The sequence below is a fragment of the Sylvia atricapilla genome, chromosome 6 (genome assembly GCF_009819655.1).
Source record: "Sylvia atricapilla isolate bSylAtr1 chromosome 6, bSylAtr1.pri, whole genome shotgun sequence".
NCBI lineage: Eukaryota > Metazoa > Chordata > Aves > Passeriformes > Sylviidae > Sylvia > Sylvia atricapilla.
The window spans coordinates 10453882-10598060 of record NC_089145.1 but is presented as its reverse complement, the minus strand read 5'-3'; the positions used below and the strand labels follow the sequence as shown (position 1 = coordinate 10598060).

Here is a 144179-nt window from a genome sequence, read left to right as displayed (position 1 = left end):
AATAAATTGGATTGTATTATGCCTTTTCAAACCTTCATCTTCTAAGTTTTATTTTTGCATCCAAAATCTTAATAACAGCCTGTAACACATTTACATTCCTGCATTCTTGCATTCTTGCCTCTGTTTTGTTGGGTACACAGTATTCCTTTTCCTTCTTTATTTTTTTCCCCTCCTCTGTCTCCCTTTGGTAATATGACCATTTTGCATTTTTCCAGATTTGGAAAAGCAGGAATGTTTTCAGCCTTCAAGTTAGTGTTTGAGGAACCAGAAGAAAAAAGGCACCTCTGGCCTTCAGGCACAAATTTAGAACATTAAACCACATGCAGAAAGAAGCAATATGAAATCTGGGATGAGGAAGTCAAAACTGTCTAAGAAATTTCACAGACTGAGAGAATTTAAGGGCAGGATGAAATGACAGCTCTCTGAGTTTGACTCCTGTTTGTGAAGGTGATTACATTTTACCCATTTATTACTTTGCTGAGATCACAGCTCTGTTCAGCTGAAGCATTGCTTCCAGAAAAGTAGACTGCTTTGAAGTGAGAACATCAAGAGGTGGACAATCAGCACCTTTCCTCACATCTATTAATCACATACACTCTTAAATAGCACACAGGCTTCTCATTTGAATTTGCTGCTTTCCCCTTTGGTCTCATTTTTACCTCTTTCCACAATATTAGAGAGTCCTTCACACAAAGGAATTCTTTGTGGACCCATCTACTCACCCTCGGCGCACAAATCTGTTCAAACTGCACCACGATGTGCCCCCCAAACTGCTGTGCTGGATTTCATGCCACTTGCAGCACTTCACTGCTCTACATGTGGGTAACCCAAGAAATACAGTGTGTATTTTTTTAACATATCAGAAGTCACTTGCAGCTTGGATCTGGGAGAAATCCTGTGCTGTTCAGAATTTTAGCTGGCAGAAGCCCAGTGCCAGGCACAGGGACTTGAGTAAGAACGATGGCCTGTTTCCATGGGGAACTAAACTCAGCCCCACAGTTTCCTGATGTCAGTTTGTAGGAGGCGTTTGGCACTCCAAGGGCAGCCAGGGTTCCAACTTGTGGCAGCTTGCATCTGGGACAAATCCTGCGCTGTGCATAATTTCAGCCCTTACAAGTAGATACCACATTGTCTGGAGTTACCTAGAACCTGGCTCTGAAAGCTCCAGGCAGAGTCTCTCCTGTCCAGCCCACTTGCTCAGGTCTCCCCTCCTGCAGCTAGTTCAGACTTCCTGTCTCATGTTTCCAAGTTTTTGAACTTTTCTGAAACATTTGGAGTGTAGAAGAAACATTTGGAGTAAAACAGTCATGTAACTTCCTTGTCTGACTTGGTCAAACTAAGATTTAAAACCAAGGACTCCCTTTCATTCCTAATCTCAGACAGAAAGGCTCTCCTAGCAGATGTGGATACACATTCACACACAGGTATTAAAAACACACCTGAACATTAAAAACAGGGTGAAAAATTTGCATTACATAGATAACATTCCTTCAACTATCACAAATATGATTATATATTTTTTCATCAAGGTAACCTTTCATCTGCTCCTGAATTATGAAAGTAAAAGAGGCAACCCTTCTGTAAAAGCTCCTGGTCCTTCAAGGATTGACAATCCTGTCCATGGACTGTGTGGAAAGCTGACAGATTGGTGCACACCAGCTCAGACAGTATCTCAGGGCAGATCTGAGAGAGGAGGCTCTGCTGCCCTGTCCTGTCCTTGTTGGCTCCTGTTGCACAGCTCGGGTCCTTGTCATTTCCCCTGCTCCACAGCTCCTGCCACACGTTTGCAAACAACACACTTTGCCTTCAATCTGTCAGCAGTATTTAAGTCTGCTTAGAGGGCAGAAGTGTCTGCCACAAGGAGGGAAACAAACAGCAAGTTGCTCTGTCCTGTTGAAAACAAATCCAAAAACTCAGTTCTTTTAAAAGATCCTCAGAGAGAAATGTCAGTTGGGCGTTGCCATATTGGGAATAAATGAAGCAAGCAGTGAAAAGGCTGGCAGAACAAAAGTGGCCATGCAGTGGGAAAAATACTGTCTTGGCATTGGGGATAAGAAAAGTCATTCTGGAGAGAAGGCCAGATTCCATGTTTAATGACTGCTTGTCTGAATTTAGGACTCTGTGATGCACTTGAACCAGCAAGGTCCACACTGATAACAGTGGGGTACAGGCATTAAGATCTAGAGGATATCCTATCCTTTTGTACTGCTGTAGCTCACTCAGGCTTACAACCACCATCATTTCTCAGTTGAGGAAACATTCTCATCTTGACTGTTAATTCTGTGCTTTGATTTTCTCTTTTACAGTTTTCCTTTTGTTGCTATTCATTCCCTTTACTTGGGAGTTTTCCTCCCTCTGATAATTCCTCTTTCTTCTCATTCCTAATTCTAATTGCCTCCAATCAAAGTTTTGCTAAGCATTCCAAGTCATGGAATTGGATTTTAGAGTTAACTGTTCAAAGGTAACTAATGTCATTCAGAACGTTATTTCAAGTTGCCTATTAGTAGAGTTCTGAAGAAAATGCTGCAAAAGTGTACAATGAGTTCATGTTTAGAATATTGTAATGGATTTTCTTCTCTCCAGGGAAGGTGATGGGTGTAACCACTGTAGCATAAGCTATTCCACAACAGTTGTTCTTAAATAACTAGTTGCAGCTTTTAGAAAAGCTCAGTTTATGCCATGAAAGCTTTATCAGTTGATTTCCTTGTGTAGGCAGAGGCGTTGTAAACAGGACAGCCTGGCACAGGACCTGCTTAAATGTGAACTGGAAATCTGGAGAAACTGGATATATCATGGGTTTGTGAACTACATCAGCTGGGGAAAATGGAAACACTCCACTGACTCAGACAGGTCTTTTCTGGTCTCTTTTCTGTGAACCACATTGCTGGCTCTCCTCTACCCCTAATTGTGATATTATGAACTTTCTGGCCTCCAGCTCTTTGTTCTAATGATTAAACAAGACGAACATTTTTCTGAGGTCACAGTGATAATATGATAGTCCCTTTGAAGGGGTTCAGTAAATGCAATACCACAGTAGTGCACTGTGGTATTATCAGGGCCTTAATTTTGACTTTTGGCAATATTTTCAGTGAAGAAACTGTGTTTTTAAAAACTCAAAATGTATAGTGGGCAGAAGAACCACCAATAATAACCAAAACAGGTTTATAAAACACAAGACTCAGTTTCCTTTCCTGACCACACTGGGCAACTACTAAAAGGAATCCATCTGTTAAGTGATTCTTAGAATAATGCCCCTCCTGCCTAAGATGGCTATCCAGAAGTAGCTTCCAAAAGAACTACAATAACTCTGACTCACTCTGAGATTCCTGGTAAGCAACTGATTTCCAGTAGTTACTGCTGGCCCTGTGGGATTGGCTCCAGCATTCTTAGGCACCTATGTGGAGATCAAAATAAAAACCCTTTTTTTTGCTTCCTCTTATGGGTTATAAAGAATCTTAGAACACAAACTTAAATTTAGTCACTATCTTTCAAACATCCAAAGCTAGGTCAGGTCAACTCCCATGCCCAAAGCCTGCCCTACCTTTCAATTATAGATTGATTGATTCAATTTTAGATTGCTAAATGGACATTAGGATTTAAATTAATCTGTGCATTATGTCTACCAAATTCATATGATTAGACTAGACTTGGATAGGAAGAAAAAAAAAAAGAAAAAGAAAGAATAAAAGAAGAATGATTATGGGACACTGACTTCTGTCATGGACCCAGAAAGTGGTGGTTTGTCTCAGAAACATCAGTGGCTCTTCCTGATGTGACACCTCCTGTCCTACACCTGCCATGCCAGCAAAAGCTGATAGGTTGGCTCAGTCTCTGCTTTGACCCCAATTTTTTCTCCATAGGGCAGCAAAATTGTCTTTTGCCTTTTTGTTGAGCAATTGATCTGCACTCACCTTCCTAGGTTACATCAGGATAATAAAGCCAGCCCAATTATTTAAACAGTAACTAAAAAAACCACGTTTTTTTTGTCTCCAGAAGTTATTCTGAAATGCAGAAAATTACCATATGAATATGTAATGGGGGAAAGGACTGTGGATGACAAATGTTGAGCAATTATAGCTGAGCTCAGCATTATGAGGAAAAAAAAAATCAGTGTAAATTGTGAGTGTGTCTTGTGTGCATGCAGCACAGGTATTGGAAGGCTCTAAATTCCAAGCAGAAATGAAAACACAGAACTGAAAATGATGATATATGTGAAAGTGGCTGAGCATAAATGTAAGAAAATGTTTTTGTCTAGGCTTGGGTGTCTCCAGTGAAGCAATAGAAATCTCCACATGCAATTTAACGCTGTCAGTTCTGGCACCCAAACTGTACATTTTGTAAGAATCAAGAGCTGCCAGGGATTAATATGAAACATTATGAGTTGTTTTCCCTCTCTAGCCATGAAGGTCGTACCTGTTACTCTTGCACATGCAAGTCCATGGAACTGTAATTTTTAAACACTAGATGGCTCCATTAGCTTTTCAAATGCAGCGTTTCCCAAGCTTGCACAGAGTTTTGAAAAGTAAATACCATTTGGAGCGTGTTCCATTGACAGACATAGATACTACTAAAGAAAAAAAAGAAAAAAGAAAAAAGAAAAAAGAAAAAAGAAAAAAGAAAAGAAAAAAGAAAAAAGATAAAAGAAAAAATTAAAAAAAAAAAAGAAAAAGAAAAAAAATATCTTTATCCTCTGAGCAACATGGAACTGATTGCCAGTGCAGGAGTCAAAAAGCTTTCAGTTTCTCCCCTGTATCACATTGAATTTTCACAGTTAATTGTGTCCATAGGATGCCTGCATGGTGCCTAAGGATGGAAAACAAAGGATTCTGGCCCCATTCCACAGAGAAAGTTGACAAAAGTGGTTTTAAGCTGTTGATATGCTTTTCTAACCTTTTGCACCTCTCTCTGTCACACTGGTACATGGAAAACTCATGGAAGCAGAAGCACTCATTCCTTCCTGTTGCACTACAAAATGCTGAAAAGTTATCTTGAGGGATTGTGAAGTTTATTGTTGCTCTTTTAGCAAATATTCAGTTTCAGAGTTTATTTGTATGTTCATTTTAGCAAATATTCAGTACCAGGTTACTAAAAGAATGTTTGCATACAGCAATTTTACCTTTCCCTATTGTTTTGGGGTATGACATGTAAGTTTAAAATTTATACTTAATTCATTTGAATTTTGAAGAAAAGCTAAATCGATCTGAAAAAAACAGTTGAAGAAAGACTAAGATGATGGTTTATTTTTTAATTATCTACTAATTTCAGTTCTAAATTCCTCTGGTATTTCTGTTTTGCATACAAAAAGGTTGTTAAAACTCAGAAATTCATTATTAATTGAGAAGGCAGGCATTAAGTTCAACGCCTGCTCTTTTCTTCCACTTTAGTCTAGATTTGATCAGACTGGCTGTTTCCCTGCTATCAGCCTATTGTACAGGAGATGACAGGAGATGACAGGAATAAGCCACACAAACACTGACTAATCCAGGAGGTCACCTTCTACTCCACACCTTCTGCCATCTGTTCCAGCCTCTGTTGGTTACCTGACACTCAGAAAGATTTGTCCATGGTGGAGCTGCTCCCTGTGGAAGTCCTACTTTTTCTATTTCATGATGCAGCAAAGAGTTTATTACATACAGCGACCCTCCCCACAGATCCTGGCCTTTAGGAACACAGGAAAAAGGAAAGGGGTATGAAGGTGTATGGTCAAAAAGGTCCAAGTAGAGAATCTGAACAAAGCCCTGAGCAGAGCACTCCTTTACACTCATCCTTCAAGGTGTGCATGGAATTCAAGGCATTTCCATGGAGAAAAAAGGCCAAGGAAAAGGGGGAAAAAACCCAAAACCAACATAAAATCAACCAACAACAACAAAAAAACCCTGAACAAACCACTCACCCCAACTTATCAGGGTCACTAAATCTGAAAGGAAAGGTGTGTAAAGTTGGAGGATCAGAAATTAGTACAGAGGGAATTGAGTAAGGCATCAAGCAGAGAAGCCCTGACAGCATCTACTGCTCCATGGAAGCATCCCAAGTGTACACCACCTGATGATGCTCTGCCTGCACACGAGGGGACAAGCAAACAGCAACAGGCCCCACCATCTCTGCAATTTCCCCAAATATCTGCTAAAGACAGAGTTCTGAGCTACAGGGCTCTTTTTTCTAGCCCTGGTGGCACTGAAGTGACTTGGAAATCTGTCTTTGGACACAGGCATTGGAATCAGGTCTTTCAACAGTGGCAGCAGCTGTAACACAGAACTCGAGGTACACAGAACTTTGTAACTTCCTTTTATCCACATTGGATTCACTTCACTCCGGTGCAATAGCTGGGAATGAATAAAGTCTTTCCTGATGCAGAAAACGGCACAAATACCACTCAGGTATGTGCGCTCTTTCTTTTAATGTCAGGACATACCCTGCAGGTTAAGGAAGAGGCGGGACTTGGACGAAACCCGAGTGGCAAGAGCAGCGAACAGGTCAGTGTGGAGCCCGAGAGAGATGCTCCCAGAGCGCCAGCCCGGCTTTTCCCTCCGCTAATGCACGGGCAGCGCCGGCACCAGCGGGGAAGGCTCCGACAGGGGCGGGTGTTACGTAAGGGAAATCTGCATTCCTTGCGTAACTCGGCTCTTTACATAACCCCGGGCCCGGAGCGGGGAGAGCGGCGGCGGAGCGGAGAGGAGGGACAGGAGCGGAGCGCCCGGCACTGCCCGCCCCGCCACAAAGGAAACGCGCTGCTTCGGCCTAAGGGAAAAGAAATTAAAAAAAAAAAAAAAAAAAAAAAAAAAAATAAAAAAATGGGGAATGTCACAGACTGCAGATTCCCATAGCTGATAGTTTGGGTGGGCTTTATGGAAAGAAGCCAGGAGGGTTTGAGGTAGTTATTCATATAGAATCAGGGAAGAAGCAGGTGTGGAAGAGACCTTTAGGATCATCCAGTCCCTCACCAAGCCAGCACTGCCCCTGTAACCCCTAAGGCCCAAACCCGCATCGCCCAGACGCAGATCCAAAGGCACCTTAAACTCCTCCAGGGACGGCGATTCCACCACCTCCCTGGGCAGCAACATCTGACCACCCAAACGGTGAAAACATAAATATAACACAGCGATCCTACAGAGGCAGATTGGATAAAAATAATAAAACAATTCCCCCTCCCAGAGAAAGTTTAAGTTTCTACAGGAGAATAAGAAAATTCTCTGTTGGATTTCTTGCCAACTCTGTCTGCTTAGCGCTAGGCAAGGAACACAGAGAAGGTTTATTTGGGCTGTAAATGGTCACTGGGAATCCCCACGTACAGATGAACTCCCAGGCTGGAGGTCGCAGAGTTTCACTGACACTTGGGAGAGACTTGGAAAATACGCTTGTAAAACAAAGAGAAGATGAGGGATAATTGGGGGACAGGGAAAGCTGCAGTTCAGCAACACCTAGCCTCGAGTTTCTTTAATGATAGAAGTTCAACAACACCTAGCCCAGCGTTCATTTAAGGATATGTGGCCTTTGTGTCAAGTCATGTATAAACCATATCTTTCATTTCCCAGTTCCTGGGCAGTTACGTGCTCCTTCTGCATCCCACAGATACCTGTTATTTGGGAAGGAAACTTCCAATGTGAGAGCCAAAGAATCCAGATGCAAACCCTAATCACAAATGATGACAGAAAACTTAATGGCCAATTATAATACAAATACAAAACTGAGTAGCATTTAATTATTTTCATTTCCCTACAAACATAATATGTAAACTGATTCTAAACATACAAGTTAGATGTTAGTACTGATTTTGGCAGAAATCACCTAATTTAGAAAATTTTTAGTTTAGAGGTCTCCAAACTAGACCACAGAGTTCTCCTCTGTAAGCTGTAATTACACTGTTTTATTATTTATCGCGCACTGGCAGTGTTTCATTTATTAGACCACTGCTTGCTGAATATTTTATTTTATGTGCATTCCAAGCAAATAAAATTCCTCTTAAAACAAAGTTGAGTAGAAGGGCATCGTATATCAGAGTTGTGCTTAAAATCTATTTCTATTATATTGCACATAACAGATTTGAAATGTAACTTTCAGAAAATTCTGTTTTATAAATCAGATTTAAGGTCACTCAGCTGCACATACAGGTTTGTCTGATGCATTCAGATCTCTCCTTCATTGAACAGTTCCAGAATTTCAAATAAATTATGTATAAAGTCAGAGAAAGGCAGTCTTCCATCTGGGTACTTGCAAAGTCCAAGCTAAGCAGGTTTGAGACAAACTGGTTTTAAACCAGCATTTTACATGGCTGTCGGGCCAAAGGCAGTTAGCAGATGCCAGCAAAGAATTTGCCAAGTGGCTGGAAAGGAATCTTTCCAAATATCCACATGATGACCAACAATTCCAAACACACCAGAGTCTCATCTTGCTTGTAAATCTTTCTTGTGCAACAAAGCATTACAGTATATTCTATTCATAAACTCATGGAAAACTTCTTTTAGGTTGCTTCAGACTCCAATAATTAGAACTGCACAGGTACTTTCCCAGTTTATTTTGAAAGCAGTGGCTGAACAGTCACACGCTTTTGCAATTTCTACAGTTCTCACTTGCATTTTTGGTTTTTTTTTATAAACAGTATACATTTACAAATTTGTATACTCTATGTGTTTTATCTTTGTTTATGTTTCATCCATGTGTTTTATCTTGTTTTATCTTTATCATACTCTATATGTTTTTATACTACAGGACAATCATACAGGTATCCTTTAAGAAGGGAGAATGTCACTCGGCTGAAAACTCCCCAGAAACTGGATTCCACACCTAGAACTCTCAGTTCTAATGTCAGTACAAATCACTTGAAAAACATTTTGCATTTTACATAAGCCTAGTAGTATCTTGTATGTACATATTCCAGCTACTCAAGATGGAGTTTATAGAAAAGCTTGGTCTAATCAAAGTTTCTCCTTTTAGTTCTCATCTCACATCCCACTTTATGGAATGGCCTTGAACAAGCTCCAAAACATAGGAAAATTGTTGCTTTTATTTAGAGTAGACGCCAAACTTCTAGATTTACAAATTCCTTCTTAACTCAATACTAAGAAAGACCAAATCATCTGTACCAAGAGTTCTTAGCCACTTTAATTCGATTACAGGACTGAATACTCACACGGCAAATTAATTTCTGCAGGCTTTTTGGAAAGCAGTGGATAAGAAATACGATGCTTTTTGATTTGTTGGCTTTATAAAACTGACAGATATGATTGGCTTTGTATCATTCAATCATTCAGTGGTGCAATTTTCTCCCTTTTTGAACTACTACAATTTTCTGTATTATTTTGTTTAAAAAAAAGTATCATTCTTCCTCTACAGTGAAGAGTATTTGATAATACAATTCAACTGCATTTCACATTTGGCATAAACTTCCCCTCTGGCTTTTGGAGATAACTTCTTTAACCGTGAGGGTTTTTTTTCTGTTGGAATATCAGTAAGTCTTCAGTAAGTAAACGCACGTGTGCCAAGCATATCATTAACTGAACTGATTGAAGATCAGAAAAGCAAGTACTAGGTCTAATATTGCTTGGGTGCCACTAATGGGTACATTCTAGGTTGAAATATTTCATTTGATCCATTAGATGTTTTGTTGTTATCAATACGACAGGCAATTGTATGAATCTATTTACAAAATTAATTCAAACTCCATTAGCTTTTAAGGCATTGCTCAAATGAAAGCAGTCTCCTACAACAGCTGAAACAATTACGAGTGAAAATGAGAGACTATTTTGATGAATATGCATTCCAGCAGTAATCATCTCCCAGACAAGACTTGTCTGTTTCTAAAAATAATTGTTAATAATATAGATGTATATTTAGGAGACGTTTATTATTTTGTTCCATTCCTCTGTAAATGTTGACATTTAAAACTTTTACTGCATTTCCTCTTGTTAAAATAGTCAGACTGCAAAAGAGAAAATACCATGTGCACTGAAATAATCATGAGTGTACTACTGTCACCAAAAGAGTAGTCTCTAAAGTAAGACTAAAAGCAAGTTGAAGACATAAGAGAAATACACTTAAACAATAAATCAATAAGTAAACGTGATCAGCTGTTACTTGGTAAAAAGAAGTGGATAACCTTTTTCTTGTAGAGCAAGATTAGAAAGATTAAAATAAATACATTTTTACAAAGTGCAAAATTTACCCAAGAGACCCAGTGCTTGCTGCACAAGAGAAGTGAACTAACACCCAGGTGGCTTCAGAAAGTGCTGACATCTTACAACGGGAATCCCAACATTTAAAATAACTCTGGAGACACTTGCACTACTTTCAGCGTGTGGTGTGTAAAAGTTACAACTTACCTACAAAGAGGGCTGGCAGACAGGCTCCTCATGGGGCAGACAAGGTGCTGACTGGCAACACTGAGCTGTTCTATGGTTTAGTGGTTTGTGTTCCATAGGTGCCAATGGAAGAGTACAATAACATCTGTGTTGAAAATACGCTATTTCCCTGTCAGCTCAGTGTTACTGCCATTCCCAAGGATGCATGCGAATTGTTCATTAGGAGGGCAGAGATAGGACAGGAAACCAGACCCACCAGTCAGATGTATGCTGTTAGATAACTGACCATAGTAATTGCTGCTGCAAAATGTGAGAGGACTTGAAGTATTTTCTTGTTAATTCATTACCATTACCCTACCCTTACAATCACCCTGCTAAATAACAGATCTAGCAATAGTATTTACTTAATGCTTCAATTACTGTAGATGCATTTACTCAGCTATGATCTCAGTTTGCCTTTGAAGTTTTCCAATTTGTTACAAAAGGCAAGCTCATTTGAATACTCATGGTCGCCTACAACAAGCGCCCTGTGTCCTGCACACTTAGGGATTTATGCTTCAGTGCTCACAGAAGCCTTTTCTTTACTAATGTATTTTTAAGGTCTCCTCTCTGTGTGAATTCTCTGGCTTTGCTAACGCGTGAGCTCACACTGCAACGTGCTCTCTCTTCACTCGGGGCACGCACACAGAGCTGCCCGTTTGTGTGTAAGAAAGCTGAGAAACACAGTTATCTTCCGAACCGTTATTTTCTCACTGCGGCTGGCACAAAGTCAGCACGAGAGGGAACTCTGCCAAAGCTCTTGCGTCCCACAGAAGAGATTAAATCAAGTGCAGAGGCAAGACTGATGTGCCAAGCTGAGGAGAGAAAACCAAAAGGCCATGGGACACCTGAATCCAGCAGGCAGGGCAGAATTATGATTTGATGGACACCAAGCTTAAACTTCCAGACAGACTGCTGTGATAGCAGGCAAGTTTGAGCAAGTTCAGGCAGGCAGCTGGGAGAAAGGAAGGAGGCAGCAGTAACAGAGCAGGAATCGAGGGCTGTATTAAATGGCCAGCAGCAACAGGTGTGCTTTACTCACGTATCAAATGGGCAGGGCAGCTGTGAGTCAGAGGTACAGACACTTACAGCATGTGGTTTTCTGGGTGGCAGATGTTTTGTCAGGGTGTTGCCGGCAGCAGCTGATGAAGACATTGAGAGTTACTGTGGGAAAGGCATGTACATGCAGTGTAAGTCCTTTTTCCAGGCTGAGAAACAATACCTGTTTCTGTAGTATTAATATTGTTTAATTTTTTTTTAAATTATGGCTGACTCATTTTTAAATGCTTTGCATTGCTACATGTCTCATACAACAGCTGTGGCCATAATTCTTTAGCCTTTTTATGACCACGTGGAGGATGAATGTGCTGACACTTGTCTAAGAGTCAAAATATCCTCTCTTCTTTGCAACTTGGACTTGGGATGGAAAACTCCTTTCTTTTCACTTCATTCCTTCACTAGCTGCATGAACTGAAGGAGCTTCTGAAGCCATAATCCCCTGGGGTTTATGCATGGAGCATTTCTATGCCTACCAAGCTGTGGGGACACAGAAATACCTGATCTCTCATGTTTTGAGACATCTACTTTAAACTCTGCTCATATTTTTACACCAACTACCTTCACTCACTGCATTCCCAATGCTTTCCTGCATGGTAAAGATACTGTTATATCTAAACGTCTTCAGGTTAGTTTCAAGGTATTGTAACCCAAACTCCCAAAAAACGTCCCTAGAACTTTCAGCCTCAGGGCCCAGAATCTCTCAAAATAAGGTCAAATTATTTTACATGTTCATATCCTCATTGCTGCTGAGTCACGCTGGGTTTGAGGCTTAGTTATTTGCCTTGGCCTGTTTACCCGGAAAATTTCTTGGGTTTTGTTTGTTTATTTTTTAATACCGACGAGCACCTGGAGCGGGTTGCTACACTGAAGGGCAGACGGTGTTGAAAACACTTCAGACAGGGGCAGCACACTCACCGGCCGTCACTCTGCACCGGCCTCACGACTTTCTGCTCTCGAACCCAAGTTTTCTGTGTTAAAGCGTTTTTCGAGGAGTTTTGAAGCAGGCGCTCGGGAAGGCGGCACCGCTGAGGCGAATCCAGGTGGGGCTGGGCTCCCTCCCGTCCTCCCCTCCCGCGCTGCCTGCCGCGCCGGCTGGGGGCATGTGACACCGCCACTTCTGCCTTCGAGGGGAAGGGGAAGGGGCGACTTTTCCGCCGCTCCGGCTGCCGCTGAGGCCGCGGTGCCGCGGGAGAGGCGCCGCCCGCGCCCCGCCACAGGTGCAGCCGGCAGAGCCGCGGCCGGAGCGGCCTCCCAGAGGTACGGACAGGGCGGTCCCGCCGCTCGCCCCCCGCGCCGGGGCGGGGCCGGGCCAGCGCAGCCCCCCGGCCCCCGGGATGCGCCCCCCGGCCCCCGGGATGCGCCCCCCGGCCGCCGTGCAGCCGCCCCGGGGGCAGCGGGCGGCCCGGCGGGGCCGGGGGGGGCGAGCGGGGCCCTCCGCCCGCGGGCCATAAAGGGCCGGGCAGGGGCGGCGCGGCACTGCGGTACCGGGCGGCCCGCGGGTGGATGCGGCGGGAGCGGCTCCTCCCCCCGCCGCCGCCTGCTCCGCCGGTGGCTCCGGGCAGCGTCTCTCCGGCCGGCGGCCCGGCCCCGGCATGGCTCTCCCCGGGGCGCTCGGTAAGTGCCGCGCCGCGCCGCGCCGCCGGCCGTGACCTTGGGCCGGAGCCGTGCGGGGCTCCTGCGGCGGCAGCGCCCGCGGGCCCGGCCCCGGCTGCTCGCGGCGCGGGGATGCGGCGCTGCCCGCTGGGCATCCGCGGGGCTCGGAGGCGGCTCTGCCTTTCCCGGCGTGTGCTCCCTATAGATTCAAGACCGCTAAATGCCTGATCGATAATTGCTTTTTAAGCAATCATCCCATCTATCTATCTATCTATATATTTTAATTTTTTTTTTTTTTTTTTTTTTTTTTTTTTTTTTTTTTAGTGCAGCATATTTCAAGAGAAATAGCTTTCATTTCTTCTGCAAAGGAGCAGACCTAAAGAGCGATCAACCTTTCTGTTAGATCGAGATATTTAGGAAAAGAGCATTTAGTGGGTGGCATTCATACCCTTCCCCATCCCATTAACATGTCTGGTTGTTGCTCACCTTGGGCAAAGGACAGTAGTTCAATAGAAGGATACTGGATACAAGAGCCTCTTCCAGTTCAGGATGGCACAGCTCACACGAGTACTGCTTGAGGTGCCTTATGACTATTTTAGGTCTATTAGGCTTGTTTTGGTGCCATGATCTAGCAGTGATGTGGGTGATCATACATTTCAACTGTTCTCTGCCTTAGGGTCTCTTGCTTGAGTGGAGAATGTGAGCTTGGGTTCTTAAAGAAAGAAAAAACTTTGCTGTCAGTAAGGGATTGTACTTACATCTATACTTTCTGTCTCTTCACTATCTTATTGTAAGGATTTAAAATACAGCGTGGTTCCTCATGTGTTTCTTACTGCATTTCTGTTTCTGATCACAATTCTCTAGGAAAAAGTTCATTTAAACTAGGAAAATGCTCTGCATTTTCTGCTCAGCAGAAAAAACGTTATTATTTCACATTCTACTAGTATTGTTAGTACTATTACTGTAGCTGTATACTTAATGAATAAGTATAAAGGGAGGTTTTTCCCTGGCTGAAGTGGCCCCAAAAGGCCCTTGCTGCTGGCAGCTGTTATGTGTGGCAGGCACTGCTGCTGACAACTGTGTTCACTGAGATCAGGGGACAGACTCCCATGACTTCCTTGGGGGTTGAAATTGAGAAAGCAAACCTAAGTTTGGATGCTACTAAGACATGGTAGTGCACTGTCCCTGAATTATTCTGCTAAACATGTATGTGTTTTTAAATTTCTTATGTAGTTATACTTGATTTTATGAAAACACCAAGTGCAAAACAAATACCCTCCAGACAGAAAACAGCACAGTCAGATCCACAGTTCTTTAAAAACAGAGATGCTTTTCTACTAGGATGTGAATGCGTTCTTATAAAACAAGAATGCAAAGTAATGTAAGGGAACACCAAGTTGCTGTGTTATGGACCAATTTAACTCTTGTCACCTTTCCATACTATGTTTGCTTTTAGAATAAAAGCTAAAATGTCCTTAAAGCAACTGTGAGAACAGGTGGACATTAATTAGAGTCTTTTAGGCTAAAACCAACAGGATCACATATCAACATGTGAAACCTGCAGCATGCCTACAAAAAAATTGTAATGGGGGCCCTGATAAGTTGTGCCTGGAGAGATAAAAAACTGCCATGCTCCATGCTGACTTCCAGGGTATGTTGTTATTTAAATGAATGCTATCTGACAAAATACGTTTGCATTTTTCTAACAAAAAAAGATTCTGAAATGCCAGTTTTGGACCCAGGCTTTGCATTCTGGCAGTGCTTGGATCCATTTGCTGTGACATGTTTGCAGCTATTTTTAACTTATGTAATAAGAATTTAATCTTATTTGTTATAAACTCCATCATACTGAAGGCATTCAGAAAGCTTTATAGTACACAACAAATAATGCTGGTCAGTAGCTTATCAGCACTGTGTTTTTTCCCTCTGGAATGCTTCCAGTTATGCTAAAATGTATGTTCTGGTATGAAAATTGAATAAAAGTAATGCCAGGAAACTACAGAAAAAACAATAAAGATGGCATTTTAGTAGTGATGCTAGAACAAAACGGAAATATTATGTGATGAAAGGCTAGCTACTTAAAAATTTAAAACATGAAACATTCTTTTTGAAAAGTAATATTTAAATGCCAAGTAGAAATGGAGCTCCATGATCTATCTGCTTACCACATGCATTCAAAAATGTGATATGAGCTACTACAAATGGAAAAAAGTGAGTTAACTATACTATCTTTGCTCCTGTTGTGCAACTATTTCACTTTCCAGCAGTTCCATGACCTTCTGATTTGGGCAAGGGCTGCGGTGAGGTTGGAAGTGTAAAACTTCCTTTTCTAACTTGCCTGTTGGTTTGAAGTCACTGAGCAAGGAAGAAGGCAAGCAACTGAGTGAATGTGATTTCCAGGTTCAGTGCAAGGACACACAGCTGAATATCCATTGTATCATAAATAGTTGTCTGTCTGACTGTGGAAGTAAGTGGAATCTCCTGGTAAATCTCTACATAAATTGCTTAGGAATTTCTGTGGATATACCAAGAGGTTCCTGATGCACAAACTAGCCTGGCTCCAAAAGTAGAGCTGCTCTGTGGTTCTTGTGTACTGCATACTAGTTTAAATTCTGCGGAGCTTTTTTTACTTTCTTTGGATTTTGCTCCAAGCTCTGAATTCTGATGGGCATACCATGGGAAAACCCCCAGTGTCTGACACACCTTCACTCGTCCTGTAGCTCTGACTCTATGGATGTGCTCCTCCTCAGGCGAGATGCCCCGGCAGTTCCCCAAGCTGAACATTTCGGAGGTGGACGAGCACGTGCGGCTCCTGGCAGAGAAGGTGTTTGCCAAAGTCCTGCGAGAAGAAGACAGCAAAGATGCGTTGTCGCTCTTCACCGTGCCTGAAGACTGCCCCATCGGGCAGAAGGAGGCCAAGGAGAGGGAGCTGCAGAAGGAGCTGGCAGAGCAGCAGTCTGTGGAAACAGCTAAAAGGTTGGTTCTGCAGTTAGTTAGTATTGAAACACCTGGCGAACAGCATTCTGCCTCTTACTGCTTCAGGAGAAAGGTCAGCAGCAGGTAGCAGGGCCACCCCTGTGGTGTCCTTCTGTCCTGTGCAGGAGGTGTGGGGATGGGCCCCTGGGAGCTTGGATGGGTCAGGTTGTCTCTGCTGTCTTCCCAGCAATAGCACGGGTATTGCTTATGCAAATTAATTAAACAGCATAGCTGGGTAGAAATGAACACAACCTCAAGACTCTTTAATGAAAGAAGAGTCAGAAAAAGAAACACTCCCTGGTCTTTTTCTTGTTTCATTAAGACAGAGAATTTTAACACAGAGAAAATGACAGTGGCATGATACTTCTTTTAGTCTCTGCAAAAATAGACGAAAGCAAAAAAAAAATATATTTAAGATCAAGGGGTAAGGTGAAAAGTGGTATTGGCATAATGAGGTTATTTGTAGGTTTCCTTTACTCACAGAGATAAAATCTAACCACTTTCAGCCATGAAAGTGCACATTAAAAAAAAATAAAATTGCCTTCTCCCTGTAGTTTACCCATGGCTGTAATGAAGGCAGACTTGCTTTGGTTTGTGATTTTTTTATTTTTTTTTTCTGTAAGTGAGGCAGCCTTCCCCTGCTGTCAGGCTGTTCCAGTGTCTTGCCTTCGCAGGACTGCTGGGCTGTTTCTGGAGTCACATGAGCTCAGCAGCAGCCTGACACCAAATGGGTTGGACGTGTACAGACTTCAAAAAGCAGGCAGACAAGTAAGCGTTTGAAAGTGATAGCTAAACACATGTACCTGGTTAGCTGCAGACAGGCAGTTGGGCAACACTAGGAATCATGTTTCTGGAACAGAAGGGAGAAGAGTCAATTTAGTTAAATTAAGGTATGACTCACTGATGATACAAGCTGAGACTTTGGGTTTGGAATTGTGCAAGTGAGCTCCCCAGTTGGCATGCTCATAGACATAAACGGGCACAGAAGGGAAAACCAGGTGTTTGCAAGTCAAACAAATGTTTGGTGTATATATTTCCTCCTGAACTAGTATGTTTCACTTTTAATTTTGGAAAATTTGTCTCACAGAAACAAGCTCAGGTTTTGTACAGGGTTAACTGCAGGAAGGAGTATTTTAGGTATTTTGTTTACATGTGGGAACAGAACGAGAGTTCATCCCTGTCCTGCAGGACTGAAGTGTACTTCAGGGACAGTGACACAAGTACAGCTTGTGCTGTTTCCAGTTGCAGTTGATCAAACACTGCCTTTCCAAACTGATGCTGATTTCTAAGGTGGCTACAAGTACATTAGAGGATGAAATTTGGGTGTCAATTGTACCAGCACTTCATGTTCCAATTCTTAAGAGTACCACAGAAGTAATATGCAGCTTTCAGAGAATGTTCCAATGTTCCTTTTTCTTTGTTAGTCATTCTTACTAACATTTTAAGGTTTTGGTACTCAACTTACAAAAGTAGGGACTATTTCCACAGTGCAAAAGAAATTGATATCACAGGTAGTTTATAACATAGTATTTATATATTATATGAATATTTAAAAAACATTTAAGCACACTTAAACTGAGTAAGGAAAATTAATTCCATCTTCAGGGATATTCCAAAGCTCCACTTGAGGCATTACAATTACTTCACTGGAAAACAGTGTTCTTTTTTAGCTGGTTTCTCTGAGGTGCATATCTATCACAGCTTTGATGAGAAAAGACAACATTTTTAAATTTATGTGAGATCCACCTGAAGGGGGGAATGGACTTGAGTATCAAAGCCATGCTGTGATATCACTCTGATAACCAACATCAGCCTTCTGCTCAAGTCTCATCAAACACTGCCTAAGGAATAACTAGGTGCTCATCCTTTTCCTTACAAGTTGAACTGAATGACTGTATGTGAATTTTTGTTGCCTAGTCTTGTCTGACAACTAGATGAATTTTAGGTCTTGCAGGTTTTGGGAAGAATGAGAAGTGTGTCTAACACCATGATAACTTACAGCAGTTTCCATATGTAACACTGACTTGTTTCTGTCTGATCCTTCACGAATTCTGATGCTGTCGGTCTGTAACAATCAACCTTTACTAAAGTGAGCACAGTGATCACGTTTGCCTTCTGCCCAGAAACTTGCTGAAACTGAAATTGTGAGAAGCAAAACAAAAATCTTAGGGCATCTTGGAGTGATTGTAAATTAATTATGGTATATTGGACTCATGTAGAGGGTAAGTGCAATTGTGTGTAGCGTAGATCATGTGAAATGTCAATACAGAAAAGCTAAAAGCACAAGTACCTTCTGACCAGCGTTTTTTCTGTGGTATGAGAGATTTAAATTTCCTAGGGGGTGATTTTTTTGCTGTAATCAGTTTTCCAGTGTATTTAGTGTTTTATACCATGGCTTATTTTGTGTTTTATACCATGAATTCATAGGAAGAAAAGTTTCAAGATGATTAGATCCCAGTCTTTGTCATTACAAATTCCACCTCAGGAATGGAAAGCACCACCAGCCAATCCTGTCCTGTCTCCTGCAACGCCAGTTCTTCCAAGTGCTTTTGTGCCAGTCCAAGTGCCATATGATGTACCAGAATTCCAAAGGGTTTCAATTAGTGGGGACTACTGTGCAGGGGTAAGAAACTATTGTCTTCCCACTTTCTGTATCTAGAGGGTGTAAAAAAGGTCTGCTATATGTACATGAAGTGTAAAATGCCAATATGATGGTTCTCTACAACAAACTCTAAATTGCTTTGTGAATACAGTGATTTGTTAAACAGTTAGAAGTCAAGGTGAGGTTGTTTTATACTCTTTTTAATAATAACTTGGATAAAAACAATCAGGTGTTCAATACGTAGGTAATATATGGTAGGATAAAAACATTTGTGTGTGTTTTGTATATTGTATTTGTATTCTGCTTCTTTCACTGGCTTTTTCACTCCTTGGGCAAGATCCTTATGGTCAAGCCCTGTACACTTCTATTTTGGAAGTTCAGTCTCCTTGTTACTGATGTGGATTTGGTTTATTGCTAGAACTGCTATTTTTTCCAGTGTTTATCCAGTTTTTCCTTCCAGGTTACAGTCGATGACTATGAACAAGCTGCCAAGAGCCTGGTGAAAGCTCTTCTCATCCGAGAGAAGTACTCACGTCTTGCCTACCATCGCTTCCCGAGAACAACATCTCAGTACCTGTGCAGCATGCGGGATCAGAAATGGAAGGTTGAAGATGAGGTGTACCCAGGTGAATTTCCTTTCTAAAATACTCAATTGCATTCTAAAAGATTTAAACATTCAAAGTACAGAATTTAACCCATGCACTACTGAAGTAAAGGGAAGTTGTATTTTTGTGATGATCTCTTCTGACTGTCTTTGTAATTTATTCTGTTATTGAGTGGAGAATCACTGGGGAGCCTAAGTTATAAATTCTGTATCTAATTCGGAACTTCGAAGCCGTCAAAACCTAAAACCTGAGACTATACTCTCATTGATTACTTTATTTCCTAAGCAAATGGAATGTTAAGTAGTGTACTTGTGCTCCCCCAGGAAAAAGCTGTATGGCTGTGGTTTCAAGTGAAGTCATTCCTCCTCATCCTGGCATATGGAACTAAAAGGGATGATGAGCTCACCGACATCATAAATTGAAGCATGATACAGACGTGCCAGTTAGCAAGCCCTGAGTCAGGAATTTCACAGGCAGGCCACACTTGCCACGTCAAGACTGGAAGCTTAGAGTCATGTTTGTTGGGCATTCTGCCTGGGTAAATAAACTGATCTCTCATCAAGGCTTGTTAGGTTGAACACATTCCCCCACTATGTGTGTCACAAATTATTTTAGTCTCTTAGGTGGGCTGTGTCTTGAAAGCTTTGCTTGTGCATTAAACTGTTTGCACTGCTCATTTCTGGATTAGGCTGTGAGGAGCAACCTTCGGTCTGTACAGATGGGCCACTGTAGATGTGTCCATGTTGTTGACAACTTATTTTCAGCCTTGAAGTGATATTTTAAATCAATTACCCTCTGGCTTAGTGGTTGAAAGAGGGTGACTAAATATGTTTTCAAGTGTTTGTGTTTCAAGAAGATTGTAAAGAGGAGAGTATACTGAATATTCTAGACAGGGAAGATATTTTGGAACAGCTGCCAGGGAGATATTTCCAAGCTATTATTAGGTTAATAACTGTCTTGCAGTTATGATTTTAAACTTACAACACAAAAAAATGAAATCTCGTTACACAATGTCTTAACTAGCACAAGTTTGAGCTAGATAGTTACAAATGTTAGAGATAAGGATGGTATCAGTTTGTAACATATATTCAGGTGCTCTGGGTGAATAAAAGGGCTGATAATAACTTTTCTGTCATGGCTTAACTGAACAGGTAAAAGAAGAAATCTCATAAGACTGAGCCAGAGAATGTAGTACAGTTGATACAAATGCAGTCAGGACACACTGCTGGTTGCATTAGTAAGATACTGTGAAAGAAGTGATCCTTGTTCATAACAGGAGTGACAATGTTTGAGTGTTCACATAAGCTAAATCTCATAGAAGTGTGTGTGATTACTTGCTTAGGAAAAAACTAACTTTTTAAAGGCTTTACAAAACTGTACTGAACAAATCCCAGCTGTGCTTCTCGTACTTTGTGATATTGTTTATGTTCAGAAAGCCAAGGGATAAACTGGATGTGTGTTGTACTGTCTTTTTACTATCTTTGGCTTCTATGCTTCTTGCTTCTATTAAAAAAAATGTTAGAAAAAACAATTACTAAGAAAATCAAACAAGACCATCACCACAAAAAACCACATATAAACAAACCAATCCCCACAAGCTAAAAACTCTAACCAAACCACAACACAACCAACTGATTCTATGCTTAAACATGAACTTTCCAAAATCTCTACAGTGAGTCAGAAGGTGAAAAGAAAATAAGGAAGGTGGGTATGAAGTCAACAACTATTTTATTGTTCAAAAATCTCAACTGTGCTTCAACCATCCTAATTTAAATACTTCTGCAAACTCATTTTCAAACTTATTCCAACACACATTAATAAAGGATGGTATTAAATCTGGATGCATTGGTTCAGAGAACTCTAATAACATGACGTGAAACATTTGAATTAAGGTGGGCACTTGATTTAGAGAGGGGCTGCAACTAAAGCCTGTCACAAAAAAGCTTTATTGTAACAGCCAATCTTTTATAGTAACTGAATGGGATTTTAATGAAGGTACTGAGACCTGTTACAAGTTAAGCTTTGCAGAAGCAGAAAGTTCTTTTTGTAAAGATTTTACCTTTTGTGTAAGTTATTTTTTCTAACTGTAATGCAAATTTGTTTTCAGATTTCCATTCACCCCCAGAAGAAAATGAAGATCCTTATAATCTCGATGATGCTCCAGACAATTTGGATTATGTTATCAAGCTGAAAGGTGGCATTCCCTTTGTTTATGATAACAAAGAGATGATGGAGCTCAATGAGCCTCGGGGTTTGCCATATCCTGACCTGCAGACCTACACCCTCGACCTGAGCCACGTTCTTGCGTTAATTGCAGATGGCCCAACGTATGTTCCTCTTTTGTTACTCTCTGCCCCTTCAGGCTGCTGCTTATCTGTGGCTTAGTACTTCTCATTTCTGTGACATTTAATTCCTCAGCATATCCATTCTATACTAGTGTTTTGTTTTGCTTTTCTCAAGTGTTAATGCACCATGGAAAAACTACAATGCCACTTACCTTTCAATTCTTTGGTTTCTTAGCATCAACCATGGCAAAAGAGGGGTTAACAGAAAAAAATCAAGGAATTGGCCAAGTGTTTCTATTCAAGTCAAATCTGACCCAAACTTCTTGAAGCATGGGACCTGAAACTTGAACCTCTTTTTATAATTTTGTTTTGGTCTATGCTGAACCTGAGGTTTTTGAACAGTTGTCCAAAATTTCTTCATGTCTATTCTGCTCTGGGTGCATGAGGAGAAACCCTGCATATGCAGAGCATACAGATCAGCTCAGCAACATAAATATTCAGTCCAATTTGTTCCAGATGCTAATTAACTGCTCATATGCTGCAAAACTGACCCATGCATGCACAGCCAAAATAAATTCAAAATTTCCCAATACCACCAAATTCCTGTGAAGTCTCTAAAAACCTAGAAATGTAACAACTCTAGTACAGTCAGTGACACTCATGACACAGCAATGTCCTTGTCTAGCGCACAATGAAAGCATGTGCATCCAGTTTTAAGTTTACTTCCTAGCTGAGAATTGGAAACAGCAACATCTCTCATGGCCTCAATACCAGGAAAGGAAAAGAATCCACCCTGAGATGGAACTAAGCAGGAATCTGAACTGTTCTGAGCTATTTCCCCTGTGTGCCAGCACTGCATTGCTGGTCCTCCTGCCTGGGGGAGATCATCACTGCCACTGTGCCCAGTTAGCCCCACCTGGTGCCTTCCTTCCCCTGTGTGTCTGTCTCACAGCTGTGTCAGTCTGTCTGCCTCGTGCAGCAACAGTGGCAGAGCAAGCCTGGCCTATTCCCTAAGCCCTTTCTCAGGAGCCAACTCCTGTGCTTCTGCCAGCATGATCAGCTCCAAATCAGTGCCAGCTTGAGCAGGCTTTGGTTACAGTCAGCAATGGGCAAATGCATTCCAGGTACAGTGCCTTATATTCCAAGATGGATAACAAGAGGATGAAAGGATGAGGAGGAAAACTAGAAACAAGAGTCATCCTGAACCCCATTTTGCAGTTTTCACTTAAACCTTAGGCCTTACAGTTGTAACAGGAAGCCCTAAGTTAGAAGGGCTGTGGTAGGACAAGTTAGAACACTCAGCACCTTGGTGAATGTAGGTCAGTCACCTGCTCCTTTCACTAATTCACAGTAAGCTTTTTTATCCACACTGATAAATGTGCACAACCCACGAAAAAGGTCTTTCCCTTAATCCTGTTGCATAAGCTTTTCTTTTGGTATTGTTTCCCTGTTTGCAGCAAGTGCTTCCCTGTCATTTATGCCCATCACCTGGGGCTGCTCAGAGATCAAGAGCCACACTGTTCTTTAATCTTTACTGTTGGTAAACTGATGAAATCTCACCCCTACTCCTCAGGCTTGTGGTCTTTTGGATAACGGTATGACCCAACAAACTTCTGCAGTGGGCAAACAGATCTTGATATTGGGTATTTGGTTCTGTGAGACTGGGTTTGAAACAGACTTCTAAAACCATAATGGGATTTGTGTCCTATTGAGGAAAGATTGGCAACAATAAAGCAGGAAAAAGAAGGCTATTACATTAAGAGTGCTACCAAAATATTGTAGAGTCAATAAGAATTGACAGATGGTGAAAAGAAAAACCATGCCATTGGTTAAAAATAGAAGGAGAAACATGACAGAAGATGAAAGTGAAGATGGAGCTCTGAGTAGGCAAGCAGGAACAAAAACATTTTCTAAAAAGAGCACAAGAAATTATTTTGGAGAAAAGTATTTCTACGCAATATATGTATTCTCAAGGCATGAAAGATTAAAGCATATTGGATCTTATCTTGGCTTCTCACATTTAACTGAAAAAACAAATACATTTGGAGGATTTTAAAAATAAATCATTATAAGAAAGGCTAGATGACAAGTTGTTTCTGTTGTATATGAGAAGATTCTTCTGTTGGAGGTACCATTTTAGAGAAGTTGCAATTGCCATCACGTTTGATTATATATTTCATGCTTTGGTCATTATTACTAAAAGGACTGCAGTTTAGGCACAGGTATAGTGATGAATACTTGGACAATTTGAAGGATACAACATGGTTATTGTAGAGTTCTATTTGAGATCTCACTGGTAACTTTGGTCTGTAACTGTCTTACGTATTTGTTAACCAGCAGGATAAAAAGAATGGATTTGTCTTGGACCTCATAAGACACCCCAACTTTGTCTTTACTGTGAAAACTTTGATGTTCTTTTTGAATTTGAAATAAGACTAGTTTACAATTCATTTTTGTGTTTTCTTTTACAGGAAAACATACTGTCATCGGAGGCTTAACTTTTTAGAATCTAAATTTAGCTTACACGAGATGTTAAATGAAATGTCAGAATTTAAAGAACTAAAGAGTAATCCCCATCGAGACTTTTATAATGTGAGAAAGGTAAGTGTGAGAAGGATTAAAGGCATGACACTGTTTTTAGTAGGAGTTCCGGCAGTTTTGTTTTCCTTATGGGAGGCGTAGATGATATGCAAGAGGTACTGTGTGCGTACCACTCAACTGAATAAAGTTATTTTAAGAATGTTAATGTTTTTCTACATGGGAGCTCTCCAGGAAAATTAACTTGAATGGGCGTGGGTTGATTGGATTATGCTAAACTAATTTGTTTACTTATTAAGAATCAAAGGGGCTTAATTGTGTGTAGATTGCTTTAAAGGATTGAGAGAGAGTTAAATTCACTTGGATTCTGAATAAAAATATTCGTATGTAGGTTTAATTAATTTTAATGAACTCAAAGATATTCAAGAGCATTTTTCTGTTTTCATGTAGGTATGTCCTACCAAACTGTAGTAGGAACAGCTGTATAGATTTTAGATGATAATTGCCTTTCATATTGAAAATAGATGTTTAAATACATGTCAAAAGACCTCCCACAGAAACTAAACTGAGGGTTCATGCTGCCATCATTGTCTGGTAAAAAAAGGCTGTGATATATTAAGTAAAAAGATTATCTGAGTTGTAGTCTTGGCTCCCTCTGAGATACACTGGGCTATAATTAGGAGACAGGTAGGGGAATCAAGGAGCTGATTTAATTTCCTGACATATTCACACTCAAGGGAGCTGAGTTCTCTTCAAAGCATAGAAGCAACAGAGTTAGGCTGCTTAATTTGCTTCCCTTTCCTGAAGTGGAGAGGAAGTTACTGCATCATTTTGATGGGTGAGATTTCTCCACAGTTGTAGCTGGTGGTTTAGGTCCATTTTGCATTGTTTCTCTATGCAATTGGAAGAGGTAATCCTTATTTTGTAACTTCAGGGTTTGCTAATCCATCTCATTACATTTTGGTTCACACTAGTTCATCAAAAACTCCTCTTGGCTTTTCCCTGTAATGCCCAGTGTGAAACACTTCAGTAGCTGACAGAGACTTTAATAATAAAACACATGGTGACTGAGACATGCAGAGGTGTGGATTGGGTGACCACAATCAGTTTGATTACTGAGAAGTTGTAATTAACAGGATTGTACTTGCTAATTTAGCTTTTGATCTAAAAGCAAATGTTCAATGTCTCTGGCCATATCTCAATTATTTTTTTAATTGCCTGCTGTTGAATAAGCCACTCAACAAAAGGATTCATGTTGTTCAAAAGCACAAAATGTGTGTTACTTCCCCTCTGGCAATAAGCACGTGCCAGAGAGCAGGAACCAGCCTGCTCTTCTCTGCCAGAGACCATTTCTACTGCCAGATATTGCTTGAAAAAATTCTTGCTGCACAGAGTTAATTTTACTTAAAGTATTTTTATGAAGCAAGCTCACAAGTAGTATTTTTCTGAAGCACTCTGGAAAGTAAACTGCATTGTAGGCACAATTCCTGTAAGTCCCCAGATAACCTTGTTTTCCCTGTGTCTTGCTAACCTCAGTAATGTTTGGAAGTGTAACTTCCCTGGAGTGCTTCCTTGCTAATACCAGGATCAGCAGTGAAACATTTCAAAGCCACACTTCTGTGTTTTCAGGATGCCTCTCTGTTAAGTCAATCCTAAGAAGTGCTTACTGCTCACAAGGAAAGCAAGGAACAGGATTCACCTTCCCAAAGGCTGTGGGTGAAGTTGTGTATCACGTCCCTCAGACACAAGCGTGGAGGTCCTGGTACAATCTGCTTATATGAAAGAGCCAAAGTAATGAATGGAAAATGCCAAAATTAGAACAGATATGTAGTGGCAAGGTCAGTCAGTGAATGTGTATTGCTGCATTTGAAAAGGTACAGTAGAAAGCTGGCCAAGATTAATTGCTAGCATGACAACCAAACATTACTGGTTTTCCCCTGTCTCCTGCCCCCTTCCCCACTTTTTTCTTGATTTAGTAGGAGTTCTCCTCCAGTTAGATCATCTATTTCTTAAAATCCAGGATAAAGCTCATGCATGTTTATATCTTGCATATTGAACTTAACTGGAATGCAGCCCAAGATATGTTTTGCACTGATCAAGCTGGACCTGGAAAATTGCCCTTTACTAAGGGCACAGGTATTTCTCTAGACAGACAAGAATCCACAGGTGATCTACAGGTGATAAGACAGTGTGGCTGGCTCCCCTTGGCTCTCCACAGGAGGTGAACAACTGACTGTGAGGAAAACACTGATTTCAGAGGTGACTCTTGAGTCTGCCATCAGCAGGACTCCTCACATCCTCCAGCTGATGTGCAGCAAAGTGCAGACAACACACATTTCCCACATAATTCTGCCTGCATGAAGAATGAAATTAAGGAATGAGAGTTTAGCTCTATGGTACACAAACTCAGAACTGAGTTTTAACCTTTGTGTACCAGGGTGTCTTGTCTGTGTGTGAGATTTGTTTGAGAAGAGCTTCCTGTAGATCTCTGTGCCAAACAGCCTCCGATAATTCAGAGCAGACAGATCAGAGATTTTTTTTTTTTTTTTGAGGTGAAGCCCTAACATTATTTTCTACCTTTGTTATGGATATCTGTGTACTGAATTGGCAAGTGTCCTTCACTGCAAATAGCTTTGATACAGATTCTAAAGGTGAAAAAATCACAGCCTAAGCCTCTTTCGGTATTTTTTCTTTCTGTAGCCACTATTTCAGTGTGTCAGCAAACCAGACCTGAGGATATGTCCTAGCAGTGACTTCTACACATCACATTCCTGCAGGCTCACTAGTGCAGGTGCCCAGGCTTGTGTGGGGAACTGTGCATGGGAGAATGCACTTTCTGCATTCACAGTTCTGCTGAATGCTCTACTGCAGTAGCTGCTGCTGCTGTGACATCTGTTGGATGAGGGCATTGCAACTGATTTTTTTTTTTTTTTTAATTATTGGCTAGATAAAAAGGAAGTAAATTCTAGCTGGTTTTTAAGACCACAGAGTTGCAATACCACTAGTTGTACTTGTAAGAAGGGAAGTTAGAGTGGGGTTAAATCCTACTAAATCCTATATATCTCACAAAATACTGAATGAAATTTGCAGATATCTGCTTTTTGAACATTTGATTACAAGCCTTGTGAGTGAATGATTAACCTATACCTTAATTTCTATGAGCTTTGATTAGTCCTAAATTTGCTTTTTTGTTTGTTTTGCTTTGGTTTTGGTTTTTGTTGCCTTTTGGGGTTTTTTGTTTTATTTGTTTCCCTCAGTAGCTACTTACTGGCTTTGGTGATGAAATAATTTTGTCATATAAACCAAAATGGCAGTGAATAGGAAGACTTACGGGTTAGCATGAGATCCAAAAGGAATGCCCCTTTAGCATGACATGGAATGGTGCTTTGCCACTGTTAACTGGCAGGAGAGCCGGCTGTTGTGCTTTCAAGGCTCTGAGTGCTGCTCCTCCCCTTCTGCCTTGCAGAGATGCTGAGGCAAATTCTTGTCTCTCCCCCTCAGTCTTGCAAGTGAGCACAAAATACGATCAGGTGTAAAGGCACCAATCATTATAATGCAAAATTTCTGTAGAGACCATTCAGGAAGCTTTTCGTCTCTCCTTTCTTTTAGTAATTAAAAGAACAGGACAAGAGATTTTCTCTTCACAGCAGTGTATTTCTGTATTTGTGTGAATACAAACACTCAGGTTGGATTCTGCAGGCAAATGAGAAGCTGGATATGCAGGGATTCTCTTCTCATCTCTCCTGGTTTCTGGGCTGCTCTGCATGGCATAAATATGAATTAGACAAGCTCCCAAGGAGCTCTGCACAGCTCTAGGGACTATTTCTGCTGCCAGGAGCATTCCTGCACTACCCGAGGACAGAGTATTTTGTGCCTCTGCCTCTCATGCCTGTCAAGGACTGCAAGGAGAAAATCAATCGCACTGTATAAAGCTTTGCATCCTATCAGAAAAGCTGATGCAGTATGAATGTATTGACGAGCAGGGAATCTAGCAGTGAGATGAGGAATGATTTCCCTTCAATTCAGCACTGAAGTAAAGCCTGCAGAGGACTCAGTGTCAAGTTCATGCAGCCCTTAGCTATTGGGTTAGAAGTATTTAAAAGTGAAAGTGTACGTGTTTAGAAAATGTGGCAGTTTACAGCTGTGCATACTACTAGTCCATGCCCTGGAAAAGTTCATTGTTATTAAAAGGGCTGGCCGTGGCATTTCTTCTTGCTTTATTTATCCCTTATCACTCTGAATCTAGCTCATATGCCCAATTCAGTGCAATACTGTCTGTGATATGCACAGATAAGCATCCATAAAACAGATCTGAGATGGAGGTTTTATGAAGATCTGAGCGACAGTGGAGGAAAGAGAAGGAATGCAGGAAGATAAGGGAGGAGGCAGGGTGGTTGAGGGAGGCTGGTGCTGGTTAGATGTGGAAGGCAATGGGAACTGTACACAGTAAATATAACCACCTTGCCTGAGAAGGACAAGATTTCACCCCAAAGCTTGCAGAGAGAAGCACAGGGTGGCCAGGTCAGTGAGGAAGGGAATGGAATAGTCTGAACTAGGAATCTGCAGAGAAAGAAAGCCTGGCTTTGTTACATGAAGAATTGCTGAGTGAAAGGAATTCTACTATCCTTCAAGTGCAAGAAAACTGATGTCCACCATTGCTTGAATGATGGAATTACAAGAATTTAACCTTTATATAAACAACTGTTTCCATTTGTTAAAAGGGTGAGTTCACTGAAGATGTAATATTGTGTTCCAAGAGAGGCTTCTGTCAGTCATTCTGTTTTTCTTTCCATTGAAGTATAATGTGACCTTGAGTGAAAGGTTTTCTGCTGGGGGAGGGGACTTAAAGTAGTGCAACAGGAAATCTGGTTAAGGAAATGCAGCCGGGTTTTTTTTCCACTGAGGAGAAACTGGGCTGGAATGACACTATAGTGAATTTGAAAATGCAAGGAGAATTTCTGCAAATAGAAACAAATAAATCTTATTATAGGGGTGTGTTACTCATGGTCCAGAAAAGTCTCGGCTTATTTCATGTATTGCATGAAGAACAAAATAGTAACATCTTAAACTAGGAGTGGTTTTGCCTTTTTCAGGGGGGAAGGCGAAGGCAAAGGGGGTATTTGTCACCCTTATATGAATTCAGTCTGTTCAAATTGGTTTTGTAGAAGCCTTTCATAATAAATAAAAATCAAGTTAGATACAATATTTTAGCGTGATAACATTTCACATAATAATAACAATAACAGCAATAATCTGCCTAACAGCAATAACCTGCCTAACCAAATCAGCCCACCTAAGCTCAGTCTAAGGGTTCTGTGTTCAGATACATAATTTAGTTAGGATTGCACCTTGCATGGTAAAAGCATACAAGAGCATACACACTAACTATGTGCTGGAGTAGCTCAAAACTCAGGTCCTTAAAATCTTCCAAAAAGTTGCATTTATGCTAAGAAACAATAAAAAAGAAATGCTGTGTGATACTCCTAACTTTCCATATGAGTCTTTTATGACTTTTTGTTACTGAAGTTGCTGCTTAAAGGTCAGATTATACTGGGTAGTAAAAAAAAGGTAGCTGAAGTAGTGAATATTCTCTGAAAAAAGCATAAAGGAGAGTCCAGAAAGGTCTCTTAACTTTTGGCAGATATGTATGTTTAGGTTGAAGGAGGAGGTAAAATATATGTGTATATATATATATATATTTATAAAGGCAGATCTTTGTTCTCAGAATAAGCCTACTGTGGTTAGCTCAGCTCTAGGGCTGAGTGTGATGTGTTTGTGGGGTCTGCAGAAGAAGTGACAGGAACTCACTGAACAGCAAAGGCACACTCCACAGAATTATTTCTCAACAGGAAGCAGGATTTTACAAGCAATGTGATCTTTGCACACAGCAAACAAAAGAAACAAAAAGCCTCGTTGCTTTCCATGCTTGCCCTCCTAACAGCAGTGAATTCATGTTGATTTACATAAAGAGGAAGTGCTGTGTCTTGTTTTGTTCTGACTTTTTTCAAGACTCATTAATTCCAGTAGCTGAGCCACTACTGGAACCACTGCACTCTGAAATTCAATAAACTACACTTATTCAGGGTCCCTACACCTGTGTTCTTTGCTTATGACTTGCTCTTCATTAGCATTTAGAGCCTATAGGGCATCTGTTAACTCTTGTTAACACTCTCCTATACAAGTTGACCAAGCCCAGTAGTATTTTATTGTTCCAGAGAATGTTTATTAACCTGAGTAAGCACATGTATAAAATGCACCTGGACTCAAATACCTATTGAAGTATTCTGAGGAGGGTGAGAATACATTGTGGGGAGGTGTGTTTACTCTTTATACACAGCATTGCTTCCTGTGCAATTAGTAATGGACTTTATGTTCTGTACTTTGTGACAGAAATATGTTTCTTTTTCATTCAATATGTCTGGTGTATTTGAATTAGGCAATGATTAACAATTGAGTGTTTAGGATTCAGTTTTCTATCCTGGTCTTTATTTATGCTACTGACATTCACAGGGAGAAGCTGCAACAACTTGTGTATATATAACATGCAAATAAAAGGTGCCAAGTGAAGCAGTGGCATTCCTGTGGCCTGGATGTCATGGCATAAACCTAGGTTTATACTGCAGTAGGGTGGCTTATTCATGTGCTCTGTGATGTGTTTCCTGCTGATCTTAAAAGCAGATAAGGATGTTGATTAGTTCTGCTGGTGGAATGTGAAACTGCAGAGTCACTGCACAAAGGATAATGCTCACTTTGGGCTCACTTTGTACATGTCCATGTTTGCAGTTTCCTGGACAGAGGAGTCTAGGATGAGTCTCCTTTCAGACATTTAGGTTCAGTGGCTCCTTACAGCTGGCTTGTCAGAGTATTTGGTTTATTTGAGAAGATCTTTTAATGTTACTAAGGACTTACACAGGGAAAACTTATATGACAACCAGCCCCTCAGATCTCATGAATTGTTTCTTTGGATTGTGTTCCAATAGAGGCTGCTCAGGTAGCAGTGAAAGCTTCTGAGCAAAAGCAAAGCAGACCTGTGGAAATAATTTGTTTCTTGTCAGTACCTTTTTTTTAACAAAACCTGAAGGAGTACTCTCAGCCCTTCTGTGAATTTGCACTTGCAAAAGTGTGTGAAGAAATCTAAGAAAAGATATCTGAAAAGTCTGTCAGCGTTATGAGTTGCTGTATTATAATTAAACTTGGAAAAAATAGTGACAAAAATCTCACATGTATATTCTTCAGTTCTAGGGACCTAAGATGTTTCATATGGTTGAAATATGAATTAATCTTTTGGAAATAGCTGAGAATTCCAAGTCCCTTCAGTCAGTGAGGACAGTTATAACCACAGTCTGTAGAGAGGTATTGTTGATTCATTAATGAAGTAAAAGGATACTAAGGGATCAGAGTGTCCTTTAAGGAAGTATCAAATTTAATCTGAACCCAGGGTCAGTGATTGGCACTTGGAATGTATCTTGTTGAAATTTTCCTATTTAAATAGGGAACTACTAATTGAGGCCTACTTTACTTACAGTTCTGCTTACTGAATAATTCTACCAAAATCAAAATCTCAGGGTTCTGAAATATTTTGATTTGCTTTGGCACCTATCCATTTGTTCCATTAGGAATATTTTAGAAGGCGCTAGTCCCGGTTGTCAGTGACATAGATACTTTGCTAATTAAGTTTATGGATAAGTAATTAAGTTGATGGATGATAAGCATAAATAACCTTTTGATTGCAGGTTGACACTCATATCCATGCTGCTGCCTGCATGAACCAGAAGCACTTACTGAGGTTTATTAAGCACACCTATCAAACGGAGCCCGACAGGATTGTTGCAGAAAAAAAAGGCAAGAAGATGACTTTAAAGCAAGTCTTCGAAAGCCTTCACATGGACCCCTATGACCTCACTGTAGACTCTTTAGATGTCCATGCAGTAAGTCTAGTGAAATGACAAAACAAATGGGAAAAAAGCTATGTTTTCCAAGTGCAAAATTCTAGTTTCTACGTTTGCTTGATAACTTACTAAATCAGAATTTGACTCCATGCATTACAGTGCATGTTTGAAAGAAGTTATCACAGGACTTTTCTGTGCCTTTTCTGTAATGCTAGGCAATTTAATTTATGAACTATTGTGTGCTCTTAAAACTATGATTATTTGGGCTTTTTCCTCCTCCAGGGACGCCAAACATTCCATCGATTTGACAAATTCAATTCCAAGTACAATCCAGTTGGTGCCAGTGAGCTGAGGGACTTGTATTTGAAGACTGAGAACTATATTGGTGGTGAATATTTTGCTCGTATGGTCAAGGTAAATAAATTTCAAGTAGAGAAATGAAGGTTTGTAATGGATTTGTGATGTCATAATTGTATACAGACCTAACACTATGGTTAAGTGATTCCAAGTATTGGGCTTGCTCCAGCAATTCCTCAGAGGAAAACCTCTGCTAAGCCAGCCCCTGCTGCTTTCTGAATAGCTTTATGAGTTAAAAACATACACATAAGCTGTGTATGAGTTCAAAGCTGAGTTGTGGGTGGTTTTAAACTAATGGAGAGCAGCCAAAGGTCAATTGACTGGTTTAATACTTAGTTAGGATTTACTTGGCTACTGGTAGTTACTAGGGAAGTGCCCCTGCATAAATCTGCATCTGCATCTGCATGCAACAGGCTTAGAACAAAAAAAAATCGGTGTTTTTGTGATGTAGTGGATGTAAGCTCTTCTTGAATATAAAGAAGTATTGTCTAAAATTAATTGCCATAAAATTACTTACTACCACAGATGCTGGGTCAGATTCTCCGTTGTTCTGCATCTTTTATGTAGACATTTGCTGTATTTTAAATAGTCTAATTCTGATTTATCCATCTTAAACGTAGGTCTGACAAAGGTGTTAGTAATTACTTTACCAAGAACATTGTCCTCTAAAAGGAGCTGTTAGAGTTATTCCCAGTTATATGTACAGTTGAGTTATACTCACATGATATTTGAGCTAGCTTGCTAGTAGAATATTTAGATGCCTAAAATAAAATGATTGATTGAAAGACAAGAGATTCCCTTTATCTTTAGAGAGTGCCAATAAAGTTATGTCTGCTCTGAGAAAAATGCAATGATAAATATATTTCTAGCTGTAAATGATCATAGTGTCCATATTAAAGCAAATATATTTATTACTTACTAGGAAGTAGCCCGTGAACTAGAAGAAAGTAAGTACCAGTACACAGAACCCCGCTTATCCATTTATGGACGGTCTCCAGATGAATGGCTGAACTTGGCAAAATGGTTCATTAAGCATAAAGTTTATTCCCCTAATATGCGCTGGATAATTCAGGTTCCCAGAATCTAGTAAGTAATCAGGAGCTCTTGGTAATCTTAATAGTTTGAAATGATACCAATGATTTAATTTCTGATAATATTTAGATGGCTTATTAGCTGTCCTTTAGTTTTATTTATAAGCAATAGCTTGGGAGATTTATTTTTGACCATTGGTGCAGTTTTCCTGACAGTCTGGGGGTGGAAGATAGGAGGTGGGGATTGAATCTACTCTTTATGAAGCTATTCATAAAACTACTGGGAATTATTTGTAAGTCTGAAGACATTGAAACCAAAAATTACAGCTGGGTGAAATCAAGCTGCATTCAAAGGCAAGTTAAAATACAGTTTAGTAATGAGAATAAATCAACTCTTATGAAGGAGTAGAAAATATTCTGTCAAACTGTTATCATCAAGATTAGAGACTAAATGATAGTGAACTTGGAAACAACCCAGGCTAATGATTTCCAAACTTCAGACCTAAGAAGAACCTTATCAGTTCTTCTTAGTTTTTAAGCATCTTTTGAGACTTTATTTCTTTGTTTCCAGTACTGTGTGTTGTAATACAGTCTCCCCTGATAATTTTGTCAGACTTAACAACTGAGCTTCATGTTTTGAAATGTCACAGTTGAAGTATGAGTAGAGAAGGAGCTGTCACAGTCACATATATTCCCTATTGTGCTTTTCCTTGGGAAGAAAGTTTGTCTCCTTTAATTTCTTACATGGCAATTTCTTACATGCATGGCACAGTCAGCACTTGGAGTAAGTCATGCATTTAGTGGCACATGGAAGTTCCTCTGAAAGGCTCACTAGAGCACAGCATTCTACTTTCATCTGGAGTAGTTACAACTTCAGCAAACAGCATTTTTCAGGAGAGGTAGCTCATTATCTCCCCTGTTAGTACGTGGATGTAAGGGACAGGGTCACTGCTCTGAGGCAGCATCTGCCCTTGCATACTGTCTCTGTTTTTGGAGCACTTCAGCAGAGAAGTGAGAGCTTCAGCAGAGTGCCAGGCAGTGCAGGAAACACAGCACAGAGACAATCTGTCCTGACATAAACTCTGAATTTCTGGTGGAACTGAGCTCTAGAATTTACACAAACAACAGAAAATACAAAAGTGAAGGATGATACAAGCTTATTAAAGAATGTGTCTATTTTTTCCCCTTCAGTGACATATTTAGGTCTAAAAATATTCTGCCTAGTTTTGGGAAGATGTTGGAGAACATCTTTGTACCTTTGTTTGAAGCAACAATCAATCCCAAAGACCACAAAGAATTGCACCTATTCCTCAAATATGTAAGTATGTTTGGGTTTTCTTTCTCATATGAAAAGGATACTCTACTGCTTAAATTTTTTTTTTGGTCCACAGCTGTTCCCAGACACTAAAAAAGCTTCCTTCTCCACAGATTGCTCAAGTAATTATTGTTTAAAGCCTTGACTCATAATTTAGTATAAGTCTTTGTGAGGTCCTACTGCCACATAACCTGTTTATTTTCTCAGAAACAGCTCAGCAGCTGTTTATCCTTTCATTCATGACAAAAATGTTTGCATGCTCTTGTGCATTATCATCCAGGATGGTTACTTTGAGCTGCTTCTGAACTGGCCTCCAAGAAGGAGGCAGCTGGAAGGAAGCATTGTTAAGACTGTGATGGATCTCAGGAGACCAGGACGTAGCTGCTTGGACAAGGTTAACACAGACATTTCTGAGTGTGCCTCAAATCAGAACTCTCAGGCTTGCTGGGAGCCTCTTGCTTTCAGCTGCTTATCAAAGACAGCAGGTGACTTCAAAGGATTCCAGTCTGGATCTTAGGGAGTCTTGCAGCTCTGTAAACCCCCACAGAAGCCTGAAGGCTTTTGTGCACCTGGGCTTCCTGTTTGTCTATGAAGAAAAAAATGGGTAAAACTTTGACAAAACATGTTATTCCTGCTGTGTGCATGGTGTGGTAGGATGCAGAGCAGCAGGACTAGTAGGGTAGGGATGGAAATGAAAGAGGACAGACTGGATCTTTGTTCAAACAAGTCCTGAAGCATTAGTTAGAGTCACTGAAGTTTGCTTCTTGAAGCCCCTTATTGCTGTGAATTTCTTCTCCCACCAGGTGACTGGCTTTGACAGTGTTGATGATGAATCCAAACACAGTGGCCATATGTTCTCTGACAAGAGCCTTAACCCTGACCTCTGGACCAGTGAAAAGAATCCCCCATATAGCTATTATTTGTATTATATGTATGTGAACATCATGTTGCTGAACAACCTTAGGAGGTAAATAGACACTTTTCTATTTTACAGGCTCCCAGAAAATCAGTATCTTCCTCCCAGACTGTCAGTGTCTAGATTACAGATCTTCTGAAGCGAGAGTTGTTTTAAATTATTTAGAGAGTTGAGTACTTGTGATGTTTTGAAAATACTAACAATAGAATTAATTCATACAAAAGATTCAGAAATTGTAGAGGCATCAGATTAATATCTTGGTTTGATATTTGTGTGTATTTTGGGGTTTTTAACTGCTTAAAGCTGCACATACCAAATGAAACAAAAGAAGGAACCCCACAAAACCGCCTTATTGACCCTTGCTTGGCTTTGCAGCCGATTCCCAAATACAGTGAATGTGCCTGTTGGTGCCTGGTTATCTCCTGGTAATTTAAGAGACACAAAGTAATATTGTGACACACTGCCTTAGGGGCTGCTGCATTCAGAGACAGAGCAAGTAGGACACAATTACAAATTGCACATCCAGCTAACTTCCTTTAGCAGGCTTCTTGACTCACTCAGTTTTACTACTTTTGAGACCAACGTCTGGACAAGTAATGCAGGGAGTTATCTGACATCAGACTGTCAGAGTAGATTTTCACATCAGGCTCAGGAAAGCCTGAAATTCAATGTGAGGTTATGTTGCTAAATTTGCAGCTGACTCATTGAGTGACCTACACAACTAACTCCAGCTGAGGCACAGTGAGGTTGTCCACTGATATGAGAGTGTCATCACTTACCCTGAAAGGATTTGGCTCATTTCATTTAGTTATTTAGAAAATGTTTTGGGATTTTCTTACAGAAGGTGCACAGATTTGTCATTTTACATTTTTTTCCAAGTTAGCATTCAAAATGTTATTTCTTCTCTCCCACTGCCACTTTAAGCATTACTTTATCATCCTATTTGACCGAAGCTCATAATGCAAACACCCGCCTTAAATTATGTTGTATATACAACAATCAGGCATAGCTGTTAGTTTTAATTTTCTGTAATGGAAATTACACACTTCAGCAGTTAGCTGTCATTCCTTACTCCTGGCTTCCTTTACTTTCTCTGTAATCTACATGCTTTTTCTGTTCCAAAGATAGATTCTGCCAGAACTAATGCATTTCTTTTTTACCTCAAGATCATTTTGACTACTTTATTAAAATGCCCCCAGATAATCATTAAATAATCTTTAATACATCTAGAACAGCTGAGATACTGACAGAATTTACCAATGAGTCACTAACTGCTCACCCTGTTAATCTGAGTGCTTGAGTCAACACAGCTCTGACAAGACTGTTTTATATTTTTGATAATATTAGTGAGGATGGATTGCATCCTCACGTAAGGAGAAATGTTACTAACTTCCACCCTATAACTGCCTTATATTCTGGCACTCCTTGTTGAATGGTGTCTTGAACATCTCCAAATACTTGTGGGACATTTGTCCGCACTGAATAACAGGGTCGATTATAATCTCAAACCCAGCATCACTTTTAATGATGATAACATAATTCTAGAAATTACAGCAGAAGTCTGGTGTAATAACTAACATTCCTAGATCATCTCTGCTTCTGAGGGTGTGCTTTTATACTACACTTAACCTGCTGAGATGGCAGGCTCTGATCACACTAGGTACTGTTAGCTAACCCTTGGCAACATGCTTCCCCTTCTTCCCTCATTCTGAACCAGGAATTCTGCAGCCACAAGTTGCATGGGTTTACTGAATTTTCATCTGTCAGTTCACTCCACTGAAATCCATTCAGTATCTGTTCACCCAGTGGGTAGACAATTGCTAAATGAGATGTAACTGGGGAAGGAAAGAAGACACAAATATGTCTGGTGGTAAGGGGCTTGGGTAAGAGAGACCTGCCCTTTAGAGCAGCCCACTGCAGGTAGTCCTGGGTAGATGTCACATCAAACTGTATGAGAATGTGTAACTTAATTTTCTTCTTTTTAAATTCATGTATTACTGGCAGTTATATACCAAACAGATAAAGAAGAGTGCTTTAAGTGAAACTTGCTTTTAATCTTTTCAGGGAGAGAGGCATGTGCACTTTCCTGTTCCGACCTCACTGTGGAGAAGCTGGGTCTATCACGCACCTTGTTTCTGCCTTTCTGACAGCAGACAACATCTCTCACGGATTGCTCCTGAAGAAGGTATTGCTTGGTTGCTCCTAAACTAATCACTGTGTGCTCAGACATCCATCACTGATTCAAACAGAAGGCACCAAAATGACATTTTTCAGGGCAGCCCAAAATTAATTTGGGCTGCCCCATTAATTCACTTTTTTAGCAAGGCAGGAGTAACCTTCAGTTTGGTCAGAAACTCCACCCAGACCCCCTCCAACACTACAACTTGTGGACCTGTTGGAGGGAGTCCAGAGAAGGCCATGAAGATGCTCAGAGGGCTGGAGCACCTCTCCTGTGAGGAAAGGCTGAGAGCATCGGAGTTGTGCAGCCTGAAAAAGTGAAGGCTCCAGGAGACCTTCTAGCACCTTCGAGTAGCTAAATGGGGATTACAAGAGAGCTGGAGAGGAACTTTTTCAAGGGCAGGTAGTGACAGGACAAGGGGGAGTTAAAAAAATGTAGGTTTAGATTAGCTATTGGGAAGAAATTCTTTACTATGAGGATGGTGAGGCCTTAGCACAGGATGCCCACAAGCTGTGGATGCCCCATCCCTGGAAGTGTTCAAGGCCAGGTGGGATGGGGATTTGAGTCACTTGCTCTGGTGAGAGGTGTCCTCCTTGCTGGGGTTGGAACCAAATGATCTCTAAGGTCCTTTGCAAACCAAACTATTTCATGATTCAGTGAAATGAATAAGCTCAACTGAACTTGTTATTCTTAAACTACAAAAAGACAGCTTTGTCTTCACAGGGAAGAAGATCACCTGTTCAGATATGTCAAAGACTTGGCAGCACTTGGTTTTGGTTACTCCAAGCAGAGTTAAAATTACATGAACAAAACTTAAAACTTTAGACTTGCTACTGCTCCCTGGTTTAGTCCCAGAAGAATTTATTATTAAAGCTCTCATTTTTTCTCTATAGGGAGAAATGTAATTTTCTCTGACTGGCATTTCTGTACTTCAGAGGTCATTCAGAAGTTATTTAAGGATTATTTTGATCAAGAAATTCAACATCGCTGTTTGACACAACAATATTTTAGATAGAGCAAATGTCTTATGACAGAACAAATGCTATAATTCCTGGCACATTAGTTAATGAAAACCATCAGTCAACCCATCCTCAGGGCACTGTTTCATAATTAAAATAATTGGTCAGTGGGTGGCAGACTTGTACTGAGTTCACTGTAATTTTTCAGAGGTTCCCTTATAAGTGAAGTTTTTTCTGGCTAATGCTGGAAAATTCTCTGTATTTTTCAACATAACCAAGAATAAAGAAAAAATGTACCTAAAAACACGTCCAATACTATGCTCACAAATAGTAATTCATAAAATTAGATCCAGACAGAGTAGCACTAAAGCAGTGTGTGACCAAAGCATTCTCCTCTTCCCTCTCTCCTGCATGGCCTGGTGTGCTGAGATGGCATAGCAAGTACTAATAATAGTAACAGTAATAAAGGCGTTTGTTAGGTTCATAGGTTGGCGAAGACAAAACAGTAATAAAGATGACGTGATCACAGATTATTTATATTATGTACAACAGCAACACATGACTTCTCGTAAATTAAAACTTCTTCTGCTCCTAAAATTTATCTATTGGACTGCAGCTTTGGAAATAAAAAATTGCTTAGCAGTTCTTGCCCACCTGTTTTCTGTGACCTTCAGGTTTTGGGGAAAGGTATCAAATGCAGTGCCATAATGGCCATATATATACTTATTAATCTGCAGTAATATTAGTTTGTTTTTTTTTTTTTAATGACACCTATATTTAAGAACATTTAAATCTTACTGGTCTTTATAAAAATAATTAAACTCAGACTCTTAAATGTTTCCTGGAGAAGTCATGGTTCAATGTCAACCTAATGTTTTTGATCTTAGTCTTCCCCCTGTAGTGCTGTTTCCATTTTATCCAAGAGAAATCCTTCTTTTTCATTATCCCACAGTACCATTAAATGCTGACTGTGTTTTGTTTTTCAGAGTCCTGTCCTCCAGTATCTGTATTATCTTGCACAAATACCCATTGCTATGTCCCCACTTAGTAACAACAGCCTATTCCTGGAGTACTCCAAAAATCCACTACGGGAATTTCTCCATAAGGGACTGCACGTGTCCCTCTCCACAGATGATCCTATGCAGTTTCATTACACAAAGGTAGGAATTGCAAAATGCACTGGCTTTGAATTTAGCAACAGCACCACACGGGTCCAGAATGACCCGAAAGCTGTTTTATTTCATTGCTTAGGACATAGTGTCATGTCTTTCAGTCACTTCATTCATTCTCCCTCCTCATTCTCTGTCTACTACTCACTGTTAGGCTTCAGAAGGAAATGTCTGATTTCCTAATTATGTTTCTTTTGTACTCTTGCCTCTCCAGTGTTGGCTGTTGAAGTATAAAATGAAGGATGAGGCTGAAGGGAGGTTTGAGCCTTCATAAACAATCCTCTAGAGTGCCAGGAAAGTCCAGTTTCCTTACTCTAATAAGTCTGGGGAAGTACATTACAAAAACACGATGTGGAATCTCAAGATGACATATGAGCTGCTTGCTCAGTGAGCTGAAATGGATTCCTGCACTTGGGTGGCCTGGCAGGACAGGAGTGCCTGGTCACTGGCCGTGATGCCCTCGTTCGTGGCTGGCACCGATTTGAGCCGTGCTGTGCCCAGAGGGACCCGTCCATTGCTCAGCTCTGTGTCCCAGGACAAGCTGAGCCCTGCCCCGGGCTGCCTGCTGGCCCAGGACACGGAGCTGCTGCTGCTGGCTGGGGCATGCTGCAGTCACATGGAGTGTGCAAGGTCCTGGGCTGCGACGGCCTGCTGGGGCCACACCTGCCCACCTGGCATGGGAGGGCCGGAGCGAGAAATTGCCCTGCTACCTGTCCACGTGCAAATCACTCAGGCTTTACAACTGGGTGCTCCAGGGTGTTTGTGTACCCTGGAGCTCCTTTGGGATTGCCTAAGAAATGCCTCCAAGGATCTGGACTGCAGGCTGCAATTTCTTCGACTAAGCTAACTGGATACCCAGTGCCTATTAATTATTAACCAGTAGTCCTTGGGAAATTTGAAATGAACAATTCTTTTCATAGTAGTTGTGATTTTAAAGTTTCAAACTTCTAATTTTTCACAGCTGTCTAAAGAGCATGTGTAAAAGCCTTAATTAGTAATGAGTACGTATCCCCATCTATATCTTATTTACATATAATTTAATATTAATTGTATTTTGGTGCTGCAGGAAGCCCTCATGGAAGAATATGCTATTGCAGCTCAGGTGTGGAAACTAAGTACATGTGACTTGTGTGAAATAGCAAGAAACAGCGTTCTACAGAGTGGATTATCAGACAAGGTAAGTATGGCTGGAAAACCTCTTCTGTGAATATTAGGACAAGTAGGAACTCAGAAGTCAATAGTCTGAACACTGAATAGCAGGTGCTTAGTGATGTATGTGTGCACATCCCTGTCCTCTTTTTCAGAAATAGTCACAAACTATCTGCTATGCAGATATCTTACATTACAAGTAAAGTACCAACATTACTTTTCCCCATCAGCTTTGTTTTGGAATTCTCAAAATATGCAGAGAGACCAGATGCCTGTTTATACTCAGCTCTCCTTTTACAAACTTTTAATTATTTGGGTGATATCCTTCTGCCAGTGATTTTCTACATCATGTCTTAGCATTAAGTAAAAACAAACTGCCTATCATAAGCAAGACATGTTTTGGCTTAAAAGAGAGTACTACAGAAAATATTCTGGTTTAGATAGGCAGTCAGATTAGATTAAATTCCCTTTTGGCTTTAAAATTCCATACAGCCAATGCTTTCTCCAGGACTTTTGGAGCATTTTCTATATCACTTTTGAACATTTTTCTGAAGGAACTGGTATTTGAAGGGGCTTCATGAGTATATTCTGTTGTTTCTTCCAATATTCCCTGGTGACAACTGCTCATTTTCCTCTTGTGTAGCACTTAACCAACAGGAGGGCTAAGCCTCTTTTTGCCCTCTCACATGCAAAATGTGGCAGTGAAGGCTGAACACTAACACAGAGGGTTTTAGCAAGCCAGATTGAGTGCACTTTTGTGTGATTATATGGGTAAACTTTGGCCTTAAAATCTCCTAAACTGGTTAAGACTCAGGAAGAGTTCAGTGGCCAGCTGGTTGGAATTGCTCTTTTCACTTGTACTGGACTCATTCAACTAACACTTATTTCTGCAATAAGTCAAAGCAGTTGAACTGACTTCTTCCTTTTGATTTTCAATCCCGTTCACAGGAAAAGCAGAAATTCTTAGGGGTGAATTATTGCAAGGAAGGACCTGAGGGAAATGACATTCGAAAGACAAATGTTGCCCAGATCCGGATGGCCTTCAGGTACGAGACTCTGTGCAATGAACTCAGCTTCCTGGCTGATGCCATGAGAACAGAAGATATTTCTACTCTGTCCAAGTAGTTACAAACTCAGAGAAACCAGAATATGTCCCTCTTAAGCAGGATATGATGCTAATTAACCTCAAATCACCCGTCTTTGATGCTACAGAGACAAAACTCAACAGTACAGAGACGAAGGAGTATCTGTGGAAGATAACAGTGTTTGCCGTCACTGCAAAGATTTTAGTTTCTATGAACATTAGGCTTTTTAAGATTGCTGTAAATATTACATGCAAGCTCAGAATCATGTACTATTTGTTTCATACTGTCTTAACTGTGCCCTGCAGCGTAGCCTGGGAAACCAGAGAGAGTATCTGTAGTGCAGCTGTGCTGTGCACCTGAGGATCCTGCAGATGCTGACAGCACACACCCACCTGGGTTGATCCTGCAAGTCTCAGTACCCGTCATGGCTTTTAACACTTTTCAGTTTAACCCTTTATTCATTAGCAGTTTCTATGGGGTGCAGAATTTTGAGGCTACCCTTTCATTCTGGAAGGTGTTCTGACACAGTTTTTAACTCAATGTTTCAGCAGTCATATTGAAAAACAAGAAAAACCAACATTGGGTAATCTTGTTCAATGACTGATTAATTCCTGTTGTTATGTAGGATGTCGGTGAAGAACAGCAGATGAATGCTTTTTAATCTAGCAAGTGGAAAACATGGTGTCAAAATGACTATTATACATTGTAATGAGTCTAATTATATCATGAAAATTTTGCCTTGGAAATTGAGAACACTTTTTTTATTGCTTTGTAATGGGAATATGTGGATATGCCCATTCATATTACTTAGAAATTTATGCAGATAATTCTGGTTGCATGTTGAGAGAAATTTTTTTACTTAAAAAAGGGAAGTGTTCTTATGAATCAGTCGTAGAAATGCCAGACCTGGTTCTGGTCCTACTTCTGACATATTTTTACACATTTGTTTTAGTCTGTATTTTAGTCGACTACAGCTGAATGGGAAGTCAAGCTGTCTATTTATACAGAGGCCAGCCCACTTGAAATCTGTCATTTCAAATCATGGTATGTTATGTTAAGCTATTTATTTATGAGGAAGTGGTTAGTAAAATACAGCTACTGGAGTATTCATCACTTTCAATCTTCTTTCTATTTCATCATCTTTATGACACAGTACTACTCCTACAGAAAGGGTTGAAGGTAATAACATGATGGCACCTATGTATTGTAGAAGCTGCACAAAGTTTCACACCAAAAAAGCCTTGAGGCTGTGGCAGCAGAGGGTGTGGATGCCTGTGAGTCCAGCAAAGCAACTCAATCCAAAGGCCTTGAGTCTCTGAGGCAGGATCTGAGCCCAGGGTTAGACCCCTGGCTCTGTAATATCCTGCATAGGGACACTGGGCTTCTTCAAACAGGTGTTCAGCATTAATGCATAAAAAGCCAATAACTGATACTGGCCCATCAAGGTTCACCTGACTTTGAGCCCTGTCTGTTGTGCCCAAGCAGTTGTCTTATGCCACTTGTATTTCCTAGGCCAGGCCCTTCTCCTGGAGCTTGGGCACCTACAGCCTTACTTTCTCTTCAGCTCTTCAGGTCTCACTTGCCCTTGCAAATGCAGCCAAAAGTGGCAGTGGTGACACCACCAGTACCAAAGGACCCATTAATGGCATAAATGGGAAAGGGACTGAAGGCTCTTCTCAAGCTGTGGCAGTCCCAAGATACCTACAAGGACACCCTTTAAATGTGCTGCTGTCCCGGATGGAGATAGCAAGGAAATGGCACTAAAACAGGGGAAGGAGGAATTCCTTATCACCTCCTATAGCTGTGCAGCCGTGCAAGAACCCCCCGAGAGTGAGATAAACCTAAGGATATCAGGCAGCAGCCTGGAATTAAGGCTGCTCTGAGGGAGTCCAAGGAACAAAAGGAAGAGTTCTGGCTATCCACTCACCATCACAGTTAGGCAGTGTCATGTAGACAGAGCTGCAGTGACTGCACAGGCTTTTCATCCAAACCAGGGCTGCAGACAGGTGGTGGGAATTTGACTTCACCTCTTCAGTGCCCCCATTAGTGCTATCTTCTAATGTCTGCAATGTGCCAGATTTTGTATTCCTTGTTCCCCTAAAAATCATGTGAAACCACATTATGCTGCTCAGCTGTAAGAAAGTAAAATTGTACCAAGTTCTCAATCAGCAGCCCCAGTCGGCCTCATGGTTAGGAACTTTAGCAGCTTGTAGAATTCAGTCTCAGGATTGGTGTCATTTGCTTCAGAGAAGTCTGAGAAAGTGATTTAAGCTGTTTAGCTGCATCAAATGCAGATGCCTTGTTTTCCTCAGTACAACTTCCTAATAAACTGTTATCGACATAACATTGTTTGGGAAAAACTAGCCATCCAGGCTAAATATGCAACATGCTTGGTATGAAGAATTTCCATTTTAAGTATTTCCATCTGATAAACATTGCTTTACTTGGGTTGTTTCACCTGAAGATTGCTATTAGTGCTGCTTTTGTTGTCACTTACATGTCTTTTTTAGTTTCCTTAAAACTACACCAAATTTGTGAATATATTTAATACCTTTTCAGCTTTCCTTACCTCAGGTTCTAATAGGTCTGTAGCTGTTATTGAAAAAAAAAAACACAAACTGGATTTGCATATTCAGTGAATGGACAGTAATTGGGATTCAGACAATAACCACAGTAACACGTAAGTGGTCATGACCACAAGTTCTGCTTTCTGTGCTTTCTTGTGTGCTGCTTTTAAGGGGAAATTGGGATTATAGCATTATATTTGGGGAAATACAAACAGACATCCTTTCAAGCTTCCACTACTACATCTCTCCTGGTCATCGTTTAATTGGGCAAATGTTACTGATTCCCAAGTTCAGTTCTTAAGCTTTGCCTTGTTTTCTTTTCCTAAAGTTGCACTTTTTTGCTAATGTGAGGCTGTTCAGAGTACCCTTGTGGGCTGAAAAGATAGATCCAGCACAGGTCACTGCTGTGCACAGACACCAGTGCAGGACAGGGCAGTGGCTGATCCCCCCAGCTGTGCTGAGGTCAAACCTGGTTAGAACACAGCTGGTTCACTCAGGGGCTGGAAGAACATCGCTGCAGGTGGCAGCTGGGTAAGCACTGCTGCAGGATGGAAGAACATCCTACTTTCTCTTTACTTCATTAGGAGAGAGGCTCAAACGTTATTCAAGGCTTCCTTAAATCTGTTGGTACAAAAGCATTTTATACTTTCAACCTGAAATGGTTAATTATGGGTATTTGATGTTTACAACCTATCTACCTGAACAATTCTTTTCTGTCCTGTTACTTTAGCAAACTTAAGGCATTTCCTCTGCTAGAATACTTTTTTTTTTTTTTTCCCCACAGCCCAGAGCCACCTTATTGTCTCATATCATTGTTATTTATGTGTGGCTAAAAATTTCTGTTCTCTTTGCCTAGGTAAAATCCAAGTCTGAAAAGGTGTCTGTAAAAACTGCTTTTTCTTTCTGTGCCTGGGTTAAATAATGTTTATTTTTTGCCTCTTGTGGAAGCATTAAACATTACACTAATGAATGAATTGTAAAACAATATGGTTATGGATCTTGTGTGTATAACTCTCAAAAAAATTATCGCTCCTCCCAATCCCCACATTTAAGGACAACTAAAGCCATGTGCAATTAAACTGACTAAACCTAAATAAAGCATGAAAAATGAAAAAAAAACCCCAGTGGAGACAGAAGACAGTGAGCACTATTTAGGAGAAGGGGCTAAAGGCTTATCTGGCTTAAAACAATTCAGTGCTAATGCAAACCAACCATTCAGAGCTGGTGTAAAGTTCTGGAAGTGAAATTGTGTTGCTGCCCCACCATCTCTTGGTGCCCACCCTGCTTCCCTGTTCATCCAGGCTGGGCACCAGGGCAGGGCACACAGCAGCTCTTGCTGAGCCTCATGTGAGTATTGAGCTGAGAGGCAAGACACCCAACCTGGGAGCAGGAAAGCAACCCTGACCCTCAGGGCAGAGCAGTTCAAGTACTGTGATTTCATCAGCACACACACCATATTTATCTGACAAAACCCAACTAAGAAGCCAACTAACAAGTAACAGATTCAAATAAACAGTATCAACACAGATATCCTGCTACAGAAACCATGCTTTTTGAGGAAAAGCTTAACACAAAACACTTCAGTAAGAAAGGGAGTCAAGATTTTTAGGTGAAGATTAAAACATCATCTCTTTTAATACACAAACCTTACTTCTGTACATGAGCAGCACTGGTGAAGCACAGGAATACAGGTTCATCTGTGACTGAGAAATGTGCATTTCTCCCCCACGCTTCTCCAAGCACTAAACACCACCGTTAAACAGCACAGTCTGTATAATACTGAGACAGTTGGTATAATAGTGAGACACCAACACCACTACTTCATTAATCATCCACCATGGCTAACAGGGACTGTCTCACATGAAAAGTAGTTTTTGAAGAGCTGTTAAAATGGGTCAGAACCACATCAGCATGGAAGCACAGACTTCTACCTTCTTACACTTAAAAATTTCAGAAGTGCAGATTTCCAAAGACTTTAGGCTTACTTTGTGGAAACACCTAGCATTTTTTAAATAGCACTTAGAACCTAAGAAGAGTGCTCATTTAATCACCTATTGGATCGTATTCTTCATTCCAGCAGACACACTGTGCAAAGTTCTATCCAAGTTCAAAAGCCTGGTAATTCCTTTTAATATTAGGCCTAAAAACCCCATGTCCAGTGCTTACTATTTGAGTTTTGATGGGTTAGGGAGGTAAATAAAGACCTGCTAATGAACATCTTGGCAGCTCAGACACAAAAGCAGAATGTGCTGTCCCATCCCTCATGGATGTAACATTGGCTGGCTCAGAGCAATACATTACCTGGTGATCACACAGTGTAGTCACTGGAAAAGCACACAGCCCCATCCAGGCTAATTCCAGTGACATATCCCAGCGGCATAAGTTTTTAGTCCTTAAAGAATATTGCTATATGATAAATTCTAGGCCTTGGAATCAAGCATCTGAAGAAATGGCAGTTAACAAAAATTCAGTTTTCAAATGATTGATGTTTAAGACACACTCATAAAGCAGGATTCTGTTCACCCACTTAAAACCTCTGGCAAGTTATCTTCAAGGATGATTTAACAACAGAAGCCCAAAGAAAATATTTAATTACTGTCATATTACTTTCATTACAGAGTGTGTGTGAATACAAAATTAAAGCATTCTGTGTGTGCAGAATAAGGATTAAGGCCAGCCAGGTTAACATACAGCTCCTACTTATATCAAACATCCTTAGAGCTTCCTGAGGGGGCTGTTCTTCCAGGATCTAGCAGGATGAAAAGCACAAAGAACCATAGCCAATATGTTCCTTCCAAAAATAATGCACTTGGCACATACAGCTCTACAGGGGTGGGATTGAAGAGCTCAGTTCAAACTGTAACACAGAGATCCCAGTGGTTGCCCTGGTTTCCAGAACTGGAAAGAATATGTATTAGAAAATCTTTCTAATTATGTGTAGAATTTTCTTTAAAAGAATGATGAGGAAGGTAAATATACCATTTCCCACAGAAAAAGAACCACACCCATCACTTTGATACGGTACCTAAACTTGAAACCCAATATAAAGGTTTGCTAATTGCTCTGGTACACCTACCTCCTGCTGTGCCTGTCAACTGGTCATTTTATCCATTCTAATTGCCTGATGTCTAATGAATTCCTCTTCCATTTCCGCCTTGGCTTCAAAAGATCCAAACAGATAAGCCAAGTAACTAGACAGAGGAAACAGTTACATTAATTACATATTTCAGTTCTTCCTTAAAATGAGGAAAAATTAAGAAAAAAATATCCTAAGCCTTAGCATTCTTAAACTTTAAGATACCATCAGAAACACGATGAAATAACTTGGGAAAAAAGTGTACCACACTTCTATGAAAATAAAAAACCTTTCCCTGAACAAACCTGCTCCACATTATTGTCCTCTCAGAATCAGAGTTGTTTAATTTTTTCCATCACTGCAGAAGGTTCCAATTTACTTGTGTACCTAGAAGACATCAAATCAGAGCCAGTTTTGGTTTTGGTTTTTTTTTTTTTTTAGAGCTGCACTGAGGTACCTTATTGAGACCCTTCAAAGTTTAAGAGAGCTCTGACTCACAGTACCACACTTTCAACCACACCACCTGTACAGTGCAATTGTATTTCGATCAAAACTCCGTTTTCAGAACTTCTGTGGTACTACTAAAGCCAAGAGATTCCTTAAGCTCAAAAGAACTCTGACATTTCTTCCAAAGTAACTTTATTGCACAATTCATACACACAGTTTAATATAGTGGAATGTTCTTAGCTGTTAATACCATCTCTAATGTTTAAGTTACAATTTCACATTAAACCTGTAAGAAATGTTCACTTAACACAAGAAAGTTAATTTGTTCTAATGCCCCCCACCAACAGATATTTGCAGTAATTCACATTTTCAAGGTCTAGCTTCTGCAACTCATTGCCACATCCATGCCAATGGATTCCTTTTCCAAAATTGTTTGCTAAATGTTGCACTTCAGACTAAGTAATATCAACCAGTACCAAATTACTAGTTTTTCAGTGTTGAAAGTATCTATTTCTCCATATAACATACAGTACATATATTTTACAAGGCACACATTACAGTATCTACATCACAGCAGTGTGAATTACAGCAACTTAATTTAAAAAAGCTGTACAGAATACAAAGTTTACTTTTTTCACTATTTAAATAATTTTTTCATTAGTTTATATTGCAATTGTCATTATGCTGCAATTAACCTGTTTGCATAATTATAAAATTACATTTTAAGAAGTTTACGTAAGTTCTCAGCAGAAAGTCAACTTACAAAATCTCAGTTCGGTATAATTCTTGAAGTACTTGAAAAATAAAGTTAGCTTGAAGGTTTCATTTAGATGTTCTTTCTGTTCCAGTGATATAAAAAGTTTAAAAAATTCAAAGGTTATTTGAAAGTTCTGAACGCAGACTACTGCAAGCTCAAAAAGCAAAAAGACAACAAACTGGTGCATGATTAGGAATATTTGCACATGTTTTAGTGGGAAATCCTGGGCCAGTAATAATTTCTAGCCCAAACAATAGCCACCTTTATGCAACCAAACACTCTATAGATTTACTGAAGAATATCTCATTGCTATCAATGGCTTAAGAAAGGAGAAAAAAAATTAAAAAAAGTTCTCAGCTATATACACTCCTAAAAGGCTTTTTCCACAGTTAAATACAAATTTACACACTAAGCCATACTGGCTCTCAGATGGCAGACACATGAAGAGTATGTTGCTCCTTTGTCTTAAAACCTATGATGAATTTGACAATGGTGTCATAAGCCAAGCTCAAACAGGTGCCATATGCTGTGCACATTGCACATTCTCTAACAAATTGATGTAATTAAGTTATTTTGCAGCCAATTAAGAAAAAGAACCTAAATATGCATATCTACATGTGCACATGTCTTTTAGTTCAGAACCTGTCTGTGACAAAATGACTTAAGCCTTGTGGCATCATAGAATTTTAACAGATGTGGTAAAGAAAAAAAGCAGCCTCACAGTAAGCAAGATTTATGCTGATATTCCCTCAAATGCTACACTTGAATATTTTAACTTGAGGTTACTGAGTGAAAAAAAGTAGTATTTATTTATTTATATATAAAAATTAATTCTCTACAGTAGCCATTAATTTCCGTAACACTATTCATGCACAAGAGGCTTAAGATGGGTTTCCTGAATACTAATGATTTTAGACTGTCTAAACTCAGCTCTTTAAAGACTTTATTCTGCTAGACACAAAATACTGTTGCACTCTAGTTGTGATATCCCTTTTCCAAGCTGTCACAGGCGTATCTTGCTCCAAGCCACACTGTTGTTAAAGAAATTTCCCTCTGCTACATAAAAGCATATTGCACTTGTAGATAAAAAGTAAAGCACCCTTACTTAGATTATCACTTGTAACTCTTCAAATACCTTTTAACTCAGATCTCTTCAAAAACTCAAGGGCAGATAAAACCAGAGCATCAGATTAAACTAGACCTTAAGTACTAATTCGAATAAAGGCATTCTCTTCAGATATGCCCAATGTTTAGAAATAATTTTAGCTGTTCTTTATCAAAAACTACTGAGAAGCTGATTTACTGCTTTTATGATTGTGTACAAAACTGTTTAATGTTTCCAAGCTAATAAGACTGTGCTAAATATCATATTTAAAAAAATATTCTAAGAGATAAGTCTTGTTAGAAGAATATGGGGAAGTGCACAAATACATATACAGATCTGCCTACACTCTGCAAAACAGATTTAAAATAATTAATACTAAAAGTCATAATAGATCAGATTAAGTACCTGTAAACCCTAAAAGCAGCAATAACTTCATACTTAAGAACAGGCAGTGGGACATCGTCAAGTTTCAACAGTAAAATTTCAAATTAATAACCACTAGTGCTAACTCATCATCTTTATTCACATTAGTTGTGAATAAGGGACTGCTTTCAAGGGTAGAACTGTGAGGTCAAGCCATCTGCAGTAGTTCATCTCTGTAGCAGTACACTGTGATGCTCAAACAGTTTGCTGTTGTAGTTGTGCTGTTACAAGTTGCTTCATCGAGTAGTTGAACTGTTAATATCAAACGTTGTTGTTAAAGTAAACTGTGTTAATGATGAAAGAGTTTGCCGAAAGAACAGTTTAATAATGAAGACTTCACACACAGAGACTTGCTCAGATAGCCTGTGCTTTAGGAGAGCAGCACAGACCCACCGCAGCCAAGAGGAGAAGGAAAGTACAGACTGTGGAAGAACGGCAAGGAGAGGTAAAACCAGACGCCCGGGAAAACAAAAACTTCAAGTGGTTCTGCCATGATCAGCCTGGTGGGCAGGGTCAGGGCCTGTGGGGCTGCCCCGCCTCATCCACCATGTTAAGGATGTAAGTGGCAATGTCATCTTCTGTAGGGGCCTCTGACACCACCCAGGAGTCTCCCGCCCCAGTCACCTGCCGGCGGCACACGGGACAGTTCCTGTGGCGGTCACTCCTGTTAGGAAGGCACAGACATGAGTGGTTTTCACTGATAGTCTCTGGCAGGCCAGAAAAAGCCAAAAGAGCCCCCAAACAGACAAACAAAAGCCAAACAAAAACCAACCCAGTGGGAACTTCCAGAATGATCACATTAACTGGATTAGGCCATCTATCTATTTTGTTTGTTTAAAAATTTCTTTCTTTGTGAGGAAGACTTCTCAATGGAGCTCCATTCTTTGAGTGAAAACCATCTCGGGGGTCCCAAACACTTATGTTTGAGCTGGGAGCCTGTGTTATGCCTAAATTAAGAGATCAACCTTAAAAATTACAGACCAAAATAGAGCATGGTGTAACTGGAACTTAGGAGTTCAGCTGATTCATCAGTCAAAGCAGTGTATAATCCACTCTCCAGCACATCCACTAAGCTAAGCCCTGTCTTTCTGTTAGATGTTACGATATTTTCCCAGAAGAGAGAAATGACTTGCTGTATTCTGAGATCCAGCGATTTTTTACTGTTTCCTCCCTGTGGAAGCCTGGTGTTCTTACCAAGATTAACTTCCTTGGTAAGTCTTTCAAAAAGCCACAAACCAAATTCTTATGAACCAATTGCATTAACTAGCAAAAAAAAATCCCTTTTTTAACAGAGTAGGTCTGTGTCCCCTAATGCCAGACTGCCAGGACACTTCCCTAATCCTTGAATGCCTGCATGGTCAGACAAGAGCTGTGCTCCTCCACAGAACAATTTTCCTCTCTCACTTTCCCAAGAACTGGTATATCAGAGATGCGGAATCTGAAAAGGTGTTCAATTAATTTACTATGAAGCTGAACATTGTAAGCTACACATTATATATGTAAATCTGAAGGTGCTGCCATTGAGAAGAAGTATCTTTCTGGAGGAGTCTGATATATTTAAATCAGTAATTGTATGCTATTTATCTGAAGTGAAAGCATACCATATGGAAAAAAATCCCTCTGATAGTTATTTCCCAAGTTAGTGACAGACAGTCAAACTTGCCTTCATATTTGCACAGTCTTAACAAGCCTTAAATGAGACTTTGTGAAGCATTAATATGCCAGCATCTGCACATACCATCTTCTCAAGATTCTGAGCAAGACTATAAAAATTCAATTTTAGAAGAGTAAAAAGATGCAAGAAACTACAAAATAAATTCTAAAGAGCACTTTCACATCTCTTTTTTACAAAATTTCCCGCTTTTCTTCTGCTTCAGTCTGATTTTACTGAAGCTTGTTATGTATCATATGTACATTAGCTTGGAAATAGCTTCAGACATTAAATTATATGGCAACCATAGAATCTGTCCAACCAAACTGAAACATGCATACTATAAAATAATTAATACCCTTTCATCTATATTACCATTTATCAATGCATTTCTGGCAGAAACTGTGAGCACATGGCAGGATTAAATCAGCACGCCCATCCATGCAGATGCAACATTCCTCTTCATCTGTCAGCTGTTTAACCCTGCAGAAGAGAAGACACTGTTTTCTTTCAGATGTTTGATATTTATGCCCCAGTAACTACACCAGTTACTACATTTTTCATAATTAGCGATGGCCAGAAAAAACACCTGTGCTTTTGATCTGTGAATGGACTACTTATGTCATCCCAGCCTGTGTCAGCAGTGAACTAAACTAAACCAGAATGTGCATTTATTTCTTTTGTCATGTTTTTGTGTTAGTATTTGTGTCAGGTGCTCTTGGCGTTGCCAAGGGTTCTGGAAATCCCTTTTCGTATCAACAAGGAAGTGTTAGGAGTATGACTGGGCAGAAGAACAGAAACACTGTTTACATTAAAGGCAGGAGAAGAACCTGCCTTCCTGTCACTGCACATCAGGCTGAACTAGGTCATAATGAACTCTAGCAAAATTCTGTGTGCTGGTTTATATCCCAGACACAAAGATGCATGTCAAGAGCATCACTACCAGAACGCACGTTCACTCATTTCACATGGCATCAAAATGCCAGGAGCTGAACTGCTCATTAGATTGAAAAGGCTGATTTTGGCTTGCAATATGCTCCACATGATTGCTCCTCAATTAGGACTCTCAGGATGACTGTTACCACAGCTTTTCCAGTTAAACTCTCCGATTTTTCTGTTGGTGGGGAAAGAGAAAAATTATCTCACTACCCAAGACAGACATTGACATTTTACATCTTCTTCCCAAGTAACAGATATCTGTACCTAATGCTCTTAACAAGAGTATCTCAATACTTGCAGCATCAACACTTCTCAAGTGCGAAAAGGTGCAAAAACCTCAGGTTTCACTGGCCTAACCAGACATGTAAAATTTGCACTTTTACAGTCACAGCTACTTCCAAAACAACCAAGGAAATGTTCTAAAATGTTTGGGTTTTCCAAAACTCCGGATTTGGGAGCCCCTGTTCTGGCCTGAGGGACAAGGACAGCATTCTAGGAAAAACAAAAAGGCATTTCAGGAGTTAGTCCACCTTAATGACTACTGACCAGACCATTTTTGCTTAGGCATCTAAAGGAGCTTGTCAAATTCATTTTTGAACAGTACAGAATAGTCAGCTCTGAACAGCAGTCAGCCTGCCTTTGTTTTATTTTTCAGCAGGTCCTTGGAGGTTCCTTTCAATTTGCTTTTGGAGAAATAACTTTAAAATGACAGATTTTTTTTACAGATGGTAATTTGCGTACAATGAGGACAACAGTTTCCAAGAAGCCTTCTCACTGTGTTCTTTAGACCTGTTCCCTCTCATTTTCCTCCCCCATGCAATTCTGAGTACTAACCTTTAAGAGCACTTGAATTTTTCAGATTTGCTGGTGTCTATACAAGCAATTATACAAGGCCTATTTATACAGTTTCTGCAAAATCAGCTTTAGTCACAGGACTAAGTTCCTGAAGAAACAGTAAAATAAAGGAGTGACAGACTAAGGAAATGCTTATTTCTTCATTATCAGAAAGCATAAAACCACTTAGGCATATTTTGAATGCTCTGAATAGGAAGTGGATGTTGTAGAGAAATGGGGTATTATTGTAGAGGAAAAAGATAAGAATTAAACAGATAACACTTGCTATTTTTAGACAGTGAGGGCTAACTTTGCAGAGCTGAAAAATCTCAAACAGTGAGAAGAACTGAGGCAAATGGGTGGTTATCACAGAGAAATATACAGGAGATTTCACTGGTGTAGAATACCTGAAGGTGCTTCAGCCTGTATTTTCCTTAGTAACTTGAAAAACTTAGCTAAGACACAAGCTCACCAAAATGCATCATATTAACAAAGCATACTCTGTCTTTATTTTTGACTGGTACTGCCTCAAGTGATGAAGTTTACAAACAAGAAGGATGCTCATCTCCCCCTGTCTCCAAGTCTGAAAAACTGAAAAAGAAACTCACACAGGAAACCTTTTATCTTCCTCATTGACTTTAGCAATATATAAAGTTGTTTTGCATAAGTATCTGGGGTCTATGTTGTTTGGTTTGTCTGTTTGAAGCAAAAGGCCATTTCCAGAAAAAACTGTGTTCTGGTATAACCTTGAGAAAGCCAATTTCCTGGTCTTTCTCAAACATGTTCACAATTTAGAAGAAATTCAATGAAATGAAAATAACACCTTCTGCAATCCACCGACTTGGAAAAGCAAGTGGCCTCTAATGAGTGACAACACAGGTGACCCCTTTTTCATTGCCAGCAGCTGAAGTGTGACACACTCAAGCTATTTAATTAAAATACCTGGCTGCCAGCTCTTCACTGATGAGCATAGAGAACTCTACCATTTACTACCTTTTCTTGTAAAACCTAGCTCTACTTCACTTTAAACTGAGTTAGAACCCTGAACTTATTCAGGAAAAGTAAGGAATTACTGGTAGCAGCAACTTCCACACAGGGAAAGGGTGACAGGCTTCTTGCTGTTACATTCAGTTTGAACTGAAGCTATTGCAGGTGTTGACCTCAGTCTTTTGTTTTTCCTCTGGTTAACAAAGCAGAAGGTTAACAGGAGAGTGACAGTTCACATTTTTCCAGTCTTACAAGTTAAATTATTACCATAACTGATGGGTTTCTAGTGGCAACAGATGGGAACTTTCACATGCCAAAATGTAAGAGGAAGAGAAAGTCTAAGTGGAACAATAACAAAATCCGTTTAAACAAACACTGTCAAACCCCCTGGATTTGTGGCTGCAGCTGATTCCGTTTCCTCCCACTTCCTTATTCAGGAGATCCAACATATACTATGTTTATATTATACCTGATCTCTAAAAAGGTTGTTCTGAAGCTAAGGTCTGGCAGCACCGTATTTCAGGATTTCACCCAAGTGCACTGCAGCTCCCTTGGTGCAGGGGAAAGTGTCTGTTCATGTTTGGTGATGGTACAAAGCCTGCAGCTGCCAAGAGCCAGCAGGTCTCATCAGCAGGTATTTGTAGTTCAGGTTTGAAGCACAGCTCCCAAAATGCTTATGCTGTAACTGGGGTCAGAAGCTAAAGTGTATCAAAATACCTTCCCATCCATAAGCTGGCCTGACACGAAGACAGAGACATCCAACTCTCAGCAGCTCCTTCAGAAGTATCACTCTGTGCAAGAACTCCTGCTGCTTGACTGGTGATGTCTTTATAAAGTTGAGTGAACTGATATAAGTTCAAGATTCTAGAAGCTTCCACGATGCCACTTGTTTTATTTATCTTAAGATATAAGAATTGTTTACAATTACTGATCAGATTTTAACTCGGCATTGCTCAGAATGTTTGTAAAGCACTGCAGTTCTCATGTAATGCAGTTGTTTCCCTCCTAAGTGTCCTTCACCACACTAACAAGGTGCAGTCTGTCTCAGCAAGAGTCAGGACAGCCCACAGCTGGTTGCAGCATGAGGAACACCACAGGCAGCGCCACAATTTAGGGCAAGGCAATTGCCATCACTACGCAAATGGATTCAGGTGTGAGTAAGGACCTAATGCCCAAAAACTGGGCTGAACTTAGAACCAAGCACAGGCTCAACAGTCATTTGATATCTGAACTTAACATTGCCTACAGTGATGGCTGCCTTAACGAGAACTAGGAGTAAACAGAAAACTACTAACTTTTGGTTTCAAACAGAGTTTGAGACTTGGCTTGTTTAACCACATGTTAAGATTGCTCAGGGGATTCATTAAAGGACTTTACATCATAGGATAGAGAGGGAAAATTTTCCTCATTAGATAGAGCAAATTTCATAAGTTTTTGTCATAAAATAAAACATTTAACCTTTAGATTAGTTTTCTAAGAGATCAGACTATGTACAGGCACACTAGCTCTTTTCATAATGCCTGAAAGACCTGATTAATTTCTACTACTAATTCAAAATCTACACTTTGCAGTTTGTTGTACCACTGGATTACTTGACCTCACAAATCACCTGCATTTCTAACTAAAGTGCTGTAGTGCTCTACTGAAAGGCATCACTCCTTTAAACTTAGTTATAAAAATGCTTTTGTTGCCATGCTTTTTGCAGAAACTTAGAATTTAGACTTAATTTATCTCCAACAGCATCTCTGAATACATCATTTGTATCAAAACACGTGGCAGGTGTTGGACTTTACAAGTAAAACTGACAGTCCTCAAATCTTTGCATACAAACTGCCCATCAAATCAAAATGTTCACACTTACTTTGGTACATATTATCCTAACGATCACCTTCCAGAAAGCAGAAGAATCAGACCCAGGCTGCACTTCAAATAACAGATGTTTGTCTTGTCCAGAAGCCAATTTTGCAGTACTGAAACAAAGCAACATCAGTTTAATGCCATGTGCTGGACCTGCAGAGATCAGCAGCCTCAGCCAAGTGGGATTATTCATGGTTCACCTGTCTGCTCTCTGTCCTTAAAAGAGATTTTAGCAATACTGCCCCGGGGCATCAAAGTATAGAGTTAATGACCTTGTCTGCATGTCATGGAATACACAATCCATGTCACTTCAAGTTGCACAGCAAACTTAAGAAAAGGTTGTGCAAGTCTTTTGATCCAGCATCAGCAAGCTGTGTACTTCATAAACATTTAAATTCATATATACTCTCAATGTTTATTACCCTAATCACACAATCCAATCTGAAAAGGTTATTTCCTCAACAGGTATGTTAAAAAAAAGCCTGTGAGTACCAGCCTAAGCTGATGAGGTGTATTTTTGTTAGGATATATTAAGAATGAGGTAGTCAGGTGAATGTGTCAGGTGACCTAAGATTTTTTTTCTTTCATGGAACACAGACACAACGATCTATTCCATAAGAATCAGAATACACTCAGGCTTAAGTAAATACTGGAAAGAAAGAAACCACTTGAATAACAGTATTTTGAAATGAATTATACTGATACATGCCTGGAGTCTCAGGCAAAACAACAAGTTATGTACTTCAAAATCTATTTATGTGTCTTCCCAGAAGACAGCTGTGTGTTCTTCAAGGTCATTCACAGAAGTATGACCCTCTCCAAGATAATTTCTAAACTGAATATAAATTCACATTTTAGTTAAACAGCAAACATTACAATATCCTTATTGAACGTGTATGTGTTTCCACCTCGTTTTATCACTCTCATTTTATACCAAAAATACAGGCTAAAAATGACAACACTGCTTTTTTGCTCATTTCCTTTTACTGTCATTTACTGGTCAAACAAAAGGCAGGCTATGAAAAATCTGACAAAAAAAAAGCAGCCTTTTGTTTGGCATTATCTAGGTCACTGGTTTGGGACAGTAAGATACATCTCATCCTTAATGAGGAGCAGCCTGGCATGTCTGCAGAGGTGGCAGGGATGGTCACAAACAGTTCTGTCTCGAGTGCCACCCTCCTCATGCAGGTCTGCTGTCCCTGCCAGGCTTCTATTGCTCCTTCCTGCCCAAACTGACAAGCAGAGAGGAAGCAGCATTGCATCTTCAGGTGAAGGGAGAACAGTAAGGGGCACAGCTGACACTAACAAAAAGACGACACTAAATCACCTCTTGTGAACTTTTAAGAGAGAGCAACACTTGCTGGAAGCAAAGTACTGGAGAAAAGTGAATTTAAGGAGGAGAAAAGGCTTTGGCTTTGAAGTGTAATTACAACCATTGTAAAAAACATTAAAAAATGAAGGAAACATTTCAAAACCATCAGGGCAGTTCTGGCTTAGGCAGCACACAATAATGTATTGCATACAAGGTCTCTGTAAAACACACACTCCCAAAACAAAAAAAAAAAAAGAGAGGCTTACATATCATTGAGTTCAGCTACTCTTCCCAGAAACTCTTCATAGGTTAGGAAACCACTTTCTTGAACCAAAGAGGCATGCTTTGCCACTTTTTCTGGCAACTTGTTAATTACAGTTTGTGTGTGGTTTGAAATCTGTTGACCCATGGTGAAGTTCTCCACCTCAGTTCTGCAGGGAGAAGTTCTCATTCAAGGTGTAGAGTCTCTGCTAAAAATATATGAGAGTTACATTTTTGCGGTTTTGAGTGGCTACTCCCTCACTTTCTTTTAGCCTACAGTAATTATTCCACACACAAGTAACGTAACCTGAACAGTCAAATCAGAAACAAGGCAAAATACTTCCAAGAGTCTGGAATGTAGCATTACAATCTTACTAAAAATGTACTATTTTGCTTACAGCAATACATATATTAAATAGAGATAACTTTCCACACAGATTCAGCTCCAACACACACATATATAAACACATCCAATGGAATGGAAAGGAAAAAAAATCTTAAGATTACAATAGTAATTTATGACAATCTTTGTTTATTCTAAATATCTGTGCATGTGAATATCAGAATGTCTGCAAATAAAGCACATCAATGTCTGTTTATACATAGACATCACATTAGGGATCAGCTTTCTTACATCAAACTTACATTGGCAGATCAAAAGAATTCCCACAGCATTCTGAAACTGGTAAGCCAAGGAATTCATGTCACTATAAACCAATTTAGAGACCTCCCTATCTGCATAAAACACTCAACTTTAGGATGTATTACAGAACTGACTTGCTCAAATGTCTCCAACGCCAACTTACTTCATCTTTCCTTCACACCCAAATGTTTTTCCCCAAAAGTCTGCCCAAGGACTAATGCCACGCCCTCTGAGTATTTATCTACTTACTCCCGTTGATCCCTCTGCATTTGACTTCCCCTGAAATGCCTGTCTGCAGAGTTCATTGTCTCTCAAGCAGACCAGTTGTGTCAGGCCCTTTTACGACTTCTACAGACAGAGGTGTGCGAGGGCAAAGCCAACTGCAGAACAACCACCTAAACTCAAGCAGGAGCGGTCTGACAGTCGCTGCGTTACAACCTCCCGACGAGAGACATCGCAGGGAAAGCAGCACTTTGCCCTGCAGGTAGCTGTAGCAGCACTTGGGCCTAACCCCACCCAGAACAAAATTCACAGCTTTTGTGTCTCACCACGGTGTGAGAAAAACACAGAGAGCTCCTGTCAGAGCCTGCTGAAGCACGACGGAATTTCACCACAGTAAACTTCCAATTTATGGTTGGAATTGTGACCAATTTCTGTTCGCGCACCGATACTCCGCCCCTCCAGCCGCTTTTCTCCCTCCCGACACGGCTCCCGCCCCGCTCCCCGGGGAGTGTTCGGTGAGCACACGCCCAGGCCACACACGTCCACAGCACCACCTGCCACCTTCCAGGCACCTCCTCCCGGATCTCCCAGCCCTGCGCTCCCCCGAGCTCCTGAGAGCACCGTGCCTTCAGCGGGCCGGCCGAGCTCAGCGCCTACATCCCAGCACTGAAAACTCTGAGGGAAAACACCTGCGAGGGTGTCTGCAGAACTGGATATCAGGAAAAGTTTCACCTCGAGGGTGGTAGAGCGCTGGAACAGTCTCTCCAGGAAAGTGGTCACAGCACCAAGCCTGGCAGAGTTCAAGAAGCGTTTGGACAACACTCTCAGGCACATGGGGGGAGTCTTGGAGTGTCCTGCGCGGGGCCGGGAACTGGACTTTGATCCCTGTGAATCCCTTCCAACAAGGGCAAATCCTGTCACTCTATGAAATGTTCCCTGTTGTTCACCCTTCAGGACACCCCATGTCACCGCAGACCCACGAGGCGCCCCGAGCGGCGCGCATGGGCCCAGGCACAGCCCCTCACGGCCCCGGCGCGCCCCGCCCGCCCTCCCCCGGTGCGGGCCCTCAGCGCCGGACGCGGGACGGGCCGCGCTCAGCCCGGCTGCGTCACGGCCGCCCCGCCCGCTCCCCCCGCCCGGCCCTGCCCGCACCCGCCGGCTTCCCCCGGCCGGGCCTTGCGCTCGGCGCCGAGGGGCGGCGGGGGGCGGGTCCCGCCCGCCCCGCTCACCGCATCCCCGGCACGTCCCGCGGAGGAGCCGCCGCCGCCCCACGGGCACCGCAGCGCCGCGGCCGCTCCCCCGCGCCGCGCAGGCGCGCCCTCGGCGGCGGCGCGCGGGGTGACGCAACGCGCGGCTCGCGCCGTTGCCGGGACACGGCGGACGCGGGGCCGGGAGCGGGGCCGGAGCGGCTCTGCCGTGCCCTCCCAACCCTCCTCGTCCTTCCCTCCGTTCTGGTCCCGGCTGTAAGGGACCCGGGGCAGCCGGCGGTGCCTTGTCGCTGAGCGGAGCGGCCCCCGCCAGAACATCCATAGAATCACGGAGTCAATTGGGTTGGAAAAGGCCTCTGAGATTATCGCGCCCAACATATAAACAAACACTGCCGTGTCAATTAGACCGTGGCACGGAGCGACACATGCAGTCGTTCCTCTGATCAACCTTTCTGTGAAGAAGGTCTTGCTGTTTTCGAACCCGAACCTCCTAGCACATCCTTCGCCGTCTCATCCTGTCGCTGCTTTCCTGGGAGACCCACCCCCTCCTGGTTACAGCCTCCTTCCTGGCGGCTGTAGTGGGAGATAAGGTCATCCCTGAGCCTCCTTTTCCCCAGGCTAAACAACCCCAGCTCCTTCATCACAGTTGTGCTCCCGACCCTTCCCTGGCTCCATTCTCTGGACTTGCTCCAGCACCTCAGTGTCCTTCCTAAGGAGCCCAGAACCGGGCACAGCACTCGAGGTGTGGGCTCACCAAAGCCCAGTACAAGGGGATAATCACCGCCCTGCTCCTGCTGGCCATGCTATTATCCATTCTAACACACAGCGGAAGTGCTGTATAGAGTTGGTTTAAAACCTCTATGTAATAGTTGGACTGACAAACACGGGATCACTTGTCACTTTGCTGCATCCTCAGCAAGACACACTCCTTGCTGCACTGCCTAGGGTTCACAGTGCCTTCACTCTTAACTATGAGCTCTATTAAAGAGTGATTTAAATGATGCTTAATGGAGTCTGAGTGCCTGGCTCACTGGGATCATCCAAGGCCACAGCTGCTGGTGCAAATCCCGGTCTGCAGGGAGGATGTGGGTGGTGGATGTGACTGGCGAAGGTCAATGCTCACTGACCTTTTTGCAAAAAACCCAATACCCATAAAGGACAACAAGCCATTGAGAAACAGACATCCTAGAACATCCTCTGGGTCATCCACATCCTGATGCTGCAATATTTAATTCTCGTCCTTTTTTTCCCCCTTAATTTAAAGAGGAGAAAAGGAGTAGTACTTCCCCTTCCTGCCTGCTTCTGTTCACACATGGACACACGTACTTCCCACGACAAAGACATTCCTATATTCCAGGCAGAGATTGGGCTGGACTGGAAAACTTGTTGTATTTCCTGCAGGCCAAGCACCCCTTTTGCCTAAGGTCAGCTAACATCTGTAGCCTCAGTGTGGGAATCTGAGTGGTGTTACTGTCAAGTGACAAGTACAGACTGTGCTCTCCTGCTCGGTGGGATGAGTTATTTGTCCAAGGTGCTTGAGCAGCTCTGGCACATCAAGGAGCTTCAGAACTGCTGAGAAGGTCTCGTGTTAAAAAAAAAAAAAAAAAAAAAAAAAAAAAAAAAAAGCGCAACACTTGAGAAAAATCGGAAACATAATGCAGAATTCCTCTTCAGTTTCTGCTACCTTTAGTTAAGAGTTTGGTGTTTGACACTCTTGGTCTAGATACTTAAATAAATGCTTCCTGCTTGCGTTGTAGTAGTGCATGCCTTGCAATTCCATTAAACAATGAGCAGGAATGTTCTGTACTTTCCAATTCCAATGTGATTGAGTAGTGCTGACTACACAGAGAAAATATCAAATACAGACAATATCAAATGCAGTTGCTGATTAGTACTTGCAACTGCCTTTATTTCATACAGAGCAGTGTCACAGCTCCTTTAGCCCTTGTGGTTTTAGCAGAAATTGTGTAGTGGAATGGAGGAGCAGATCAAACCACGTGCATTGGTCAGGTATCAGTGGGAAGGTTGGGATGAAAGCTGAGTTTTTAAGGTACATTATAAAATAAGACATTTAGATCTTAAGGCAATATCTCATTAAAACAGGATAATATTTTTTTAGCAAGTAAACACTTCAGGGGAAAAAAACCCCACCCTTATTTAGCTCTAAAGCAGAAGCAACATTATAATTATCTCTTGGCTATAGGAAAAGAATAAAGAAGCAGGTAATTTCTAATCTCTAAAACATGGAAATGAGAGGCAGAAAGGAGATTTAAAAAATTTCCCCAACTACCTGGAATCCACTACGTTTGCCTGTGTCCTTAGGCCCATTTGCTGCTCTGGCACCTTCATGACTGGTGGCTGTGGCTTTTTCTGAAGGCCTTACTTGTGCTGTCTACTCCTCGCAGAACACTTCCATTCCAGAATATAACGTGTTACTGTGATGTTTTGCAAGGAGAGTTACTTAGCTGTCTGGGAAAGCTGTGTCTAGTGCTGTCCTGTGTTGCATGTTTTTCTGCTAAAATTCTGCTGCTGGACATCTGAAATGAACAGGTTTTAGAGGTGTACTGATTCACCTGGAGCCATAAAATATTTCTGAACTATCAAAAAATCTCCCTAAACCCCAAAAACAAAACCCCACTGAAACATTCCCCAAAACAAATAAACAACCAGAAAAGAGCAACCCAGGGAATCGCTAAGCATGATGTTAGAAATAAACTACAAATTATGACTAGTGGAATGTATAAACACTGAGCATTTTAAAGTTTATGTGAGTGGAAAATATCAAAGTTCATAACCCAGTATACTACACTGTTAAAAACACAATATAGGTGAGGAGTTCTATTGCTATTTTTAAAATCATTATTATTATCTAAGACTATGTTTTTCAAGTTGCCTGATGAAGGAAAAATTCCTTTGACATAACAACCTCCTTCACACATAAAGATATCTAAATTCTTTATTCAGGAAAATATTTGATAAACTGCTAGTGTTGTTATTTTAGAACAACTAATTACTTCTGTAACATTAAGGTTATATGAATTCTTTTTACCATGAGACAGTTTTCATGAGAATAAATTGTCCAAACAAACATATGCACCACAGTTTATTTTTCAAGGGAGTACTGGAGACATCCCAGACCACCTGAGACCTTTATTATGAGAGCCACACTTAAATACACATAAGAGATCTCCAGTGTAAGTCTTGTTCAAGGGCTTTTTTGTCCCCCTGTGTAAAATATCTGATGTGGAAGAATGATAATGATTTCAATAAATAAAACAGTAAATGATGATACAATGAAGGTATCAAAGTAAGTTATTGCTGTAAAAATATATATATATATTTATATATAAACATCAGCTTCTTTGTACCCTTCTTGGGGCGTTTGAATGACAATGGGTTAATCCTTTGAGTTTTTACTCCCTTGTAAACAGAACTGTTTCTCCTGTTTGTAAACAGACATTTTTTAAAGCAGCATGAAACTACTGAATAAAAATAAGCTAATCTACATGAGGAAGAACTACAGCATCAGCATTTTAGGCTAGCAGACATCCTCCTGCCAGATATCCAAACCTTTTTGTTATATATTGATCTGAATTCCATGCAAATAGTTAATGCAGTGCATGCTGTTAATAGCATATTCCTAATTGCTTCTTTATTAAAGATGAAAAAAGAGCTGTAAATGGATTTGTAGAATTTATTTCAAGTAAATAAGATACCGTATTCTTTTGCAAGAATATTTTGTTGCCAAAGATGTAATTATTAAAAGACAAGGTTTCATATGTTAAAGATAGAGAAAAGATGAGTATTTACAATCAATTATGTTTAAAAACACTGCTAAGTTCTGTATGCTTCATTTTATACTTCCATCAAGAACTGTACATTCTTTCCTTTAAACTTCTGCTTCTAAACATTTTACTGTGGCCTCAGGCTTAGTTTTACACTCTTCTACCTTATTTCCATTATTCTGTGTTTCCTTCTCAGGTGTTTGGTCATTTGATTTTGTCTCTTTGAGAGCAGTAGTTACAACTGTTTCTTTTTGCTGATTCTTGTTTAAAAATGGTAAGGTTTTCTTGTACCTTTAAAAAGAAAAAAAAATATAGTAAAGCAGAAATACTGACATAGTTTGATAGCATCACTAAAACAGCTGGAATTAAATTACCCTACTCAAGCAGAAGTCTCTCAGAGGATAGTGGCATGCTAGATCATTGTGCTTTCTTGAGCAGTGTGCTTTTTAAAGAAGTATTTTGGTACTTTTTAAAAAACAGAAAATGTATATTCAGGATTTGTGGTGAGAATTGCACACTTTTTAGTAGCATTTAATGATGCACTGTATTGAAGGTCTAAGTTTGACAAATGAATTTGATAGTGTATAGTGTTAAAATTAAAATTATTTCTGCAGCCACAAAGCTGGGGAGTAGAACCTCAGCTTCGCTGCAACCAGGATGTGGCTTTCATACTATTGTTTTAACCAAATCAAGTATAACTTTGCCTGGGTAATCAGGGGATAGGGAGGATTAGGACGATTTGTACTTAGGCCTATGTATCTTAGAAATAAAGCTATCCTCTATTACATTAGGTGAAATTGTACCTAATCATCATAAGATAGATGATATAATTGTAATGATTGTTGATAGCTGAATGTGATTATTACCTTAAACCAGCATCTTGAGAATCACAAGGGAAGATATTTACCAAAATTCATGCTTGGTTGTATACAATAGAACAATGGGAGGCTTAATGATTGACCTGGATTTGTATAACAAAAGGGTATAAGACTGTACACATTTTGAGCCCTCATTGGAGTTGGATTTGGGTCTGTACCCTGACTCCCCGAGCTCCTCAATAAAGCACCACATATAATCATTCTGTGATTACGTTTCCTACACCAACAAGTTCAACAATTATTTTTTTCTGAGCAAAATCATAGTGCAATAATGAAAACTTTCCCCTTGAGTGTGACATAGAGAAAAAAAAAAGAAGGATAAAACTGCATTAACAGGTTTGTGTATGAGCAGATGCACATTTCAGTGTTGCTATTTTGACACACTTGGAAATGTCTCACATTAGGCATGGATGACCAGTTAAAAATAGGCAATATTTTTTGTGTGTTCCTTCTCTAAAGCAGGGAGTGGCAACAGCAACAAAAAAATCTATCTGCATAAAAACTGAGTTTAAGATTTTTTAAATTTGTGCAACACTATTATGTCATCATCATTACTTCTCTCCTCTTTAGTACATAATTTAAATATTCAGTGATTGCACTCTAGGAGTTATTTTGGTCCAAGAGAGAAAAAAATGCAACTTACCTTTTGACATAACAGACTCCTAGAACAACTGAAATAATGAAGAAGATGATTGCCAGTATGAGAAGTGCAGTGGGGATACCTGCAGATAAAAGTGATACAAGCACAGAGTTTTTATTTGTGTACTTAAAGCTGATGTTTTGAAGGCTTAAGAGCAAAACTCTGGATTATTCTAAAAACAGCCTAGTATAAGAGTATATACATATGAACTAAAGAATAGAATATTAGGAAGATCACAAGGTGAGTTACTCCAGATCACTTCTGCCAGGGTAGACTATACTGGTATTTAGGCCATCCCTGACAGATATTTGTCTAATCTGCTCATTGGAGGATTTTTATAACCTGCACAGAGAAAACATTCTTGTGATTAACTATCCTTACAGTTAGTATGCTTTTCCTCATATTTAGCCTATTCTTCCACTGCTGTGTATTAGGATTGCTTACTCACACCTCATATCTCGAGTACAACTCTCCTTAAAACTTTCTTGGCTTCTTTTGGTTTTAAGAGCCTGGTGAGTTTTCCATTACACTGAGAGAGTTGGCTAAGTTTTTTTCAGAAATTTATTTACCCCAAATCACAATAACCAGAATGAACTTACACCATTTCAAAATTTATCATAAAGTATAAAATCAGATCTTAATTCCTCTTAAAAGCTATTTTAAAATCCTCTGCCCTATAATCTTCATTCTGCAAAACCATAACACTCCTAATCTGCCTCCAGGGTCATCTATATCAAAATGGACAGTGGAGCAGCAAACAAAAATAGCTGTGAACAGTTTGACTACTAACTTCTACATAATTATCTCTTTTCATTAAATAACTACCACATAAGGCCTTTACCTCCAAAAACAACAGCATCATTCTTAAAGGCCAGGTGGGGGGTGTGCTTGGGAGAGTCAGTGGGCGAGTGCTCCTCTGGCACTGGTGTGGTGGGCGCCTCTGTTGGCAAGATCGTTTCAGTCACGCAAATGACACGAAATCTCTTTCTCAGGAATTGTTCTGACTCAGTCACAGTGGGCACTGCAGTGATGTTCTCAGTCAAATCAGAGGCTGAATATGCAGTCAAGTCCCCTGATACAGTTGATGAAGGAGATTTGGTTGTAGTTGGGTCTGGTTGACAGGAATTAATCTGGACATCTGCAGGAAGGAAAAGAAATTCATAAAAATTGTGTTGGATGCCAGTTTTGTACTTACTGCACACACATTTATTGAAATTGTTCTTCAGTCTTTCCCTTCTGGAAACTATTAATTTTTTTTTTCTCACAAAAGCTTTGCCCAAACCAGGTATTCCTATTTCAAATATGTGGTTACAACCTAGATTACACAGCTTTTATCGTTACTCACATAGTTACACGCTCCTTTGAGCAAGTGTGGTACTCATTTTATGATTCCATACCAGTGACTATATTCCTCATGAAAACTAGAGTAATACTGCACATAAAACCCAACAGTATAACATCACACAGAGCAGGAAGCTTAACTGCAGATTCAATATTCAAAAATATTTCAATTATATTATATATATGTTCAAAATATGTGCATGTTGCTGCTTGGAAAATTAATTTGATTTCCTGTAAAAAAAATGTAGCCCATAAAAGTTTCAAATGTATCAGGCACCAGTGTGAGATAATAAGGAGATTTGATTCTAAGTGGGGAGGAGAAGATAGGAAGTAAAAAAAAACAAACCCTTCAGGTTTGAAGAAAAAAAGTATTTTCCAGAAATTAAGTCATTTAATAGGTGTGGACGTTGTCTGTATAAAAATGTAGGTGCAAGTGAAGTTTTATATGGAATGGGAAAAACTGAGTTCTGAATCAGGCTCCTGCAAAAATGTGAAAATTCAGCTTTGCTAGTGAAATTCTGTATTGTGTAAAGCTATAAACATTTCACTAAAGTAGCAACCAGGTTACAACCTAAATGATAGGGAAATGATGTATGTGCTGTTTTCCAAGTGAATTCCCATGGGAAGCCTGATGACGCAGTCACCTTTACGGAATAAAATGCCAAAGGGCAGGGGCTTGACACTTTTTCCACTATGGTTTTTCAAGAGCTTCTGGCAAGTTTTCTGGCACAAGAAAACTGACAAAGTGAGCTTCAGACAAATATTTTGGAATGAAATGCCTACAACAGGTAACAGTTTGGAAATTAAGATAAAGAACTGCAGAATCTTCCCAATGTGAAATATACATTAAATGGTTTTTGAACCATTGAGCAAGCTTAACTTTCTTCACATGCTCCAACAGCATATATCTATTTCTTTTATCTTAATTAAAGAAAAACAAAGCAAATAATTCGGAGTTACTTGCTGCGTCTTTACCCAATCTACCCAACACTTTTGATGCACAATAACACACATGTCATGCAGTGAAATACCATGTTGCATAGACCTTCTCTTTACAGCTTTATCCTCAGTCTCTTTGGAACCTCCAGTGCTCAGTCACCAGGCAGGCTCTCAGGTCTTTACATCTTTGCATGGGCATGTCCTGCCTCTCCATCTTTCTCCTGCTTTCCAGCCCTTGTTCACACAGTGTTCCTGAAAACTTCTTTACATTTTTACTTTTTAAAGATTTTTTACATATTTTCTTGTTCCTGTTATCTAAAACTCATTGGCAAAGTCCAGGAACTGATTTTATATAATGAAATTATCTTTTATTTGATCTAATTATTGGGATATTTGTTATGTAATAACCATAGATATGGGACACAGGTAGGAAAACAATATCTCTAGTTATATATTTTTAGGTAATACCACAGAAGCCATTAAGAAACAATACTGATCTATTGTGCTGAGATCTAACTTATATCAAGGCCCAAGTTCTGCTGTTGGATCTTCAATCTGGAAATAGCAGTGAGGGGAAGGGCAGGTCTTTTCACATCTAGGATGATGCAAATTAAAAAGAGCTGTTGAATTTTACTGATTGGGAATCTAATTAGTTTCATGGTCTCTTGGCAGTTCTGGCTTATAATTTAATTTTGCTTAATAGATAGACTTCCCTTTATTTAAAAAAAATTCCAGTTTTCCTGAAGTACCCCACTCTTGGCCTTTTTGCAAGAACAGACACATCACACATAGACACCCTGGTTAAAGATTCAGTCATTCTCCTTTAAATTATCATGCCCAAATAATCAAAATATATTAAGAGCACTGTCAACATTACAGAATGGTAAAAGCAAACTCTTCCTCAAGAGCTTTCATGGCAGCACCAAATTATTAATTGGGATTAACTGAATTCACCTTTTGCATTTCTTGGAAGCTTCGGAGCTAAGAACAGATTGACAATGTTTAAGACTGGGGGAAGGGGTCAACAAATTATAGGAAATTATTAATTTAAAATATTTTTTTCATGTAGATTAAAAAAAACTGATATAAGCCAAAACACACAAAAAATGTAGTTGTCATGCTTACATACCTGAGGAATTGAAGCAGTAGACATGAAATTTTTTTTCCTTGCCAGTGTTCCATGGTACTATCCCAGTTTTTCCCTGACCACATTTCTGGTTGGATGTTATCCGAGGAATAACAACAAATCCCTCTTTCACCCATCCAAAGCTACAAGAAAAAGCATCAGTGCTTTTAGTATGAGATTTATCACCAGCCTCAGCTGTGTGTGAAGGTGCTTACTAAAGGTAGTGGGTCACTAACTGATGGCACATACTTGCATGTTTCAAAGCCATGTTTCAGAGCCTCTTCAACTTGTGTTTTACTTGCCAGCTGTAGATTGAATTGGTTACATCCATTACTTGCTTCTGAGAAATTTGCTTTCTGATCAAGATAAATTCCTATACCTTTGATCCTGCAAGGTGAATTAATGGAACCTGTAATTAAGCCATAAAATAGTCAAGGTTAGTATTTGAATATTAATGTTTGTTCCTCATAAAGAATTTAAGATCAATGGAATTGAAAACTTTTTAAAGTTTCCAGCTTGAGGGTAGCAAAAAACTAATTGCTAGCATAAAAGACATATTTTAAAAATAGAACGTATTTTTTAACTCAAAAGTTTGAGATTTCAAGAGGTTTGACTGAAATTGGAATAAATGCATATACAGCCTTTTTTCTCTCTTTTCTTTTTTTTTTAATAAATTAAAGCTAGCTGTTGCACCATGGCATTGATTCTGTTATTATACCCTTCTTATCAAGATGGTAAAGTATATAACAGCAAAGGAAATATACATATTTTTTCATGGAATTAATATACCAATAAGAAAATAAAAAGATTGTATCCTTTCTGATGTTCCTTATTCTTCCTAAACTTTTTTTCTTTTTCTTTTCCTAGCTTTGCATAATGCTTGCATCCCCCAGACACTGTCAAGTGTTCCATTTACTGAGTTTGACAGGGAGCAGGAAAAGAGGAGAAAGGCCAGGTGAATTTAACACTTTTCCAGGCAGTTCATCCAGATTTTTAAATGCCCACAGCTGGCACACCCTTTGTAACACCTGCACCAGCAAGTGCATAGCTCAGGTTACATTTGCTCTTCTTTCTTATCTGTGTTAAGGGCATAGGACAGAATTCAGAATTTAGCACAAATAAGGCAAAAGGATATTACTAGTTTGCCTCCATATTTTACTGGGAGCATTTACTGGAAAAAAAAGATTCTTTTGGAGTTACCTACGGTAATTGCCCTGTCAAATGTAACATTTCTGCCTTTCATTGCAGACATGTCAGATAATCACCAGCTACAGGTGTTACTTCCTTGCTCAATATGTTTGTCAGACTGTATTCACTAGGTGTATACACTAATGAATATTTCATAAAATCTGTGCTTCGGAATACAGGTAGTCCATAAATTCTCAAGGCAGGATGAAGCAATGCCTTCAAATCCACCCCATGACTTCTTAACCAGACAAGTTAAACTGAATTTTATGAATGAAAAGATAGATCTGGCAGCCAAGCCACTTTTGTGATGAGAAGTGGGCAAAAGGTGACTAAGCTTGTGTGAATGCTAAGAAACCAGACAAGCTTTTAACCCCTGCTCCCACTGGACGTGGTGAGGCTGGAAATGGCTTTTGGAAAATGATGCATTTCTGCTGTGCTTACATTTAGTTTAAATATTTGTAAGAGCGATCTTTGAATCAGGTGGCTTTATCTCAGCAGAGAGGTAAAGCCACTGAACCCTTGAGCAGTGTTCACAGACAAACTGGCTGCATCCAGCCCTGGCCTGAACATAAGTCAAGCCCAAACACATTGCAGGGGGATGCAGAGAAGCCCTGCTGCTCGATGAAGGCATCTGTGCTGTTATCAAGGACTTCAAATCTACCTTATTTAGTGTCTATTTTCTCTCTATTTTCCCTATATGAGCCAATACAACTTTTAAAAAGCAATGTTGAGGAAGGAAACTTCTCAATGACCAACTTTACAAATTTCAAATAAAACTGAGCAGCTGACTGAAAGGAATGTAATGAAATCTTAGAAAATTACCTAGGTGCTTGTGAACTGCTACACTCATTAGTCATTCAGTTACAGGACAAATACTTTCACCTGTGTATTGCACGATAGATACACAGCATACTACAGAAATTCAGTGCCAGAAATTTAAGTTGCAAATTATAAGAAAAGTGACTCTAGGATTTGGACCAAAGTTGTGTCTTAAAATGTGCTAGGCCTTTTAAAAGAAAATAGTGATGTAAATGACAGATTTTGTAAAAGTCATGAATTTCACACTGTGAGGAAAGAATCCAAAAATAGAATACTAGCCTCTTCAAGTCTCTTCATTTCTTCTTAAATTACCTCTGAACTCTGTTCTAAAGATGACTGAGTTTGTACACTAATCCTTTAGAAGGATCATTATCCTTTTTGGTCCATGGGCTGCACATAGCTGTACTTTAAGCTCTGCTCTATTTAGGTAACCTAGTCCTGGCCCATTCTGCTCAGTATTTGGGTCTTCTTCAGTGAAATAAGTGGGAAGACCTAGACAGAAGAATCTCACAGTAGGACAAAGTTGCCATATAACAGGAAGAAAATGGTTCTGTTTTTGTAAGCTCTGGATGTTGGCCTTATTGTGTAACAACGACAACAAAAAAATCCCTTTTTGCCTTTTTGGGGGGAAGCTGTTGTTTTTCTCTTTGTCTTGTGTCTAACCTTCATTCTGATTTATTTGAGTTCCCTTTGGCTGCTGGTGTCAGGGAGCAGCAAGTGTGAGGCTGTTCCACAAGGAAACGGGCCAGGAGCAAAGGGTGACAGGCAGGGCTGTGCCCTCACCAACCAGGGCACCACAGTGGGGACACTGGCAGGTTTCACTGCCAGCCCCAAAGAGCAAGACAACGAGTCAGACATCCAGAAAGTACATTTGGGAACAGCAGGAGATGGTTCTACACATGCCTGAAAGTCTTTGCTGGAGACAAGGTTACCTGCAGCCTAAATCCTGAGTCCATATGTGGAAGCCCAGTCAGCAAATCACTACAGGAGGGACAGGACATGCAACAAAACAGCTCCAAGACAGAGCTGGAGGTCAGCCCTGAGCTTAACCGGAGCTCTTGGAGCCATGAGGGTGTGTGAGAAGGTGTCCCAAGGAAGGGTATACTTCCTCAAGCTCTCCTTTTCCCCAGTGGAAATTGTACAGTGTCGGTTTTGCTGGAGGACACTACTGTTGTAAGGTTCCAAATCCTTTGGAATTTCAATAGGACTTGAGCATCTAATTTGCTCAGTCCAGAAGTCTTTCAGTAGGTGAGAATATCAATTGTCTGCAATAACTATATATGTTCTTTAACATAAATAGAATAAGCATTAACTCCTTGAAAAAATGAAGCATCTGGAGGCTTCTGGTGTGTACTGAGCATCTGCAGATATCTCAGCAGCTACTGCAGTTAGAATGGATTCTGTCAAGCTGATAATGGAATCTGAAAGAGAACTGGTTTCCTGTTCTGCTCTCCGAGGATTTTACAAAACAGTTTGCTCTGGTACTTAAAATAATACAAAATAAAGTTACATTTCAATACATCTGAGCTTAATCCTAAATGCAATACTAGATCTTTAAAATAAAGAGTTCTGTGGCATTTAGATAAAAAGGCTTCAGCATTTTCAGGAATTGAACTAGACCAACAATGAAAGTTGCCCTGTATGCCAGGTTTTGTTGTACTGTATTCTCAAAGCCCTGTGGTTTCCTTTGACAGGAACACATTTACAGATGCTCCTTCCCCACATTTTTGTTTGCAAATCCAGCTACTTTTCCCAAGACTTTAAAAAGTGGAATTTTACATACCTGTTACAAAGTAATTTTGAGCCAGGAATGTCATAACCCAGGTGAAAGACACTGCTGAGGTGACTCCAAGATAATTTGCCATTGCCACCAGCTTGGAAAACTCAGAAAAGCAGGAAATTGAAGGTAGATTGTCTCCCGTGCTAAGAAAAGCTAGGGTATTGGATGCTGTCAGATGATGAGATGACTTCTGGAAAGCAACTTCAGCTGTCACTGCACTGCTTCATAGAAAGAATGTCAGAGCCAATGGGTTGACTGTCCCACTCTAGGGCGAGGTCACAGACCGGAAATCCCTAATCACCCTTTCCACTCACTTTCATGTAGGGGTTGCTGAGAAATTTCACTACTGCTGATTCAGATAGCATGGCTGAGGAAGGGAGATAAGGATGTTAGACTGCTAAGTCAGTAAACACTTAGAAAGAGGTTTTGATTTTGCTATTTTTTCCTCTTTTACTGGTCAACAGATCATTATTCATGTTGCCTATTGAGCTGGTAAATAAAACATATCTATTGTATCACAATATGCCAGATAAGAATTTTCTTTTTTACTGGAACTAGAAGGGCATCCATTCCCTATTGTCCTATTTGTCTTGATGAAGTAGTTTTACTTGTTTGGGTTTTTTTTTTCTTTAGAATTCCAAAGCAAAACAAATTCTCATAACACAGAGGTAATATGAAACTTATTTTTGAAGAGATTTGGAGATACACTACTGTAAATGGGATACCTTGTGAGACCATAGATGCAGAGGTGGCAGCCAGTGCAATCACTTCTGCCTTTTGTGACATTCCAACAAACAGTGATTCCTGTGGATTCAAACACAGATGATCCTCACAGCAATAACTTAGAAAACCTTCAGGAAGTCTTAGCAAAGTTGGTGGTTTTTTTTTTTTTTTTTTTTTTTTTTTTTTTTTTTTTTTTTTTTCCAGAGGTTCCAATAAACACAGAGCAGGAATGGAGTTCAAGGGATGGGCTAATTCCTTTAGTATCAGCCATGTCTGCTGTATCTACATTATTCCTGACAGATGTTTGTCCAACCTGTTCTCAAAGATTTCCAGCAGCAGATTCCTAACATTTCCTCTAATTTTCTTGCTCAGTGCATCACTGTTCTTTACAGTTCAAAGGTATTCCCTACTCTAACCTAACTTAGCCATTTCCTGGTATAAACCAATCACTTCTTTTCCTGCTGGCAATGGACATGGAAGATAATTTACTCCCTTATGTTTTGCAACTGTTTTATGTTTTTAAAGAGTTATGCCTCTGCGCCCAGTTTTCTTTTGGCTAAGAAACTCCTGCTGCCTCACTCTCTGGTTCTATGTGATGCCTTGCCAATGCCAAGACTAATAAATAAATTGCTTTACCTGCTTTACAGTTCAGAATGGTGTCAGTCTTTTTATATTTGCAACAGTATGATTTTCTTACATCATGTTCAATTTGTGATTCAGCAAACTTTTAGATGTCCAGTGTCTCCAGGCTGTTTTCAGAGTCCTCTAAACTCAAGTTGAACAGTGTAAATCTACCTCTTTAAACTGTGGTTTGCATTTAGAAAGCCCACAGTTAATATATGAAAGAACATTAACTTTAATGGGGCACAGGCATCTAATAACTCTGTTACATGCTGCTGCAGAAGCAGCATGTAACAGGGTTATGAGATGGTGCTCTGTAACACACACAGGCACCTACAGTGCCTGAGGAGAATGCTGAGGGTCAGTGAAATTTTGTCTCCACAAAAAATGTGTCTCCATTAGCAATGATGAAATGAAAATTGGGTTGTGTCTCGGCTGTGGTTTGGAACTGAATTTGGTAAAACTGAATGAGACAAATTTCTAGCTCCAATTTCTGTTCCCTCCCTTATTGTGCTGTACTTACCTGCCTCTACAAATGGCAATGTCAGATACTGTAATCAGACTTAGTTAGCTCTCACCTGAAGAAGGCTGTAAGAGAATTCACTCACAAGGTAGAAGCAGAAACAAATTATTAGTTATTCTGTAGCTCTCATGGACTACAGACTGTGGCTGTAAAATACTGAGAAAATGAAATGAAATATTACCATTGAAAATGCTTACCTTGAACTGCTGAGTGTTTCCTACCATGAAAACTAATAAATAGCTGGGTTTCTGACATTTTAAAATTGCATGTTAGTTGTCCTGACAGGTCTTAACATTTTGTGCCTACTATCCTCACCATGGCAAAGTTCATTTAGTCAAACTCTTGATGTTTAGTAGGATTTTTAGATGTAAAAATGAGATAAACACCTTTGCAACACCAAACAAAAATATGAGCTCCTTCACAAGCTCTTACAGATTAGGAGGGGCAGAAAAAAGTTTTAGAATGATGAAGCAAGACTGAAATAACATTGTTTTTCGTCCGTTTCTTCCCTTTTTGTAGTTCAGCTGTTTCAAAACTGCATGGAAGATCACTTATCTGGAATGTAACAGTACAAAAGGTCTTTAACTTTTTGGTGTGTCTTCTTCATAATCAGTGTGGTAAAAGAAAAGCAGACCTATACTGAACAATTAATTAGTCTTTGACCTAAATACTTATTGCAACCTATATGAAAAATTCCCAGCCTTTTATGTCAGCATGTTTTAAAAAGCTGATGAGGGTTGCTAAACAGAAAACTTTTGATAAGACAGAACACATGTAACTGTTCTCTACAATAATTTCAAAAGGAACCTTGATATCTGAACAACAGTAGATGAAACAAACAAACAAACAAACAAAAGTTCATGTAGAAAATACAAATATCAGGGTCTTTCCATGGAAATATTAATTCCTTTCCAGGTTGTTGATGTCCCAGAGTTTGTCCCCTGGCAGAGACCATCAGAGATTCAGGACTTGAGGACTGACTCCTACCCACTGGTCAGGCAAGTCTGCTCCCCACAAGACTCAGGCTTCCCAGACCTCCCAGGTCGACATGGACATGAAGCAAATAAAACTCCTGACCTCTTGCCCAGAATCCTTGAGTTATAGATTTTTCCCTTGTGGCTTCCCATGTTCAGCCTCCTCCGTGACACGTGGCCTCCTTCAGAAGCAGGAGTTAAACTCTTTCCAGGATATTTCAGCTTCCCCTCTCAGCTGGTTTCTAGAGCATGTCAGGGATGACCCTGCTTCCAAACACTTTCTCCATTGACACAGGAGTTTGCTCTCCTCTTCTGTCCCATTTTCCTGAAGAACTGGAAGACTAAGAGCAAGATCCTCGGAACATGTAACAGTGTAGACAAGGCAGGACTTACTTCATGAGGACATGGCCATCAATATGCTGACAGAACACCCCAAATCTTTAAGGTAAAAAACACTGAGGACTTTGAAACCATAATTTTATTTCAAAACTCAAGTATGTGATACTATACAGTACAATACCAGCACACTTGTGCAAAATCTTACAATATTACAGATTTAAATATGATACACAAAAATAGTGCCCTTTTGAAATTCCTTTTGCTAGAAACATTTGTGCTGTGCAGGAGAAACAATAAATGTGTCTTGTTAATGCAGAAAAATAAATATTGCACCCCAAGAAAACTATTTCAGTGGTAATAGCATAAATAATAGGTCTGTTTCTTGTTATCTGATGTGATCTTTGAAAACAGAAGAGGTTGTTTGCCTTTTTTTTTTTTTCCAGATAAAGCAAACTAATAGACAACAGATAAAATTATATTTAGAATAGATTTTGAGCTTAATCTAGTTTCCTATTAAACAAAAGGTGTTTTAATTAAATAACTAAAAAATATAAGCATAGCTATTTAGTGTGCTGTTACTCATTGTGGTTTGTTTTTTTTAGTGGACAGCTTGCTCAAAGTAGTTATAAAAAGAACAGGCTTTTTAGTAAACTTTATCTTCATTTTTGCACCCCCAATAAAATATTTTTTCTCTTTCAGTTAATTTGTGGCTAAATTATACTTGCCTCAGACATGCAAGTAATTCAGTTCAAATCAGTACAACTACTTATGGGAATTGTCCCTTTGCACTAATTCCACAAAAAGTCAGTGTGCTGAATTTTAAGAGAGGATGGAGACCTCATTCACCCACTGACCAAAATAACCTTTTCACATGCTTAACACTAAGTAGTTAGAAAGTCCTGTTGATATCAATAACTTTCTATGTATACTTACAATCAGTTATTGGACTCACAACAGTGCAGATGTAAATAAAAACAAATCAATTCAATTACAGGCACTGTTATTTTTCTACAGTGCAGCCCAACGTTTCCACAATCACATAAATATGTGCCATAAATTTTTGGCATAAAGAAATCTGAATATTTAGAAGTATTTACCTTAAATTTTATTGTCTTATTAAGTTATAATGCTATTTGTAAAGAATATTAAGTTAAAGAAGCTGATTTTAGTAAAGAAGTATTCAAGAAACTACTGACAATTTTTTTTCCAATACTGAAAGTACATGAAAGGTCACAGTAGTTCTTCACAGTCAGAAATTCTAACTGAACCAAACAGATTCCAAGTAATTTGCAAGAAACCTTCTCCTGTCTTATTCATTACCAATTGCAATTTTAGACCAAATTACACTTCCCCATTATCCTTTTTGAACTTCCTTAAGCACACTATTCCTCAATATATACACTTAAAAAAAAACAAACAAAAAAACCCAAAAAAACCACAAAAAAACCCACAACCCTCCTAATTGCTTATAGACTCCCTTCCCTACCCCCACCACACCGCCCAAAAAAGGTGGCAGTGGTTGGCTTTTTTTTTTTTTTTTTTTTTTTTAATTTTTTTTCTTTCTCTATATAAATTTCTCCCTAAGAAACATGTGGCCAACAAAAATTCACCAGCAGGATACTTGTTACTAGTGCCAGGTATGTGAATTAAATTTCTGACTGAGTTAGAAACCTGTTTTCTTTGATAATTAGCTTGAGGTTCAGTGTTTCCACCAAAAGAAGACAGGACAATATTGACTGCATCGGAACTGAAATTACAGTACTTCATAACACTCTTATCCTTCCACTGGAAAACAGACCCATTTCTCAATCAGAAAATGCCAGGAGAATGCAGGACAGGAGTGCAATTGAGTGTCACGCTGGATTTGCTGCTGTTGCAGCAAATAACTCCAAACAGCAATGGAAAGACAAACACGGTTCACCTTCACTCAGAAGTGCTGCTCAGCAGGTACAAATGGCACACCTCCAGTGTCATATTTTGGTCTCAGCCCTAGGTGCTGGGTTGTGCACAGCTAATGGCTTCACCATTTTCAAATTGCTTGTCCAAAAATTTCAGGCTTTCACATTCTTGTGTGAGAACTCACAACTCCCAAGTAGGCAGAACTGGCAAAAAATCTGGGCAAAAGATCATTCTAGCCTGATGTGATAGTTCAGCTTTGGAAATGTATCAGATGGTCTTGGCATCAGATTCTGAAAATGAACTACTGAAAACACATAGCGAGCTCTCCTAAGCCCTCACTCCTACCATGGCCTGATTGATGTAGGCACTGGTTGGGTTCTGGCTGCTCTCACAACTCTGCTCCTGTTGCAGATCTCAAAGAATGCTTATTTCCAGTGTTAGCAGGAAGGCAGAGTCTGCTTGGTGTGGTCATTTCTATACAGAGGTTTGAAGAGCTTTTGTTTTCTTTTTCAATAAAGAATTGAAGATTGCTTCCCATATCCAAGACTGCTGTGTTTTGGGCTTGGGTAACACAAGGACCCTTTCCATGCAGCAACCACTTTTAGCTGCAACCAGCACTGACTCTGAGTGGCATACATAAATTTTTGGAAACTTTCATGTATGAAAAGTTCCCAGACTTATTGGATTATATCAGCTGTGCTACCTAGACCCCATTTTAGGTTCTGTTGAGTATCCCATTTTAGAAAAAGTGGTGGTCCCATTCTTGAAGTTTATCATAAAACTTGAAGTATATCATAAATCATATATCATTTATGCATGTACTTAGCCTTCCATTTAAATAATCATATAGATAATTCCTCTTATAAAGTTACTTTAGCAGCAAGGCATTTGGTCTTAGAATGTAATTATACTCTTCCATGGAAATATTTCTATTTCTACCCAACAGCCATGAATAAGGAAATTATTTAGCCTCTTAAAACCCAAAGGACTTAAATGCAATTAGTACTTCAAGAATCAACAAAAAAATTCAGGAAATGTAAAGTAAATCACTAACTGCAAATGCGGGTTTTATGATGGTCTTCCAAATGTCAATGTCCTGTGCAAATCATTCTTCCAAATGTCTTGCAGGTTGCTGATTACTGCCACAACCTTACCATGATTCAAGATGACTTTATTTGTACAAGTCCTTTACAATAAGAGAACAGATAGGATTATTTATCAGATTGGCATCTTGGCAAGGAATGCTCACCATGTATCCCAAACGTCGTGGTGTGGAGTGACTCACTTGCCTAAGGGACCATGTGGAACAGCCACAGGGATGACTAAGCACTACCTTTAACAATGGTGCTCTAATACACAAACTTGCTCAGGGATCATAAGGGCGCGGTTGTTCCTCTGTTATTCCGTGCGTTGCTCCTGTCGGAATCCTGAGTTCCACCAGGAATACTGCTGGGCTCCAGAGCAGCTGGCCTTCCCTTCAGGTGCCTCTGACTTTTCATCACAGGAGTTGTAGGAATGGTAAATTCCCAACACCACAGCAAAAATGACTATTGCAGCCACTACAAGCCACACCACATTCCAGTGTTTGCACAGTTTGGGGTACAGGATATATAAATAATTAACGATGACTTCAAGTCTGCTGTAAAATGAAAAGAAAACTATTTTATATTAACCAAATGCAAATTTATTATCTTAAGCTTTTCAGTTTGAAAGGTGTCACAGGTGTTGCACCATCTTTTCTTCCCAATACAAACACCTTGTCAAAGAAGAATCAAAATGTAAAGTTCTTTTATGAAGAGCTGTACACTCAGATATTGCAACTCCAACTATTCTATAGGAGTAATATTTGTGAGACAGCTGGAGATTGTAAACCTGACTCCTCTTTCTCCCACCTGTCAGCTGGCAAATCTCAGAGCTTGATATGTAAAATTCTGCACTGTTCATACCTGGATCAACTAAATTAAACACTGGAATATGTGGTAAACATTTCTTCCCAAGAGTGTCATGACTAATGAGATGGCTGCTCTCTGAAGGTGGCTGAAATTTCAAATCAACAGATGTTTATAGCTATAATGGTTATGAAATGGAAACAAATTCTTCTGCATTAGATAAGGATCCCTGCCTTAACCTGGGACTGGACACATTACTTGCTTTAGCCAGCATTCATCTCCTCTGTAATGTACAGTCAGAGAGCATGGGGTACAGATGGGTGCAGTGTCACTCTAGTGACAGGAGTGACACATGGCACTAATTCAGGTTCCTGGATTACAACGTTTATGAGACAGTACATATCCACAGAGAGATACATTTTGGCATCTAAGGAACTTTTATGGAGCATTCTTTTACCTCAAACCAGAAGCAAACCCCATCAAGATGAAGCATCTTGATGTCAACACACAGCTTTAACCAAAGCATCAAAATCAAGTTTTGCATTTTGCAACTGCATTGTCCTGGAATATTACTTTCTGTGAAAATATTGTTATTTCAGTACACTTCTCCAGGAGGAAAGTATGCCAAAATGATAGTATAAAACACTTCCTTGGGTATCATAAGTAGAAAAAAGTGGCCCCTTTTGTATGGACATATTACACCACCGTCTCACCTGCTTTTCAGATTTTTTATCTCATCTTCATTTTCACTTTCTTCATGTTCATCATGACTTTCTTTGGGTGTCTCTTCATCTTCTTCCTTCAGTTCCTGTAGTTCTTTGGCTTTCTTCAAGGCTTCCTGATATCTTTATCAGAGAAAACATTTATTTCTTAGTCTACGATGTTGTATAAGCATGATCTTATTTAACAAAAAAATAGCTCTATATTTTGTTACAAGTAATAAAACACAAATAGCAGTCTTGCAGCACTGGAACAAGAGTAAAAATCAGCTGAAGACCTTGAGTAAGGCACACATACAGCCACCCTTCCTGAACAGAGGATTATACTAAAGCTGATACCAAATTTATAATTTTGAACAAAAAAACCCCAGGTTGCTCTCCACAGAGAACAATTTCTGTCTATTGTAAAGGAGTCAGTAAACGTTTCTCTTTAACTTTCTATAATTTTGAATATCTTCTAGATATTTCTTTATTTTCCTGGAGAATAAATGCAATTCAATGCTAAAGTCAGATGGCATGCTGGATTCTCCAGGAGAGGATCAAAATTTGCTTCACTCTTCACATAAAACAAAATTCTTTGCTTGACATTCAGAAATAGATCCCAAAGTTTTTAACTGCCCCAAAACATAAGGACTTATATAAAGGACTTTGTGACACCAACAACATAACTACTGTATTTAAAATTAAATTCTAAAAACATATGTCCTCATCTAGTAGCACATATTTACAGATTAAGTTCACAAAAAATATTCCCACCCCTTGTTATATGCTTCCTCTTCTATCTTGGCTTTAGTTTCAGGACTGATCTCCTCCAACCCACTCTGTGTCAGCACAGAAGTTGAGGTTTCACATTCAGGCTCTCCATTTGACTTCCCACTGCCAAGACAAAAGAAGCAGACAAATAGAAAAAAACTTCCCAAAAATGTGTTGTGTTTGGAGCATGCTGCAATTCTGTGAGTCACGATTTGTCTTTTTTAATGTTTATTGAAGAAATGAAATGTCTTTCAAAAGAAAAAAATTAAACACCAAGAAAAATATTAGTTTCAGGATGCTGTGATTTAAGAATAGTAATTATTATGCATCTAAGGTAAGAAAACTATCATTTTTGTTCTTCTTTAAAAAAGAAGAAAAGAGCCTTTGTTTCCTGGCTCATCCATGACATTTATTTGCTATTCATGAAAAACATTTAAACATTTCCCTCAACTTTCTAAAAATCATCTTAGAAATTGTAACCTGCTACGTAAGAGGAACACAACAGAAGTAATGTCAAACACTAATTCAACAAAACATTGTTTTTATTTGCCTTTTAAATATTCAAGTAATCTCCTAAGCTGAATTTATATGCTGAACTGATGCACAGGTTAAAAAAAAATACACATACCTCGTTTTTCTCACTAGGACTTTTCTCAAGTAAAAGTCTGGACCATTTAGCTTGAAGATAAGCTGTTTTATATTGCTGTCTTCCTGCAGTGCTCTCCTGTCATTTATTTTATCTTAAACAGAGAGTTTAAGTGATCGAGACATAGCAGATCTATCAAGGTCGAGGTTTAATAAGCTCAACAATGGATCCCATTTCAACTTCTGGAATCTCACCCTTTTTGGAGGTCATATTTTCCTGTTAGTTCAATAGTTCAACCTGATTGACACTATCTCTGGGCAATGGATTTTCTCTCAAGTCACATTAACAGTAGATATTATTTTCACTTGGATTTTAAACAAACCATGAGTATAAGCCTGAAGTGCTTAAACATACAAAACTGTGCTGGTCTAGGTAATTCTGCATTACTAGACCAGCTGCCCCATGCACACATATGCTCAAACTCAAATTTCAAGTTCTCCTTCTGTTACTTGGTAACACAATTTGTCTCCTTGGGTGCAAAATATCGATAAAGTGGTTTTTTTTTGTTGTTGTATTTTCTCACAGGATTTCTGTGCAGTTTCAAAAGATGGCCTAGATCTTGCAGAGTTCTTTTGAATAGTAGCAGTCAGTGCTGTAGTTCCCCATTTTTTGTTTTCTCAGCTGTTGCATACTTAGATTCTTAGTAAAGCACAAGGTAAAACAAAGTCATAAGATAAATTTTGTCCTGCCTCAGCACTAATCTAAAATACATGAAATTCAATATTCTGTAGTGATGTACACTTTGAAACTTTTAATTTGCATGTTTAAAGCATTCTAACAAGTAGTAGTAAATATCACAGTATTTCAAAATATGATTCTTTAAATTATCAATTAGTATTAGCATTTAATAGGCAGTGAGATGACCTAGACAAAACTCACTTCTCTAGAAGTGCTGGCAGAGCAGGAGTAGATGTTAGGTTGCTCCTTCCATTACTGGGTGATTCAGACTGTAAGTAAAACACAGAAATAAATGTTACATTCATTAATTAGTTAACGTTCCTGACTAAATAATTAAATATCCATTAAAATTCATTAATTAATTTCAAATGAGTGTTCAATAAAATGACAAAGGCAGTGTGCTGCTTATGTTTCCTTCCCACATTCATCAGCAAAGTATCTTAAATATGGTGCTTCCACGTTGCTGCCATTAACCAGAGTAAACAATGGATTTGCACACTAAGAATTTTCTCTGACAACTTCTTCTACCAAGTTTATTTTTCCCCACAAAATGTTCTCCATCATATATTGATCACTGAACAGTAAAATTATTCTATTGCTCCTCTCCTATTATCCTAAGAACATTAATTTATTAGCTGAGTTTTCAGTGGGAAGTTTTAAACAAAATGAATTAATAATAAATCATGGCAAACAAACACACCTGGTTCTTGAAACAATTGACTCTGAATACATAATAAATAAATTGCACAAACAGGTGCTTTTCTTACAAGTAAAATAGATCAATAGATTTAGCTTCTCAGCAAAATCCTCATTTAAATAACCCTATATTTTTAACAGAATGTTTCATCACTTTAAGGTTATGTCCCATCTTAGCTCATCTCTGAACAGTGAGTATGTCTTGCGGTTTTTCTCCAAAGCATTTGTAAGGATTTATTATGTTCAGATTAGAGTTTCATTAGATTTATGAAAGTTTTAAAAACAAAAATTCAATATAGAGGCTGATGGCTCCACTGATCCCACATCATCACAGAACCTCTAAATTGCTACCATGTACATTTCTGTACATTAACTACATTTATTTCTGTTCAGTGGACTTTTGGCAATAAAGAAGAGCAGTCCAGCTGTTCTTCATTGAAGGTGTATGCTCAGTGGAAGGTGTATGCCCAATGGAATTGAAATTTCTCTCCTACAGTGGACAGTGCTTTTCACTATTTCTTTCCTTTATGTTACTTCAAATTAAAAGGAAAATTGCCTCACTAATATCCAATGCCTGTGAATCAGCAGCCTGCCCTATTCAGCTGTTCCCAAAGGGATCATTCATGAAGGTAAATTGTGAGGTCCCCTTATACCATAGGAATTACCTCTGTCCATCTCCTTCAGTAGGAAGGAGTCAAAACAAGTTAAACCAATGAAAAAGCTTCCAGTAACTATGGCTTGCCCCTAGTCAAAAGTGGTTTAGACAAAAACTGGTGACTTTAAAATGTGAGCTTTACTTACCAGGGATGGCATTGAAGGTATAGGTGAAGCTGCTGGTGACTGACCAGGAATGTTCAAGGAGTTGAATTTAGGAACAACTGCAACACTGACTCTCCTCCGAGGCATATTCTGGGAGAAATAACAATTACTTTTTCTACCATACAACAAGAAAGAATGAAGAAGAATTCTGTGAATTTGTTTGGCAAAGATGTAGATCATTGTCCCCTTTGGGAAAAGGAGAGTTGGGAGCAAAAGTAAAATAAAAGGTTGTGGTTTTCCCCAGAAATTCATCTTGTATTGCCTGGCATGGCAAGTGCTTAATGTGAAATGAAGTGTGGCACAGAGATGCTGCTCTTTTCCCTCCTTACTGAAAGCCCAGCAGTGTCAATCAGAAATGTTCTCAGTTTATTTTGTCAGCTCTTATCATAGACCTTTACCTTTGATTAAAGTAGATGCATAATAATACCGGGGAAAGTGCCAGTGTCACAATGACTGAAGTCACACATGAAACCCTTATCTTGATATGCACTATTATGATATTCTGTACCCACTATGATATATTAATTACATGTAAACCTATTAATTATAATTTACTGAAACAAAAACATCTTCTCCTTCCACAGAAGAACAGTCCCTTCTCCCCTACCCCTGAATTGTTAAATAGCATAATGCAACACTCCTTGATTTCCCAAAGACCATAAAAATTCTTTCTTATGACAAACACATGCTAACTGTAACAATATATTCTAGCTCAAGTACAGATTATGTAAATTTTTGCTGTCATTTGGTAAGTAGCCAAATGCTTCATCCTATAAAATCTATGTAAAATCTATGCTTCCAACTGAGTAAAAACATCAAACACTTATAGCATCTAACAGCTTTGTTTTAGTGCATAACCAAACACTTCTAAGATCTTGCTCTAGACAGCTTGACAGGAAAGGAGTTAAACAGAGGTTTAGTGAGTACTTAGGAATCACTCCATGATTCTGGTTCTAGACAAAACCAACCATATCTATTCATTAATGACAGTTTTATTTAATGTACTCCTGAAAAACTAGGCTGGGAAGTCTGCAGCCATAGTAGGCAGTCCATTCTAGTGTTTGGGTTCTTTTTTTCTCCTCCTTTTTATTATTTGGACTTGTACCTGCTAAATTTAGTCTTTTTTTGAGACCTTTGCTTCAGCTTATGGGATTCTCATTTTGAAATCCCATCTTGCCTTCAGCATGCTCTGTGCTGTAATTCTTTATATCCAACACTCAGAAGTGGCAGGAATAAATTAAACCTAAAGGGCTACAACCCAATCAAATAAAAAAAAAAAATGAAAATAAATAGTAGACTGAGTATAATGCACCTGATCACCTAATTTTATAATGGTCATACTGGAACTCCTGTCTCCCAAAGGACTGGTTGTTTTAGCAAGTTTTATGATAGACTTGATCTTAAACACTTGGAAGTTTTTCAGAAATAAAACACTAGAATTTCACATCAGGCACTACCATTATTGCATAAGGTCATACTAAATCATGTATCCAAAACTGCAAAGCACATGCACTAAATTGTATGAACAATATTGAGAATTTACAGCACTGTTTTGAGCAGAGCCTAAAGAACTGAGTGCATGTAGACAAACAAATTTCACTACATAAAATGTTTTTTTTTCTTATAATGTAGAAATACCTTTCCAACAGTGAGAGACATAGATCTAGATGAACGAGGAACCCCATCTTCTGCACAGAAACAAAGAGAAAGAACAGTCTTAGACTATATGAGTATCTCTGAATAATATTAATGGAGCCCTTGCTTATATTTCAAACTCAGATACAGTATATTTACACAGGGTCTGTAAGTGACCATGTATTTATTGGCATACAGTATTGTCATACAGCTGTCTTCTCAATTACATCTGCACGACAAATTTGAAATAATTGCAAATAACCAAATCATTACTTTGTTCACTAAATCAGGCAAAAAGCCCACTATTTGCCTCCATATACAAGTTCTTGCAAAGGAAGCTCCTCATATATCAGTTTCCAGCAAAGGAAATAAAAGGTTGCAAAAAGACAAAAGTATTTTTAATAATGAAATTTTGCCATCATCTGGACCTAAAAGGTAGTTGCATTAAAATTGTGCAGGGTACATGGATTTGCAAGAGGCCACGAGAAAATATAATTGGACCTCATAAAAATTGGGTAAGGATAGTGACTTCAAATTACTGTACTATATAATTAAGTGAGGTTCATATGAAACATTTTAACTCATTTTTGTAACTTAAAAAAAACTACTCCTGTAGATCAGAAATTTACAAATAGGTCTCACAGTACTTTTTTACTTTAGGTACTTAATTTACTTTAAATCATTAATAGCACGAACATCTTTCTGAATTAGAGGCAAGGCAAACCCCTAAATTTTTATTTTTCTTTACCAGATGCACCATAGCTTCTGCTAGAATTCTGATTGGCAAGTTTCTTGAACTCCATTAGTTCAGCATGATCCTTTTCATATGTCCTTTTCAGATTTTCCACATACTGCATCATTACTTCTGTTGCCTTTGACATACGCTTCTCCTAGGGAAGAAAAGAAGGAAATATCCAGATAACCTCTACCCATCTCCAACAAATCATTTCACACAATCACCAGATTGGAAGAGACCTCCAAGACCATCAAGTCCAACCAAACCCTAAAGTCAACTGAACCATGGCACCAAGTACCATATCTAGTCTTTTCTTAAACACATTCACAGAGACGGTGAATCCACCACCTCCCAACGTAGATCATTCCAATACTTTATGACCCTTTCGGAAAAAACTTTTTCCTAATATCCAGCCTATATTTCCCTTGACGCAGCCTGGGACTGTGTCCTCTCATTCTGTCAGTTGCTGCCTGAAGAAAGAGACCAACTGCCTCCTGACTACAGCCACATTTCAGGAAGTTGTAGAGAGTGATAAGGTCACCTCTGAGTTTTCTCTTCTCCAGGCTAAACAACCCCAGCTCCTTCAGTCGTTCCTCACAGGGCTTGAGCTCCAAGCCCTTTGCCAACCGTGTTGCCCTCCTCTGGACGCACTCAAGTATCTCAACATCCTTCCTAAACTGAGGAACTATATTTGCCTCTATATGTATGCTCCATGTCACGGCTAAATCTGGAGTTGTTGTTCTTAGGGAAATCTTGGCTGAAAATTCCTGAGACAGTTAGAGGAGCATGCCAATTCATACACATTTCACAGAATATAATGATTTATTTTGTCATAAATTCATACACTCTGCCTGTGTGCCTATCTGATTACTTATGTGGTATACCACATCTGTTTTCAAGCCCTCAAAGGTCTTAGTGATTGGCATCAATCTGGTTTAGAAGGCAAAGGAAACATTGTTGAATCTGGGATGGTATTGATGTGCTCTTATTTATATTCACCCTGTTCTCATACTCTTTGTAATTGACTGAGCTACTGCCAAAGGCAGGTGACTGAATTAAATGAGTATTTTGACCCAGAAAACTTTTCTTATTTGTGCTGCATTGATTTGAAATTAGTTTCTTGTGATGGAGCTGTAGTTCTGAATAAAATAAATGCTCCTATTGTACAGTAGTTAAATAGCTTAATGGGCAATCTTCCTCTGTTGGAATTCTATTTCCAGGCTGCAGTGGTGCATTACCTGACACTACAACAGATGTCTTCAAATCTGTCAAAATGGCAAATAAAACTCAGAGGGGGAACATAACCTCCAGCCCAGGCTGGAAAAAAATGACCCTGTGGATCCAGGATCCAGTTAAACACCAGGATGCCCTCACCTGGCGAACAGCCCCGACCATCTCGGCGCGGCTGGAGAGCCTGGCAGCCAAACGCCGCAGCACCGCAATGTCCTCCAGGAGCTTCTGGTAGGCTTCCCTGTGCTCGTAGTGGTGCCACAGGTGAGCTGAAGACTGAAGCAGAAATACAGCAGCTTTAGCAGCATGTTTTTAGTTCAAATGGAATGGCCAGAGCCCCAAAATGGGGTAGAAATGTCCAGGCAGAACTGTATATGGAGAGATTAGCCTCAGAGGGATGCCAACTGTGCCACACACCCAGCCCAGAGGCTGCTGCCCTGTCTGAGCACGGGGCTTCGCTGCAAATTGCAGGAACACAGTTTGAGGAGTTAGAGAGGGCTTATCACATCTGCAGTATTTTCCCTTCTGAAATCTATAGTAAAACATGCCCCACTGCCTGTGAACTCTACAAGTGCTAAGTTCATTTCAACTAGCTCTCAAAAATGATTGTTGAGGGATTAAGGGCATTTTAATTTTCTGGGCATAATGTATTAAGAAGGCCACGTGTGTTCTTTCAGATCCATGATACTTCGCTTATTTGGAAAATAAGACATTATAGTCTCAAGAATTGCAATGCTACTTTGATAATAAATTGCAACCAAAATTTGACTGTAAGAACCAAAAATGCAGAAGGAAATCTATGTGGAAAAAATCATGCACAGAATTTCAGATTTTCCTTTTTTTCTTGACAACCATAACCTCCTTATTTTCTCAAAAAAATCTGAATTCTAGTAGATCAGCTTTCTCTTGAAATCAGGTTTCTGAATAACACATCAATTATCACAAGACTAATTAAAAAATCAGAAAGACTGGTAAAACTGTTACTGAGCCATAAAACATGTGCCTATCCTAAAGAAATTAAGATAACCTCTCAATGAGATTGGAACAAGTCTAGGTCTAGTACGATAGAGATTTTACAGAAGCCATCACCGTTTTTAACTGCTTGTTAGTTTTTTCCATTGTCCAGAACAAAAGCTTTCAGTTTCCATTTTGTTGTAAATCATGTAAGAAAGCTTGTAAAAGCCAGGCTGTATCATGGGAACTGCTTAAAGGAAGAAAATCTTAATCACATCTGTCCCATGCTGGCAAGATGAACTTTGGTGCCTAATTAGGGACTCTTGACAGAAATACATGGCAAATCTAACAGATTTATTTCAGTCTGAAAACCCTGAGATTTAAAAGGCTGTCTCTGCTTGCTCTTTACATAGGGAACAGAGGGAACAGCAGCAAATTATTCTCAACAATTTTGTTTACCAGAAGCAATTAATTTGAAAATGTAGATTTGTAATTCCAGATGAGAAGATGTGAAGATCACAGTCTTTCTTTTCAATTGTGTATTTTCTTACCTGATGATGTTCTTGATAAAATAAATGGGAGAATCATATGTTCTCCTCACTATTCTCATAAGAATGGCAGCACTTCCTTGCAGTAATGTGTGCTGGGTCTAAGGCTACTTTATTTATCAGCTTGGTGTCTAACCATCCCTCCCTTTACGCACAAAGACATGCACAGCACTTACGTTGACACATCTTAGCAATTTTTTGTCATTCCAGTTAGAAAACGCAGAGAAAACTGGCAGGAAGAACTCCAAACTACTGCTATAAAGGAACACCAGGGACAGCTGGAATGAAAGTGTACTCAGGCCCAAAACCTGACTCTGAGATTGTATCTATTCCTTAAGTATTCCTTGCTGCTTCCTTTCACAAATCTTACCTTCTAGTATCTGCAGTTAAGAGGCCTTTCATGTTACAGATCTCAGGACTCAGGTTTCAAATCATTTTGGTATCTCTCATTTCTGGATCTCATATCTCTCATACCTCAGATTTTCTGCTAAAGAAGGTCTTGCCCAGGAGAACATGGATCAACTCAAACTGCAGTTCTGAATGCTCTTAACTATGTCACAGGCTTATTTCAAGAACTGAACAGCAAATTCCTAGTATTTATTCCTGTAATCTGCTAGACCCAGGGAAGCATCCCCATGGCACTTCCAGCAATGCTGGCCCACTCTGGCAGAATATGCCCTCACTCAGAGTAATAGGTAGCTCATGGCAAGGAGTTTGAGCAACAGAAAATGAAGTTTTGGGGCTGAATTTACAAGTCAAACACATTTGCAATGTACACCATAGTTCAGGAAAAGAATTCCCATTGTTTTCTTACCGTAATGGCTGCTTTAAAGTTTTCCAGTTCCTTCTCAGCATTCTCTTCAGTAAGATTTCTCTCTCTCTCTGCCTGCTGAATCCTAGATTCCAATGTATAACTATCATTTCTAAAGGCCAAGGAGAGTTGTACAAATACATTCTGTTTGGATTAAAAAAGGCATTTTCCAGTAAGTCTCACAGCAATATAATTTTCAATAACAACTTATTTATAATAAGGTATGTGTTTAACAAACTTTGCTGCTTAAATAAGAATTGAAACAGAAAATTCAAAGTATTTTTAATTAGTTTTCTTTGAAAAATCACTTGTATTTACTTCCTCTGAAACAGGAATAATAAATGCATTCCTGCCTCTTTTCCTGGATGTTTTTCTGGGAGCTCTGTAGGGCAGAGACATAATGAAGGAAGCAGCCTACCAGAAGCACCAGAATCACAATGGATCTGTTTTCTATCTGGACTTCCTCCAAGGGTCCCCAAGGTTTTTAAACAGATAGTCTGTGCAGAGGAAGTCCAGGGATGAGCTCACCATGAGCATTGTTTTACCTAAGGGATAAACACCTACCCCTGCAGCAAAAGATGAAGTGCTAACATTTTTATTCTCTTGCACGCTTCTTTTAAAGATTATTTCTTTACCAGACTTCTTATTTCTTAGGACTAATACTTTGCAAAGCACAAGGCACCAAAGGGTCCAGTAAATAAAGATATTTTTCTTGACTGGTATGTTATTTAAAAAATACAAGAAACAAAGACTACAAGCTAAAGAGCAACCTGCAAACAAAATTATTGGCTTGAGCTGAGAAAGTAAAAATTATGTAAACTAGCAGCAGGATATTATTAAAAAATGCCCCAAAGCTCATATTGGTCAGGACAAATACAATTTAAATTGCTTGGTTTCTGGTCTTATTTAATCTCAATTTTTTTACTACTTTAGAATACTAAAATTATTTCCAAAGTGAATTCATATTTTATTATGAAAAACACAAACAAATGTTTTGCTTATTCCTACTCTGTCATTTTACAATTTCTATTGCTCATATTTCACAAAATTGTTATTTTCATGGAGTTCAATTGTATTTCTTTTAATGAGAAATATATTTTGAAAAAAATCACCCCATTACCTCATTCTAATAACATCCTTAGATTTAAAGTAATCACTTAAAATGGGAATGTGTGTCTAAAATACTGACATACTTACCTCAACTTCTTTTTCAGTGAGTGGTGGGGAGCTAAAAATAAAAGTAAAAAATCCACATTTTAATGAGTATTTTCTCTAAAAACAAAGATATTCTAATACTTAATTGAAAAGAACAGCAAAATACATGTTTGAGTTTCAAGAGTTTTCCACTGCTTTTCAGTATTGATTGCAATCAAGCAATGGTCTCTCCAAAGTTCTTCACCTCATGCATTCATTTATCTCAAATAATGTATATAACAATTCCTTCACCATAAATGTTAAATATTTATTTCACCTGCACAGAGAATCCTTATTCACAGTTCAGATAACTGAAGGCTCTGGTGGTTTTGGTACATGTGGGTGGATGGAAGAATTATTTTTGGCTAAGCAAGTTAGGAATTGTTTTAATGTCTTGGAAAGTCCAAATCAGTGAATTCACAAGTGAGTCTTTCAACTACGTTTGCAAAATAAACTCTATTTCCCTGAAAAATTGTCATCTGCAGAAAAACTGCAGAACTCTTACATGCCCAAATTCTACCATTTGAAAGCATAATCTGGCCAGATTATTTTCATGGGGGTGAGAAAAAATATTTTCAATACGAGTTCATATCTGCAGCGGCAATCCTAGAAACCAGAAGTAGAAAAATCTGTATAAAAATCTATTTATAGAATGCAATTAAGGTTTAAGACTTTTTATGTAGAACTCACAAACTAAATTTTAACGTTGGCCAGTTACTGGAAGCTGATGCATTCCCCAAAATTTTTCAGAAAATCTGTGTTGCACATTTTAAGATGCGACAATTTATCTCCGTATGAATGGAACCCTGTAAGGGCAGTTGATTGGAGACCCTTCTCCTGGATGATGTGTTTCCACTTCTAATGAGCTTTTACCTTCCTGGAAGCGATTTGTGCACTCGCAGTTTTCGCAGCAATACATCAGGAATGCTGGGCATGACATCAGAGCTGTTCTTTGTCTCTTCCTCTTCAGTGGGGGAAGGAAGAGGTGAAGGGCCTAAGCACATTTTCAGATGAAAAAACAAAAAAAATTATGTTACTTGAAAAGTCACGCATGCTTTTCTGGAATATTTTAACTGAGATTCTCTAATAGAATACTGTCATTTCCTAAGGCTTTAAATGCCACCTGCCAAGATCAAGTGTAATGTACTGCACTACAGATTTTGTACACCATTTATTGTTATAAATTACATCACATATCTGTTTGCACTGTATGTTCATTGAAACAGGATATAAAGGTTATACTTATATTCTCTGATTCAGTAGTTTCATAAGGACCAAGACATGGCTAACACTTTTTTTTAAAAATCATGTCACTCAGCTTCTGTATTTTCATTTTATTTAATTTCACATATATTGGTTCCCTTATCTCCTTCTGTCTTACCAGAATTTCAGGAAGGACTCTCCTGTAGGAAAGGCAGATTCCCCAGTCTGAATCTCAGATTTAGGAAGGAATCTTTGGACAGCTCTCCTGTTCATAAGTTTAACAGAAGCATTCTTAGACTTGCCATGTAATTAGTGTGTAAATCTGGAGAGCGTTAACATGAAAGACTCAGCAGAATGGGATATTCTTTCCAGCTATGTTTTAGTTCTGTGCATTTGATTTATATTTAAAAAATTCCACTATTTACTTATGAACAGTCACACGTGTCCCCATAAAATCCAGCCAGACACCACAATGTCTCCATATTTAATGCATTCCACTTAACTTGTGTAGATGCAGAGTTGTGTTTACTCAGACGGTGACAGCAACTTGTTATTGATAAAAACCATGATGGAGACAGTACATTGGATCCATAACAGTAATAATGAAGTATCTGGCTATTTCCTACTGTTTAAGAGAAATTACCACTTCAGTTGAAAAGGTGGCTTCTATGACAATGTAAGGAAGTAGGTCTCTCTAACAAATGAACTAAGAATTTGACCCCTTGCTTGTTTTCCCCACTGCGGACCAAGAGTTGACCCTTAATGTTCTGGCTACCATTTAGATAACTTACTGGACTACAAAAAACTCATGATACTCATAAGATCCATGTTGAGAAGCTGGATAAAATAATGCTTATCTTTTCATAATGTTTTCCTCAAGACTTCCAAACCTGCCAAAATTATGTAGCAGGCTGGTAAAATGGCAACTATTTTATACTTTCAAACACAACCTGCTAAATAATTTCTGGGAAATGATGCATTAGCAGAGTGACAAGAATAATATGATCATATCTAAGAATCCAAAAATATAACCACTAAATATAGAGGAACAGAAGTCTCTTTCAATCTTGATTCATTCAGCTTGAAGATGAGTCTGTTTCCAGACATAACATGAAATGTAGTATCTCAACCATCTCTCAGTGTAACAGGAACTTTAAAGCCTGATGAGCTAGTCCCAGTGGAAATGTATGGATTAGCAAAATGAACTTAAAAAATTAATTTAAAAAAATTAAAATTGTCTTTGGATTAAATCTTGGACAGTCAGTTTCGGTTCCTTTCATAGTAACCATCTCCATTTCAGTTAATGTCACACTGAACAAGTTCTGAATTAACTACTTCCAAACAGATACATAGTTTTGGTTTAAATATTTTAACTAAGCACTTCTGCTATTTAATTCTTCTGCATGTTGAATTATCCTCAGGTTTATTTCTCTGCTCTTTATTCTGAATCTTTTTAGGTGCATCTATAGGCATCAAATCTTTTTTTTCTTCTGCTAGATTGGAGAAAACATTTGGTGCCAGATTTCTTTTTCCTCATTTATGTAGAGTTATAAGCCTTTTCCCTAAAGAAGCCTTTTCCTTTATTTTTCCATAAAAATCACAGAAATTGAGGTTAAAAATTCCCACTTATTGTGAGGCATATTTTTCCAGTCCTTCAAACACATTTGTGACTCTTCTCTGGCCTTACTTTTTCTCATGCACATTGACATGGAAACGTGGACGAGAAGTGAAAATGCCATTTCAATACTTGCCACACATATACTAAAATAAAAAAGCAGGAATAAAGCATCCCATCTCTCCCAGGGATCAAATTCACCCTTATGACCATAATATCTTGCAGAAGTTACATCCATTTAATCCATCACTGCTGAAATGTTTTTACATTAAATTACTGAAACTTCACTCCTACAACTATTAGGTACAAGCCAGACTGTTCCATGTGTGCATTTTTTCCCTTGGTTATAATAATACATACAGTATCTTCTTAGCTCAAATCATCACAAAATTGAGGTACTTTCCATTATTGGTCTCTCTTGTTCATCATTTATTACTGCTGTCCATGACTGCTTCAACTATTATTGCAATTGAAGTAAAAGACTTTTTCACTTTTTCTCCTCATCCCCATGTAATAGTCAGTTATAAAAATCAGTATATAACAAACATTCCTTCCAGTTTTTATGATACTACACCTTTTTCCTGTTCCGCTGCTTCACTAAGTTCAGGAAGTTTAAGTCCAACTAAATTTTGATTTCTCATCAAAATATGCTCCTGTGAAGAGAAACAATAGTATTTCCAAGTAACTGAACTACAAATATCAATTTAAATATCCCTGCCACATGTACACTAAACATAACACTTTAGTTAATAAATATAACAGATATATTTGCATTACATTACAGTCAGATGCTACATAACATGGACACTCCTAAATTCACACATACTCTAGAATATTACATATTTCAAATTTCATACAAGCATTATTTAGAAAAATTCCTGGTCATGCAAACAAAAATTTGCAATACATGCCCCTTATTCAAGTGGATATATAGAGAGTTTTGGTAAGTAAGAGCTTTACTAACTGACAATGAAAAAAGCAATTTTGGATATAGCCACAGAAATAACTAAGTATCCTGGATAACAGAAGAAATTCAGAAAATCCTATATATGAGACTTTGCCACTTTGACTTTATTAAGACCAGACCTTCACTGTTACTGTGTTCCACGTCTATTCCTTAAAGGTAGGAAAAAAATGCACTCTCAAGGATTAAACCTCATTGTCTTATTTCTCCTTTTATCAACTCCTCATTTTCTTTCATATTCTCACATGTTTAAATTCACAAACACCTACTTTTGTTTATGAGTACACAATTCCTATTGGAGACAGAGCTCAAATCTTGCCTAACTAGAATTACAGATCATGTTGCAATAATTTTTTGATTCTCTTATTTATGCTTCACAGCTTCTAGGTCACTCAAAATGATAGACTTAAAGAATTATAGAATGGCTTGGATTGCAAAGGACCTTAAAGATCATCTGGTTACAAACCCCTTGCCATGGGCAGGGACATCTTCCACTATCCCAGGCTGCTCCAAGCCTCATCCAACCTGGCCTTGAACACAGCCAGGGATGAGGCATCCACAGCTTCTTCGGGCAACCTGTGCCAGTGCCCCACCATCCTCACAGGGAAGAATTTCTCCTGTAATTATATGGCTTAAGGGTGCCTATAGTCAAAACTTCCAGTACACGCACACTAAGAATATTTGTGTTATATCAAAAGGAAAAGGTGAATAATGAAGCTGCCAATCCCAAACAGTACAATAGGAATGAATTAACTAAAGTGAAGAATTTGAGGTCCCCCCCCTCAGCCTTGTATTCATCTTAAAATATTAACTGCTGGGAGTAAAGGAAAATATCCTTACTAGGCTGTTTACGAGAGTACCTGCTGCTTCTTTTTGTTTTCCTTTCAAATGTCATTATTAGTAATAGAGACATGTTTGTTGCTTTCTTTTGGTGGTTTATCATTTAATGAAATCTTTGCTTTTTTTCTTAGGGTTTAATTCTTAACTTTTATTAATCATTTAGAAAAATATTTAACACCAGATTAACTAGTAGATATTGCAGCCCAAGTCTTTTCATTTAGAAGCTGACAAATTTGCAGCATATTATAATTAGGAGCTGTTAGTCTGGGCATGCTCTATCTGCCTTTGCTGTCAGAGATGCCCAGTTTTACAGCTCTGAACACTGAGACATTTTCTGAGAAGGTTTTCTCAGAATTTCTGAGAGTTTTCTGAGAATCAACTAATCATTACAAACCCATTTCCTGTCCCTGAGATCTTGCAAATGTAAACATGCAAGAGGACATGCACATGCATACGTACACATTGAAGTTCCACAGTGCACTTAAAGCATATTTGAAGGGAGCTAAGAAATAGAGTAATTCCATGGAATTTACTTGCAACATGGGTTACAATTTAGTAAAGTTGCAAAGAAAAAACATGATACAATTCTGTATTGATTGTGCTGAAACTTTCCCATTTTATCCTTATGTTTCTTGCAGTGATAAAAATAATGCTAAACATGTTGGAAGTTTAGTAGGGTATGAAAATGGCTTTTTAAAACAGGATACAGCTGATGACAGGGCTTACCTCTCTGAGTTTTGTTAGCTTCTGCATTCGAACTGGCTGAACTTGGATTTGAAGGTCTTTGAATGCTTTTAACTGATTGCTGGATTTATTACCAATAGAGCTTTTATCTTCCTCAGACGGTAATTTTAAAGGGGTTTTCTCTTTCTGTCCAGGCTCCAAGCTATCCCAGGACACAGCCCGTAGTAGAGGAGGACGCAGTCCACACAGTTTAAATTCTGGTTTACATGGAACTTTATGGTCCCTCATTTCTGGAACAGGAATTTTTAGCTTTGAGTCCATATTTCCTATTCCTGGTCCTGGTAGATGGGTTCTTAAAGGAACATCATTTTCTTTCCCTTTCTTGAGGAATGATTTTCCAAGTTCATTTTCACATACATTCATGCAAGTATTAAGAGACATTCTGCCACCATCACCAGCTGAAGGGGAGAATTTAGGTAAAGTATCCATATGTTTACGTGGATCAAAGTTTTCTTTTTGATCTGAGAGCTTCTCTTTGGAGTTTTCAATGCCAGCAGATCGAGGAACCAACCTTCCCTGAGAAATCTTTCTTTGGTCATTCTGCCTTCGGTCAATTAATCCTTTTGCAGCATTCTGAAAGTACACGGACACACATGAAACAGAGAAACCAGTCCAGATTCCTCTTTTCCCCTGCCCAAGGACAGATTTTCATTGTAAAAAGCCATTTCCTTTTCAGTGACATTTGCTTTTGAATATGTGCTCTTGACAAAAGAAATAATTTTTAAAAGGCACTTAAAGAATACTGATTTGGGAATCTTGTCTCTGAACTTTTGAGTTAACCTCTCCCATTCCAAAGTTCATTACAGCAATCCTCCTAAAGCCAAGCTCCATAGCATCTTAATGCCATGGAAAGTCTAAACCACTAACATACACCAAAATGGCTATAGTAGATATTTTTCCTTTACTTACAAAGGTATTTTATATATCGATTTTAATTGATCTAGAGCAGGGTGCACGATAGGATGGAAAGATCAAGTGCTAAGACCACTGTCCTCTACTTCTTTTCCAGTTGCTTCATCATTTCTTAGAGCAGTGTAATCTTTTCATGCAGTGAACAATGTTTCAACACTTTTAGTCCCATCAGTAAGTCACATGTGTGCTAAGACAAACCAGCAGCCTTTGCTCAGTTCTTCATGTGAAACACTTACCTCTGCAGTTTGTCTGTCATCCTCTTTCACATTTCTGTTATTCTAGCAAAAAAAAAAAAGGATGAAAACACTGCCTTATAAGATTATCTTTCACATCTATGCTACAAATGTTAGATACAGATATTAATGGCTGAACTTTGAATCTCTTAATTTTTACATTGCTTGTTGCATTTATTTATGAAATAACTTTAGAGATTAATTTTTTCATAGATTAGGGTTATATTGGATCTTTTTCTATTTCCTACACTTAACAGACCTTTATGATCTTTCAGTTCTTGTTACCTCATGGATTTCTGTCTTCAGAGTAAATATTTATTCACCCCTTAAATTATTGCTGTACAGAGAGAATACCAGTAATCCAATTTTGGTACATAAAATGGTATTCCAAACACACAATTTTTATCAAGGACTAAAAGGGCAGCATGTTATAATATAGTACTGTAATAACCAGGTTATTGCACAGATTATTCAGCTCTTACCTGCCCTGGAGATACTGACTCAATACTAGTGGTTGTGCATGCATCAGACCCTAAAAGATACACACATAATTAGGGCATATCCTGATATTTTGCTCAAAAATTTTACTACTATAGCCCTAACAAACACCAATGAGCACAGTTTCCCATAATACATAAAAGACAAAAATTCAAATGTCAAAAATACTATTAAAAAGGAAAAAGTATCAAACACATAGCAAGTGAAACATCGTTAAAGCTTCTCAAAACTCCAATATTGATAAAATTAAAAATATAGAACATGTGAACTTGCAACATCACAGGAATAAAAATATAATAGAAAAGATCTATATGCAAAAATATATTTTGTATGCATTCAGGAGCTTTATCATATTCAGGACTAGATGCTTAAATCTACTCTTCTCAAGAAATACTAAACAAATACATTTTTTGTGAGCTTTTACAGGTTAAACTGTGAGCCTGCAAATGGTTGGATTTGGTGATCTTAGAGGTCTTTTCCTCTCTTGATGATTCATGATCATTTTACCTGATGGAAGTGGAAGAATCAGAGAGTTAGTCCAAGATGCTATGGGTGAAACTTTAGGACTAAGAGCAGGGGAAATTGCTTCATTAGAGCAAAGACAAAAACAAAATGGAAAGGTGATTTTACTTCCTAGGCTTGTACCCTCTGTATTTTTAGAATTCAGATGAAATTAAAAAATCAATATCATAGTCATCAGTCATGAGTTTGTCCAGAACCTGTCAAGTCATTTTAATTGTCATGCTGCACTTGGCAATTAGCAGTTTAGAGTATGTTTCATGCCTTATACTTGTCAAAAATGAATATATTTTTATTTCTATTGATAAAGGGAAATTCTATTGCTACAGGTAATTTCTATTTCTATTGATACAGGGAGTCCTTGTTCTCATCAGTTTTCTGATACTGTAAGCACTGAGGAGACATAGTACAAGAGAAGGCTCATGAGGAGTTTGGGAAACAAAAGAGGTGATGCATAGTTGTGGGTTTTTTTCCCCCTCCAGAGAGTGTCAAGCCAATTCTAAGACAGAACTTTGTTTGAACTGGCATTTCAAAGCAAAATGAAAGTCCTATTTCATGGTAAAATGGCGTTTTGTTCCAGTTTTCAAACACTTCATATAAAAGGAAAAAATAATTTCAGCTGACGTTCTAGAACAAAACATTTTATTCTGCTGTTTTTAAAGGAGGATCTGGTCCATTTAGCTTACTTTATGACTATGTTCAGAAGAAGAGGCAGTGTAATTGTGTCTGGAGAAAATGTTTTTTTCAGCAGGATGAATCTAGCCGCTAAAATTTCATTTAAATGACAATTTGCGATCATTTTTCACTTTTCAATAGAAATACTTCATCCTTTCTTGTTACACTGTTTGCAGTGTAACTTTACACCATTTTACCCTGACACACCTGAGTACATGGATGGAACCTTGTGGAGGACGAGAGATTCTGACTTTCAAATTAACCAAGTGCCAGTGAACAGCAGCAATGTATAGATTACATATAGTGGATGTTTGAAGGAGAATATAAAATCTGTTTTTCAGTATCTGCTCCTACCTGTGGGTGACTCTGTGAGGCTGCTTCTTGACTTTCTGCCTCTGCGTGTTAGGAACCTCTCACTCACTTTCTTTGCTTCTTCTAACAATTCAAGGTTCTTCTTTTTGTCTTCTTCTGATATTTTGACATCTGGTAGTGGATCATTCACCAGATCAATCACATGACCACTATTGTCTGTGTAGAAAATGTCAGAATTAGAGCTGGACCTTCCATTTCCAGGTATATTGTGGCATGTGAGAGTAAAAAGTTCAAAACAAACCTATGGATTTATACCTATACATTTAGCTTTGAGCTTGCACATAACAAGAATTAATGTCTGCTCATTTCTAATGTTGTTACAATCTCAAGTTTAGAGCAAGTCCTCAAAACCACAAGTAACTTACTAGGAGTATTTCACCTTAATCAAAAATTCTCTGAATATGTGAAATTGGCTTTTCCAGCTGTGTCTCCAATGCAGCTTTTCTCATTTCTAAATAAAAGTGCTATTAGATCCATCTCAACTAACAGTAAGGGCATTTCTGTTCTAGACAGAGTTATTTCATGGAATTTTCATGTTCAGTTTTTCAAGACTAAGAACCCACAAATTCACTCAGCAAAGATTTATGGGCAATAGTTTTAACAATTAATTTAACACTTCATTAATCTGTGGCATTTAAATTGATTGAAAACACTAAACTTTGACTACAAATTTTTACAATTCTCCAGCCTATGCTGAAGCAAAGAAGGCAGGCAGCTGTCAGAAAGGCCCTTTCTGTGTGAGTCAGTATAAATGGCTTTTACGAGCATCTAAAGAACAGCCTGGATGAGGGGGAGCAAAGTCATCACATAATGTGAGAAAAATACTTTAAGATTTGACAAGAGCCATTACAAAACCATCAGTTTTCAGAAAAGCTAAGGATGTAAGCAAGCAGTAAAAACGAAAAGGTTTTTGGTTAGTGGGTGTGGAGTTGTTCCACTACTGGTTTTTTGATTGATGTTTTTAGGGGGGAAGAGAGAGGTCCTTTGGCTTTAATTTCCTTAAATTTAGTTCAATTTCAAGAATGTCAAAAACCATACTTATAGACTGAATATTCCAAAGCAATCCATTTTCAGTGAAATATCTGTTTCAGTTTAAATTCAGACCTGTGTGTTGGAAGTTTGAGAGACAGACCTTCCATGACACTTTCCCTGTGCCAGCAAAAGAAAAGCTCAAGTGCAGCAAAACCAGTATTTTGTGTTCTACAAGAAATAAAGCATGTACATGTTGAGCCTTCTGAAAATGTTAAGCTAATGCACCAATTAACAACTTTCTGAAAGGAACAATGTGTGTATTTCTCTGAACTAGTCTGCATGCAGTCCACTTACAAACTCATGATCACAATTCAACATCCCAGCAGTATTCACTGTGCATGCGTTACACAGTGTGCACAGAGAAAAAACTGTGGTGAATACAGACTCTCTCTATAGGTTTTTATTGCACATCACATTTTCTGAGACTGCATCCTAGTTGAAATGAATAATCATTTCTTACCAACAGAAGTCAGTGAACTTGTTGAATTCCTGGTGGCACGGTTAGAATGTCTCCTATGAGGGCTCCGAGGCCTAGAGAGAAAAGTTAACAAACAAAAGTTATGGAGTGTGGCACCAAAAAATTCCTGATTACCTATTAAAAATTAAAAAGAAATATCTTTGATTAAAAAATGAAGACCAAAAGCATTTATTGCAATTCCTCTCATCTCCAAACAACTGGAAAATGGAGGAGATTGCAAAAAGAAGAAAAATTGCAGAAATTGATCTGACAAAGGAGTTCTAAAATTTGCTAGTAATCTCATCCACTGTGAACATGTTTTCTCAGAAAAAAACCCCTACACTTCTTGAGATTATTACCATGACTTAAAAATCTTGTATGTATGGTACATAGCAGAAAACAAAAAAAAAAAAAATAAACAAACAAAACCAACCAAACAAAAAAACCATCCCAGTCTTTCTGAATTGGTACTACTTCTTAAACTAAATTTTATAGCTAAAATAATACCTTAGGCTCCCACATTGACACACCCATAGGATCTTTCTAAACTGTAAACCAGGTTAAAGTCTCAAACAGCTGCAGAAATGTAAATGGTGATCCTGCAAATAATTCTGCTTCTGAAGAGTTGCATTAAATTCTGACTCTAAATCAATCTTGAAGTTTGGAGAAGCACACTTTTAAAAATACAAATAAATTACAGATTTACAAAATATATTTTCTGCTATGTTTTTTTCCCCATATTTTAAATTTAGTGGCAGGTCAATAAAATTAAAAGGCCCAGGTCAGGAAGTATGGTTTATCAGAGCAAATATAATAAACCCTAATTCAACTCAAAATTGAATTGAAGTTTTCAGCTTCAAACAGGGTTACTATTTCTCTTCAATGACTTATTTTCACATGCTTGACCTCATGGTGGTATTCTTGTGCCATCTATGTGAACGGGCCCAAAACTGATTCAAAACCCATTGTATTACAGTGTTCAAACTAGATATTTAAGTTGTCCAACTCAGTGAGTGGGGCTGTCAGGCTCTGTATTCTGTGGAACTCTATTCTTTTAGTCTCAATTATATTCATGTTCCTCCACCCTGAATCCCAAAGAGCACCCTCAAAATGCAAAGGCAGTATGACCAAATCACAGAGATACAACAGTGATATTGTCATACAACATACACTTCAGAACAATGATTTAGAAACACAGCCCCTGGGATTTATGGATGGATTGGTAATGTATTATACCTGTTAACCAGATTTTTATCAATTTCTGTATTTGGCGTAACAGCGTTGTCTGGAAGAACAATAGAAGGTGTGCTGCATGTTGTCCCTTCCACAGTCGTGTCCTGAATGGTGTGTGACAAAGAAACAGAAACAGAAATTTAACAGAAATTCAAACCACTGAACACTGACTCTCTGTGTGGAAAACAGTGTGTATTTCTCAGTTTACCTAAAAGAAAAAGTAATTGAAATAGGAGATAATTAGCTGTAATTTGACAAGACAAATGTGAATTAGACACCTATATTTAAATTACTCAAAAGAGATGATGGAGACCTAGAATATCTGTTTTCTTTAAAAAATTTTAATGCATGCAAGCTAAATTCAATAAGCATGGAGCTAATGAGAAAGCTTTAAAAAGGCAGACAGTCTGGTTTTTCACACAGCAGACCATTCCTCTAGTGAAGTACATGTCCAAGAGATTAGTGAATTTATGAGCTGAATGCAAGAGTGAAAAGCAGCTCTGTATAACAGGGCTAAATTAAGTACTTGAACCCTCCAAATTATAGTAATGGATAAGGAAAGCTTCAATAAACACAGTATAAAGTGTACACATGATACCCAAGACCCCAGAAAATAATTTAGTTATATTTTTAAGATAAGAGCTGTTTAAGAGCTCCATATGGTTTTCCCTCAAATTACTTATTTTTTTAAAAATACAATTTCAATATTTAATATAATATAGTTTTTAAGTGATAAAAGAAATTGGCAAGCTGGTACTCAATATAGCATGTGCTTGCCTGCTTAAAAATATGAGACCTTGCCTCAAGAACTTAATCCCACACCTTCTGCATAATGACGCCACTCAGCTGAAGAAAAGGAATCTGTTTCCTGTGAGATATCACAAATGGAGATGTATCAAACTGGCATAAAGTAATGTTGATGACTCATGTGTAAGAAAATGATTACTTCTACCCCAAGTACTGTATTCAGATCAAAACCAAAAAGCAGCTGGAGGGAAAGTTTCCCAGCAGAGGCAGTGTACTGGCATCAAGTGACTTGTGAAATTTAATGAATAATTTGTAGATTCTCAAATCCTAATTGCTCCTGCTAGGCATTGATATACACAAGTGTTTAGCTTTAGTTTGTTATTTGGAGTCTACAATTTTCTTGAAACTACATCCCAAAGCTTCACAAGAAATTTGTAGGGCAGGTAAGAAAAAGCTGTCGCAATAGCACTAATTTACTCATTAATAGAATGAAGCATGTAATAAGTCACAATTTAGCAATGTAATGTAATTGTAATTTGTAAAATTTGTAAAATTTTAAAAATTACACAATGTAATAAGTCAATTTTAGACTCTGGCAGTGTTCAAGGCCAGATTGGGTGGAACTCTGAGCAACCTGGTCTAGTGAAAGGTGTCCCTGTCCATAACAGGGCAGTTGGAATTGCATGACCCTTAAGGTCCCTTCCATCCTATACCATTCTATTCTATTCCATAAGGAAGCTGACTCTTACTTGACTGCTAATGTCTATCATTTATTTTGAAATACCTCTCCAAGTGCTGCATTCTATTCCTGTTGAAATAACATATTTTCTGATCAAGTCAAAGAACTCTAAAAGTGCTTGGAAAACTGTATAATATTAAAATACATAGCATAACCCTTCTATCTCTCAGAGGCAATGAAATATGCCTTGATTTAGACATCTGGTTTAGGATTCTTGATTCTACAGTAAATAGCTTTTTTTTTTTTTTTTTTTTACTAAAATAATTTTTTTCAAGCCGCTCCGTACTTCCATACTCATAATTCTCATTTGAACTTCCTCGGCAAGTTCACTTTGTCAGTTACAGGACAGCAGGTGGGGAACATGCCAAGAAAACACTGTGAAGATTTAAATTTAGGAAAAATAACCTTATAATTCTGAAATGTTAGAATTCCAAAGCATTTGTGATTCAAATGCACGAGTGACATTTTGTGACAATATCTTGAAAGCAAGTTCTAGTAATATCCTTGAAAACATTAAAAAGTAACAATATATTATGTCAATAGCAAAACTTCAGGTGACTCCACTGCTTGTAGGGCAAAGCAGCTGAATACACATGCACAGTTTATACTAATCTCATGACTGCCAAAAAGCAAAAACTTTTGAATGATGTAACATCAGCCTTGAAGTCACTCAAGCCCATTTTAGGACTGTAAAAACAGCTCATTAAAAAGGAAAAAAAAAAAAAAAAAAAAAAGGCTGCAACCAAGGCTAGTTCAGGTCAGGTAGAAAACATTAATCCTAGTCAGCAGCTATAGGAGTTCAGCTTCTACACAAGTGAAAGCTCATGGCTTCCCGTTGTCCAGGAGAGGGGCAGGAAGAGCCAGAGCAGGAAGCTCTTTGCAGGGCCAGCTGGCTTCCATCAAAAGGAATTGTTACAGACTGAGGAGTGCTCAGGCTGCTCTACACAAGTCATGGAAGAGAAGCTTTAACAGGAAGCTTAAGCTGCCTCGCAGTTGTACAACTGCACAGAAATGACACTGAAGATTTCCATCACTGTCCCATTTGTGTGCCTTTAACTCTGCTCCCTTGGCAGCTTCCAGACCCATCTGCTCCTCAACTATTCCCAACAGTTGCCTCATCTCCTACTACCAGTGCTTCCCTGCTACCCAAGGCTTTGCTTCCTTTGTGTCTCAAGCCCTAACCCCTGCAAAAACACGTAGGGTAAAGCTGATTCCATCTCTGTGGCTCGGATAGGAACTGCACCACAAGGGTGACTAGGAGCCACTCAGACTTGCAGGGAGGTGTGTGCAGGGCTGAGAGTGTGGCACAGGCAGTTTGGTCCATAAGCCAAGAGGATCAGGTATTCTCAGGGTGGAGGCAGAACCTCCAGACATTCTGGCTGTTAAGTTCTGCCAGGCCTTCACTAAGCCTACAGAAAACACGCTTTTGAAATTTTTATAATCCAGAAAAATTTGGATGATTTTTACATTAATGGGATGGTGAGGGGAGAAGGAATATGAAGATACTCTGCTGAAAGACCAACCATGCCAGACAGATGACAGAGCTTTACTATATAACACCTGAATTCTTTAAAGCACTAGGGGAAAAAAAAGTAAACACGAAAAAGAAAAGCCTCTGCCACCTGGCTATGTTCTTGGATATTAATTAAAAGTCTGGACTGAACTTCAGAAAAACACAGGCTGCTGTAAAAAATACCAAAAGAAAAACCCACATTTGTTTTCTCAAAATGAATTTGAGACATAGAACCCAGGCCTTCCCATCACGTAAAAGCATGATCATACTTGAAGCATGCAGAAAGCTACATGTGATGTAAGGTTCTTTTTCTCTTTGGCAGAACTGTTTTGCAATCTCTGTGCATTTGGGCATGCAGGGAAAATGTGGGGAAGGATCTCCTGAAACAGAACAAGGAAGCTGTTAGACACCAGACAGGACTTTAGATGAGATAAAATTCCAGACTTGGAAAATTTTGTCGAACTGGAGAAAATAAATTCACCAGCTTTTAGTTCCTTCTGATGCCCTCTCCTTGCTTGCAAGTCCTTATCTCACAAAAATAAGCTGTTTTACTTAGAGTGACTTACAGTCATGCTGTAGAACTTGACCTGCAGCAAGAGCCAAGGATGACAACGGCTATGAAAAAGATCAAATTTTCACAACATTGGCTAGTGGCAAACCTTAAGTAGGCTTATGAGCAGTGTGTTGGTTAAAATCACTCCACTGAGATTCTGTGCCTAAAAATAATAATTTCTCTAAAATGGAGCATTTTGCACAGTGAAGTGATTCATGAACTATCACATTACCACAGTTTATTTAAGACCTAGGTCTAAAAGGCCTGGAAAATGTATTAAAATTTTAATGATTTTATATTAGGAAGTTGGAAATTTTCATTTCTCCCATTTGACAAGCACATTCAGGACGAGAATCACTGGTGTCTGCTAGATTTTCATATTTTTCATCTTTAGGTATGTTTTATACAGCAAGTCTTTTGTACTAAAATACTTTTCACATGGGTGAGTTAAAAAACCCCAATAAAATTTTCTTGAGCCAGTACATGCTATCAAATGGTAGCCTTGACGAACTTGTATCCAACTGGGGTGTTTATCTTAAGGCAGGAAATTAACACTCAGCACCATGTGCAGTTTAGATGGAAGGCAGGACAAATCAGTGCAGAGCTCACTGCTGACAATATTTTCCAACCATGTTAAAGTAGCGGATGTTTTCACCTAAAGTCTGGAATGTAGTGTCCTCAAACCCAGGGACAGTGTCACATCTTTAACTGAGGATGTGCCAGACTATAAATCCTTTCTTTCTTTACACCAGTTTGTATAAAAATGAATGATTTGGATAACCTGGGGTTTCTTTACTTCAGCTAAACTAACAACTGAAAAAAAATCCAACCTCAGTTTATTAAAACATAAAGCTGCTTTCTATCTGTGGCGTAGATTATTGGAAAGGGGGAAGACCCATCTGTTTCTGATTTTTTATATTTAGCTGGAAAGAATACATGTAAAAACATGTAGATGGCACACAAATTTGAAGCAAACTGATAAATACACATGGGGAGCACCCATATGCCCTCTGTATATTTCCAGTGTATGTTCAGCTACTGCTGTGGCAAATAAAGCACTGAGAAAGACTACAAGCTAAAAAAGCCCATTTCCATCTTTCACACACACATGAGTTGCATAACATCCTCTATATCTGTAAAAACAACACTAGTTGTTGAAGTGCAAGCCTAAGTTCTGTTCTCAAAGTTTAAAGTTTTCTTTAGTAACATCAGAAAGGACCTTTTTGGACAGCTTTGATATATGTCTGTCTGTTCTGAACCATTTATAAGCCACCAGATCAAAATGATAAACAACTGCTTGAGCAATTCAAGTTCTCATCCCTTAGGCTATAAAATATTGGAGGAACTCTAAGGATTTCAACTGAAAGATCTTTCATAGCTTCATCAATTAAGCAAGACACCCTAATACAGAGCAACGAACAGATCAGATTTAGTAAACCCCTAAATATACACAAACAAGTTTCAGCCTCAGGTTTCCAGCAAGTGTCAGAAAACACCTTTGTAAGTAAGAGAGCTTACTTTGGCTGGAGAACTGTTGTGCTGGGCCTCTTTTGCTTGTCCCTTGTCTTCAGGTAAGGTTGGCATGGTGGGCAGCGTGAAGCACGTGGAGCTGCAATGTGGACTAAGAGGACCATGCACTGCTGGCAGTATCTGTTTCAAGTTAGCCTGAAGGCATAAGCGCTGGGAGGCCTCGCGATCTGCAGGCTGGGTTAGATGCCAAAAATACAAATCAAATCCATTTTAAACTCCATGCTCGAAAACTGAGATCACTTTACAATAACAAACAGTATTAAGGTTTAAAATTAAAAATGCTATCTTGTGTTTTATTAACTAAAGCTTTCAAGGTCAAGTATAATTTAGCAAATGCATGCAAAACAGACAACCTTCTGCTCTTGTTGCTATTTGCATCTCTTTCCTCCATTTTACAATTTTCGTTACTGTGATGTGACCAAATTACCTTCTCTAAATATCCTCTAAGAAGTAAGCAGCATCCTGGATATCACAGAACAGCAGAATGGTTCAGGTTGGAAGGGACCACAGGTCCAACCTCCCTGCTCAAACTGAGTCACACCAGAGCACATGGAACAGAATTGCAGCCAGAAAGTTCTTGAATATCTCCAGTGAGAGAGACTCCACACCCTCTCTGGACAATGTGTTCCAGTGCACAATCACCTGCACAGTGAAGAAGTTTTTCCTCGTGTTCACGTGGAACTTCCTGTGCATCAGTTTCTGCCCTTGCCTCTTGTTCTATTGCTCAGCACCACCAAGCAGAGTCTGGATCCATCCTCTGACCCCTCCCTTCAGATACTGACAGATGTTGCTACAGTCCCTTCTCAGTCATCTCTTCCATAACTAATAGCCTTAATGTTACAAAGCCTGATCTCAGATCTCAAAGGATCAAAACTGGAACCCTAGAGGGTGATAATTCTCCTTTGAGCAAGGTGAATTGTGCAAAGACTTGCTGTACCTCTGCACAAGACAATAAGGTGCAAGACACTTCCAAAGCAAAACAGCAGAAATGCCCAAAGAGGGGAAAACAAAAATCTACCTATTAGCTAAGAAAATTCTCATTATTAGTATCAAGGGGAAGCACTGCATTCACAAAGATAATGTCAGCATGAGAGCCTGTACCAAGGTCTGAGGATGAGCAGTGCAAAGCACAAATCAGTTCATAGAGTGGCAGTGGATAGGTTGCAATACTTACTGTGACACTTGCCCAGGAATCAGGGAGCTGTCCTCATCAGTTCCTCGGTGTGCTCATCAGTACATCGCTGCACTTCCCGGCGGTGCCTGCAGGTCACACACACACAGCTGGGACCACCTGTGCACACACTGGTGTCTCCACTAGCAACTGCTGACTACTGCATTGTAAATTAACCTGCTACAGTTTCCCCTTCAGTTTCACGGGTGGGTAAAGAAATGTATTCAGGAACATGTTGGTTTATTGAGGTTGCTGATTACATCTGTCAAAATACATCTGTTGCCTTAAAATAAAAGCAAAAAGAGGCAAAACCACTCACAAGAAACACTAAGGCAGTCTCAGTAGTGACAAGTGTCTCACTTCAGCTCTCACAGAATAAAATCTTTGTTGCAAAATCTACAGGATGTGTGAAAACTTTGGACTACAGAAGCAGCTAAGACCCATGCTTTTATCAGGTTTATTTCACATTATGTCAGAAACTTATTTTTCTCTTTCACTAAAAGAGGAATACAAGGCCATCTCATAAGAACTTTAATGCAGAATGAATAGATTGCAAAAATGATCGTACACGAGTATTGGTGTGTTCAGGAAAAAGTAATTATATCATTGCAGCTCCTCAATAACCACTCTGAAAAAGATGCAGTACATGTGAAATCATTATGAAGACCAAGATACAGACTCTCTTTCAACAGTGGGCATAAAGATTTTTCAGAGCAGTTTGTTGTAGGGACAGCATGTTTTAAGCTTTTCTAGACATGTTGTACATGTTACAGGTGATTTTCTAACTCTACAAAAATGGTAGTTCATGTTTGTATCATGATTTTACCCACCTCTGACTTCAAATAAGAGCAGAGGAAACCTCCTATGAATAACAACTTTAAAAATGGCTATTAAGGCAAAACAATGTCTCTAATAGGATGGAAAAGACATATTTATGATTATGTGCTGTTTAATAAATCTACAGATTAGATAGATAGCAGTAGCACCGAACACCTATCTGATTTAAAATTTAAGGTTTTTTGTATCAAACCCAGTTACCAACTATTAGCAACGCATGAAGCTGAGATGGAAACGAAGTAACTTAAAGTGACACAGACTTGCTTTTCATCTCTGCAATAAAACTCTGGCATCCTACACAATTCCTGAGTTTGCAAGAACTCAAACTCAAATTTAAAAAAAAAAAAAAAAAAAAAAAAAAAAAAAAAGGAAAAAAAGAGATAAAAATATATAAATCTGGCTTTTTATCTAATCCATCTTAGTGTTTGCCTTACGAATTTATCATAGTTCTGATACATTCAATCCAATGCTGGGCCTGAAAAATCAGGAATGTTTCAAGTCATGGCCAAAGCATGTCCTACACGGAATTGTAGAAGCTATTGCACCAAAGGGGTTTATTCCCAGTCTTAGACAAGTTCTTAGTACATACTAAACTTTAAAAAGTAATGCAACTTATCTTGAAACAAGAAAGAGCTATTAAGCACATCAAGTTTCAGTTCATTTTTCAGATTTAAAAAGCAAAAAAACTTTAAAAGAAAAAGAAATAAATCAGCAGGCTTGTCTAAGAATAGAAAGGGACAAACCCTGAGCTGTGTTGTCCTAGAGATGCAGCACAGAAAGTACAGCCAAGGGAAAATGGAGGGTAGCAAGATGAATTTATGCCACCTTAACAACCCTCAGATTTGGAGTGGACTTTGTTCAGGCTGTCTCCAACACAATCAGAACCTTACTCTGATTTCCTTACAGAGCTATCTTGCAAATAGGAATAAGCTTCAAATCTCTGTGCTCATCAGTAGGAAAATTTCTTCTTCTGACTCTCCTTTTTTTCCTAATACCACTCCAGAAAACCCCAGGGCTGAGGACTATACTGGAGCAGTGAAAGCTTGCACATCATTATTCATATTCTTAGCCTCTTTAATCAAACACCTGGACTACATTGCTGCAGTCCACTGCACTTTCAAAGTGAGGGGTACTGCATATTGGTATTCCAGTATAAGGATGTAGTTTAATTAATAAACTACATGATTTAGAACTCCAAAAGTATTAACTTTCAGTCTAAAAGCTTAGTTTTAACCTGTGCAGTGTTCTTAAAGTCAGTCCACATCTTAAAGCACCATTTTTTTTACAGACTTTATGATGCTTACCCAGCACAAACATCATATATTGTAAATATAAATGGATACAGCATGCTCTATAGGGAGTCCTACCATTTTCTGATCAATTACTGCCTTCTGACTCTGGTAGAAAAGGCAAAGGTTTACAAATAATGGAAACTTATATATTAGTGAATAAATGTTCTTCCAACACTGTAGAAGTAACCTTACGTCCCTTTAGTTGGGCAATGAAAACAGCCCCAGTAAATGTCACAAGGATACAAAATGCATAGAAATAGGGGGGTTTGTGAGGACACTCTACAAGAATTAGAGGACCTTATCTGCATCTCAAAAATGTAGACAGAAAATTAAGAAATGTCTTTGGAAAATTTATGTCACTGGAAGGTACATCTTTTCTTTTTCAGCAGAGCATTAGGGCAGAGTGCAGCCTTGGAGCTAACAGAAATTCACACCTCTATTTACAAAACCAGCTGACAGCCTTACTGAGCCCTAAGCTAGAGTGTGGAGAGCATGACAAGCCTGGTTCTAAGCCTGGCCCACTTTCCAGCTGAACAGCCCTTGGAATCATACTATCATTAGCTTTGCCAGCATTGTCTCCTTTGCACAAGCACAAACATGTTTCAGTCAAAGAAGGAAATTATATGTTAACAATATGTGCAATACAATGAGGCACCAACTGAAACACCTGTAATTATTGGCCCTGAAGACACTGAAAAGAGAGATTAAAAATACACCTGCACTTTAGAAACAGTGAAGGTGCATGAGCACATATTAGCATGCTAGGCACTAAGATAATAACAGGATTTAAAGATCCTGTTATTTCTATTTTTATTTCTTTTTCTTTGTTCATTGGTCAAGCTCTGTCTGGCCTGCCTCTGTCTTGTCAAAGGATGTCATTACATTATTGTAGTGTTTTATCAAACTAAATGATCTCTCCCAAAACTCCATTCTTTTAGAAATGGCAGGAGCTTTTCTAATTCTGCTCATTCCCACATTAAGAGGAGACAATCTAAAGAAAAAAAGTAAGAAAAAGAAATAAAGGAGAGTATGGAGTGCTTTTTAACATTTTGGTCTGTTATTATAAACTTACTGCTTAAAATAGTTATTAAAAAAAATCCCCTGAGCTCAAATTTGAAGTCAGATACAGATCAGTGAATGCAGAGAACTTTCTTCTACCAGTGTGTAGGCTTAGAGTACAATCTCCAGGAAATGGAGATCTGGGAGCCCTATTCCATAAAAGGGAAAAGTATTTAGAGGCCCTTGGCTTTCAGTGTGTTCTCTCTGCAACTCATTTTACCATAGTAGAGAAAGTTCAGTCTAATCAGTTCACTTCCCCTGGCCGAGTCACGGCTGAGTCCGTGTCAGTGAAGGCTCAGAGAAAGGTACTTTTTACTCCACCTCCACTGATAGCTGGGCACCTGACCCCAAATGCTCTGTCACATCTCAACAAGGGGACACACAAAAGAGTAGAAATAAAGTTAAAGCATTTTATTAATATTTCTTGACCTCATGGTGCCTGTGGTCAAGTCTCATTTGTCAACAACAGGAGTTGCTTGCTCATGGATGCAGCTGAACTGCACAACCCAGAGTGGATTTTTATCACTGTTTTCTTTGTTGCCCTGTAAAGCGGTTATAAAATGTTGCCATATAAAAAAGGGTACCTTTTTGCACTCTTTTTTGTATAGCTATAAAAATATATTGAATTCATGTAACATTTTTAATTAGGTTTTTCAGCTTTGAAGTACTTAAGACCCAGTAAATTTCCTTCAAAGTCTGAACAAAACAGGGTGTTTTTCTTATATTTGTACCACAAAAGTGTTTTCAAAGACAAAGCATGATTATAGCTTAAGATGTTTGTTGACATACACTAACAATCCCCTAAAATTTTAAAAACTCAAAACCACAACACAACAAACCAAACAAACCCCCTAAAAACAGATACAGAATATCTTAATAGAAACACTTTGAAATTTTGCATTAGGACTCCAAGATCTTTGTATAATGGGAACATTCACTGGGAAAAGAAAAAAAAATCCCACAACTGAAGCTGACTCATGTACATTCTTGCCCTTTGTGACAAAAGGTTCTATGTGGAAACTGGAAGACATTTTCTTTATTGTCTGCAACACAGGAAAAAATTGACTAGTAGTTTCCTACTGCATCTCATTTTTATGACAAAAGAGTGGTTTTTTTCATGTTAAATACTCAAGTCTGCAAGATTTTAAGATCCTGCTTCAGCCAGTTTACCAAACCTCGGTCTCATAGACCCAGGATTAATATAAGGCACCTCTGTGATAATCTTGATGATCTGAGTTCCACCCACACTAACATCCATACAACTGCACGAGGTAAAATCTGGAAGAGAAGTGGTGTTTCTGTTTTTAAGACACAAAACAATTCCACTGGGGCATGCAAAGTGTATATGCAACCACTGTATGAATTCAAAGGATCTGTTCTCACCCCGAGGTCAACTCCTGAGTAATTGGGATTCCTGATTGACTTGAATAATACTTCTTGACAATCAGAACAGTTCCAGGTTGCAACCTCAGCGATAAGGCATAAATGTGAATAATTCTGTCACAAAAAATATTTTAAAGGAAGAAACTAGCAAAAGCTGAAGAAAAAATACAACTTCTAAAAATCTTCCCTCAAATTCACTGGTTACAGACTTCCTTGGAACTACAAGCTACAAATGTAGGACTTGATTTACAGAACAGCATGACAGGAAAGAATCTTCTTTTCTGCATCCTGTTTTCCTAATAGTTCAGGAACACATAAAACTGGATGGTTTTCAATAATCTGCTTGAATGAGAGAAAGGAAAAGTTAGGTCAGGCAGAAAGTAAAATGTTTTGATGCATGTCCAGCCTGACATGCATCCTGGGAGAATATCTTCAGTAATGGGTTGTTATGACACGGTTAAGACTGAAAACCAAAAGGTTTGGGGCTGAAAGGTGATGCTGTTCCATTACTAACAAGACCAACTCCTACAACATGGTTTGGTCACGTATCAAAAATTTGCATCAGAGTTTAAAGAAATCTGAAAAATAACTCCAAAAGAGTTTAGTGCAAAATGTATTCTGGGAGTTCAGTACTTAACTCCCAGATCCATTCTGGTCCCAGCTTTTCCTTTTCCTGGATACATTAAGAAAAAAGACTTCAATCACAGGCAATCATTTTGACATTGCTAAATGGAAATTTAAGACTTACTAAAAGATCATAACTATGTTTGAAAACAGCACATTTCTTTCTGCAAAATGTCTGCTTCATTTGTTTTAGCAATGTTTTTATAGCATCTGTTTTGTTAGCAGTCAGTATTTAGATCTACTTCTGGTAGCAAAGCATCTGGAGGAGTGGCTTACAACGACTTTTTTTGGCTTGCAAGAATTCCAGGCTCAGTTTTATGCTGCCGACAATCAGTAAACAGATGAAGAATGTACATATTTTAGAAACACTAAGGAGCAGTATTTCACTACCTTTTTAGACTAGTAGACTGGGATTTTAAAAAAAGGTATTTCTTCTAGGGTAAGCCTATTTTAGACAGTCTGAAAATTTCCCAATTCCACTTTTTTTTTTTTTTTTTTTTTTTTAGGGCCAAGTAGGAGTTGCATGAATCAAACTTTCATAAATTACTCTGGTTTGGATGCACATTTTTTATTTTCAGGGTTTTTTATCTAGTGCTAAAAAGAAAGTAAGGAAATGATGTTATAAGCAGCACAATCATGCTGTGAAAATAAATGGTTTTAAGAATTACATACAAGCTTAAAAAAAAGAGTTCTGGTTCACTTGTAGTTTTTATTCATCCTGGGGCTTTTCTTTGAACAAATATTCTTGAGAGAGAGCTGCAAAATGGTAATTTTATCTGGTTAAGTCTTTACCTAAGATACTGGATTCAGCTCTCTTATATGAAGGATGTCTTACTGATCTCACTTTTTTTTCCCTCCAATCAGTGAGCTTTCAGCTGGAAAAGTAAGAAGACAACAGAAGACAACAAGAAGCACTGCTCAGCCAGGTGGCCTCTAGGAAACCAGCTGGATGAACTTTGAAGTACTTTAAAATAAAATTAAATATATATATGGTGAAAATTATGATACATGTGATATTAAGGAGAAATGAATCCCTGATTTATTCAGTATTATGCACAAGTTAAAGAATTCAGCCAACAGTAGCAAATCTGATGATCAGAAGACTGTCAGATCTAAAGGCATATATTGCATAACTATATTTCTATATATCACTTTGCTATATTTCTTAACTTGCAGATTATTTTTTATAGGCTTTAAGGAAATGCAGTTTAAAGGAAGAATGTGAATATAGAGTGGGAGGATATTTGGCACGGAGAATACGGATTTCTAAGCATAAAGAACAGCATACAGGAAAGTGTGAAGATAAGAGTGGGAGAACAGTACACTAAGTGTCATTCAGGAGGGCAGTTCAAAACAAACCCAGAGCTAAGAAGCACTGGAAAAAAGTCTGTTACATCATCAAGACAGTGATCTTAAACGAGGATAAAATCAAGAAAAAGTTGAAATGATATGGGAGTAAAAAATATTGCTCTCTTCCTCTTCCTAAACAACTTAGTATCTGAAAGAAAATTTGTCTAGGAGGCAGTGCCAGTCTCCTGTGGTGCTGAAGGATCCCTCTGATGCAGGACCTTTGCACTGATAAATCTCCCAAGAGAAATTGTACCATTCAGAATAACTGGAGATAATAATATCACCCAACATGCTTTTGCCTAAATGAGCACCATGTACTCAGTCACACAGTGTCACTTGGGTTTCTTTCTTTTACTCCTTCTCACAGACTTGAAGAAGCCTAGATATGTTTCTGCTGTCTGGGCTATATGCATTATACATCACATTCTAGTTACACATTTATTTTTGTCTATGGTGCAGGCAGAGCTGGGAGCTTGAGACAATATTTTCTCAAATCGCCACTTGACTATATTCTTAGTCAATGTAAAAAGAGAACAAATATGTTTGTGTGGAGCGGAGACAGATAAGATTAGGAGGAGAAAAAAAAATCAGTGTCTCTTGGTGTCGCTTCATCCTTTTTTAAGGAAAACCTTAAGGTTTCTACATGAAGTAAAATTTTTGAAAGCAATTTCTACATAGAAACATTCTATAAATTATTCAGTTTTGCAGGGCAGCAGGATATCAACTTCGCATAATTTGGAAAATACTACTACCAAAGGCCTGACTTAGAAACACAAATAAGCTGAAGGCAATTAGGGCAGAACACCATTGCTTAGTGACCCAGGAGTCTTGTTGCTAGTCAAGCAAAAACTTTTCCAAATGAAGAAATTAAACTAAATTCTTTCTTTGCCAATCACAAAGGGTAATCCCAGAGGGCACACACATTGTTGAACAAACTAACAATAAATAGCTTGCTTTGGGCTCTAGAATACAATTGTGGGCTTTCAAGCTGGGAGATTATACTTGGCTTTCCATCTTGCATAGATAAATGGCAAAGCAGCAAAACAAGGATTTTATTCCCATTTTATGCTTCCTGGACACAATCAGATTGACATTTGCTTACTTTGAGGCGACATGGACACCTATTTTTGCATTGCAAAAATGAACACACAGCAAAAGAGCATAAATATATTTAACTTCCTTTCTTTGAGAAAAGAATTATGGATCCTAGTCCACTGAATGTTTTTTCAAATATTGCTATACACCAGGACAGGACTATCTTCACTATCAACATATTCAAATAAACAGCCATTGTGTGGATTTTGACTGCTTACCTTTTTTTCTACAGACCTGGTAGTTCACTCATCCAGGCTGCAATGTCCCAATTTGGGTCTAGGGATGCTGTATATTAAGTCACAAGTATTGTTGCTTTTGCCAGAAAGAGTCCAATTTTATCCCTAGAGTACACATTAAATCTCCAGGCCTAGCTGTCTCTGAAAAAGCAAAGCTCATCATATCACCTCTTCCTTCATCCAGCACACAGTATGGTGGGATGACAATACAGAAGTATGAAAAAGTAGTAACATTTTGTAATGCCACCTCTTAAGCCTTTTTCCTAGAAACACACACAACTTAGAAGCCAGCAACAACACTAATCTCTCTTATCAATATCTAGCTCTAAAAAAAGGTGTAACAACAGTAGGAGCAACAAGAACAACAACAATAACAATAGATTAATAATGAAAAGGACGATTGTTCAATTTTAGTATTCTCAAAAGAGGTGAGGTGATGGAGGAAGTCCTCAGTGTCTCATCCAGGTGTAATGTCAACACAAAATTGGAGCCAAAAGCTCTTTCTTTCTCAAAAGATCTATTAATTAACAAGATCCTGCAAACACACTTTGTAGAAGGTCTTTTGCCTGTATTGCTGAATAATCTACAGGCTTTTGTGTGATGTGTTATTCTTTGCTACCCACTGTATCTCTCAGGGACATTATAAATACCCTAACAAGAACCTTCAGATGTAATCACACAGTGTTATTTTCACACTATGAAGTTCTTACAGTAAGCATTCCCAAACTGATGGAGTTTTCCATTTAAATTTAAGTTTTAGAAGGTGTGATAGGAAGAGGCAACATATTTACAGCACAATTCAACTTATGTACTATGTAGAGGCAGACTCTCAGTAGCTTGGATGAAGCCTGATCTTGATGATTTTTTTTTTAAACTGTTATTTAAAAGCTAAGACCCACAATATTCAGAGACAGAAAGATCAACCTTGTTACTGATGCATTTAGCAAAGATATTCTGTGTGCATTTTACTGGCCAAGTTAGCAATGAATTGGATTGGATGACCCTCCAATGAGGCACATGCTGAATTAGCAACAAATTCCTCAGAGTCCCTCTTTTGCTAATTGGGTTAATTGAGGCAGTTATGTATTTCAAGGTTAGACCAACAAATCATACTTAATTTAAAAATTTGAAGGCTCTGAAGGTATTGCACTAGACAGGATGATGCAGTAATTAAAACAGAGGTGAAATAAATGCTCCAAAATGTACACATCATACAGAAACAAGCTGTTAGAAGAAACTGTTTCATCAGGTCTGCTCATGACATGGCTGTTCTTATATCTCACACAGCAAAATATTAACTTGCATCCTTCAAAGGTTATTTTATAACACAGCCACAGCACTGTGTTAAACTTCAGTCATAAATAACACTTGGTGAACTTTGAGATGAACCCTTTTGTAAGCAGCACTCATGTTGGCTTTTCATACTTTCTCAGATTTCCAATCTGAATTGATGCATGTTGCTAACCCTCAATGCAACAAAGCCTTGAAATCAAAAGGCTTAGGACAGCTGAGTTCTGACTGAAAGTTTTAGTGGAGCAGTCCATCATATTGTCATTACAACTGACTGACTACACAGATGCTTTATGTGATCACTGAAGAGTGATGCTCTGCCTACTGTCCCTAGTTTGAAAATACCAGTATCCCAAGGGGGAGACAATCTTGGGTAGCACTTGCAAGCCTCTCTCAGGCTGCAGCTCTGCCTTGAGAAGTGTCACAGTTCTCTCCTGCTCTTAGATCCCCAAATCAGGTACTTGGCCTGAACTATATGTGGCTGCAATCAAGAACCCATGGCCAAAACTATAGGGTAAAAAATTTGTCCCTTTTTTGTCCTTATTTGAAATACAGATGCAGCAGCTTCAGGAAAATTCAACCTGAGCTCTTTATTTTAATGTGGGGAAAAGGAAGAAAGCATACTGCTTCATCACTTCAGAAAGAACAGACTTGCTGACTTGCAGAAAAGATGGTCTGAAAATGAAAGCAAGCAGTTTTTTGTGAGAAAAGAGAAGCAAGTCCTCATTTCCTGTGTTCTCAAAGATCTGCACGCCATCAGAATCCAAAATGAGGAACAAGGGATTATTGCTAGTACCAAAAAAAACCCAAACAAACCCAAACCAACTCCAGAACTGCCTTTCCACTACATTATACAAAGTCTTTACCCACAGAATCTCAGGACTAGGAGCACATGGTAATGCTAAAAAGGGACAATTCAACCTTTTATTTTTCAGGTGTCATTAAAAGTAAAGAAGTAAATGTTCTCTTACACCATCTACTTCAAATGTACTTCAACCATTCTATTTGTCTTCCAGGTATTAACACTGAGGATCTGAAGGAGAATTTAACCATCAACTTGTAGTTTCCTCACTTTAAGGAAACACTGATGTAATTCTGCATATGGACCAGACTGAAGTCAGCATTTCCAAATGTGCAACATCAAAGTTAACCTTTGATGATTTAAGTGAACGAAGTACACAATTCCTCCTACATTTAAACTCTTTTCAGCAGGAAGAAAATGAGGCCTATTTTGGCTGCTTGTTAGAATTCTAGATTCAGGATCATTACAATTTGCTCTCTAATTGGGAAAGTATCCTTATTGGCTTGCATCTTCTAGAAAGCATGGTAAGAAAAATAACTTCTCATTTTCTTTTAGAAGGCTACCAGATACAACACTCTGAGAACACATAGTTTGCTAACCTTATTTCTGCCATTTTCAATCACTGTTTGTCAACACCTAGGACTAAGAAAGTTCATAATAAAAATCAAAGTTATCAGAACAAGAAAATATTTTTTATGCATTGACTGGCACATACTGTACCAAACCCCCACATATTTCTGGGTAATTAGACAGTTCAGAAAAAAACTTTGAGGAAAACAACAGCTCTGCTCTTCTGGAATAGCACAAGCCAAATGTAGCAAAATGTTCCTCATGTCCTTTGTCAAAATCTTTTCCTGATAAAATTATTTAGCCAACACCATTCCATTCCTGATTATATCCAGGAGCTGATCCAAAAAATAATGTACCAGCCTTATGCACAATCTCATCTCATCAACATCTTAAAAAAACCACACTCATTTGTTACGGTTTTATCAGTGTTGTGCACAGGGAGGCCCTAGGAAAGAGATGGGCTTAAACCAGAGAACTACGGCAGTGAAAGAGAATTCTACATTTTTGGGGCCACATTTCACATACTAGTTTTGACATTTTTACCTCAAAACTCAAAATGAAAATAGGGGTTGTCAGAAGGGCATAAAAAGGAACAAAGTTACTAATATTCTACGAGGCTTTAAAAAAACTCCAGGACATGCCACGGGTCAAGATTTGCCACAGAAATATCAGACCTACTGCAATTATCTGCTTTTTTTCAGGGCATTCCATGTCTGCAGTAAAAGCAGGGAGTAAGGCATGGAATTGCATTTCAGTCCCTCAGTTCACAACCAGCAGTTCAGCTCTGGTGCAAATGACTGAGTTTGTACAACACCTCCTGTTCCTGCAGCTGCTGACAGTTTGATATCTTCTGGGAGAGGAGCAAGGAGACAAAGTGGGAAAGGAGCAGCAATCATATCTTGATACTGAGCTAAACTGACCTGAATTCATGTTTCTTAGTCCTGTTTCATTGCACTTTATAAGCTATGCTAGAACTCAGTATTGCTCTTGTCATGACTCTATTAAGAAATTGTGATGTGTATCTAATTATGCTAATAACTTTATATATGATGAGTCAAAATGGCATTCTGTATTTGCCTACTTATAAACAATTTGTATACAATAAGTATGTAGTCAGATACATTAATATTTATTACCTTAACTTTCTTTTCTTTCTTTATGTCAAATAAAGTCAACAAGGTTGCATCAAAGTAATGGAACCCATTATTTTAAGTTTAAAACATCTGTAGAGAATTATGGAATGAAAAAGATTCAGTGATTCTAATATACTATGAAATAAAAAAATTAAAAAACCAGGTAAAGTATTTAGAAAATAGCTCTTAAAAGAAGATCTAGGAACACATTGTAATTTTAAGAATTAAATATGTATATTTAATAAATATACATAGCTAAGACCAATCTTTAAAAGAAGAAATGCTGAAATACCAATGTTTCACAAGTTTTATTGTTAATCAAAGTTTTGGGGTTTTAAAGTGCCTCTGGACAACATCCTGGCAAATGCCAATAAAGAAGGCTGTGCATTATCTACCTGAGGTAATGGAAGGCAAGTAAAAAGCCTTCAACAAACTGAGATAAAGACACACAATAAAGGATGATCATTCTTTCCATACACCTCCTTCAATATTTTGATGCTGACCTTGAGCTGCTTTGTTATTCTGCCCAAACAAAACAAACTTCTTATTTGAGGACTGATTCCTTTATAATTTTATTATCACTTAAGACTTTCATCCTAGTTCCTAACTTTTAGATAATAACTGTCCTAGATAAGAATATAATGCAATATTTTATTACTAAATAGATCTAGATACAAGAATTATAAATTAATACAGGACTGTCTAGCAGTCTAAACTTTGCTATTTCATTAATTCCTCTACAGAAATCAACAAGCATTTTAATACAGGCAACATGTATTTTTCAACAAGAGGTTTTGACAAAAATTTCTATCAAGCATCTTAAGGAAACTGCTCCCACAGGACAAAACAAAAATACTGCCTCTAACTGAAGGAAGAAAATAAAGGACAGAAGTTGTTCTTGGTGCTGCAGACATTACACTTCCATGTGTACTGAGGCATTCAACATAGTCCTGAAAAATCTGGAAAAGGGGGTCTGTACAGATGATTAAAGATGAGATGGGAAAATCAGAGCTAAAGATAGCCAAGGTAGTTTATGTGATACTGAGCACCTGAATAATAAAATGTCAGGTGAAAAAGGCAAATTGATGGACATGAGAAAAAAACAAATATAAAATACAGTTAGTTAAATAACAGCTCATCATTACATTTTACAAGTCAGGAAAGAGATCAGAGTAATTTTGAATAGCTCTCTGAAAACAGTATTCAGCAGCAGCCAAAAAGGCAATAATGTTAAAAATTAATAGGAAAGAGCTGGAAACAGCATAGAATATGAGACCAAATCTTAAAAATAGTTCTAGTCACAGCTCAAAAAAACCCAAAAAACCAAACAAAACAAGCACACACACCACTAAAAAGAACAGCGACAAAACCCCAACAACATAAAACCAAAGGACTTATAGAAGAAAGACTGGGCAGTAACTGCAAATGGTTTCCATGCAAAAAAAGACACTTCTAGATAGAAACAGGTTAGAAAGGGAGTAATAGATTGAAAAGAGTGGCCTATTAATTATTTGCTCTCAATTCCTCACAGTACGTGTGGAAAAGGATGCCAAAAGCACTCACTAGGTAATTGTTTGAGTAGAAAAGAAGTTCCTTCACAACAGTATACAATTAAATAATTGGATTTGTTATCACAGGAAGTTGAAAAATAATTGGAGCACATAAGTCAGTTCAAACAGAGATCAGATGCATTTAGAGGAGAGGTGCAGTAGTAATTCCATACAGCCCCTGGACCTGGAAAGGCCTGAGCTGCAGATGGCTGAAAAAAGCAAGTGTTAAAGAAGAGTTTGGCTTTTGGAGTAGCATGGACACAATCCTCATGTGGGATAAGAAGAATGGTTTGCAAGACCTGGATGTGCAGCCCTTATGTTCACTGGTGGAAGCAGTTTCAATTTCTGAAAGAAACTGATTGTGAGAAAGTAAACAAAGAAAAAGTGCCTTTTTGTCAATCATGAGTAATTGGCAATGCTGAAGAAATGGATGGACAGAAGAACAGGCAGAAGAAAGCAATGGAAGAAAAGGACTTGCTCTTTTTTTTAGGTAATACAAACAGTACACACTAAGACCAGAGCCAGGACTAAGATCCAGGATGATACTGTGCTGGATTCCTAAGCAACTTCCATGAAGAAGTAAACATATCTCAGTCTGAAGAATGTCTGGCATCTCCCTGCTTTGTCACATTCTAGATTTTTGCAGATGAGCAATCTTCACATGTTTTTAAGAGGTTATTTGGGTGGCAGGTCACTGAAAGTATTTTCATTTCTTGAACATGCATCACAGAAAGAACTGAATTTCACTGGAGAAATTACAGTAAACTAGCACTTCCCAAACTTTGCAGTCTTACACACACAGATATATTCGCTTGCACACACACTAAAGGACATTCCCAGGTTTTTTGTTTTTTTTTTCCTGTGGAGAAAATCCCACTTGTCTTCAATGCCTTTCAATAGAAGACAGAGGTGCAAATCAATATAGAAATTTCCAGAATGTCAAGCTGAGACTGGCATGAAGGTTTACACAGCTCTTGATTACAAAGTATTATTGCTGCTTTCCATCTCTTTTCCTACTTAATAATACTTCCTTATTCTTATGACTGAATTCCAGAATAGCCCAGGCTGGAAGGGACCTTAAAAGACAGACATGCCCAACCCCTCGTGGAAAGGAAACCTGGACAAGATTATTGATCATTCTCTCTAATTGTATCTTGAAAACCTCCAGCAATGGGGACACTACCACATCCCTGGGGAGGTTGCTCCAGTGAATGATTGTTCTCACTGCAAAAATGTGTCTTTTTTATTTTGAGATGATACCTCTCCCTGTCACATATATTCAGCTGTACAGTGCTACCTATACTCCTGGTCCAAAAGCTTCACATGTAGCTGAGTCAGAAAAAACCATGAGAACAATCTCAGCTCCAATCAAATTGGGGAAATGTCCTAAGATGCTCTTGCAGTCCCACTGGTTTTCTCTTACAGAATATACAGCAGTAGGGATAAAGCCATTTTCTGGGATAGAGGTTTAAATACATCTTCTCTTCCTCTAATATTTCTTACTATTTCAGTCAGTGTAAACATCAGGTTTTAGTAGGCAAAGAAACGTAAAAAAAAAAAAAAAAAAAAAAAAAAGATTGGTCTAGGATATAATGGATGGCCTTTCCCCCTGAGATATTAAAAACTTGAAAACGCCACATGACTTCACAACTCTAAAAGTTATTTCACACTGTAAGTAGTATTTCCCTTGTGTGCTTAGTAAACTCAATCTATAACAGAAATTTCACAATAAGGTTGGTTTAACAACAAAGAGATAATATATATCGTTCTAAGTTTGCATTTACTATGGCTAGGTTCTCCATCATAGGTGCACAAGATCAAAACATACTACATTTAATTCTTGTCTAGCAAATTTTGTAAGAAGCCTTCTTTCTTTTCCACAGAGCACAATCAAAGCTTCCACTCACTACAGAAAGAGGCAAACTTCCAGTCAAAGTTTCCACTCTCTACTTTGAAGAGACAAACTGTACATTTTGTTTGCCACTAAATCTGCAAATTTTCCCTGTGCTGTTTTGCTGCAACAAGATTACACCCTTAACCTTGGCAGGTCATACCTTGTCTTCCTGTTGCATGGCTTGCAGGACAGGACTAAGCAGGGAAAGTGTCCTAATATCAAATCCTGGGAGTACAAGAAAGTACAGAAATATAACAAACAGTTCTTCCAGCACCCAAAAGCCAGATTTTCACCTCAGCATCCCCCTTTCCCTTGAAGCTCTCAAGCTCAGTTTTGTCTTAGGCATTGTGATTTGATAACCATGATGCAACTTGATCTAGTTTGCTTGTATCTCTTTATCAATTTGGTTGAATTGAACTGAACTCTACCTTTGCATTAGTCCTATTATAGTTATTAGAGTTGATATAAAGAAATCAAAACATGATAAGCTGAGGAAGTGATTGTTATCTCACAGAAAATGCAGATACCTGCTTTTACTCGTCCACTGAAATTGCAGTTTTCATTCAACGATTCATCAGTCTGGATATGGCTGGATACAGTTACTAAATGCTGAACTAAGATCTCTTTCAAGTGTTCCTACCAAAACCAGTAACGTCCAAGTTGATGTTCTCTGTGGAGATGGATCAAGAGAAGAGGAGCCTAGACCCGTTTCATTCTGTTCATCATCTTCAATACTATGTCATTAACAATGTCACTTGCCTTCAACAGATTGAGAAGTATGAGAATATGCATAAAAGAAATCTTTCATGAGGGCTCACTTTAGTCTAAGGTCATTTGTCTGCTGAAGGTTTCTGTTTGGTTTGGGTTTTTTGTTTGTTTTTGAACCAACTTAAGTTTCTGTCCTAAAATCAGGAAATTAATTTAGGCTCTCTGAATTACATTCTGCAGGAACCTTTTGATTCTCAGATGACTACAGGGAAGCCCAGGAAGCCAAACTTTGTTAGGTTAAAATTAACCTTTTTTAAATAATGGTCTTTCCTGAAGTGACTTACTTCAGATAACCTTCCAAAAAATTTGCTTGAGGCAGTGGAATGAATAGTAAGCTAAAGAGAGACAACTTCAATCCCTCTCTTAATTCTTAATTATATTGGCTAAGGAATTAAATTCTTAAGAATTAAAATCTTAATTCTCTTTATTAATCTTCTCTTCTATCCAAATCCTAGGCTGCAGTAATTAGGAAATCATCTTTCCAATATTTTTCCTCACAGATCAAAAGAAATAAGAGAGAAATAGAAAGCTAGAACTTAGAACTAGAGTTTCTAGGTTTTCTAGAAACATTTAGTGTATGTTCCACTCATCCTTTTTCACATCTTCCCTTCATTTTTTCTTTATATCCAGTAACTGACTACAAACAAGTAACAATTGCCAAGATAGCTTAACAAACAAAATATGTGTTTTGTTTATAATAATAACATATGCTAAAAAATAACATAAATCTAAATATGAATTAATATCAATTATACTGTTTGATCTCTGCAAATAAGACGATGTCGAATTTTGTTGAACGTGTTTCTAAGGCACATAAATATTTTTTCCAACACAAACTTTTTTGTTGTTGTTAATGTTTCTTAGTTAGAACAATGTTTATTTGAATTTCCATGACACTTAAAGACAACCTACAAATTAATTTTCTAACTGTTTCTTCCAAGTATTGTTTTTAACCTTGTTGAAAACAAAAAAAGTATTTTTTTACAAAACAAAGAGGATAAAGTTATGAACTGAACATGCCATTTATCTGGTTTTGTTAAAGGAAGTATTTAAATTTAAAGTCAGAGTCAGCTATGATTTTTTTTTAAAATTTTCATTATCCAGTTAAATCAGAAATGATTTTCTGAAGAAACAATAGAATCTAGAAGATAGAAAAACCGGGCAACTACAGTACTTACCATAACAATTTATTTGCCACCCGTGTGAACGGCACTTTTCTATGATACACAGAAAAAATCCACTTCTATTCTAAAGATGTGCTAAGCATGCTTTTGAACTGAGGTGAAGCAAAAAGCAAATTGGAATCACACAGCTTGTTTGAATCACAATCAGTACCTCAAGTGAACATACTGCAGAACTTCATGAATATTCAACTATAGAGTTACCAATTACACTATATCAGTGCTTTTGGCATTAAAAATTTTATTTTCTTCATTTTTTGAAGCAGGGTGGAGTAACAGAATTTTATTGAGTTCACTCATTAGGTTCATAGTCTGTCTTCAGTTGCATTTCTTCAATTACACCAACCCAAAAGTCAGGCATTAGTGAGTCACACAACTTTTCTAGTCAGGTTGCTCTGCAAAGACAGGCAGCAGTTACATGTTCAGTTTACTCTCACAAAGCTGCCTTACTGTGATGGGTTAATATTCCTGAGGAAGGCTTGAATATTGAAAACAGGCTGAATATACTTTGCACTAGTACATTATTTAATCTTATTAACTGACTAGAACATTAAATTTCACCCATTTAAATCATTATTTCATAGCACAAATGCAGAAAAAAATGGAACCATGTGTTTAAGAAAGTGAGGGATACAACAGTTCAGTTCTGACCTCTTCAAGGAATCTCGTCTTTCACTGTATAGTAACACATCTTTCAGTATATCCTACAAATACTTTTAGAAAGATGAATTTTTTTTTGCCATTTTAAGAACCTCAGAGCATTCAAAGTACTGTGAATGTAATTCTTCAGCACTTCCCAGTAAACGTTTGCCAACAGAGCAAAGATTTACTACTGTGAAGAAGAAATGATCACTCCCCAATGCACTTAAGTGAAATTTGCCACTGGTCTCGCTTCTTCACCTGAACTGTTTTATCAGCTGTTGGTACTGTGGAATAAATAATGCTTCAGGATAGGTCTAAATGATTAAATTCGCTGTGGTAAAACTCCTTGTGTTATCTAAAAGCAGTTGTCTTGTTTTCTTAAACTGCTGAAGTAAATCTTACTTTTGTCACATACCCAAAGCACATTGCAATTCCAGTCACCAAGAGTGCACAGTTACATCCTGAGTTTTATGAACATCCATCTAGGTGAAACATTAAGTTCAGTGGAAAAAGATATAGCTTTTTGGATATTAGGCAATCCAACAATGATTTTTATCTTCTAGAAACATTTTTTAGGGTTTCATATCTTATCTATGACCCCATCCATAATATTTACTGAACAGCTTAATTAAAATTGTTTATAAAGCAGCATTTAATTTCAAAACTAGCAAATGGACAACATGTTTGTTAATCAAGAAAAAAAAATTAAAGATGTTAAAAATGGTCAGAATAACAACTGATCTGTGCAACACTTCTGTGTACAGGGACTCACTGCACTGGATGAGACCTACAAATGAGAAATTAACCCAATCATGTCAAATAACAGAAATTTAAAATGCAAGCAGAAAGCTTATTACCTATCAGAGGAATTTAAGGTCTGGAATTCTCTTGGTCAGCATGGTGCCTTGCAGCACAGGTAAAGAAAGGATAATGAATATTCAGCAGGCTGATGATGGCTGGAATGCTGTAGGCAGGAGCTTCCTGTTTTAAACATAAAGAAACAAATTTAATACTAGATAGAAAAGGGTGAGATTTTTTTGTTTGTTCAAGCAAAATGAACAACTCCTTCCAAACAGATGATCAGGCAAAGAAAGAAAACAGGATGTTACCACGGGTTAATTTCTTTCAAATAATCACAGAATAACAAACTAGTGAGTAACAGAAACAAACTGTGCAGTCAGTTTGCATAAGAGCAAATGAGATCTCATTCTGCCATTTTTTACTGAAGTTTACTTCCACAAAAAGGATTTCTAGAAAGTGAGCTGAAGGGAGACAGAAGGGGAGTTCTTTAACAGGATCAGTATATCTCATTTTGAGAGCATCTGTTTAGTGATGCTGGTTTTCCCAATGTTATTTTTAAAAAAAGAAGAACAAGAATACTCCTCATCCATAAACCAAATATCTGCATATTCTGAATAATCTTCAGAGAAAGAGACCACTATTTTGCCATATATTAAAAAACCAAACAAACCTAAACCTATGACAGGTGATTTAAAGGGCTAAAGTAGTCACCCCAAGTGAGCAGCACTCATCATGTGGAACTCTGGGAGTTTCAGCAGCCTTAGTGCTTGCCTAGTGACCTTGAACATGCACAAAAGGACATAATTGGTGGAGAAACCACTACAGATGGAAGGAAATTTTCAGAGAACAGATTCCTGGGACCCAGCTGCCTTCTTTAAATGACCAGAAAGCAGATAAGGGCTGCTGTCTCTGGGTATTACTTTATTCTCCCTGGCTGAGCTTCAAAACATCTGTTGCATAAGGAAAGTCTAATTAGAATGGCTGCCTCTACCCGGATGGCTGACATTTACTTGCCATGGGAAGAACCTGTCCACTAACAACATTCCCATGAACCTGACTGACATGCCCAAAGAGCAGGCTGAGCAGTCTATAGCTTGTTCCCAAAGACTTCAGGAACCTCAGATCTTTGCCTTTTAGGCATTGCAGCCTCGATGGAAAAATCTGCAAAATAGATGAGGGTGTACGTTACAAACTAACAGTGCTCTGCAGCACTTTGGAAAGCAGACAAACATATGGACTGCCACCAACTATTAGAACTTGGTGTGAAATCACAGGAGTTATCAGCCTGCAGCTTTCACGATCTGTTTCACAGACATTTGTGGGGTTTTTTTCCAAAATAAAGACAGCAGTGCACAAACAGACCATTTAGTAACCTTTGTCTCTCTGCATTTAAAAATGGGTTGTTTCTAAGCAGCTGAGCCATCAAAACCTGTTCTTTGAGTATTTTATTTTGATGATTTTGTGTCTTATCTCCCTCACAGCAAACTTACATGTCTCCTACCAGTCTGGAGAGCCAAGAGACAGCATTTGCTGTGCCTGGTTTTAAGCTTCACACATGCCAGGTTGCCAGCTGGCAGATCAAACAGAATCAGTGATAATTTCAGCTCATAGTGGAGCCTTTCCTCTTAGCAGCACTAAGCTGCGTCTCTCCTCTCTTACCACAGCACTGATTTTCACTTGTAGGACAGTGTAATATTTTTGCAATCCTCTCCTGCCAAATTCAACAAGTTGGATAAGTTCAAAGGGTACTGGGAGGGAATCAAGAGAGGGCAGGGAAGAAGGGTGAAAGATAGTTGGCTGACAACCAGAATAACAGCATAATTTTTAGTCCAAGGAAAACAACACCAAAAATAGATTCTGGAAAGAATAAATGCATAGCTAACACTTAAAGAAGGCTAGTGGAAAAAAAATAAAGTGAAATGTGTCTCCAAACAATTGCCATGTAATACTTTTTCTCTAGAAAAAAGCTTATGTAGCTAATGTTGTGTGTTCAGGTCTCCCTCTTCCTCCTGCACTGCCATAAGCTGGTGATGAGTTTCAAGATAAGCTGATGCAGGAACTGGCAGATATCAGGAAGTTTGTATTTCCATGGCAGATGCTGTTCAGATATACAGCATCTGAAACAGAGACTACATAGAATAGCATAGAAATACAGAATTAACCGATGTGGTAACTCTGATGACAGTGTTATAGATGAAGTTCTAAGGGAAATCAGGTTTCTTTGTTTCAAGTATTTGACAGCATCATGAAAAAGAAAAACTACAGTTTTTAAGTTCCACACATCTCTGTTGACTTCTCCCCTTCCCCAATTAAGTTGCTCATGTGACCACATATTCTCAACAGTAAAAGTTAGAATACTGTAAATGAAGTGCAGATGTGCTGGTTTTACAGGCACACGGTGTGCAGCCACGGAAGCACCTCCCAAGCTTGACATAAAAGGATAAGCTTTGGAATTTTAATTACACTGGACTTTAATAAACAAGTATCAATAAATATTTACGGATCTAACATTTGGACTCCCCTATTAGATCTGTAAAAAAAATCCCTCAAAACCAAGCAACAACCAATAAACCAAACCCACAATCAGTGCTGTTGACATTTGACATTCTTGTTTAAGGATAAACCCAGGTAATTGTCCAGTACTCCCAGTGGAACTGTTGAGAAGGAAAGTAAACAAAGAATCCCCACAGAAGCTGAGAAAGACACATGCTCCCACACTCACTGGAGTTTGTGCAGCTGTAAAGCTACAAATTGTCACATTTTTCAACACTTAAAACCAAAATTGAAACAGTACAATTAAATCCCAAAGATGCTCAACATTCAGTATAGAAAAATGCAGTACTGAGATTGCAAATACAAGCTAGAAATTAGAAGAGTGCAACTATGTATGTAACATTGCAACACTTATTTTGGGAAAAACTGTGATTCATGTACATGGCAGTAGCTTATCCAGTCTTTTTAGAAAAATAAAAAAGGCCAAACATACTTAGAGGTACTGTAGAATTTAAGTAGGCCTTTGAACTACAGAGTATAATAGCTGCCTCTAAGAATCACTTCATCTACATGTTTATAACATCCTTGAAAAAGAGAGTTAATCAATAACTAACAACTGAAACAAAATTTAAAAATACATATTTCTACCACTGATACATTCTTGATACCAGACCTCTCAACTGGACTTCTAAGATCATGTTAAAGAAAATACTTGAATCAATTGTGACTGTTGTGGATTACCATATGCAAATTGACCTGCACACTGTTCTGCAGTTTGAGCCAATGTAGTATGAACCTTGAGGATTCTTCAAGCTAACTGAAATAAAGAACAACAGTTATTTTGCTTTCAAACAGGGCTTCAATTTCTCCAAGTCTTTCCTCTAACATTCCTCAGGAGACAAGAGAACAAGGCATAGAAATGTCTGAGGAAACAATTCAATTCCATAACCAAACTTACAGTTGCCAAAATAACATGCCTTCCTCTGCTTGCTATGTTTTATGAAGGAAGTTGAATTTCCTGCTCTCTTTGAGAAGCAACTGAACTTTCAAAGGCTTTGAGCCCCACAGAGATGCTAAAGATTCCATTAGCTACTACTTAATTTCTTTTCTTTTGGATAGCAGGGTTCCCATAACTGCCTCAGGAACAAGGACATTTTACTCTGACCACTGGGATGTTGCAGGGAGAAAAATCTATATTGGCTGATGCAGTCTGTAAGCCGATTTTCACACTTGATATCATGGGACCGAAGGAATTTAGAGAAAGGTCAACACTTTCAGCAACTTGTCATGCAGAGAAATGGGAACTTGGTCCAAATATTCAACGTACAAGTCATGAAGAAGCAACTGAATTCAGGAGGGACCCAATTGTACCTTTTGACCCAGACAGTCTGGGATTCACACAGCTGGGACACATTTTGCTCTCAGGTGACACCACAGGGCACCTGGAACTATGGGACAACTCTGCCCTCCAATACACTGAGCACCTCTGTCACATTCTCAGTCCCATCATCTCCCTGTCCAGGAAAGGGCTGGTAATGCACTGTGGCAATTCGTACATAATTTTTGATATTTTTATTGCTATAGCAACCAAGTGTAGGCATTTAAACATAGCAACAGACTTTTTATAGCACTTTGTTGGATGTCAAAATGGCACGTTGTTTTATTTTCCAAGCAGATGCTCAGAAGATAAGTATACAGGATGATTGTACAGTACCCACCTTCAAAGGGAAGAAAAACCTCCCAGCTTCACAACTTCTGAATCATACAAGCTGACAAATGAGTTTAAGATACATTGTGAGCTGCAAGGTTTTTGTCATGAGTTTAAGAGACTTTATTCTGAGAAAATGTATCACCAATTACTACCTAAGAATAAAATTAAGTGAAAAGCTTGGTGGATCTGTGCCCATTTTGTAAAAAGCTGTACAAGAAATTTACCAAGTCCTGCTCTGAAGGGAAAAATGTCCATCAACTCTGATTTTTGCCTGTTAAGCAACAGCAAAAGAGAAATAGTCTTCAGTTTAAGTGGAGCCAGATTCTCAGGAGTGATCAAAGTCCACTGAGACAGACCCATTGGTCATGCACGTGGGCAAAGCTCCACACAATCCAAACAGCAACAGCAATTTACAAGAGAGTTTGACTTCATAGATGGTTTAAGGAAATATAACTCGTCATTTTCATAATAAAAATTAAAGAATAATTAGGGCTGGGAGGGACCTCTGGAGATCATCCAGTCCAACCTCCCTGCCAAAGCAGAGTCACCTGGAGCAGTGACACAGGAATGCATTCAGGTGGGTTTTGAATGTATCCAGAGAGACTCCACAACCTCCTTGGACAGCCTGTCCCAGGACTCTGACATCCTCAATATAAAGAAGTGGTTTCTCATGTTGAGATGGAACTTTGTGCTTTTGTTTATGGCCCATGCTCCTCGCCCTGTCCCTGGGCACCACTGAAAAGTGTCTGGCACCATCCTCTCAGCCCACCATTGAGATATTTATATGAGACCCCCTCTCAGCCTTCCCCCAACTAACCAGGCCCAGCTCCTGCAGCCTCTCCTCATTAGAGAGATGCTCCAGACTCCTCATCCCCTTTGTGGCCTCTGCTGGACCCTCTCCAGTAGCTCCTTGTCCCTCTTGTCCTAAGGCACCCAGAACTGGGCACAGCACTCCAGGGGTGGCTGAGTAGAGGGGCAGGATCACCTCTCTCTACCTGCTGTCCACACTCATCCTGATGTAGCCCAGGCTACTTTTCTTGTGTGCAGTATTTTTTCTCTGGGCCCTTAATTTTAGCATAATTTCTAAAGTGATCAGTAAGCCACCACTTGGTAGTAAATGTAATTTCTGATCACATTACTAGACAAGGAAATACCGAACAGGAACAGGATAGATTTCCTTGGGGATCTTCAGGTATCTGTCACAATTATACGTCAGCTTTATAGAGAGTCTGATGGTTGATGTCTGCCATTTTACTAAAAAAAGCACTTAAAAATCTGTCAAACAGAAAATGTCAAAGCCTTGCAAAAAAAATTAATCCAACAAGATATGTCAAGTGCTTCTTATAAAGCTACAAGGTTGTTCATACTCTGATGAACTCTATTCCATTAGCACATAATATATGAGTTTTGGAAAGGACATTTTAATGCTGTGTTTTCTGCAGAAGAGATTTCAAACAGATCCCAAAAGCTCAACATGAAGATAAAAACTGAGTTTTACATGCTGAGGTTTTAGAATATATCCCACAAATTCTTTCTCGCTGTCCCTTACAGATATTTTTACTTGATGCATTCAGTAGTTTTCAAGCCTTCCTAATCTTGGTTTAGGTTCCTAAGATACTTGAAAATTCTGATAAATCTGCTTGGGTTTCGACAGTCTGTTCCACTGACTATTGCAGTTACTAAAACCAGATTTTAGAGCAATGCTGATAATTTTATCTATCAAAGAATAGGAGTAAGTTCTTAACTGCAACACCCCTCAGCGAAGTCCAGATGGGCACAACCTTACTGGCATAATGGACAATATGTAGGCTTGCTTCCAAGACTTTTCCAGTCTGAGGTAATGTGCAGAACATCCGACTGACTTAACACCTCCTCCTGGGACAAACTCCACCCTCCACTGCAACTCAGCCCTAGTCACAAAATTCTATTTTCATGAGCCCAGAGGTCAGCACCTTTCATTCACTATTTATAAAGAAAAATATGGTAAATTCAGCAGCTGAAACTGGCAAGCAATTTTCATACATTGTCTGATTATTTCCCTTCCTCTCTACAAGCTCTCCTTCATCTTATGGCTAGATGATTTATTTTTAAATTTTTCTGTTTAGTAGTTACAGCATAGGTCAGCACAAGTTTGGAAGTTTCAACAGGAAACATTAATTGATATATGAGACGTTACTATATTCTACTACCTTCTAAAAAGAGACTGGAAAAACTGGGAGAACATTTAAAAACTAAATAGAGGATTTTTCTTGTCCAAAATTTCATAAAAAAACTACTGTTTTACAGATCATGAAATTTGCTAGTACAAATTAAGTCCAAAATAAGATGAGTGAAAATAGATCTCCTTCTCCTACTTGGATTGTCCTAATTGACAGAGTCTTTACCTTGTTGTGTTCAGTAAGTGCCTCCTCTGGCAACACTGAAGTCAATGGAAACTTTGCTGACGATTTCAAAAGCAAAGGCTCAGAGCCAAATTCCCCATGTATAACTTCAGCCTCACAAAACATTCGGCAGAATTATATAAAGAGCAATAATTTTACTCAGAAGGCAAATCTCCACCCCAAAGTAATTATTGTACTTGCCCCAGCAGCCCAGAATTTTATCATGCATTAATTTTCAGGATGCAAAACATTACAGTGGGTAAGAAAACAGTGTGTAGCTCCTACAGAAAAAGCTTTCCTCACCACCACTCTTCGTTATATCAACTTTTCAACCCTTTGCTCTTTGCAGAAATCCCAGTAACTAATCCAGTGGGCTGTATTTTATAGCCATGAGACTGCAGGTCTCTTTGGATAATTACCAGGCATATTTACACATAAATTAGGGGACATCAGTGACTCTAAAGCAAGTATGTGCCATCACAACAGAATATGTTTTAGTTAGGGAAAAGACTTCCAGGTGTACATACTCACTTGACATACATTAGCTGGTAGGTTTTCCTGCTTTCCTCCCTGCCCTCTCATCCTCCCCTCTCCCAGCAGTCCCTGTTAGCATAAGGAAAGATCATATTCTACAGGCTTTATCTGTCCAAACCCCCAGATGTGTACAATACCACAGGTCCCTGATTACTTGTGATATTTAAAGATTTTGTGTTTTGCACATTTTAGGGATAGGTGACAGTTCTAGCACATGGTAGGGCATTCTTGATTTCAGCTATGAAATGGAGGTGAGTATGTGGTCTTTGTTCTTGGTTTTGTTGTTTCAATCTTTTAGATATTTAATAAATTTGGCAATTCTTAAGTAAAATTTAATTCTCAAATTGTTTTTTGAGATTGTAAAATTAACAATAGACACACTGAAATTAACCTAAAAAGAACAGAAATAAAGCAAACCCATTACATCTACCTACTTAGATCAGATGATTAAATCCAGGGATGCTATTAGCAGTGAAGCTCTCCATCAAAACTGTCCACTTACTCCAAATAACAAATCCTTCTCTCCTTTGCAGAATCCTTAGGACCTACTTTCCAGGGAGGGAAAGTGAGTTATTATTTCAAAGCACTACCATAATAGTCTGAGCCTTAGCTCTCCACCACAGCTTTACACATGTACATAAGCAGTAATTCATGTCTTGAGTCACTAGTTTAGAACCTTACAGAGATCCATCACCCACTCAGATTTCCTTTCTGTCAGTGATACTGAGATCCAAAACATCTCTTTGACCCATTTTTCAAAGGAAGCACAGACGGAGAGCACATCACAAGGAAATCCTTCAGCTTAGTTTACAGGAAGGCTGCAAGTTAGGACAGCAAAAAGATATATCTCTGCCCACAAATCCCCCAGATCTTTAAATAGCCCACAAACCTTGAAACAGTGGGGATTTTCTTTCCCCTTCCACTCACAAGTCATTTTATCCTTCTTTTTCCTGGACTTACACACTTCTCTAAGAACAGCAAATAAATGAGGAAGGAGAGGAACATACACACGTAACCCATGAAAGGAGAAGCTTTCACATCTGTCTCTCCCAGGTCCAACTCCCTCTATCTCACTTGCTGTACTCTGTCCTAAATAACTTTTTAAAAAGTTATTTGACACAAAATTATCCTTAAAAGCTATCAAGAAGCAGACTGATTAAAAGGAGGATGAAAGAGGCTTAGGCTAAACAATGGAGTTATGAATCTGGCTGCTAGGTAATTCCTAATTTCCAATGTTTTGGTGCCAGATAAATAGGACTACAGTTATTAAAACAGACCCTGACATATAAAAAGATAAGAGGTAGGGAGGCATACAGGTTTCATGCTCGCAGACAATTTAGAACTTAATCCAGAAGAATGTGAAGCAGATGATTTCTAAAAGTTAAATACAATGAAAATCCTAGGTACTTATCAGTGCTGATGTTAACACAATATTCACCATGCACAAATAAGCAACTTGTACTTTTTGTATTGAACTACACTTTTGCCATCATAATAACTTTACTGAAGATAAATTTACACATAGGGGCTTTATTATATAGTCTGAGTTACAAATAAAAAAGATTTGTGTGAAATAAGAACAATAGTTGTTGAAGTGCTATATCATACATTAGAAATATATACTTGGTTCAGACTTGGAGGAGCTAGACACAGATCAGTTATCCCAACCTTTACACATAGTTAAAAATAAGTTATATTACCTCCTGGAATACCATCTAAACTTATATATCCTTGCACAAGCTGAAGGGTTTCATAAAACATCACAAGCAAAGTAACACACCCAAGACCAACAAATCAGAACGAGGGTCTGGAGGCCAGAAATACAAGAACATTATGTAAGTGAGGACCCTCAGTATTCAACATTTCATACACTGGACTGATTCTTCATTTCCACTGCTCTAATAAACTTAGATTTCTTAGATTTCAGCTTAGATGAGTTGTATCATTAGATTCTTAAGCTCCAAGTGTGGTATAATCGTTGATTTGGGATATTATTGTTGATTTAAAACATGAAGGTCATGTTTAGAAGCTTAACCTAAGAGTACTAGGCTGTTCACTAAAGGTAGTCCAGAGAAAAATAAAAGGAAAACTACTACAAGATTTGCAAAAATATCTGAAATGCTTTAACAAATAGGATTCATTTATTACAGTGTCTTGAAGCGGGATGAAGAAAACTTTTGTTGAAGCGTACACAACACCTACCACATGAAATATAAATGTAGTAACTGTCAGCACTCACAAGAACACTGTCTACACTCAGAACTCCAAATTCATCCAATCTCTGCATGGCAGAAACAAAAAAATATGCTCTAATCACTCAGCAGAGATGGAAATTCGTTACTAATTGCAGAGAATTCTTCATCAGGTGAAGCCATGCTATGCAGATTTGAAAAATCAACTCATTAACACAAATTGTTAGTAATGTGATTTAGTAACAGAAACTTAAGTCTTCACTTTCAGCTATCACTTCCTTGCACTGACCTCATTCTTTCATGTTGTTTACATTCTGCTGTCTGGAGCAAAAGAAGACCTTAACATACACATTAGTAAGACAAAAATGTGTTTTAATTTGTCAAGGAAATTAAATACACTTTAGTGCAGGATACCTACCAAATAGCACAGATAAAACCAAAACCCAAAATATCAGGAAAAGCAAATAATGAGATTTTTCTATACTAAAGGAAACATGTTTTAACACTTGAAGATATTTTTCTCTGTACAGCATTCCAATTAAACAGAACTTTGTGGTATTAATTCACATCTAACAGGACTAAACTCAAACACAGAATAAAAGAAATGGTTCTGAAAGTGCCTCTTTAAAAGATAAGTTCCAGAGAAGTAGGTAATCCACCAAGAACCACTCTGCCACTGTTAAAAGCATGAGGGAAGGAAAGTCATACAATTAAAAAAAAAAAAAAAGCAATCTGTGACTTATCTGTTTCTTTATAACATGGATTGCTCCTAAGACTCTGTCTTGGTTAGCACAATACAGATGACAGTATCTGTGAATCGGGTTGCCTTGAATTACTGACTACATACCTTTATTAATCAAGTCTCAGTATAATCAATACAGCTTTCTCTTTTTCATTCTTGTATAGTCCCACACAGTTTGTGAGCAGAACGAGGTTGCATTGACTACACCCAGTTTTTAAGCAGCTAAAATCTGACAAAGAGGTAGGATTTGAAGAGGCTGGGAGAGAAGAGGTAAAGAACCAGGTCCCCAGTATCATAAGAACAAGGTACTGTACCTTTAAGGAGGAGAAAGGGTTCCGTTCTGTTTCACGGCTGAAAAAGAGCTTATTCCTGGTTATAGAGATTACTTACCTAAAACTTCAGTTATTCCTCTCTTTCCCCTCGGGCCAGCCTCTCTTTCACTCTTGGGAGCTTTTACCATTTAAGGTCAATGTTACATCTGGCTCTAGTAACTAAAGCTGAAGCAATTTTTAACTCGGAGATCCAACAGGCTGCCTAACATTAGAATGAGAGTTTAAATTTAAAGTAACTCTTCAGAAAGCTTTTTTTGCCTCAGAGAATTAAGAGAATTAAAGGCTCTCCTATTCTGGCATAAGTACTCTGGGTACAACATGATGCAGACATCCCATTAGCATTCTTCAAGTTCAGCGCATACAAGCTCTACTTACTCATTTCTGATTAAAATGGGCAAGTAGGAAGAACAGATGAAACAGTTTACATCATGTTATGTTAACCCTTAGAATTTTTTACTGACACAGATGCTATTATTTTTCGTTCCTCTCCCCCTCCTTTTGTTTGGTCAGAAGGAGTCTAAATTAGAGAGCAAATAGAAGGCATGTGAACTTTTAAAGAACACTGGCTTTGGTCCAGTCATGGGCTCTGCTCTCCACTTGCAAAGTAGGAATAAATCCCAATGAAATCCACAGAATTTGCTTGTATCCCACGAGAGATTGTAGCTACAAATGAAGCTTGAAGAGGGAAAAGAAACACAAAATCTTTACCACAGTACATTCAGGTACCTACAGAGCAATCACATGCATGTGATTCAGAGCTCTCAGCTCTAAAACTGACAGAGATTTTACCTCAGCCCTTTAGCTACTTCAGGCTATCTACTTATGAGTATTAAAATTACATCCACAGATCCTAATTAAGAGTCCTCTAATTCGAGGTGCTGAGAAGATATTAAATCTAAGAAAGCCAAACCCTGTCCAAAAATCCTTTCACAGCTGAAGTAAAGACAAGAGAAAAAAGGTGGGTAATGTTAAAAAAAAATAAAAGGTAGAAGATTGCATGTAAAACTATTGGATAGTAAGTTTTGAGGGGATATATTAGAGCTGTTTTAAGAGAAAACAGCAAACAACAGTAAGAAATTGCCTTTTGACAGTGGCTGACAAGGGCAGTGAGGCAGAAACAAATCAGACAAAGGAAAGTAAGGGTTTGATGATTTGACTTGGAAAGCAGCATAGGGGACTGGTGTATGGCTTGTAGGAGAAGTGGGCAAAGATGAGTTGATGGCAACATAGCACAGAAAATAAGAAGCTGAGCACCTGTTTTGTGCCACATCATGTTTCAGCTGTCATTACAAAGTCTATTATTCTACACTCCTGACATTCTTAGTTCCAAAAACCAGTGAAAAAAGTGAAAAAAGGCTCTGAAAAACTTCTCTAACATTGGTGCTGAAGCTTGCTCCCCACAAAAAGGGAGCAGATAGGTTTTTACAATACCTTCTCAGGTATTGATGTTCTTTGTCCACTTACAGTCCTTGACACCATTACTCACTCTGACAAGGCATTTTAACATACCTCCTTTCATCTTTTTGAATTACTACTTCATTGCCCACAAACCCAAGTTCTGAAACAGCCTCTTGTGACACAGCATGATTTCAGCCTTTCATCTAGCTATCTGCAGCTACAGGATTCTCACTAGCATCTGTACCTAGTACATAATTTTTCTGTTTTATTATCTCTGAATTTTGAATGTGTCAAATGCTTCATTTGTCTATCACAGAAGTGTTTCTGTTAAATCTGCTTTCATCCCTTTCAGAGCAATGGCTGCTTTGAACCCACTCTGGGCAAGAACAAGTTGTTTACTGTCTTTCAGCATTACCATCCTTTGGGAAATAAAACTTTTCACTGAAGTTGCTTGTTCATTGGTCCAGCATCCTACAACCACTGTTGGCCAAATTTAGCCCAAATTTGTTAAAGTAATTGAGGTCTCACAGTATTTTCAACTTGCCAGAGAGTTAGTGAAACCAGGGCTAGGAAAGTAGATTTAAGCTACTTCTCTTACTATGGGGAAAATCTAGAGTGGCAGAGTTTCAGTTTTGTTTTGTTTGGCTGCTCCACTTGCACCACACAAACATGGCCCCTGCTGCCTAGGTAGGACTTAGGGGACACAGAAGGATCCTGGAGGCACTCACAAGAGGGGGAAAACAAAGCATCCATCAATCTTCTGCTCCTGAAACTGCTTTGTGTATTCTATTCTATAGCACTGGCAGGTTCTTTTGCCCAGAGATTTGTTTAACATGAGTGATTTCAGGCCAAACAGAGGTGAAAGCTGCTAGCTAAAATCTAAATTATTGAATGAGGAAATATTAGTAGCTAAAACTTAATTATTTCAACTAGATTGTTAAAATTATATAAAGAAGGCATGGACCATATAAAAAAGTCATTTGTTTGCTTTGTTTTTTTTTAAGATCTGGTGATATCTGTTTTTTTAAAAACATTCTAACACAGATGGCTTGGCCACTCCCCCATAACACAACATATTTATGTTGCCAGTATTCCAGTATTGTATACCCCTGGGAGAGCACAAAATAATTTTTTAGAAGCATTCTGAAATATTTCAAAGTAGCTAGATGCAGCTCTCTGCAGTTACACATGGCTTGGTGGTTATGGGATATGTGTGTCCCCATCCCATCAGTCAACTTCCCATTTCCCTGATTTCCACACCTCTGTGACCTATGAGAGCAGCAGTGCAGGAGTAGCAAATTCAACATAGCAATAAAAAGTTTCCTGGGTTGGGCTCCTCAAGTCCTAAGATTTTTTACTTGTGCCTTTGAGGAGGTGAAAACCAGCACTAAAATCCTTGTCATACTGAAGCAATGGAGAATTCTGCATCCCAGCCTGAAGCAAAGGTGGGATCCATAATGGGACTTCATTTTTGGAGCACAACCATTTCCAAGCACAAGCTTTGTCTAGCAACAGCAGAAAAATGGTCTTGCCACAATCTTTGAGTTGTTTTCTAGTTTTGGCTTTAATTGGGCAGCCTGAGAAATAAGAACTCTAACTCAAATAGCATATTTGTGTAGAAATAGTTATAGGTATCTCCATTTGAGCTTTTGAGAACTCTCATAGTTTTTAAGATTTACATTATTACTATTATTATTGTTATTTTTTTAAGATTTTATGCTTCAGGACTAAAGGATACTAAAATCTTTCCTGTGCATATGTAAGAGCCATCTATAATGGCAATTCATGACTACATGCTCTAATTTTTATCCAGTGACTAAAATATAAAGATTATTCATCAGACAGGCAAAAAATTTGCAGCAGAAGTGATAACATTTGCACTTAAAACTGGAGTTCTAGGACACAAGCTTTCATGTTCCATTTTAAAAGCATCTCAAAGGTGCTTTTATCAGTTAAAGCTTTACTTGCATCACACTTAGAATGCATCTCTGTCCACCTCAGGTCCACCTCACAAATAACAATGTGCATTGACAATTTTATTAATTGAATCATTCTCATCATCTTATGTCTCAACTCAAAGTTAGCTGAGTTCAAGTTTATGCCAAATTTTTGCTGTGTCCCTTTGTTTTCTTGCACAGAATATTTTTCCAAATTTAAATATCTAGTCCTGCATCAGATTTGTGTTTTCAATGGATTTTCTGGCTTGTATGTTGCTACCATCACAGTACACACAAAAATGAAGTCACCTTCTCTCATCTGATAGCACCCATTATACAGACCTTATTTATGTATGCAATTCTCATCTGCCAGCTTCATCCAGACAGGAGGAAAATAAGAACAATTCTGCTAAGTTAATATATGAAACAAAAAAAAATCTAAGGCAAAAACTTGCAATAAAAACTTCCCATCTGGGACTCATTCTGCTGAATATTAAATCCCAAATACAACCCTAAAACGTGCACTGGTTCAAAAGCCAGCTATGCTAGATCATTTATGCAAAATGTAACAATTAATGTTTAGGTAACAACTTATCTAGATGAGTCTTCTGCAAGGCAGGGAATTTGCTTCCAATTTTCTCCAGCAAAAGAAAAGCTCTTCACATGAATCAGAAATGCTAAATTAAAAGAATATGCAGAGCCTGCAGAAGGAGGTTAGGAGAGGTTTGCTAGAGTCCAAGTCATCTTAAAGAAAACATCTCATGGACAACAATGGAAATCAAGTTTGCTTTGAGGTACAGATGATCCTGTAAACCAGCCCATGTTACATGGAAAGATTTGAGACTTTAGGAACAAGGACTCAAAGCAAAACCCCTCCTTATCAAGCCACAATGAGTCTTTTTATTTATACATAGCTAACATCTTTCTCAGTCCCAAAATAGCCAGCTAATAATCTCTATATGAGAAACAGGCAGGGGCCAAGAAACAAAATGTCAATCTGTTTTCCAGCTTTCATTGCCAGATGATCAATAAAATGATCTAAACTGACAAACCACCATTTCAATGCCCAGATGGTTTCGGACAAATGTTACTCAAAACATTTAGAGCAATCATCATATTTTCTTTTCCCATGTTCTTGTCTTCTTTTTTTTCCCCTCTTGCCTTTAAGAAAGTGGTTTTAAAAACAGAGTTCCAATAAAGCACCAAATTAGGATGTTTATAATAACTTATAGGAAAGCAAAACAGTATCAGAAATTTAAACCTTTGTGGGCAAGGAAGTTACTCTGTTTCCATGCCCTTAAACTCTAGCCTGCCAAGAACCTAAATATATCAAATATTTTCTAGCACACATGGAGTCTTCCAAGGTCATGGATGCATTTCACTTAGTCTAATTAATTGTTTTCTGAGGTTGTGCTTTAATTTCTGCTAATAGCAATTGAAACCTTAGCAGGCCTACAAGCAATGCATTAAATACATTGTTATGTGATTGTCCTGTGTTCTAGGGAAAATCCTTTCGGGAAGATGATACAATTGAAAATGAAAGCAAAGCACTAATAGTTGTTGATTTCTTTGGCGGGGGGAAGGAAAGTTTATCAATCAAAGAAAATCTTCCAGAAGATTTGACACAATCATTGGGTAACTAATAATCTATAGAGAGCTTCTCCCATCAGAGCTCCTTTTCTGTTCTGATTTTGGGGGTGTTGGGGATGAGGGTTAAAATGTGATCTGCAATAACAGGATTCCAGAAAAAGAGGAGGGATTAAGTTTTATAATTACTTTTCTGGGGATCTTTTAGGAAAGCTGAAGAGATTATTAATTACTATGAATAAGGTGCATCTCACATTGGCTGTGGGAAATTAGACAGAAATGAAGAATTAGGAGAATTCCAAAGGATTACAGGCTTCTCCTTCCACATGACTGTACAGACATATAATAGCATACTCTGGTAATCTGAAGTACCAGTGAAGGAGACTGGTACTGCACCCCGATCTAGGCCAAACTAGTAAATGTTATACTTCTTCCTGAATTCAGAATTCCTACTGAATTTGGACTTCCTGCCATATTCCAGTCTACTGCAAGAGAAATTAAATTTTGCAAGAAGATACTTAAGATTTGCAGGGAAAGGATTCAAGACAGACATTTTTAAGGATCTAAGATGATATTCCCTTCCTGAATTATTCATTAAAAAATTGCTAATCTCATGAGAAACTTGATGCCAGCATATCCTTTACCCATACTGATCCAGAATGTTTGCATACTCATTAACAGCCCGAGATTTTAAGAATTATTTGCAAGGTGAAGGGTACATTTACCACATGGTAATAATAAACTTCTGAGGAAACAATCTGGCAAGATTTTTATTATGTACACTGGAAGTGACTTCCATTCCTACAGCAATAAAAAGTAAAGGTAAGTATAAATCCTGATCAGAGACTGATTTTAGCTAATATTTGCTTTCAATGCCACAATTTTATGCTGCCATTTATTCTAAAGTTTCTCAAAAGAACAATAGAAAACTTATTTCACATGTACCAACAGAATTTTAGAGAAAATCTTTAACATACATTTTTGTTGACTGGATGACTGCTGCTGCCAGACTGTTGCAAGGCTTATTGTATAGTTTGTCTCTTTGCACTTTTTCTTAGAGAATTTAAGGTAGTGCATCTAAAGAAGGAAAAAAAAAGAATATCAGTAGGAATATCTTTAGACAAAGTTGTCTGTCACTTTCCATTGTAACACTGCACCTTCATAGTTTCAGATATTTGAGATATGACAGAAGTGTGATCATTTAGGGTAAAGTGATTGGCTTCAAAATGTTGGTTTTCAGCCAGCATGTTTCAACTGTTTCCAAAAAAAGGGGAGGGGCAGATTTGTTATATATACACTATATATGTAAGAACATTTTTAGAAAAATTTAAAGAAGCTACATGATATTCTACAGAAAAGGGATTGAATTTGGGACTGCAACCATAATTTTTGCTTGTCTCTTTGGAAGTATCTAATTTCTAATTTTTTTAAAAGTCTCAACACATTTCTACTGAGCACATTTGCAGTTTCATAAAACAACAGGAATCGACTATGCATAGTCACTATCACCATATGCACATAGCTAAATGTTTGTCTGCCCTGAACCTTTGCAAAGCTGGGATTAATAGGATCATTTCTATTACATTTTTGCAGATTCACATA

At 38.5% G+C, this 144179-nt stretch overlaps 4 protein-coding genes and 1 long non-coding RNA gene across 21 annotated transcripts in view; 1 reads left to right on the top strand and 4 right to left on the bottom strand.

Annotated features, from left to right (window-relative positions):
* Positions 1 to 12615, bottom strand: part of LOC136362338 (uncharacterized) — a 32483-nt gene extending 19868 nt beyond the window's left edge. For 6 of the 9 annotated variants that reach the window (XR_010743772.1, XR_010743778.1, XR_010743776.1 and 3 more), the window contains exons 1-2: positions 12309 to 12615; positions 11377 to 11498 (exon numbers count right to left, since the gene is read on the bottom strand). This is a non-coding gene — a long non-coding RNA (uncharacterized lncRNA). Of the gene's footprint in view, positions 1 to 6412; positions 6739 to 7010; positions 7105 to 11376; positions 11499 to 12308 lie in introns of all 9 variants that reach the window. The other 3 variants (XR_010743775.1, XR_010743773.1, XR_010743774.1) reach the window with 3 other exon arrangements.
* Positions 12296 to 45593, top strand: AMPD3 (adenosine monophosphate deaminase 3). Of its 2 annotated transcripts, none has more exons than XM_066320752.1 (15): positions 12296 to 12433; positions 15737 to 15962; positions 18390 to 18585; positions 19025 to 19190; positions 21277 to 21496; positions 23926 to 24055; positions 31726 to 31920; positions 32164 to 32295; positions 33161 to 33324; positions 34461 to 34587; positions 35388 to 35551; positions 37565 to 37685; positions 39625 to 39798; positions 40874 to 40984; positions 41905 to 45593. In XM_066320752.1, the coding sequence occupies exons 2-15, from the start codon at positions 15742 to 15744 to the stop codon at positions 42079 to 42081; spliced, it is 2298 nt and encodes a 765-aa protein (XP_066176849.1). In that variant the 5' UTR covers positions 12296 to 12433; positions 15737 to 15741; the 3' UTR covers positions 42082 to 45593. The 2 variants fall into 2 exon arrangements, with proteins under 2 accessions (XP_066176849.1, XP_066176848.1); XM_066320751.1 differs by lacking the exon at positions 12296 to 12433 and adding an exon at positions 12939 to 13007.
* Positions 45594 to 48306: 2713 nt separating this feature from the next.
* Positions 48307 to 60444, bottom strand: RNF141 (ring finger protein 141). Of its 8 annotated transcripts, none has more exons than XM_066320746.1 (7): positions 60352 to 60444; positions 59677 to 60017; positions 58263 to 58466; positions 56689 to 56797; positions 55545 to 55726; positions 52443 to 52550; positions 48307 to 51080 (listed from the first exon to the last, which is right to left on the bottom strand). In XM_066320746.1, the coding sequence occupies exons 3-7, from the start codon at positions 58445 to 58447 to the stop codon at positions 50930 to 50932; spliced, it is 735 nt and encodes a 244-aa protein (XP_066176843.1). In that variant the 5' UTR covers positions 58448 to 58466; positions 59677 to 60017; positions 60352 to 60444; the 3' UTR covers positions 48307 to 50929. The 8 variants fall into 8 exon arrangements, with proteins under 8 accessions (XP_066176843.1, XP_066176845.1, XP_066176846.1 ...); XM_066320748.1 differs by lacking the exon at positions 59677 to 60017 and adding an exon at positions 58903 to 58992 and having other exon boundaries at positions 60352 to 60423; XM_066320749.1 differs by lacking the exon at positions 59677 to 60017 and adding an exon at positions 58903 to 58939 and having other exon boundaries at positions 60352 to 60407.
* Positions 60445 to 64010: 3566 nt separating this feature from the next.
* LYVE1 (lymphatic vessel endothelial hyaluronan receptor 1) lies at positions 64011 to 73287 on the bottom strand. Its single transcript, XM_066320742.1, has 6 exons — positions 72830 to 73287; positions 69289 to 69448; positions 69043 to 69182; positions 66475 to 66771; positions 65637 to 65715; positions 64011 to 64406 (listed from the first exon to the last, which is right to left on the bottom strand). Exons 1-6 carry the CDS (start codon positions 72909 to 72911, stop codon positions 64220 to 64222), a joined length of 945 nt encoding a protein of 314 aa, XP_066176839.1. The 5' UTR covers positions 72912 to 73287; the 3' UTR covers positions 64011 to 64219.
* A 4233-nt stretch (positions 73288 to 77520) lies between these two features.
* IRAG1 (inositol 1,4,5-triphosphate receptor associated 1) lies at positions 77521 to 137702 on the bottom strand. Its single transcript, XM_066320741.1, has 22 exons — positions 137638 to 137702; positions 127327 to 127450; positions 108767 to 108852; positions 107581 to 107766; positions 102514 to 102614; positions 101281 to 101351; positions 99771 to 99944; positions 98207 to 98256; positions 97728 to 97769; positions 96562 to 97152; positions 94606 to 94684; positions 92087 to 92207; positions 91217 to 91247; positions 90023 to 90163; positions 87851 to 87982; positions 86489 to 86630; positions 85744 to 85793; positions 84088 to 84195; positions 82792 to 82859; positions 81270 to 81389; positions 80508 to 80639; positions 77521 to 79544 (listed from the first exon to the last, which is right to left on the bottom strand). Exons 4-22 carry the CDS (start codon positions 107644 to 107646, stop codon positions 79304 to 79306), a joined length of 2460 nt encoding a protein of 819 aa, XP_066176838.1. The 5' UTR covers positions 107647 to 107766; positions 108767 to 108852; positions 127327 to 127450; positions 137638 to 137702; the 3' UTR covers positions 77521 to 79303.
* Between the last annotated feature and the right edge of the window lie 6477 nt (positions 137703 to 144179).

Bases quoted from the DNA above. Each gene is read 5' to 3' on its own strand.
- LYVE1 (XM_066320742.1), bottom strand. From the start codon at position 72,911: ATGGCAAATTATCTTGGAGTCACCTCAGCAGTGTCTTTCACCTGGGTT. The intron at 69,449-72,829 runs GTATGTAAAATT...GCTTAATTACAG, and splicing joins TCAAAATTACTTTGTAACAG to GTTCCATTAATTCACCTTGC. The intron at 66,772-69,042 runs GTATGTAAGCAT...TCCTTCCTGCAG, and splicing joins CTACTGCTTCAATTCCTCAG to ATGTCCAGATTAATTCCTGT.
- AMPD3 (XM_066320751.1), top strand. From the start codon at position 12,986: ATGGCTCTCCCCGGGGCGCTCG. The intron at 34,588-35,387 runs GTAAGTATGTTT...TTCTCCCACCAG, and splicing joins TGCACCTATTCCTCAAATAT to GTGACTGGCTTTGACAGTGT. The intron at 35,552-37,564 runs GTAAATAGACAC...TAATCTTTTCAG, and splicing joins TTGCTGAACAACCTTAGGAG to GGAGAGAGGCATGTGCACTT.
- IRAG1 (XM_066320741.1), bottom strand. From the start codon at position 107,646: ATGCCAACCTTACCTGAAGACAAGGGACAAGCAAAAGAGGCCCAGCAC. The intron at 101,352-102,513 runs GTATAATACATT...TTTTCTCTCTAG, and splicing joins GATAAAAATCTGGTTAACAG to GCCTCGGAGCCCTCATAGGA. The intron at 86,631-87,850 runs GTGAGGGCATCC...TTTCTTCCCTAG, and splicing joins TGGTCGGGGCTGTTCGCCAG to GAGAAGCGTATGTCAAAGGC.
- RNF141 (XM_066320746.1), bottom strand. From the start codon at position 58,447: ATGAGAACTTCTCCCTGCAGAACTGAGGTGGAGAACTTCACCATGGGT. The intron at 52,551-55,544 runs GTATTTTGATAC...TCTCTTCTGCAG, and splicing joins GCCAGCTTATGGATGGGAAG to GGTTAAACAGCTGACAGATG. The intron at 51,081-52,442 runs GTAATATAGATG...CCTTCCTAACAG, and splicing joins CAGAAATGCATTGATAAATG to GAGTGACCGCCACAGGAACT.